At 42.0% G+C, this 103,703-nt stretch overlaps 4 protein-coding genes across 6 annotated transcripts; 1 reads left to right on the forward strand and 3 right to left on the reverse strand.

The window, feature by feature from the left end:
- Positions 1-1,320: 1,320 nt before the first annotated feature.
- pepd (peptidase D) lies at positions 1,321-15,066 on the forward strand. Its single transcript, XM_084008031.1, is given in 16 exon segments — positions 1,321-1,369; positions 3,862-4,045; positions 4,575-4,702; positions 5,031-5,094; positions 6,962-7,009; positions 7,451-7,512; positions 8,213-8,257; positions 9,062-9,137; positions 9,939-9,985; positions 11,058-11,126; positions 11,656-11,733; positions 11,876-12,024; positions 12,225-12,409; positions 14,209-14,231; positions 14,233-14,398; positions 14,685-15,066. Coding segments are annotated over 16 exon segments (1,485 nt in total). The 5' UTR covers positions 1,321-1,352; the 3' UTR covers positions 14,829-15,066.
- A 961-nt stretch (positions 15,067-16,027) lies between these two features.
- LOC311010877 (xaa-Pro dipeptidase-like) lies at positions 16,028-22,903 on the reverse strand (the record flags this gene model as incomplete). The annotated part of the gene is made up of 9 exons (XM_084005520.1): positions 16,028-16,069; positions 16,868-16,943; positions 17,750-17,794; positions 18,509-18,570; positions 19,060-19,107; positions 20,986-21,049; positions 21,378-21,505; positions 22,035-22,218; positions 22,773-22,903. The coding sequence occupies 9 exons, from the start codon at positions 22,901-22,903 to the stop codon at positions 16,037-16,039; spliced, it is 771 nt and encodes a 256-aa protein (XP_083861646.1). The 3' UTR covers positions 16,028-16,036.
- Positions 22,904-30,715: 7,812 nt separating this feature from the next.
- Positions 30,716-62,064, reverse strand: thsd4 (thrombospondin type 1 domain containing 4). Of its 2 annotated transcripts, XM_084008270.1 has the most exons (14): positions 61,734-62,064; positions 60,495-60,597; positions 58,777-58,913; positions 38,645-38,849; positions 37,121-37,296; positions 36,893-36,989; positions 36,537-36,701; positions 36,275-36,404; positions 35,633-35,837; positions 34,469-34,642; positions 33,554-33,727; positions 33,249-33,428; positions 32,793-32,937; positions 30,716-32,449 (listed from the first exon to the last, which is right to left on the reverse strand). In XM_084008270.1, the coding sequence occupies exons 1-14, from the start codon at positions 61,941-61,943 to the stop codon at positions 32,307-32,309; spliced, it is 2,244 nt and encodes a 747-aa protein (XP_083864396.1). In that variant the 5' UTR covers positions 61,944-62,064; the 3' UTR covers positions 30,716-32,306. The 2 variants fall into 2 exon arrangements, with proteins under 2 accessions (XP_083864396.1, XP_083864397.1); XM_084008271.1 differs by lacking the exons at positions 58,777-58,913; positions 60,495-60,597; positions 61,734-62,064 and adding an exon at positions 47,458-47,640.
- Positions 62,065-69,505: 7,441 nt separating this feature from the next.
- lrrc49 (leucine rich repeat containing 49) lies at positions 69,506-98,805 on the reverse strand. Of its 2 annotated transcripts, none has more exons than XM_084016687.1 (18): positions 98,734-98,805; positions 98,498-98,563; positions 98,362-98,413; positions 97,975-98,208; positions 97,746-97,848; positions 97,027-97,230; positions 95,807-95,873; positions 91,299-91,442; positions 86,198-86,259; positions 83,892-84,039; positions 82,018-82,101; positions 80,453-80,625; positions 79,748-79,843; positions 75,200-75,434; positions 73,873-74,058; positions 73,148-73,257; positions 70,966-71,119; positions 69,506-70,286 (listed from the first exon to the last, which is right to left on the reverse strand). In XM_084016687.1, exons 1-18 carry the CDS (start codon positions 98,788-98,790, stop codon positions 70,071-70,073), a joined length of 2,391 nt encoding a protein of 796 aa, XP_083872813.1. In that variant the 5' UTR covers positions 98,791-98,805; the 3' UTR covers positions 69,506-70,070. The 2 variants fall into 2 exon arrangements, with proteins under 2 accessions (XP_083872813.1, XP_083872812.1); XM_084016686.1 differs by having other exon boundaries at positions 69,508-70,286; positions 80,453-80,628.
- Positions 98,806-103,703: the final 4,898 nt, after the last annotated feature.

Below are 103,703 nucleotides of genomic sequence, written 5' to 3' on the forward strand. Positions count from 1 at the left end.
CCTAGCCCGAGATCTGTACCTGCCTGGCAGCCTTCCAGACTCGCTCCAATGCTAACCCATTGGGGCACCGTTGTATCTGCTTTCCTGGGGCTCAGAAAACAATTCCAAGACCTATGCAACACAGGTTGGGTCCGTACGAGACACCACGGCGCTCGTTTAGCTCAAATAGTGTTGCAAAACGACATAAATGTGTGTGTTTTAGCATGAAGTTACTCACCTCAAATCACCCCGTAGACATTAGCAGTAGATAGCCGAGCGCCTGTCGTCCCTCCCAGTCACCGCAGAAACGAAAACGTTTTCCTCGTAGTTTTGATTTTGTATCCATAAAGAAACGACCGAGCAGTGCAGTCGTCCTGTCCGTAATAAATCCAGGAAGCTGTTATGTCCATATGACTATGTTACAACATAGCAACGATAGCTTCAGCTAGGTACAGATCTCGGGCTATAGGCAACGTCAATTTTTGTCGGGTTTTTTGCTTCTAATAAGTCGGATGACCCTGAGGACAACGGAAATGGGGTCAAAAATGACCGGATTTCTCCTTTAATGTGGGCTGATTTATATTCATGGTCATGGATCATTTCACTTCCTCAGCACATGACAAAAAAAAGGAAGAAAGAAAGCAGATCTCCTGGGTGACTCTACAAGGTCTTGTGTCTTAATTCCTCTATGAAGAAAAACACATCTATGGCTATAACTGGTGATTAGTAGGTTAAAGGATAAATAAATAGAAATTGAGCAGATAGCTGAATGGTGTCAGTATAACTCTAGATTGTAGCCCCTTTGTGTTACAAAACATATATATCCGAAAAGGTTGTTTTAGCTACATTGATGATATTAACATCTCAAAGAAACGATATTGAGGCATTACAGTACCCGGGGGACTCAATGCACTGCAATTGTAAATGGAAAAACTAATATGGTCACCTACTCAAAAATTCTATAATATGGCATATACCATTAACATATTGCATGCCTTTTATGTATTATTCTCTGCACTTGTGTACTTGCTGCTCCCAATTGTAGGATGTATTTATACAACTGGCAACTACACTACTTATTAAGTGATATTTAATGGTGAAGAATTGTGCTATACGTGCTTGCATGGGTCTGCAATGTTTACTGCTCTTTTTATCTTTTTATTTTACGGGTTTCAATGTGTTGACTGCAGCACTTTATAAACGACAGTCGAAAAATAAGACGAAAGATCCTTTTAACACAACTTTACTGTTGATGGTTGTTTTTCCTGAAGACTTGAACGCAGCACGATGCCACGTTACCTGATTGGCGCTCAGCTCCGTACAAAACGCATGTGATTCGCGTCTCACGTGACAGTCTGGACCGACGTATCAATATGGCTGCCGCACCACAGTGAGTCTTTCTGATTTCTGACAGCTCTCTCACTGACGAGAAAATATTAATATTTTAACTCCTATGATAATTAATATAGTCGTCTTAGCTTGTTTTCCACTGCGTCATCATCATGTGACATAGAGGAGCTCGCGAGCTCGTCTGGTAGTTACGCTGTTGTCAGGCAGACTGGAGCGTTACTCCACCGTCCTTGTCAGCCAACTTCTGACGTCCCGTTCCGTTAGGATGTAGTTAACTATTTGTGTCTGAGGAGACGTGTTGCATCAGTCAATGTCTCTGTGAAACACTTTTTCACAACAGACCAAACTGAAAGCACCTTAAATATATAATAACGACCTCTTACCTTCACTGTAGTGTGTTAAACTAAAAACTGGAGCTAGCACAGTTTCCGCTGCGTTCAGGAAAAAGTTGTCTTGGGATTTTTATAATGAGTTTAAAAGCTTGAAAATGTGAAAGTATACAACATTTCCCTGATTTCTGTGGATATTCGCTCTTGTTATTGTAAACCTGCAAGTGCATGAATGTATAGTGCTATATGATACAGCTGTTTTCAGGGTGAAGGTTTCTGGTTAGGGACATAATCCAGGTGTCAAGGACTAATCAAGCATATAACTAGAATACAATGCAGGAATAAATCCTAAAACCTGCACCGTTCTTGCACTTCTGGTTTGGAAAATGTGTGAGGTACTTATTAAAGTAAGTCAGATTGTGAGGGAAGAGTTGGCTGGCGTAATGGATTAACTAATGTAATAAGGTATGAATGATGGGGGTCATCCTCAGGACCTGGTCAGTACATTTCTGTATGAAGGGGTGGATGAACCACAGCCCAGCTTTCTTCAGAAGGAGTTAAAATAGGGCCTCGTTATAGATGGATAGACTTCCTTGTGACCGTTATTGCCTTTAGTTATAGATCTTGATCTCTGGCCACGGCTTTGCTGATAAGATATCAAACACGACGTGTGATTCTGCCTGGACTATATCTAAGGTTAATCCATAACCTCGTAGTATTTTATGGTTCAAGGGTTTCTGTATCCTTCACTTTTAGCTGAGTAGACGGGTTTAACTGTGAGGACTGATATCGGTCTCAGTGAAGTGGTGAGGAAGTACACACAATCCTCTACTTGGCAGACGGACAGACGGACTAGATTTTGTCTTGTGTATTTAGGACTGGGCCAGTGAGTTCCTCATTAAAGTAAGTTTGTTTTTGAGGGAAGAGTTGGCCGGTGATGTGATGGATTACATAATGTCATAAGGTATGAATGATGTTTGTTCCAACCTCTGGCAGAGATCCCCTTGCGATTGCTGATTGACAACTTTATGGTTATTATTACAGCAGAAACTTTTTATGCAACGACCACAAGAAGGCTGCCTGGGTTGTGTCGTGATCACAAGAACGTAACTTGAACTTTGTTCTGCTGAGATCACTCGTTAATTTAATGATTGCAACTGAATTCAACAACATTCTAGATTCGTGAAGCACAATTATACTGTTGGCTTTCCATCCTCTATGCAATTCACAACTTTAAATACACATTTCCTACAGGTTTGACGGACTAATGTCTACACCATTCTACTGCAACACAGTAAAAAACTAACAAATTGGTCTGGTATTATTTGTCTGGAGGTCCCCTGAGAGAGTGCTGCAGTTCCTTCGTCTCAAAGTCAATTCGTTTTTCAATTCGACTGAAGACATTTAAACGTTTTGCTCCACAATATAAAATTCTATCAGTAAATATCCCCCTGAAGAAATGTTAAGCCTCAAAGTGTCTCAAAGAAAGTTGTTGCTAATGAGACTAAACGTCATCACACCTAGTCTGTCGTTCCTTTGATATACTAATGTTACCGTTTTACTTCTGGCAATCGCATTCACGCTTCAAAAATCATAAGTGTTTTTCATTTGTGAAGATGATCTTGCTGAAGAAAGTGTGTACGTATCGTAAAGGTTGCTTGCCACAGTTTATTTTCCGTGTGTGTCAACTCTTTTGCAATTATGACCGCTGCTGATCTCAACAGAACAAGGACAATGTTCTTGTGATCCACAAAACCCAGGCAGACTTCCTGTGATTGTTATAAAACCACACAAGTATCTGCTGTAATAAGAATGAAGTTGTCAGCAGTCAGCAGTCACAAGGTGATCTGCCAGAGGACCGAACAAACATCAACCACATGTAACTTCAACTTTAATAAAGTTTAATAAGTGTCTTAGTGATGCAACCCTAAAAAAGTGTCCTTATTCATTAGAAGAGCTCTGTGTGTCTCTGGTACAGTCGGTTGGATGTATAACAAAGGATGTCTATCTGTCTATAACTCTTTCTGAAGACAGCTGGGCTGTGGCTCACCCAATGTCACATAATAGTTAAATCACATTGAGAAAAACTGATATTTTGACCTCGTGCAATTTATGACTCGGTGATTCTAATCTTGACCCAGAGTCCTTCAGTTGACGGTAAGTCTCTCCAACCAGTAAACGTCCTGTCTCCCTGTCCTTTCAGACCTGTCTACTGGCTGGGTAATGACACCCTGAGGGTGTCTGCTGCTCTGTTTGCAGAGAACCGCCGACGACTGTGCAATGGGCTGAGAGACAAAGACGGAGTGGTGCAGCAGTCCGTGGTGGTGCTGCAGGGAGGGGAGCAGAAGCAGAGGTACTGCACGGACACAGACGTCCTCTTCAGACAGGCAAGTGGTCTTTAGTTGGTTCTGGGATTAGTGCAAAACCCAGGCTGAGGTGGGGAGAGGTCTTGCATTTATTCATCCATCCATCCATCTACCTGTGATCCAGAGGCAAACAATGAGTTGGAGTCCTTCCAATATGTCCTGTGTCAGTCTCCTCTGTTTGTTGTGCCAAAATCCTGAAGTTATTCTATCCAGGTGCCACAAAAACATCACCAGGCTTTTCCTGAAGTAAAGTCTAGTTCCTTCGCTTCCCCGGCAGCGTTCCTCTCCTCACTCTGTCAAAATCGGCCAGCCAATCGCAGACAAATCACTTGTGTTCATGATCTATTTTCTATCCAATAATCCCATCTGTGCTTATGAATTGGTTGTAAACACAAATCAGGGCACATGGACAGTTTGTTTTGTCGTTGAGCTCCGTATTCACCTCTGAACGTCCAACGATCTTATTTTTTGACCGGAAGTAACCGTCTCTTCTGGCTGACTGTTCTCATCTCCCTCACTAATTCTCCGGCTGCTTCTTTCCATTCTGCAGGAGTCTTTCTTCCACTGGGCTTTTGGAGTAAGCGAGCCGGACTGTTATGGAGCCATTGATGTGGACTCTGGGAAATCCATCCTTTTTGTTCCCAAACTGCCTGAAAGCTATGCTACTTGGATGGGAGAGTGAGTCCCACTAATCTTCAAAGAGCGATGTACATAGCCAGCAATCATCATCATCATCATGGCTGCCAGCTGTAACCTGAGGACAGGCTTGACAAAGTCATGTGCTACACAGTCACATCTTTTACACCCAGTGTAAACTTCTATCAGCGTCTGTTATTATTACACTAACAACCATTTAACACTCAGTTCTGCTTGTGTCTGCCAGAACTGTAACATAACTCGTCTGTTATGTTTTACAGACTGACTTCTTGAAATACATATTGAGTTTAAGTTTTTGTGTTTTTTGACTAAACTGTTTCTAAGTGTTGTCTTTTGCATCTGTTGGCAGGATCTTTCCCAAAGAGCACTTCAAGCAGAAGTATGCTGTTGATGAGGTGCACTACACCTGTGAGGTGAGTCTGCCTGTGTTGCTGCTGGTCTTCACGGTGTAGTGTGTAGTGACCTTTCTTTTCTGTGCAGCGACTGAACCTTGATGTTCAGTCACCGTCCATGAAGTTACAGTAAAGGACATTAGTGCCTCCGTAGACTGTTTTTAAAGGTGAACGTCCTCCTTCTTTCATTTGAACCTTCTGGCAAAGATATGGGTGGCAGCAGTCATCAGCAGCACCAGTGTTCACCTTGTACAGTAGAAGGTGTTTTAACACGTGTGGAGCATCATACTAATAATTCATACTAATAACTATGACAGATGTCTAATTCCAGAGGGACTTTTAGTTTGGATCTAATTCCTAATATGTAACCTGCAGGTTCTTTCTCTTTCTCTGATCTCATCTAAAGAAGCATTCCTGTTCAGACTCCCTATGATTGCCTTTAGTGAGAGTTTGGGGAAACGGTCATGGACTGTACGGTGGTGTTGACTGCAGATTCCCTGGGGAGCCATGTTGAACAGTTGACAACAGAAGGGCTATTTTGGAGATGTCCATGTTGACAAAGCTAAAATAATAAAATCTTATTATTAAAACAGCTTTAAATGAATCACTTTAAATGTGTGTTTAAATGAACATATACCATTTTACATCCAGTTCTATGTTTACACTGTGACCTTTTGATGACTCACCCTGCTGGTGAAAGGTATTTTTACATCTCCGCACCTGCCTGAGGAGTGAGATTTCCTAATTAGTCACATATGCTAATTATCACTGTAGTCAACAGCAATTCTTCCATGAAGAAATAACAGCTTGTATATTATCTTTAAAAAAAAAAGCCATTAAACCATTTGCTTAACTTGTACCGTCATCTTGCCCGACAAATAACTGAGTTGCTGGTGTTCATCATCCAGTTGTACTGCTGCCTACAGAAGGACCTAAAAGAGAAGAATATTTCTTTTTTATCAGAACAAGATCATGAATATTTAAGCAGTTTTCTTCAAACCCTCACACATGGAAGATGTTGTTGCACACACACTTCTATGAGCGCTCCCCTACTAAACATGCAGACCGTTCTCCTTTAGATTGTTCAATGCAGCCGTTTGTGGAGAAAAAATGTGAATAATGCGTTTTCATCCCTAGTAAGTATCTGGCTGGTGCTTAACTTCATGATTTATTGTTTGCAGAGTTTTTTAACGTGTGACGATATGAACAAAGATCTAAGTACAGTGTCTGTACGTTTTCCTGCTCACGTCTACTTGCTCAGCTGCAGGGAAGCTCGTTAATGATTCTAAAAATAAAAAACACAGGAACGTCCATATAGATTTTACTTCTGAGGGTTACAACTACTGCACACATGAAGACATCTTATTCATGCATGAAATGCATTTAACACTGAATGTGTAAAAAGTCAGACTTCTAAGTGATTAAATGGTCGAGGCAACAACCTCTTTTACATGTTGAAAGTTAATCTTGCAGCTAATCACCGACTCATTGGATCAGACTTTAACTGAGAATGAAATGTAATACATTTAAGCACAAGAGCAGTCATTCCAATGCTGCTGATTGATTTAGATCTTAGGTGTTGGAGAGGTCCTTTTTCTGCAGGTAATTATTAATAATAATAACAAAGCTCAAATATCAGCAGTGTCTCTGAGCACCAGGTCGGGGATCTGCTTTCTGACATTTAGCTGTTGGCAGAGGAGTTATAAAGTTGCTTGAGGTTTGTTATTCAGTGTGCTGCCGAGGACCAGAGAGACCACGTAGCCACATGGGCGTCTGCCGGAGTGACCTTTATTCTGCACACTGAGAGCAGAAGGAAATGTGTGCTTGTTGTCTCTGCTGCTCGACTGCCTCTCAGTCTTCTAATGAATCCCTGTCTGCTTGCTTGCAGATCGCTGATGTCCTGTCCAACCTGGGACCAGCAGTGCTCCTAACACTGGTACGAACTATGCATCGCTCATTTCTACCTGATTACAGCTGGTGATAGATGGTTTGATGTAATATCATGAACCAATTCTTCAAGTGTGGTGTGGAGCGTTTTACTGAGCCAACGTTAAAGATGGTCGTCTGTAAAAGGCTGAGTCAGGTCTGCCTTCCTCTTCTTCATCTTCCCCGATGTTCTCTGCCACCTCATCATATCCAAAATAAAAATACGGAGTTTCATTTTGTTGGTGAAAATCAGAATCTTAAACACTGTCAACTTTCAAAACCTGATAATTATATTGATAAACTGCTAAAAAGTCCAATGAGAGAATTCATGTAATCATGAATGTAGTCATTTCAGAATAGATCATCAGCCTCCACATAAACCACTTGACTGTTTTTAGATTTGAATGGTTGATATTTCACTTGTTTTGTGTTTTTGTCCGTTTCCTTGCAGCGAGGTCAGAATACAGATAGTGGGAGCATCTCCCGCGAAGCCTCCTTTGATGGAATTAGTCGGTATGTTCAATGGGCACCATTTTGCATGAACGTAATTAGAGTTTGTTTGTGGAGGTTATTGGTATTTTTTGCTTTTATAACCAAGGATCCAACAGATTCTCATGCATACTGATTGATGCTGATTAATCTCATTGTAATACACTGTACTTAAGCAAACTATCTTGGTTTTGCTTGTTATCTGTTAACGGCAACATTATCGTTGTTCTCCTGAGATCAGATTCATGAGAACATTTGATCTATTCTACAAAAAAGTATTGAACCGTGTACTTATTTAAATGCTAGAATAAAATTCCATTTGATCTGCAAACCTTTGAAGTTATGCCGATTGAGACTCCATCAATGTGAAGCACCTTCATTAAGTGTAGGACAGGACAGGATCCCTCCAGAGCCTGGGTGCTGGTGCTGCTGGTGGTGTTGGAGGAGTAAAGGCTGCAGGTGGCTGATTTCGGTTGAGTCTCCTTGGACATCCTGGTGGTGATGGGGAGGATGTGCACTCAGGCTATTTAAAGAAAAGAAAAGGATCCCAGCTAATAAGATCATGGGTGAAGTGTGGTGATGTGTGGTTTTACAGCGTGGTGAAGAGGAAGTGACGGATAAAAACAGACCAGCAGCAAATTCACAGAATCTCCTAGAGGAATAAAAACAGAACGTAGACCAAAGCTTAATTTAATGTCAGTTTCTTGTTCCTTTTCTTTATCAGCTTCCAAGTGAACAACACTCTTTTACACCCAGTAATTGTGGAATGGTAAGTAATTAAAATATGTTTCATAATATTATTCAAAATGCCTGTTCAAGATGAGCATAAAGGCCGTGATGTCGACCTTAATTAACCAGACATTTCTGCAGATTTCACCACTTTTAACTCCCAAACCGTGGTGATTACAGCTGCCCAGGCAGGTAATTGTGTGTCTGCAATCACAAACGGGAGCTTTGCCTGTTTTTTCCCTCGCAGAGCGAGAAGCCAGTTCACACAGATGTAATGGACTTCGTGCTCATCTGGCTGTCCTTGGCATTAGAGTATGCACCCTCCAGATGAATTGACACTTTCTGAAATGAGGAGGAATGCTTTCAGGGCACACCTCCTGGGGAGAAAGACTTGATTGTACCGGTCTGCCCCCTCCACTCTGCTCACATGGCTCTCTTTATAATGGGCTGTTTTTAACTTCCATTAGTGTTGCTATTGGTTACCAATTCATTGTGTCGTGTATTTAGTTCTGTTCTGAAATCCTTAATATCGCTGTATCAAGCCAACCAAGGTGCAGCTTAGTTTGAAGTCAAAGAATATGTAGATTCCCACTGGAATCAAGAAACAACGAGTGTCATTTATCTAGAATATTCCTGAGGAAAATGGAGGACCGTCTCCTCGTCATTTGTTCTCAACACCAGTTACTGTATTAGCAGTGTATATTAGAAAGATGGGTATAAAAAAAGCCTTTATCTTCCTGTAGCTCCATGTGAAAGTTGAATTCCTTTTCATTCTTTGGCTTCACGTTGATAAACTGTATTGATCAGAATGAGAGCTGCTCACTCACTCTGTTTCTGTCTGCAGCCGTCTGGTTAAGACTGATATGGAGCTGGAGGTCCTGCGCTACACCAACAGGATTTCTAGTGACGCCCATAAAATGGTATGATCCTTCTCAGACAGACTCAAATGGTTAGGTTGTAAATTGTCAAACAATAAAAGACAGGAGCAGAATGAAAAGAGAATTTCAGAGCATGAAATTAAACGCCCCAAAGTAGGAAAGTATCAAGCAGCTTATTGAGTCTAAAACCCACCCAAAGGATTTAAGATTCAGGATCTTCTAAGGCTATAAACGCTTTAAATGCTATCGATCTTAACTTCCACCACTAGCTCTGAGGCCAGCAGTTAACAGAGATAGCCTTTGACCAATAAGCTGTAGCATTAAAGCAATATTTTTGCTTCAGCACAGGATTTAGCGTTAACACCATGAATAACGTCTTCAGGGGCTGAGCAGCAGTTAACCTCTCAATGTAATCTGTCCTCTGAAGTCATCCACGACAAGCGTTCCATAGTGTTTTCCTCCTGTTGTTGCTCCATTGTTACCAGTGTGATCATTAGACATCTTCAGAGGTAGATGTTTACCCAGAGCCACCCTTCCTGGCAGGTTTTCAGGTCTAACGTTCCCTGTGGGCGTGCAGTAAAAACAGACAATGTTCTCCCAAATCAGCAAGTGCTTGAGGGCACCGACTCTAAATGTTTATTTCCAGTAAATCCTGCAGACAACGCTTGAGGGAACGATCCACAATTCATTCAAACGCATCTTATAAACAAAGGAGGGAAACATAATCTCCATGTTTTCTCCTACTTGGGATTGCTGTTTGCATATAAACAGCAAGTCAATGAATCTATATTGCAAAGTGTTAAATGTTTGGTCTAAGTCACATAGAGTCCTGTTTCTCTGTAGGTCATGAAGCATGTGAAACCTGGACTCAAAGAATATGAAATGGAGAGGTAAGGGATTGGTTTTTCAAACTTTTTCCAGTTCAGACTTTAAGCCGACGTAAATGTCTTTTTTTATCTCCCAAAGATCTCAATAGAGTTATTCATGCTTTTATTTCCTCTCGGTTAAACTACTGTAATTCTCTGTAGGTGTAGAGTTGTCTCATTGTCATCTTAGTGCAAAATTCTCACTAGAAAAGAAAACGGGATCACATATCACCAGTGTGGCCTCTGTCCATTGGCTTCCTGTCTGCTTCAGATGTAATTATCAGATTTAATTGCTTGTTTTTGAGGTTTTAAATCGACCGGCCCCACATTTTATATAGCAAAACATGCTTATTCCTTCTCTTGAATGTCCCCAGAACTAGACAGAAATTTCATTCATTCATATGAATATAAAAATAACTTAGACTGCCGAAAACTATTAAGTCGCTGGAGAAAATCCACACGTTCTCTTTGTTGTTTAATTGAGTTGAGTTTGACACCTTGACTTCATTTTCGGTTGCGCTTCAATTCCTTTATTATTTCGATGTGTTAATTATGTTTTTGTTTGTCTGTTCTTATTTCGGTTGGCTTTGTTTCTGTTTGCTTTCCCGTGCCTGTTTAGCATTCATTTAACAGGGGTTTGTTTTTAAATGTGCTACACAAAGGTTTGACCTGGTTTAACATCAATCTGGGAGCACAACAACACAGTCATTTCAAAGCTAATTTAATACATTTTGTTTGTATATTTTAGTAAGATATTTTCCCGTGTTTTTTTTTTATAATAATGTGGCGTTGGAGCAGCTGCCAGTCACGTTAATTTCCCTTTAGCTGGTGTTAAAAGCACCAGGAACTGTGTCATCTTGCACAGCTTTGCAACGCTGTCCAGATCCACTGAAGTGTTTGATGTGCGTGAACGTGTGATGATTAAAGGACGTGTGCTGAATACATTCTAAAAAAGCATGGAGTCAGGCAGAGGGCAGAGAATGTCCTTCCACTCATTACTGTTTCCTGTGATCTCAACTGTGCGGAAATTATTTAGTTTCCTTTTTCCCCACTGGGGGTTTTTCTCTAAAGGACTTTCTTCTTTTTTCCTTTGCAGCCTTTTCCAGCACTACTGCTACACGAAGGGAGGGATGCGTCACACCTCATACACCTGTATCTGTGGAACGTAAGGTGCTAATTAATCCATTTATCAGTTTAACTTCGGGAGGTGAACTTCTGCTTCTTCAAAGATGCCTGCAAACAAAGCAGAGCTTCGGATGCAGAGGCAGCTAAAACAGTAACCTGGCAACAAAGAGGAAGTGGATGTCAGCGAGCAAAATCATCATGGATGAAGCATTTTGAAGCACCGTCGCTAATCATGCTTTGCCCTTTCGTGTTAAAGGCCACGAGTATTCCTAGGGTGGTTAGTGGATACAAGCTATTTACTGTTCAAAGAGCTTGGAAAATGACAAGACCTGATCATCACAGTGATTCTTTAAACAGGCACTGGGATTAGGTTCCTATTAAAAGGTCAACTTCATTTGAAATGTGCAAAGATTAAAATTCCTTTTGATGCTGTTTTGCAATACATGATTTGATTCAAATGAGATTTCATGCTGCTTTTATGTACGTCACATTCAATGTGATTAACAATTAGTAGTGAAGTATATATTCGTAGTCATGCTACTTCTAACTGTGTTATTGTTTAACAACAGGGGCAATAATTCCTCCATTCTCCACTACGGCCATGCTGGTGCTCCAAATGAAAAGACCATCGTGGATGGAGACATGTGGTGAGAAGCTTCCAGCAGTTTTTAGAAAAATGGCCGGTAACACATTCACAGATTCTCCTGAAGGGAGAGCTGTTGCAGCCCGGTCGTCATAATGCTAATAATACACTTGACTGAATGGGTTTTATTATTTTATTCCCTGAAGTCTCTTCGACCTGGGTGGAGAGTATTACTGCTACAGCTCAGACATCACCTGCTCCTTCCCAGCCAACGGAAAGTTCACTCCAGACCAGAGGGCCATCTACGAGGCCGTCCTCAAAGCCTCCCGAAATGTCATGGCGGCCATTAGACCAGGTTAGCATCTTTTAGTCCGTTGAGCTTTGAGTACACTTCATTGATTTAAAAAGTAAAGTGAGGGAAAGTGCAGTTGCTGGGGTCTTGTAAATGTAAACCCTGCAAATCAAATGTTAACCTGGTCTTAGATCATACCTATATTTAGAGAGGTGTAAAGTGTCAGCATCTGCTCTTCCTGAACAAAGTTGCTTGTGTTGAAGGTGTGAAGTGGACCGACATGCACCGCATGGCTGACCGCATTCACCTGGAGGAGCTGGTGAAGCTGGGCCTCCTGAATGGCAGCGTGGAGGACATGATGAAGGTCCACCTGGGCTCCGTCTTCATGCCCCACGGCCTGGGACACCTGCTGGGCATCGACGTGCACGACGTGGGAGGATACCCCGAGGTGAGAATAGGAGATTTAGATTCTGCGGTTTGATAAGTGTTTGCAGCTATCAAAGTCTCCAGACAGACGAAGAAGTGCTTTCCTGTTCCTATTGATGTGTCATCAATAATAGAGAGCACAACAAAAAGAGGCCAAGCTGCAGGAGCAGGTTCAGGATGAGGGCCGGAGAGAGGGAAGATAAAATGTTGTTTGAACTCTGAACACGGATCATTTCAGGTTGTGGTGGAGGGTTTTTGTACAGTTTCCCCCTTTTTGACAAGTGAATACAGAAGGCAGCTTCCAGAGTCTCCGTTAGAACTGCTGAGTGTTCAGCAGCAGAAGGTGTCAGCGTGTGAAGTACACTGTGAAGCAGAGCTCACTGAATATGAATACAGTGCTCTGCAGTCTGTGGACACATGACAAACTATACTGTTGGCGAGTTTCATGCAGGCAGTCAGACCTACAGCAGGTTTCTCACTGAAATGACATCACAAAGATTCTGACATTCACATCTTTTTTTTCTGCATTTTCATTTGTTCAGGTAAGAACAGAATCCACGCACACTTGTTTGTGCAAAAATAGTATTTATTGTGTTTTATTCAGTTCTTCTGTTTAATAATAGAATTACTTTTATCGATAATAATATTTATATAGAATTATTTTTAATAATTATTTACATTAAAGTGGAAATCGCTTCTCATGATCACGGTCAACTGTTTATATGATCAAGAAGCCTGGGACAGAATCACTCCTATACACACACTGTTTATATCTTTATATTAGGTAATGATTGCCTTATTATTATATATAATAAGGCCATATATAATATATTATATATATTATATATATATATATATATATATATATATATATATATATATATATATATATATATATATATATATATATATATATATATATAATATATATATATAATATATATATATATATATATATATATATATATATATATATATATATATATATATATATATATATATATATATAATATATATATATATATATATAATATATATAATATATTATATATATATACACACACACACACACACACACATATATAATCCCCATGAGGTTTCCACTGTATTTTACAAAGCATTCGGCCCTTTTTATATAAATACACCAACACTTGAACATAAGTGTAATAGAATTTTCTGTGTTATTTTCTATCCACTACTGATGCTTTTAAATAAGATGGCTCATTTCCTGCAAGAGTACCTCCACTTCAGAACTAGTGAAGTACTGCACCCTCGGCTGGGAGTAACTTTGCTAAAGACGGTGGGATTCATCAATAAAAGAACACAAGTACGAACAATTATCTTGTTGAATCCGACAAAGGCTTTTCTTAGAAGCTTTCTTGAGTAAATTCAAGAAAATAGTTTGAAGAACTGATTCACAAAAAAGGTTTAACACTTGAAAATGTTTCCTGCAGCATTGGCTGTGCTCCTACAGTATAATTAATCCACAATGAAATTATAAATTCAATACTATCATCAAAAGTGTTAATGGGGTCTTTTTGGGTGACTGTGGCTCGGAGGTATAATCATCCTCCAATCTGAAGAGTTTGAATCCCGGCTCCTCGAGTCTGAATGTGCTGAAGTGTGCTTGGGCAAGATACTGGACCCCAAATTGCACCATCTACTTGTGAATATGTGTAAATGAGATCAGCTCCTCTGCCATCAGTGTATGGATATGTGTGAATGGGTAAATGGACTGAATGTAGTGCCGAAAGACTAGAAAAGCCCTTTAGAGATGCTGGTCCATTTCCCTTTTTAACTGTGTAGCTGTGGTTTTATCAGGGGACGGAGCGCATCAACGAGCCGACTGAAGAGCCTTCGGATGGGCCGTCTGGTGCAGGAGAGGATGGTCCTCACCGTGGAGCCCGGCATATACTTCATCAACCACCTGCTGGACGAGGCCTTGGCCAACGATGCCCAGAGCTGCTTCATCAACAACCAAGTGCTGGCTCGTTTCCGTGGCTTCGGAGGGGTCAGTCTGCCGGCACACTTTCATCTGGTGGTGTTTATTTGATCTGATTCACAGGAGGAGGGATGGAGAGCTTGATATACTTGATACTTGGAATGACAACATTGCTCTTCTTTCATGTTTTCTGGCGCTACAAGTTATAAAGATGGACAATTGTTTTAAGCATGAAAATGTCACGTAATGCAAAGTGAAGAACACCTTAGCAATCTCTGGCATTATATCTAGTTTGAACGCCTCGTCCTCTGATTCTACCATGTTTGACTGACTCGAGTCTCCCTTCTGCTGACAGGTTCGCATTGAAGATGACATCGCCGTGACGGCTGAAGGCATTGAGCTGCTAACCTGCGTCCCTCGCACCGTGGAGGAGATCGAAGCTTTCATGGCCGACTCTGGAAAAGCCTTCAGCCCCGTCGTCCAGAGTGTGAAATTCTAGATGATGTCTCGCAGTAAGGAGCTGTTGCCGGGTCATAAATGACTGCAGATGAACAACCAGTCATTTTTCTTCGGTGACACTGAAATTGTTCTCCATTTCTATAACAGACACAAAATCAAGGCTTTCATGAAACGTGCCTCCTGGAAAAAGACATTTGAGCTTTAATGAATAGTTCTTACATATTCCTTTTTGTACACTGATTCACAAAATGCTATGAAATTCATTTAAATAAACATTTTAATGTACAACTGTGTGCTGCATACTTTTGTTTATTTAGTTGATATTTTGTTTAATATTTTTTGAATTATTATTTTAAGGAAATCAGTACATTATACCACAAACCTTGTGTTAACCAGAGAACTAATTTAGTCTTGTCTTAAACCAAAGCGTGTATTATTTTAAGAAGTGGAACTTCTGTTTGTTTTACGGAGAAAAAAAAGTAATAAAACATGAATAATTTTTTTTAAAAGGTAATTTTATAGTATTCTAAAGAGATGTTTTTAAAGCTGCCATTGTCCTCATCATCATCCCCTCTCATAGCCATGTGAGATATACAACTTAATCAATTCAAAAATTCCACCAATAAAGTATTCTGTAAATGTACAATTATGCACTAAACTCTTGAAAAGTAAGAATACTTTTATTATAATTATTCCACTTGAATCAACCCATTGGACATTGAGTTATACTGAACGTATATGAGCTCAGAACACAGTAGTGTAAGATAATAATAAGAACAATTAGACATTTAAGAGGTTGGTACCTTCACAAGTGAAGAAGCCATGGAGTACCAACTTTAGTTTCAAACTATGAAATAAACTACAGTTAGTATTCTTTTTAATTTGTTTGTGTAGTTCATTTGTTTGGCCTCTGGGTGGCAGTCACCTACAATGAGACTATTTATAGAGGATGTCTAATTGGGGCCAGGTGTGCTGCCTGTCACTCTTTTATTCTCGTACATTTCATTCTTGTACAGCTAATCTGTGCCCTAAATTGCTCCCCGGGGACAGCTAAAGTTTTTAAGAAAATTGAATCATCGCCTCATATATCATGGACTATTTTCTCTAGGTTTTTGTTTCTTAAGCACCTGTCAGTGTCGGGTCTACCAGTGTGTGAAGTATGTGACAAGCTTGAACCCCGTAGTACTCACTCCACCGCACCTATAATAACAGTCATACAGTTACAGAGCATCAACACGCCTCTCTATTTCATATTCTTTCAGGTTTCACATGCTTCATGACCTACAGAGAAACAGTAGGATTCTATGTGACTTAGACCAAACATTTAACACTTTGCAATATAGATTCATTGACTTGCTGTTTATATGCAAATCACAAGTAGGAGAAAACATGGAGATTATGTTTCCCTCCTTTGTTTATAAGATGCGTTTGAATGAATTGTGGATCGTTCCCTCAAGCGTCGTCTGCAGGATTTACTGGAAATAAACATTTAGAGTCGGTGCCCTCAAGCACTTGCTGATTTGGGAGAACATTGTCTGTTTTTACTGCACGCCCACAGGGAACGTTAGACCTGAAAACCTGCCAGGAAGGGTGGCTCTGGGTAAACATCTACCTCTGAAGATGTCTAATGATCACACTGGTAACAATGGAGCAACAACAGGAGGAAAACACTATGGAACGCTTGTCGTGGATGACTTCAGAGGACAGATTACATTGAGAGGTTAACTGCTGCTCAGCCCCTGAAGACGTTATTCATGGTGTTAACGCTAAATCCTGTGCTGAAGCAAAAATACTGCTTTAATGCTACAGCTTATTGGTCAAAGGCTATCTCTGTTAACTGCTGGCCTCAGAGCTAGTGGGGGAAGTTAAGATCGATAGCATTTAAAGCGTTTATAGCCTTAGAAGATCCTGAATCTTAAATCCTTTGGGTGGGTTTTAGACTCAATAAGCTGCTTGATACTTTCCTACTTTGGGGCGTTTAATTTCATGCTCTGAAATTCTCTTTTCATTCTGCTCCTGTCTTTTATTGTTTGACAATTTACAACCTAACCATCTGAGTCTGTCTGAGAAGGATCATACCATTTTATGGGCGTCACTAGAAATCCTGTTGGTGTAGCGCAGGACCTCCAGCTCCATATCAGTCTTAACCAGACGGCTGCAGACAGAAACAGAGTGAGTGAGCAGCTCTCATTCTGATCAATACAGTTTATCAAACGTGAAGCCAAAGAATGGAATGGAATTCTACTTTCACATTGAGCTACAGGAAGATATCAAGGCTTTTTTATACCCATCTTTCTAATATACACTGCTAATACAGTAACTGGTGTAGAGAACAAATGACGAGGAGACGGTCCTCCATTTTCCTCAGGAATATTCTAGATAAATGACACTCGTTGTTTCTTGATTCCAGTGGGAATCTACATATTCTTTGACTTCAAACTAAGCTGCACCTTGGTTGGCTTGATACAGCAATATTAAGGATTTCAGAACAGAACTAAATACACGACACAATGAATTGGTAACCAATAGCAACACTAATGGAAGTTAAAAACAGCCCATTATAAAGAGAGCCATGTGAGCAGAGCGGAGGGGGCAGACAGGTACAATCAGGTCTTTCTCCCCAGGAGGTGTGCCCTGAAAGCATTCCTCCTCATTTCAGAAAGTGTCAATTCATCTGGAGGGTGCATACTCTAATGCCAAGGACAGCCAGACGAGCACGAAGTCCATTACATCCGTGTGAACTGGCTTCTCGCTCTGCGAGGGGAAAAACAGGCAAAGCTCCCGTTTGTGATTGCAGACACACAATTACCTGCCTGGGCAGCTGTAATCACCACGGTTTGGGAGTTAAAAGTGGTGAAATCTGCAGAAATGTCTGGTTAATTAAGGTCGACATCACGGCCTTTATGCTCATCTTGAACAGGCATTTTGAATAATATTATGAAACATATTTTAATGACTTACCATTCCACAATGACTGGGTGTAAAAGAGTGTTGTTCACTTGGAAGCTGATAAAGAAAAGGAACAAGAAACCGACATTAAATTAAGCTTTGGTCTACGTTCTGTTTTTATTCCTCTAGGAGGCTCTGGGAATTTGCTGCTGGTCACTTCCTCTTCACCACGCTGTAAAACCACACATCACCACACTTCACCCATGATCTTATTAGCTGTGATCCTTTTCTTTTCTTTAAATAGCCTGAGTGCCCACGTCCTCCCCATCACCACCAGGATGTCCAAGGAGACTCAACCGAAATCAGCCACCTGCAGCCTTTACTCCTCCAGCACCACCACCAGCAGCACCAGCAGCACCAGCAGCACCAGCCAGGCTCTAAAGGGTGGCTTCTGGCCTACACTTAATGTTCTTCACATTGATGGAGTCTCAATCGGCATAACTTCAAAGGTTTTTATACATTTGCAGATCAAATGGAATTTTATTCTAGTATTGAAATAAGTACCCGGTTCAATACTTCTCTTGTAGAATAGATCAAATGTTCTCATGAATCTGATCTCAGGAGAACAAAGATAATGTTGCCATTAACAGATAACTAACAAGCAAAACCAAGATAGTTTGCTTAATTACATTGTATTACAATTAGAATAATCAGCATCAATCAGTATGCATGAGAATCTGTTGGATCCTTGGTTATAAAAGCAAAAATACCAATAACCTCCACAAACAAACTCTAATTATGTTCATGCAAAATGGTGCCCATTGAACATACCGACTAATTCCATCAAAGGAGGCTTCGCGGGAGATGCTCCCACTATCTGTATTCTGACCTCGCTGCAAGGAGACGGACAAAAAACACAAAACAAGTGAAATATCAACCAAGTGTATTCAAATCTAAAACATTCAAGTGGTTTATGTGGAGGCTGATGATCTATTCTGAAATGACTCGCAGACAAATTGCTGAACGATTACATGAATTCTCTCATTGCACTTTTTTAGCAGTTTATCAATATAATTATTAAGTTAAGTTGACAGTGTTTAAGATTCAGATTTTCAACAGCAGATATTTCGTGTGAAAACAGCTGGAACACAAACAAAATGAAACTCAGTATTTTTATTTTGGATATGATGAGGTGGCAGAGAACATCGGGGAAGATGAAGAGGAGGAAGGCAGACCTGACTCAGCCTTTTACAGACGACCATCTTTAACGTTGGCTCAGTAAAACGCTCCACACCACACTTGAAGAATTGGTCCATGATATTGAATCAAACCATCCATCACCAGCTGTAATCAGGTAGAAATGAGCGATGCATAGTTCGTACCAGTGTTAGGAGCACTGCTGGTCCCAGGTTGGACAGGACATCAGCGATCTGCAAGCAAGCAGACAGGGATTCATTAGAAGACTGAGAGGCAGTCGAGCAGCAGAGACAACAAGCACACATTTCCTTCTGCTCTCAGTGTGCAGAATAAAGGTCACTCCGGCAGACGCCCATGTGGCTACGTGGTCTCTCTGGTCCTCGGCAGCACACTGAATAACAAACCTCAAGCAACTTTATAACTCCTCTGCCAACAGCTAAATGTCAGAAAGCAGATCCCCGACTTGGTGCTCAGAGACACTGCTGATATTTGAGCTTTGTTATTATTATTAATAATTACCTGCAGAAAAAGGACCTCTAACACCTAATATCTAAATCAATCAGCAGCATTGGAATGACTGCTCTTTTGCTTAAATTTATTAAATTTCATTCTCAGTTAAAGTCTGATCCAATGAGTCGGTGATTAGCTGCAAGATTAACTTCAACCTGTAAAAGAGGTTGTTGCCTCGACCATTTAATCACTTAGAAGTCTGACTTTTTACACATTCAGTGTTAAATGCATTTCATGCATGAATAAGATGTCTTCATGTGTGCAGTAGTTGTAACCCTGAGAAGTAAAATCTATATGGACGTTCCTGTGTTTTTTATTTTTAGAATCATTAACGAGCTTCCCTGCAGCTGAGCAAGTAGGCGTGAGCAGGAAAACGTACAGACACTGTACTTAGATCTTTGTTCATATCGTCACACGCTAAAAAATATGGATATCAAGAAAACTCTGCAAACAGTAAATCATGAAGTTAAGCACCAGCCAGATACTTACTAGGGATGAAAACACATTATTCACTTTTTTTCTCCACAAACGGCTGCATTGAACAATCTAAAGGAGAACGGTCTGCATGTTTAGTAGGGGAGCGCTCATAGAAGTGTGTGTGCAACAACATCTTCCATGTGTGAGGGTTTGAAAAGTAGAAAACTGTTCAAATATTCATGATCTTGTTCCGATAAAAAAGAAATATTCTCTTTTAGGTCCTTCTGTAGGCAGCAGTACAACTGGATGATGAACACCAGCAACTGAGTTATTTGTCCGACTAGATGACAGTACAAGTTAAGAAAATGGTTTAATGGCTTCTTTTTTTTAAAGATAATATACAAGCTGTTATTTCTTCATGGAAGAATTGCTGTTGACTACAGTGACAATTAGCATATGTGACTAATTAGGAAATCTCACTCCTCAGGCAGGTGCCGAGATGTAAAACCACCTTTCACCAGCAGGGTGAGTCACCAAAAGGTCACGGTGTAAACATAGAAATGGATGTAAAATGGTAAATGTTCATTTCAAACACACATTTAAAGTGATTCATTTAAAGCTGTTTTAATAATAAGATTTTATTATTTTAGCTTTGTCAACATGGACATCTCCAAAATAGCCCTTCTGTTGTCAACTGTTCAACATGGCTCCCCAGGGAATCTGCAGTCAACACCAACGTACAGTCCATGACCGTTTCCCCAAACTCTCACTAAAGGCAACCATAGGGAGTCTGAACAGGAATGCTTCTTTAGATGAGATCAGAGAAAGAGAAAGAACCTGCAGGTTACATATTTGGAATTAGATCCAAACTAAAAGTCCCTCTGGAATTAGACATCTGTCATAGTTATTATTATGAATTATTAGTATGATGCTCCACACGTGTTAAAACACCTTCTACTGTACAAGGTGAACACTGGTGCTGCTGATGACTGCTGCCACCCATATCTTTGCCAGAAGGTTCAAATGAAAGAAGGAGGACGTTCACCTTTAAAAACAGTCTACGGAGGCACTAATGTCCTTTACTGTAACTTCATGGACGGTGACTGAACATCAAGGTTCAGTCGCTGCACAGAAAAGAAAGGTCACTACACTGTGAAGACCAGCAGCAACACAGGCAGACTCACCTCACAGGTGTAGTGCACCTCATCAACAGCATACTTCTGCTTGAAGTGCTCTTTGGGAAAGATCCTGCCAACAGATGCAAAAGACAACACTTAGAAACAGTTTAGTCAAAAAACACAAAAACTTAAACTCAATATGTATTTCAAGAAGTCAGTCTGTAAAACACAACAGACGAGTTATGTTACAGTTCTGGCCGACACAAGCAGAACTGAGTGTTAAATGGTTGTTAGTGTAATAATAACAGACGCTGATAGAAGTTTACACTGGGTGTAAAAGATGTGACTGTGTAGCACATGACTTTGTCAAGCCTGTCCTCAGGTTACAGCTGGCAGCCATGATGATGATGATGATTGCTGGCTATGTACACCGCTCTTTGAAGATTAGTGGGACTCACTCTCCCATCCAAGTAGCATAGCTTTCAGGCAGTTTGGGAACAAAAAGGATGGATTTCCCAGAGTCCACATCAATGGCTCCATAACAGTCCGGCTCGCTTACTCCAAAAGCCCAGTGGAAGAAAGACTCCTGCAGAATGGAAAGAAGCAGCCGGAGAATTAGTGAGGGAGATGAGAACAGTCAGCCAGAAGAGACGGTTACTTCCGGTCAAAAAATAACATCCTTAGACGTTCAGAGGTGAATACGGAGCTCAACGACAAAACAAACTGTCCATGTGCCCTGATTTGTGTTCACAACCAATTCACAAGCATAGATGGGATTATTGGATAGAAAATAGATCATGAACACAAGTGATTTGTCTGCGATTGGCTGGCCGATTTTGACAGAGTGAGGAGAGGAACGCTGCCGGGGAAGCAAAGGAACTAGACTTTACTTCAGGAAAAGCCTGGTGATGTTTTTGTGGCACCTGGATAGAATAACTTCAGGATTTTGACACAACAAACAGAGGAGACTGACACAGGACATATTGGAAGGACTTCAACTCATTGTTTGCCTCTGGATCACAGGTAGATGGATGGATGGATAAATAAATGCAAGCCCTCTCCCCACCTCAGCCTGGGTTTTGCACTAATCCCAGAACCAACTAAAGACCACTTGCCTGTCTGAAGAGGACGTCTGTGTCCGTGCAATACCTCTGCTTCTGCTCCCCTCCCTGCAGCACCACCACCGACTGCTGCACCACTCCGTCTTTGTCTCTCAGCCCATTGCACAGTCGTCGGCGGTTCTCTGCAAACAGAGCAGCAGACACCCTCAGGGTGTCATTACCCAGCCAGTAGACAGGTCTGAAAGGACAGGGAGACAGGACGTTTACTGGTTGGAGAGACTTACCGTCAACTGAAGGACTCTGGGTCAAGATTAGAATCACAAAGTCATAAATTGCACAAGGTCAAAATATCAGTTTTTCTAAATGTGATTTAACTATTATCTGACATTGGGTGTCTTCAGAAAGAGTTATAGACAGATAGACATCCTTGGTTATACATCCAACCGACTGTACCAGAGACACACAGAGCTCTTCTAATGAATAAGGACACTTTTTTAGGATTGCATCACTAAGACACTTATTAAAGTTTCTGCACTGAAAAAAACGATTTTGTGGTGTAGTAATATTTACTAGGTTAACTGTCACAATTTTTATTTTCTAATTGTAAGTATCAGTGAGAACTGGAATTATTCAAGTAAATCTATATATGTCATTCATGTAATAAATAAACAGTGTGGGAAGAGTAAGTTTTACTACATATTTTCACATAATATTCAAAGGTTTCATATCATTGCACATGAACTTAGAAATATCAAGTAAGTTTTAATAGTGTTTCATGTTATGAATCCGCACATGCGCCTTGTGACCATGCTCGCCTCCAGGACGCATGTGCGTCTTTGACCGCGAAAACACATGAAGACGGGGTGACTGCGGTCAGGATTAATGGCGGCAGGAGCGGCTAAATCACCTTGAAGGTAAGTCATTCTGGGTTTTCCTGCATATGAAAAGTTCAAATATAATATGATGATAATATAAAATGTAACATGACCCCACTTGCCATTACCATAGGCTACATGTTGTAGCGTAATTTTACTATGGTGACTAAACGCAACGTCCCTGTGGACTTTGGTGGTGCACCCCCGGGGTACAACAGTCGGACCTTGCTGTTCCGATAATATAGCCTAATACATCCATGTGCTGTTCCCTGAGTAAGTGCACGAGTTGTGAGCTCCACCATCGTTTTTGATAATTATCTTAAGTTTAAACCGAGTGGTTTGTTTTGTGTTTATGAAACGTGTAGCCTAGCTCCCGGACGGTCGAGCACGTTCTTGTAATGTGAAGTTGACGGTGGTTTTCATAACAATGTAGGATATAATGTGGTGGACATGTTTAGGGCTGCAACGAGTGGCATATTTAACTATCCGAAGGTTCGGGGTCACTACTCGAGTAGTACTGGAGTAAGTTACTCCTTTGTCGACTGGGGGCGGGGGGCACTTGTTAACCGTCGCATCCAGTGTTTGCCATTAGGCCTCGCCTGCCTCTCTCTCTCCCTCCAGCTGGCGTAACGTTAAACACAGGCACATGGATGGGTCGCGTAGCAACGGTAATTCTTCTGCCCCTCTGTGTGTGTGTGTGTGTGTGTGACGGTGTGTGTGTGTGTGTGTGACGGTGTGTGTGTGTGTGTGTGTGTGACGGTGTGTGTGACGGTGTGTGTGTGTGTGTGTGTGACGGTGTGTGTGACGGTGTGTGAGAGCACGGAGCGCGCCCCGACCACCGACACCGCTGCTTAGTCTGCCCCAGCCCAGGGCAGCTGTGGCTACAAACGTAGTTTACCATCACCGGTGTGAATGAATAATGGTTACTGTGCGCGCTTTGGATATCGGGTACGACCGAAAAGCGCTATATAAATGTAATCTACTGTCCGACCGAGAGAGAGAGACAGATACCCCTTTTCCACCAACGCGAACCATAGTTCAAGAGCCGGGCCGGTGCCGTGCTGGTTCGCAGTTGGTTCAACTTGCGAACCGTCCGAGAACCTGTTTGCGTTTCCACCGGCTAGAGAGCCCAGAGAACCACGTCATTACGTCACTGTATACGTCTGAGGTTTCCCCGCAGCGCTAATTTCAAGCATAGCAGACATGTCTCTTTAGAAAAAGTGTTTATTTTGGTAAATAATACAATAACAATAAAATACACAAAACACTAAAATCACAACATGTTTTAAAGTGTAGAACAGTGTGTGATCAATAGATCGGAGTGTTTGATGTTTAGTCATCTGCAGGTTGGACCTCCGTTCAATATCGCCGATGTCCGACAGCTCTACAAACACAAACCAGAGAACAGCGGTTTAATCACAAACGTGTCCACGACGCTGTAAACACAGATGTTAAGTCACGTTGGTAGTTGGTAACGTTTAGTGAGCCAACGGCAGTCAGAAAGTGGCATGCTAACGTTGTTATTAGCAATATCACGCTAGCTGGCTAGCTAGCCGGTCAGCTTAGTGGTTAGAGTGCAAGCCATTTACCCATGTAAACATATATGCAGACGACACCGGTTCAAATCCCGCCTGGAGGTCCTTTGCTGCATGTCACGTCCCCATCTCTCTCACATGCTTCCTCTCTGTCCACTGCTAAATAAAAACTTCTCTACGCTGGAAGAATATCTTAAATCTTTTTTAGAAAAAAGTCATACAAAAGCATGTCGAAAATTCACGAAAAAGTCAGTCAAAATAAATTCTTGAAATATTCATAAAAAATATTAAAAAGTCATAAAAATCGCTCATATCACTTGTCGCGTCAAGTCTGAGCGTAGTGAGTCCACAGGTGGCCTAGTGGTTAGAGTGCAAGCCATTTACCCATGTAAACATATATGCAGACGACACCGGTTCAAATCCCGCCTGGAGGTCCTTTGCTGCATGTCACGTCCCCATCTCACTCACATGATTCCTCTCTGTCCACTTCTAAATAAAAACTTCTCTACGCTGGAAGAATATCTTAAATCTTTTTTAGAAAAAAGTCATACAAAAGCATGTCGAAAATTCACGAAAAAGTCAGTCAAAATAAATTCTTGAAATATTCATAAAAAATATTAAAAAGTCATAAAAATCGCTCATATCGCTTGTCGCGTCAAGTCTGAGTGTAGTGAGTCCAAAACAAGCATAAAAAGACATGGTCAAATTTTTCGTGGGAAAAAAAAAGTCATACTATAGCATGTCGAAAAAAAAGTGAAAAATCGACAAAATTCATAAAATGTTGTAAAAATTATTTAAAAGCCGTAACATATGCTTGTGTATCGCGTGTCAATCAAAGTCTGGGTGAAGTGAGTCCAAATAAGCCATAAAAAGGGTTGTTCACGGCTGGCAGGTGGCCTAGTGGTTAGAGTGCAAGCCATTTACCCATGTCTTCATATATGCAGACGACACCGGTTCAAATCCCGCCTGGAGGTCCTTTGCTGCATGTCACGTCCCCTTCTCTCTCACATGCTTCCTCTCTGTCCACTGCTAAATAAAAACTTCTCTACGCTGGAAGAATATCTTAAATCTTTTTTAGAAAAAAGTCATATAAAAGCATGTCGAAAATTCACGAAAAAGTCAGTCAAAATAAATTCTTGAAATATTCATAAAAAATATTAAAAAGTCATAAAAATCGCTCATATCGCTTGTCGCGTCAAGTCTGAGCGTAGTGAGTCCACAGGTGGCCTAGTGGTTAGAGTGCAAGCCATTTACCCATGTAAACATATATGCAGACGACACCGGTTCAAATCCCGCCTGGAGGTCCTTTGCTGCATGTCACGTCCCCATCTCTCTCACATGCTTCCTCTCTGTCCACTGCTAAATAAAAACTTCTCTACGCTGGAAGAATATCTTAAATCTTTTTTAGAAAAAAGTCATACAAAAGCATGTCGAAAATTCACGAAAAAGTCAGTCAAAATAAATTCTTGAAATATTCATAAAAAATATTAAAAAGTCATAAAAATCGCTCATATCGCTTGTCGCGTCAAGTCTGAGTGTAGTGAGTCCAAAACAAGCATAAAAAGACATGGTCAAATTTTTCGTGGGAAAAAAAAAGTCATACTATAGCATGTCGAAAAAAAAGTGAAAAATCGACAAAATTCATAAAATGTTGTAAAAATTATTTAAAAGCCGTAACATATGCTTGTGTATCGCGTGTCAATCAAAGTCTGGGTGAAGTGAGTCCAAATAAGCCATAAAAAGGGTTGTTCATGGCTGGCAGGTGGCCTAGTGGTTAGAGTGCAAGCCATTTACCCATGTCTTCATATATGCAGACGACACCGGTTCAAATCCCGCCTGGAGGTCCTTTGCTGCATGTCACGTCCCCTTCTCTCTCACATGCTTCCTCTCTGTCCACTGCTAAATAAAAACTTCTCTACGCTGGAAGAATATCTTAAATCTTTTTTAGAAAAAAGTCATACAAAAGCATGTCGAAAATTCACGAAAAAGTCAGTCAAAATAAATTCTTGAAATATTCATAAAAAATATTAAAAAGTCATAAAAATCGCTCATATCGCTTGTCGCGTCAAGTCTGAGTGTAGTGAGTCCAAAACAAGCATAAAAAGACATGGTCAAATTTTTCGTGGGAAAAAAAAAGTCATAGCATGTCGAAAAAAAAGTGAAAAATCGACAAAATTCATAAAATGTTGTAAAAATGATTTAAAAGCCGTAACATATGCTTGTGTATCGCGTGTCAATCAAAGTCTGGGTGAAGTGAGTCCAAATAAGCCATAAAAAGGGTTGTTCATGGCTGGCAGGTGGCCTAGTGGTTACAGTGCAAGCCATTTACCCATGTAAACATATATGCAGACGACACCGGTTCAAATCCCGCCTGGAGGTCCTTTGCTGCATGTCACGTCCCCTTCTCTCTCACATGCTACCTCTCTGTCCACTGCTAAATAAAAACTTCTCTACGCTGGAAGAATATCTTAAATCTTTTTTAGAAAAAAGTCATACAAAAGCATGTCGAAAATTCACGAAAAAGTCAGTCAAAATAAATTCTTGAAATATTCATAAAAAATATTAAAAAGTCATAAAAATCGCTCATATCGCTTGTCGCGTCAAGTCTGAGCGTAGTGAGTCCACAGGTGGCCTAGTGGTTAGAGTGCAAGCCATTTACCCATGTAAACATATATGCAGACGACACCGGTTCAAATCCCGCCTGGAGGTCCTTTGCTGCATGTCACGTCCCCATCTCTCTCACATGCTTCCTCTCTGTCCACTGCTAAATAAAAACTTCTCTACGCTGGAAGAATATCTTAAATCTTTTTTAGAAAAAAGTCATACAAAAGCATGTCGAAAATTCACGAAAAAGTCAGTCAAAATAAATTCTTGAAATATTCATAAAAAATATTAAAAAGTCATAAAAATCGCTCATATCGCTTGTCGCGTCAAGTCTGAGTGTAGTGAGTCCAAAACAAGCATAAAAAGACATGGTCAAATTTTTCGTGGGAAAAAAAAAGTCATACTATAGCATGTCGAAAAAAAAGTGAAAAATCGACAAAATTCATAAAATGTTGTAAAAAGGATTTAAAAGCCGTAACATATGCTTGTGTATCGCGTGTCAATCAAAGTCTGGGTGAAGTGAGTCCAAATAAGCCATAAAAAGGGTTGTTCATGGCTGGCAGGTGGCCTACCTGAGGAAGCAAAGCCACTAGTTGCTGCTGTTACGAACGTAATCACTAGCTTGGTAAACTAAACAGAAATGTGTCGTTAGTTTGCAACGAGGTTAAACATTTTAAAAGTGAAACTTACCGGGAACAGTAACGTTAGTAAAACTGCGCAGCGGCGTATTTTCCCCCGTTGCCTCGAGCGTTAACCCCGCCCCCAGCCCCTAACGTAAGCCGGGCCCAGTTCCAGCCCAGCAAGGAGTTGGGGCCGCTCGGGAACCAGTTTTCCAGGCCGAGAGCCGGCTCTTTGTCTGTGGAAACAGGAAGAACTGGTTCGCGATTGGGCACCGGCTCCGAACCGGCCCTCAAAATGCCTCGGTGGAAAAGGAGAGCGAGCGAGCCCCGGTCTGACGGTGCGTTCAAAGACACTCCGTCACAGTGTGTGTGTGCGCACCTATCTCTCTCGTGCCCATGGAGCTATAGACTGACAAATAGGCCTATATAAACACACGCCTGGCCTCACCAGTCTTTAAAAGCTATTGGTGCAGTGAGTGTGGTTGTTGTGGCCTCATAGTGTGACAATAAGTGTGCATATTATATTCAGAACGACATGGGTTTGACAATGGTACAGTTTATTTTGGTTACATGATTCTGTAGTTTTAATGTAGTATTCTGTAGTTTTAATGTCTTATCTTGTCTATGTTTTTTTGTCCTTCAGCCCAAACCACCGACTTTCTGCTGTTGACACAGTGCCCTCTCAAGCAGCAACTACAGCAAGCAGTGTCACAAGCAACGTCATCTGGCTATTCAGGTTAAAAAAAAAAAAAAAGTAAAATATAATTTTAAAAAATGTGTAGTGCTTTGCACTTAATAAGTTGAAAGAGAACATATACTATTCCAAATTAAAATGAAGCAGAATATGTTTTAAATTTTGAAGTTATGTGCTGCGCAGCATAAAATGTAATGGATACAAAAGTTGAAAGGACAATCTAATGTTGTATATATTCTAGTGATATTAATATAGCCCAATAAATGCTGCTTCTCCATTGTCCTTGGTATTCAAGTAACTTTGAGTATGATGCATTAATCATTTGATTTCTTTGTATTTTACAGCCTCCACCGGGAAAGTTCTTCTGCCGCAGTATTTGATTTGAACGGCTAATGTAAGGTAAATCTAAAACCCTCGGTACCTATCATTATTAGTTTTAAGTTGACTTTTATACTGATATGAAAATCTAGTTCTAATCAGGTTTGATTTATTTCTGTGTGTATTTTCCAGATTCCAATCATTTAAATCAGAAATTAAGCTCTACTATGCACCTGAACATGGATCCACATATATTTTACAGGGTATCAGCAGAGAGGCAGCTCAAGAGGACCAGGCTGAGCAAGTCCTGAGGATCTGTGTCTACCACACAGGAGAAGAAGATGAAGGTGCATCCGACGCTGATGTGTCGATTGTGGTTGAAGGGACTGAGGTACTTGACAACTGTGGAAGTGTTGCAAAGGCCTGTCTCCTGCTGATGGGCATTGTTTATGCCATGAACTTGAGTTACCCACCAAAAATGAAGTACACTTTTGAAGTGTTCCAGAAGCTTCTTCTAGAGCTTGATGTCCTTAAGCTGTCCCCAAAGATCCTGTCTCTGCGAAACAAGCTTATAGCTTGAGTGCACATGTTTGACCCAAGAGTTGTCCTTTCAAAGAGGGAACCAAAAGAAAAAAACGGCACATTTGTTCATGTGTCTATGTTCTCGTTTTAATGATGTTATTTTTATTTCAACTTGTTGCACTTTATGAATGTGTGCTGTCTTCGGGTCGAGGAAGAAGGGGAGGAATAGAGCAAAGGAAGGAAGGGAAGTTAGATCAGCATTTTCAAGGTAAACCAGAGGTTCTCAACTGTTGGATTGTGGGGCCATTTCCAAAGGGTCACAGATGTGAGTGTTGTATTGTTTACAAACCTTTTAAAACATGTTTTATTGAAAAATAAATGTGTTGAATTAACAGCTGCCTCATTTTTAAAGTCATTGTTTCAATACACAAAAACATTAAGAACAAATTTAGGCAATTTAAACTGCAGAAAATATGTAAAATGCTGTGTAAATGTTACTTACATATAGTCCATAAATAAAACTTAAAAAGGTATTTAAAATTACCTTGAAAGGCCATTGATTTTTAGGTGAGATTTTTCAGTTTGCAGCAGTCAGAGTCTGAGTAAAACTTACAAAGAAGGAGAGAGTAAAATTCAATGTCCATATTAATAATAATCAGTAAATTACCTGAGGTTTGCTAGTAAAAGTAACTTGTATCCTGCAAGTAAGGTTTACTTGATGATCGTCCTTTTAGAATTTACTTACAATTTCTAAGTGCAAAAACTTTCCTAGGTTTTCCTAAGTAAATAACACTCCAAATTTTTTTCAGTGTGGGGTTGAAGTTACATGTGGTTGATGTTTGTTCGGTCCTCTGGCAGATCACCTTGTGACTGCTGACTGCTGACAACTTCATTCTTATTACAGCAGATACTTGTGTGGTTTTATCTAACAATCACAGGAAGTCTGCCTGGGTTTTGTGGATCACAAGAACATTGGCCTTGTTCTGTTGAGATCAGCAGCGGTCATAATTGCAAAAGAGTTGACACACGGAAAATAAACTGTGGCAATGAACCTTTATGATACGTACACACTTTCTTCAGCAAGATCATCTTCACAAATGAAAAACACTTTTATGATTTTTGAAGCGTGAATGCAATAGCCAGAAGTAAAACGGCCCCTTTTCCCTCAAAGTTTGAGTGACACACATTCCCATTCCCCCAGTACTGATCATCAATAATAGAAAGTGAAGAAGCGAGAGCGGTCACTGTGCCTACTGGGTAACATAAAATGTATTTCAAATATGAAACAATATGTTCTTTATGAACATTGATTCCAAAACAGATGCTGTGTGCATCGATTCTTAGAAATAAGCACACTTTTGAAATAAAAATGACACTAATACACCTCTAAGTTTTATTGGTGCATTTCCTGGCAGTTTTAAGATGATCCGTGTAAACCCATTTGTTGTAATGCCGCCTTTGTCCTCTAGAGGGATGACTCAGCTCAGAGGCATCATCCTCGTGATCCTCTACGTAGAACCGGACCAATTTAAGAACCACACAAGGACAGGATGCCGTAAAGTGTACAAATAATTAGTAATTTTCTTTATTTCAGAAGATCTCAAGAACACTACAACCGTTGAACACTAGAAATGTAGAATAAGGCAAATATAGTTTTTAGTTGCAGTCATACATTGAATACCAAAGAATGCTAATTCATTTCCATGCTTTTTTGATTGTTTGGGGGATAATAAAGAATCACGCCATCATGCTGGCACATTTCTTTTAGAGAACGTACTAATTGCTAGTCATCCTGAACTTGTGAACATTGATACATATACAGTACTGGATCAGAGGTAACTTTATAGTGCATGGAGGGGAAATGATCATGTATAATAGAAAAACAGTAGAGGGGGTACTGTGTGTAGGTTGGATGAAACGGAAAAAAAGAGGTGATATGGTTCATAAATAATACATTTACTATAAATGTAAACCTCAAATATGCTATACCAGATCAATAGTTGAAAATGCAGATCAGGATTCATCTTTATTATCAAATATTAATGTTATGTCTAATTCAAGGTATTTATGATTGATTGATTTATCAGGAAACGTACAATTGTGGAATGATCATCTCCCACAGAATATATTTATATGCGTTTTGTTTCACCTCTCCAGAAATCCGTGCGGATCCATCTGCTTCTGCCATCCAGCCGGCTGTGGAATGCCTACATTCAGTTCACAGGCTGGGATTGGTGGAAAAGCAGCAAAGATTTTATCCCCACAGCCAAGGGGCCACTGGTGGCCGATAAACCAGTGACCTCTCTGGGGAGCCACTCGAATAAATAAAGAGGGCCTTTTTTCTCTTCAGTTACTGCAGGGACTGTCTGAGATCTCGTAGAAAAGACCTTTACCATTCATTCTGTCTTACATACATATATACATACATATTACATAGGCTGCCTTCACACCCATGTCTGTGTGGAAAAGAAGCTGCTGTGTGCAAACGACACTTTGCTTGTGAATCCTGGCTGCATAGATGGCACACGGCCGGCACCGCGGAGGGTTTGATGTACTTTGTTTCTTCGGGGAAAACAAGTGTCGATTTGTCGCCGTCTTCAGTTTGACGAGGTTACATATCTTTGGTCAACAAAGTGGGTGTTAAATAGTTGATTATAGGTGAGACTGCATCGACTTGATATGACATCATGTCATATATCTAACCAGTCAAGTGTGAAGAACCATATCAGAACATATACTTTCTGGATATAGTCCACCTTAAACAGTTTCCAGGTGCTCTCCTCTTCATATGTAATCCACAACAGCTGCAAACCGCCTTGAAACAGATTCTTTATATCAAATTCGGCGGTTAAAATCCGTAGTTTGTTTTTTGTCGGCTCCTCGGTTGTGCTCCTGTTCTCTGCCACCCCTCCAGGGCTCTGTTAATCCAGTGAGTGGATTCCTGTCCTCCACTATTCTTAGGTATTCCTTTCAGCTGTCTCCAAACGAACCAACAGAAATGTTCCTTCTTCAGTTTCCTTCCCTTGGCAGTCAAAACAAGTGTCCATTTAAGCCAAGGTCCAGCTGGTCCACCCCCCCCCCTGGCTGACCCAGGAACCTGCAGCTGGTCTTCAGACTGGCCCGACATGGAGCTCCATGGGGGACCCTGGTAGAGAGTGCTAGCTGCGGCCCCGATAGATGGACTGTCTGTGGGCCACTCGAGAACACGAAGCACAGCACGTCGTCTTGTAGTAGTCGTACACGCAGAGGCGTGCCTGGACCACCACGTTGCAGTTGTAGTATTTGTCTCTGCAGTTCTCATCTGGAAGAAAAAGAAGGGCTGATCTTATATTTCTAAGTTCCAGTATTTAACCAAGAGTCAGAACACATGACGATAGACCCTGGGTAAAGGTTTGCAGGTTGGATTGGAGAGTTTATAGCTCCCAAGGCAGCTCCAACCTCTACTGTTGACTACAGTTTGGGGTTTGACGCCTTGCTCAATGTGCAATTTCCACCTCGAGCATGGCACACTCATCTACTCCTCATGCCAAGAGTTCCCTAGCTGAACATCAGAGTCTTAATAATGGCCCTCATGTTCCTCAGGATGCTAAAATCATTAGGAAAAGTCAGTAATATTCCAGATAGCATGCTGGGAGACGACAGACCTATGCTCGGTAAGCAGGGCTCTGGGTTGCAGTCCTCCTTCTGTGCTGGTCTCAGCTGCTGGTCACAGCCCTCGCTGGACAGGGCGTCGTCAGACAGGCAGCGCACCTCCCGCACACGGAAACCTCCCTCACACGTCTTTGAACACTGGAAGGACAGGGGTCAGTATGAGCAGCGCAGGTTAATACAACTGTGGTCTACTGCTACATTCCTAATGTCGCAATCTGGACCTTTAAAGGCCTGGAAACATAAGCAAACGAAGGATACATTTTTAAATATTTCCCTGGGATTGTAGCATCATTCACGAGAGGATGATGGGGGTTATATCCTGTTCTGACAGATTAAAAGGCTGTATTGTAATACTCTTATGTATCTAAATAGTATGTTATGTGATTTCTTCAACGTAGTAAGAGTAGTAGGGTGTAGATGTATCTAAAAAGGTTTGGTATGTGACTCACAGCACTCCAGTCAGTGTGGTACCACTTTGCTCCGCAGGCCTTGAGGTTGCAGCTCTGCTGGCCGAGCGGCCGGTCCAGGGAGGAGCACTCGTACGGCGGCATGGCGTTGAATCCTTCGTCTGACTTCAACAGACACACCACTGACCTCTGCTGGCTGCCTGCGCCACACTCTGCAGAGCACTGGGTCACGGAGATCACGCGGATTCAATTACGCAAGAATTGAGACAGGAAAAAAATAAATGAGCCAACGTCAAATCCCACATCTTTAGCTAATCTAGACAAGCGCCCCTCCGACATCCTCATACCTGGCTCCAGGGGCCTGTGAACCACTCGATGCGGTTCTCACAGAGGCCCTGGTTGCAGACCTGAGAGTTGGCGGGCCGCTCGTTGCCGCACCCCTCCAGAGGAAGGCTGCTGATGTGGTTGGTCAAGCAGAGGACTCCCCGGGTCCGTACACCCATCCCACACTCAGCTGAGCACTGTGGAGGAAAAACTCGTTTTACACTTCGTGCCTGACTAGCAAAGACGTTTTTTTCCCCTTTCATGAACTTGTAACCATTTTAAAACATCAGCAGGTTTTGCAATATACAGTACACATACTAGTAAATGTGAATAAGATTCACTTGTGCGTGCCTTTGAACAATCCATAACCATCCATCCATTTCCCCTCACGTTCCTCTTCATATCCCTCCAGCCTGAAGTGGAGTAGATTAAATCATTGTATTTCATTTCCCCTCTTGCTATCCCATTGTATTCCCATAATGCCGTGCAGTTAAGTGACTGTTCTCTGCTTCTTTTAAGATTACTTCTGTCTTCCCTGCAGTGACCTGCAGGTCATGTCGTCTCCCAGTCTGCACTGGTCTCCTGTCTACCGCCACGGTCTTTCTTTTGAGCTGAAAAGATGAAAAACCTTTGTTTTATCCTTTGTATTATCTTTTAACTCAGTCTTATGGTCTGTTTTAAATTTTTTTAAAGGCTATCTTCTCTCTCTTATTGACTCTTATTTTATGAATTCTTGAGATTTAAATAAGCATCTGTGAGGAGATATTCACTGAATTTGACATAAGGTGTTGGAATAGAATCGCTGACTACCCCTTTAAAAGATCAACATATCTGGATATCAAAACAGCTGCTGGATGCATGAAGATGGATCTAATGACTACCACTGTTATTAGAAGATAATGAATGTAATTATGTCTCCCATCGACTGTAAAACCTACCCTCTTGCCCCACTCGGTGTAGAACCAGCTCTTGGCACAGGCTCCCATGTCACAGTTCTCCACGTCGACGGGCCGCAGATTCATGTTGCACTCCTCATCGGGAACGAAGTCGCCAACATTGCTGACGCAGCGAACCTCCCGTGACCTTTGACCCAGCCCACATGGCACCGAACACTAAAGAGACACAGGCCACGTGGTTAACACTTTACACCGCTGGAGAGATGGACTGCTCTTCATCTTTATTTAGTGCACCAGTATTTATGAGAATTACTGCAGAGAACATAGAGGAAATAGATTGTAGTCCAATCACCTGCCCATCATCTCAGTGGCTGAATGTTATCAAATATAGTCTAGATTTTGGGAGATACATGTATGAGCTGTGAAGGTGACAGTAAAGTTAAGCTTAACACTAAGCACTATAAACATCCTGAAAGGAGAAGAAGATTCCTGGAGGTTCATCAATATGAGCGACCACATTATTATATTGCTTTCACATTTCATACATTGTTATCATAAGAATATGAATCACAGTGGTTTCAGTTTAGTGTAGCAGTGGTTGTGGTTTGATGGGGATTATCTGCCACAATATTTCTTGACCCGGCGTCGTCACGGTGAAGGTTTCCAGGAAACCAGCTGACCAAACCCTGACTCCAGCTTCATGTTTAACATCAGATGCTAAACATGAAAAAAAATTCCCCAAATCTCATTCCTTAAAATATAAGTTGATACAAGTGGAAAAGAAAAAACCCTGAAAGAATACCCAGAGCTTTCTGTTGAAGCTTTTTGTTTTGTAAGCTGTAGATAATTGATGTCGTACACTAACTGCAGACAGGTGTAATTCAAACTTCAAGTTCCAGTCATTTTTTGTCATATGCACAACAAATAGAGAGAAGCAGTCGTTGCAAGGAAGACCTTAGATGCCAGGCTTCCGACTGAATATGTATAAAATGAAAATCTGGCATGAAAAACATGAGAAACTTAAACATAAAATGGTAAGAAATTAAAATATCATATCACATAAAATAGTATTTGCAAAATGGAGTGTAAACAGGGATGAGGGGAATGTGCATGTGTAGTGAGAAGTACCAAATAAATGTGAACAGGTGTAAAAGGATAAGTAAGTACACATTGCGGTTCACATTGGGACTGACGGCTGCCACTCACAGGGGTCCACTCAGAGCGTGTCTGCCACTCACTGCAGATCTTCAGCTGGCAGGTGCTGGTGATTTCGGGCTGCTCCAAGTGTCGACAGCGGCTCGTGTGGACGTTGAGGGTGCGGTTGGCGTAGATCTGTCGACACAGGACCTGTCGGTGTTGCATGCCCAGGCCGCAGGTCTTACTGCATTCTGACCACTCTCCGATATCCCAACTGCTCAGGTGAAAGAGCGTCACGTTAGGAGGATACATGTATGTATGTTCACAACATTTATTTAGTAGATGAATTCGTATGAAGACATATAACCACCGATTAGAATGAGGCTGTAAAAGGTTCCATCTGAGAATCTTGTATTTCTCCGTTTACAATTTTGTGTTATGGTGGGTTGAGAAGGCTAGAAAACTATCTTTTTCAAGGAGGAGCAGGTTTCAAGGAGTATGACATCAGTAGGCTTTAAGCTGTAAGTGATGCAAGTTACTAGTGAACATATTAACCCATCAAATCCTTTGAAAGGTCTCCTTAAGGAGTCATATGAAGAGGATATTGGACCGGGGAACGTAGGACCCTGACAGCATAGAACCCTGGGAATAGAGACAGATAGACTCCCTGTTCAATGAGCAGCGAGGGAAATAAAAAGCGTGGTCTCTTACAAGGCGGGGCAGGGCTGCAGGTTGCAGGCCTCCTCCTGTGGACTCGGTCTGCTGCTGCTGTCACACAGAGCATCCGACACCTGGCCTTGGTTCAGCCGGGAGACACAGTGAAAGATGGAGAATCTGGATCCTAAAATTCACACAAAGCAGTTATTTCATTTAAAGCACTGTATTCTCCATCTGAAGTAGAAGAAAACAAACTGCATGGGTTCTATGCACACAGAAATAAACGACAACTAAAAATATAAATAGTTGGACTGACCTTTACCACAGGAAGCGCTACACTCTGTAGCACCAGCCAGTTTCCAATTATACTCTCTGTCCCGTCTGGGTGGCTGTACAACGGGAACCTGGTTGTCAGGGAGACGAGGATGGTCCCACCCCCCACCTGCCGGACTGAGGTTTTCTTGTCTGTTCACAGCATTCCCTAGGATATACAGTAGACATACAGGTTACAGCACACTAAGAAATATAACAATAGATTTAAGTTACTGTCGTGAATGGATGGGTAAAGTGAAAAATTACATTATCGAGTTTTCTGCAGTTTATTTTCTTAATTTTTTTGCCTATTAAAGGTATAAAACGTGTACGAGGGCATACAAGCTGGGTCTCCTTTACCTTCTGGTCTGTGGTTTGGTTGCTGAGGGATGACTGGTTTCTCAGAGGGGACGACGTACTCATAGTGAACACCAGGGTTTGGCTGCTGGAAGATCATCTGAGGCAAAGTAGATGAGACTCAGCAACGATCATAAAACAATCATCTTCAATATTTTAAGAGACAGATCATAGATTCTCAGGTCAAGCTCAGTGTGTCACTAAGTATCTGGAGGTCGATTTGCTGCTCACATAAACGTCCAGGATCTCATTGGTGGGGCCTTCAGCGAGAAAGGACTCCCCAGCCGTGCTCCTGATTTCGTTTGGCCGTCGGTAGGTGAACATGGTCCCGCCTCCCTCATACTTCCCTGGTCGGTCAATAGCCCAGTTTCCATTAATGATGGCTCGGCCCGATCGGCTTCGGAGAGCTGTTGAAGAAACCACACGATCATCACTGACTGAGCACAAACGAAAAGGAAAATACAGCCACGACCGCTTCCATATAATTATTGTTTGATGTAAAACCATTCAGGCATAATGAGAACTGTAGTTAAAAAAAAAAAAAAAAGAAACTTTCTCCACCCAAAAAAGTAATTATAGCTAATGGAATAAATGCCCTCACATGTGCTGTAAAAAAAAAAAGTCCTTTATAAACCTGACAATCTCGTAACAAAATCTCAGAAAATATTTTCCAAAGATTTCATGGATTAAGTACTAGAGGCCATTAGAAAAGCATTAGAGGTGTAACATTAGACAGGCTTGTAAAAGAGTGTTTGGACAACTAAAAGAGATGCAGGACAGAAGAGGCTTATTGGGGGAAAGTATCCGACGTGGTGAGGGTACGGCGGGTGGCTCCTGCTTGATTACTGCCCTTCTCTCATATTCTTGTCTGCATTTTCAAACTTGATATTCCATCTTGGGGGGGGGGGGGGGGGGGGGGGGAATGCTGCTGGCCGGAGTTTTCTGCTGACCTCGTCAATTTAAATGAAAAACATTTTCAGATGTTTGTTTCATCCACAGGGACGTTTCTTATATTGTTAGAGTGTAAGAAGTCATATTTCGTGTCGTCCAGTATTATGAGTAAAGTATATGTGTGTGAATATAGCAGAAGGCGCATATAAATATAAGTGTGTATGTGTGGCTGTATTTATATATATCTCTGTGGGGCAGCTCAAATGAAAGAAATCACAGCGTACTTGTTGGCATCCAAGTAGTTGGGATTTAAAAGGTTGCCACTGAATCCATCCTCGGAGTGTTTCTCGTCCTTTTTTCCGTTTACGGAGTGGTGGAATTCCTCACCTTAATTCAAAAAGACGGTGAGGCTCGAGGGGGAAAGATCCTCTAATGAAAGCGTGTTTATGCGCCTTTCCTCGAGGGAAGCGGCCGTAGAGGAGGATCAGGGTCGTTTTCCTTCCAAACCTCCTGCTGAGTTGAGGCATGGCTCTCATTAAACAATGTCTGACATTCCTACAGTCACTTCTGAAAATAACACCCGAGCGGGTCCCACTGTTGCACCTCTCTAAAGACGGCAATTATGCGTGTAGAGGTTTCGCTCGGAGGTTCAATTAAAAGGGTGCTGGTGTCGTCATACGCAGGTGATGAACTCTGGAAACTGAAAACTCTCTATTTGCCAAGAGGACACTAGTTCTCCGCTTCATCATTTAAAAAAAATAAAATGAAACTCTGAACTAGAACAACTGCTGTTCTCAATCCAAGCTGTTTTAAACCAGGTTCTGACTGCTGTATCGATGTGGTGAGTGCGTTTTTTTCCCCCACCTAGGTAGTTTCTGCTCTTCACCATTTCCGTGATGTTGATCTTGGTGGCTCCCTCTGGGATCTCCACTATCTTGTGGTAGCCGATCTTGGTCAAACTGTGTTTAAACACTCCAGATATCAGCCTGCAGGTCGTGTTGTCACCTCCGCACACGCCGCACTTGTCCATCACCTTTCCTGATCCCAGATAGTCATCGCAGCCTAGACTCTGTGAGAAAGCGGAAAAGAGGCTTAAATGATGAAGTGTAGAGTGACAAACAGCTGAGATATTTAAGCACTAGTGCGCAGTTCAAGATAAACAGGGTGTGAGTGCAATACAGAAACTATACTTGGTCAAAGAAAAATAGCTAATTAGGCGTTAAAGACTATAATTACAAAGCTAAACCAAGTTGCCCTGCAATCTTGCTACTTCCAGAAGGCATCATTTTGGCGTGACCGTCTTTGAACGGATGCCAGATTTTCCCTTCCTACATCTCCAGGGTGTAAGTTTTCTGTGTCACATCGGTGTTGATATATTACAGGAAACTTGGGCACAGTAAAAATAGAACACTTAACATCAGCAGTCCATAAATGTCCTCAAACCAGCAGTAAAAGCAACTCGCTGTGCAAACAGGTGTTGCAGCAGCCAGAACTGGTCCCAGTGAGCTACTGTGCACGCAAACACACTGAGCTGTGGTTTATGTGGTGCCGGGGTAAGTCCCACACAGATCACACTCGTCCATAAGGGAACCAACAGAGTGCGGGTAGTGGGGACACATAATCATACAAAGGCTTCCTGGGATTGGAAAGCAGCCAACTTCCAGGCCTTCTAGTCAGTTTGCAGATCTCGCATGGCTTCCATGTGTATTCCCAGATTGAAGTCGACATATTCCTCATGCTGCATCTTGACATGCAATCATGTCACTCTCAGAGCCACGCGAATGTCGGCTCCTAGCATCCGTAGCAGAAAACATGTTAAATATGGACACTTCCAAACCAAACTCTAAAGATCAATGGTATGAACACATTTACAGGAAGTGGATAACTTGTAGCAAAGTGTGGTCCTTTCAGTGGGTTTAGCTGTAATAGAGCTAAGACAGATGGATGGAAGGATATAGAGGGCAGGGAGGTGGAGAGATAAAGTAAAGGGATGAAAAGCAGCACAGAGGGAGGTATGGCAGGAGAGATGGAGGGGGAAATGGTGGTCAGGAGTGGGCTGTGGCTGTTGGGGTGAACTCAAGAGGAGAGTCTGGACCTCCTTCATCCGTAGCAGCTCGCTGCGTTCTGGGCCAGAAAACCTACCTGCTCCAAAACAAACACGAGGTGCCTCCTTCCACACAGGAAGTAAGTGACGAGAGAAGGAACAGCAAACTAAGAGAGCAGTGGAAAAATTAAATAAAACTGCCAAACGCTTCTGTGGTCAGTGTGGAATGATGGTGCAGTACAGCATGGGGCTGAATAAAGCCAGGATAAAAATCACTAAACATAATACAATAACATTCAGAGGGAAACTGCTGCGTTTCATGAGCTCACTTTATGGGTCGGTGAATATAAAGCAACTCGGAATAGAGGAATACATAATGCATGGGAGAATACATTTTGGGGCATTTAAACAAGCTACAAGCAGTCCACCGTGGAAAACAAATAAAAGTGCAGTCAAGCAGGACTCTTGGTGACAAACCTACCAATGAATATCTCCTTCACGTCTCGGCTTTCACCATAAATCCCTTCAAACTAAAACAACACAATAATAGCAGCTAGGCAGCCTTTGCCTGAAAAAGGGGAAAAAATGTCCTTCTCATAAAACAGATGCTGACACGGTGAAAGGTTATCTGGGGCCATAAACATACTGGTGTGGGAGTGGAGAATAACAGGGAGAATGTCATGAATCCAATTTATTGAGCCCAAATCTGAATAGTCAATGTGATATCATATGACTGTGGATTTTAAAATACACACAGGGTTTTCGTTCTCGTTCCGTGGGAAGGGCCAAAAGGTTTTAACACCTGCACCGCAGAAAGCATTAGAAAGTAAAGGAACGACTTGATATCTAGTAAGTCAGACAGTTGCACCATTAAAATCACTAAACTGTCAAGTCGAACCCCGCACACAAACGCTCACATCCAAATCTGTCCCTGAATAATCCCCCAAATTGTCACATGGGCCCTCCAGGCTATCTCTTGCAAATGTGACCTTCACTGTGAACCCGTCAAAATAAGGCGTCGCTGGTGTCAGGACAAATGAACGCAGCCACGACCCGATGAAAGCCTGGCCGTCTCATCCCAGAGGAACCCAAACAGAAACCTTATGGCTGATGAACGAAGGAGGCAGCTTTGGAGTCCCGGTCTAGTTACTTCACTCGGAGACCACCTTAACGCCCCCCCCCCCCCCCACACCGTCTCTCTGTGGGTGGCTCGTGCCATCTGTTTGAGAGAAATCGCCACGTTTTTCAGTGGAATTACTGCAGGATTTTTCCAAAAAGTTGCCAAAGCCCACCTTCATCTGGAAACGGTTACACGTGTCAGGACGGTAGAGTCGACTCCCAGTCACCTCGCGAACACTGAAAACAACATCATCTCAAAGTAAATCCTGATGGTATTGTCGCTCAGGATGGAGCCGGGTTCAACTCAAAATATTGCAGAGTTTTTGTAACAAAGTGAACTCGCACACACTGAAGATTTCTCCTTCATCCAGAAAACACATGACAGTTAGAATTAGACACAGACGTCCTGAGAGGCCAGGTTTTGTCTTCACTAGTTTACCGCTTCAGGCCGATGGAGCAACGATGGCAACACTTCCACTCACTCTGCTGCTTGAATGTTGGAATACTGAAAACAAACTGAGGCGGAGACTGTAAACCTCGGGGTCACGGTGGTCGGCGTTATGCTTATTAGCCGCCAAGTGAACTGTGAGTTGTAGGGTGAATGTTCACACATGCAACATGTGTGTTGGGTCCTTAAACGAATACAAAACAAGCAATTTCTACTAATTTCTGGGATCATGTGAATTTGACGACCTTGGAGTATTTCGCTTAACCTCTTAAACCCAAGGCTCTCTTTCACTTCCTGTATATTGGGGCTTATGGAATAGCCGGTACATATCTCAGGAAATGTAATTTTCAGGACAGATTTGGCTACTCACAAGCTTTTAAAGTAACAAATTGTAATTTAAAGCAGGATTGAATTATTTTTGGCCTTTTGGAAACAAGATATGAACACAACATTGATACTGGCAAACAGTTGACTATCCACACAAACAATAGAAAGTGAGCAATATCAGTATTCAGTATGCAACCATACAAACGTAAATGCGATACTCGCTCTCCTTTAAGCTTTGTTTTGGTCTCCACCGACTCCTTGAGGAAGCTTCTAAACGCTCCGCTATGTTCATCAGATATTTTCTAACTTTTATAACAGCTGCTGGAAACGAGGTTGATGCGATAAATGAGTAAAAGTCAACCAAAACAATAAAGTCGTCAGCTGCTAAATCAAATCAAGCCTAATGAGACCAAAACGCTCGATAGAAATTGCGGAATCGTTGATCCTTATCTCACTATGAGCAACAATATAATATAATATGACCAGTTGATAAAATAAAATATTGATTAGTGCAGCTTTAAGGGGTTTAAACTGACAATAAATGTGTTGTTTCAGACAACAAGGTCTGACTAACACCTCTAAACAATTTCTTCAAACTACATCTTACACTTCCTTAGTAATTAAAGTCATTAAATAGGGAGTGTAACTGTAAAAATGGCAAATATCAGACATTTGTCTCATTCCTGAACACTAAACAAGCACACAGTCACGCTATCCGGTTGCACAGGCACTGCATTTCTTCCCGACAGCTCTGGCGTAATGTTGAGGTTGTCATGCAATAATAGTGCTTTTATCCATGTGGGAGGCCTGGTTCGGCGCCAAACTAGGAATGCAAATATGAAATGAACCCTACTGCTCAGAATGATACCAAGCTTAAATTAACAGCAGAGGTGGAGGCTTTAAAATCCTCTCCACTGTGGTGAATCCAGTTTGACATGGTGCAACAATCAGGCTCTATTGGTGCTGAATGTCGAGCAGAAGAGTAGAGACCGGTTTGTTTGTGAGGAATTCTGTTGGTTTTGCTTTATTTGTGAGGTTTTGTCTGACAATGTTATTTGTGTCTTTACTGGGTGAAGCGGGACATCATCAGGTCACACTGGCCTCAAGCATTAGTCAAGGTATTTGATGCAGTTTATTCTGTGACCGAGATGATACTTTTATTTCAGACGGGCTATTTTTACAGCCTTATAAACGCAGTTGTTTTCCACTCATATTACATTAGTTCTCCTTTGGATTACAGACTAATAAACAGCAATGGTCTGGTGACTTCCTGAAACAGTGCAGATGAAGAGGGTCTATCTGAGACCTGAGTTATGGGATGAGATCCAAAATGTATTTTAAGATTTCTGTGTCTAACAGGTGAACAGAGTCAGCCAGTGGCTAGGGTGCCATGACAGACACAACAAGGCCAAGGCCGACAGATTAACACCAGCTGATGCTCGTGGCCGGACCACGGAGCTCCACTACATCCACACCATCAGCAGCCTCCAAATGTTTGGGTCATACGCACAAACTATACCCAGAAGATGCTGAAACCATTAAATAATGCAAAAGGGTCAAGAGTCTGCATGTGTGATGCATTTTACTAAGTTTTTTTTTAATGGGTTTAAGTTGGAAGCCTCACAGAAGGTCTGTGGTTAACACAAGCATGGCAGATTTTATTGTTTTGTTCTACCATATCAAATATATACATATTTACTTTTATGCTTTTAAGGCTTACAAGCATCTAAATGGGACGACAAAACCACTTATATATCTATATAATCATTTATATCACCTAAATATTAATATAAATGCATCAAACAAGCTAAGCTTCACCTGGACAGTTTAAGTTTAAAATGCTTTCCCAGACCAACACACATGGCTGGTCCAAATTCTGATTAAAGCCAATGAAATGGAGGAGTTTCTGAATAAAAGGATGTTTTCTCAGTCTAGAAATGGTGCAGTGGTTAAGCTCCCCCAAGTCTGAATCCACATGAACCCATGTTGGCTGAGGCTCAGATCCCACCACATCGTTCTGACCTGAAGTCTGACTGCGAGCAAAAAGAAAACAAAGAACAATACTGTGAGACGTGGAATGATGTCTCCTTCAATAAAAAGACCTTCAAACACACTTATTACACTTCTGTGCCGAAAATGAAGAAATACATTCAAGATGGAAGGATTTTATCTCATTCAGGTCGACAGACAGTGTACTTCCTGCCTGGCAAAGCTAGTGGGATATTAGCCCAGCTTCACATGGCAAACCTCTGGGAATAAAGGCACGCTGTGACCTACTCCTGTACTCTAGAAATGAATCCCAGGATGGAGGCAGTGCAGTATTTTAAAACATATTTATGAGCGTGGGGTTATAGGGGGGCATTCGGTGAACACATTGGGGATTTCTACAGCTCTTCACACATAGAAAGGTTATAATGTTCTTTGGCAAACGGCCAATAAAGTTATCATAATTTAGCTGTGACACACCGGCTCATCTGGAAATGCAATACAGCCTTTATTTGGCATCGAGGCAACTTCATCCCTACAACAAAAAGTTGCTCATGGAGATGATTTCAAAATATAATGCTGAGTCTGGAAAAGATATTACTGAGATCTTACTGATAAATTCTTACAAATCACTTAACATTATGATTCAATAAGGTCTTAGTATGATAATCTCACATGAAACTTTCATATGAAGTGCACATTGTGGTTGCAAACATCTGCCTCCCACATGCTGGGATGCTATGGATCTTTAACTGGTTTTAATGAGCGGGTGAAGGCGACAGTGCTTTGACTTCAAACACATGCAGAAGCCTCACTGTCATCAAGTTCACATGTGTGACATCCTCACTAAGGAACTGACTCCACCACTGACTGCCCCTGACTTACTGCTGCATCCTGTGGGAAATAAACACCATTAAGTAGAAAATCTAAACCTCATCTATAAAATAAATGTATAGTATATAAAAAGATTTTGTGATTGTGATTGACATGTCGCTACCACGGCGTTGTCTGAAAGTTATCTGTGTTTTAGTCTTAGAACTTTAACCCTGTCACAGTGTGTTTTCAGTTCATGGGAGGCCATTCTGGTTGCAAAAAGCCAACATGCTGACGGCCAAAATCCAAGACGCCATCTTGAAGCCGAACTCTTCAAAACCATAATCCACAAACAAATGGCTGAATACGTCTACTTCTTATTCACAGTCACTGAGAGGAATCAATCCCCGACTCCAGACCAGACGTGCCCGTAATCCATAGAAGATGTGACTTCACTAATACTTCAAAACTTGCGTATTTATTCAATTTGTCCCTTTCCCTCAGATTTCACTTCTGGCTCTGTTAGAATGAGAACATTAACTAGAGGACTCTTTGTGGGTTTGTAACCACAAATAGAAACACAAGTTCTGGTGTTTTGGACAGTAATCACTCAGCTTTCCACTCCCCACAACAGAGCATCTCATGAAACCATTAGCAACATGTGTCCGACCGATACTAGAACACACACAGGGTGAGATTGTTTGGTTTAGTGGAGGAAGAACTGAGCTGAGGACAAAACAAGTGGCGGTTGTGGTTCCAAAAAAATGTTTTAATTGCTGTTTGTGCCTTTTTTTAAATTGGTGAATACGCAAGTTCCCCAAATGTATTTTTGTGTTCTATGGATAATTTTGCAGGAATAGAAGTCTCACAATTCACGCCACTTTATCATATCTGCAGGATATTCCACAAGCTGCAAGCATCAGCATTTGTGGTGGAGAGAGATGTGGGCATGAGGGTCGAGACCTTTGATTCCAACAGTAAAACGAGGCCTCATCCACGAATCTAACTGTTATATGTGCATTCGGTTTGGTTCGGTTCGGTTTGGTGTATGGGCTAAACCGGTTTAATTTATGCAAACTAGTTGAACCGGCATTTGTCCTCATGACACTTTCTTGAAAATTAAAAACATCAGCGACCTGTGCCGACGGCGTCACAGCACTAAATCCAACTTGTATTGCATTAATAAGCAGCAATGGCTCATCAAATTCGTCACATGGCCTGCGACGTCGTATCTGTCTCTCTCGTTCCACAAAGCCGTGATGTTTTGTAAAAATAGACACTGTTGCGGCGTTATAAACGGTGCGATCGTGGCATATTTTTGACTCTCCTTTCCGTGTTTATGGTGCAATCTTCCGTGTAAAGAAACAAATATCACTTGGGAGGCTCTGCTATTGCAAGTGTGACGCCTAGTGGGAAAAGTCGGTATAACCGGTTTGGTCCGGTCTTTGGCTTAGTATCAGACCGGTTTGAAAATGTTTAAACCGGACCAAGCCTACATCATTGTCATTGCCAGGAGTCCCCCCAGGCTCCCTGAACAGCTCACAAATCTAGTTTTAGCTGACTTTATCAATTAACACCACGAATTTTACTAATTTAATAGGAATGCATTAATACAAGTGATTTTGAACTGGTGACACGTCATCTACAGCTAACAATGATTTACTCTGGGATCTGGAACAGAGCTCATCCAGACCAATTTGGTGCCTTTTTCGTTTTTAAATGTTTTTTTAAATGTTTTTTTAAATCCCTCATTTGAGGGGCCCCTATGGATAGATGACGCCCCGAGCCTCCTTGGCTTATAGGACTGGCTCTGGTCTCTAAGGCCTTTATATGCTCTATATCTGTGACCGGTTTTGACACATTTTAGTAACTATCCCAATTCTTAAACAAGTCTATTTAAATTCCTGTTATAGGAGTTTGCATAAGTAAGTTAACAGTAAGGTCTAATCGACTCTCTGGTTTTAAAAAGAAGTCTGATTACATGGAAGTCTATAAGAAAATGACCGTACTTCTCACTGATTGTTACCTCAATAAACATTGTTAACATGAGTTTATGGGCTCAATCTCGTTGTCAGATTGCCAAATTCAAGGCTTCTCCTTTACAGTCTATAGTTGAGACTTAAGCTGAGATTGGACATCACAATGTCAGCCTTGGATCGAACATTCATGATGACTGTAAACTTTCTCCAAACCCGCAGCCACTCTTATTCAAACTGCCTTTCCCCCCTAATAATCCAAGCAGGTGCTCATTCAACATAACACTTCATATAAACACATTTATATGAAATTCATAATACTGTAGTTGAGGGTTATATAAAGCTGGCACAGGCATCCGTATCAAGAGCTTGGCACTTCACAAGTTTGAATTAGAGACCTCAGGCACCTCAACGGTGTCATTAATCATCAGCAAATACAGGTGAGATAGCTGAGCTGAGCCACAGGCAGCGACAGGCTAATTCAGGCTTGCAGTCTATCCCTAATAGAGTTCCAAGCACATCTTTATAGTCCCAGGACAGGCCTGACTCACTGAGTCTTCCACTCGGAGGGAAATCTAATCCCACAAGTAGCCTGCGAATGTGCTGTGGAAAAATAAACTGCTCAGAGAGCAAGCAGAGCCACAGTGAAAACAGCTATACTGCGGATTATTCTTCCCAGTAGATGGACCATAGAATCACAGTTATGTAAATGACACAGTCCAGCGCTGCTTAAAACACTGGTTGCAAATGAGTACCAGGCTTATTTATTCGAACTACCAAGCCTCTTGGTGACAAGCATGCAGCGGCATTTCAACCACTTTAAAACCTCACTGCAAAGAGTCCAATAACAACATACACTGAGCATCACGCAATGCAACTCTTAATGCTGGTTGTTGGCACCCCAGGGAATCCCCAACCTCTCCCAGGTTCCTCCAGGACCCGACAGAGGCGAAGCGGGTCCTACCTGTGACCGCGGCTTCCCCTGCACCCGCATGTGGAGGCAGGCGAGCAGCAGAAGAGCCAGTCCCGACAGCATTCTCTCATGTGGCCCCAGAAATGTTTCGACCAGTCACTCAGGCTCCTACGCGAAATCCAGTGGCTGCTCCCTACCGTCAGCCTCTTCCTTGCCTCTGTAGCTGTGAGAATGCCACAAAAAAAAAAAAAAAACCTCTCTCACTACAGAGCTGATCTCTACGAGCTCCCCTTGTAAACTGAGCTGGGGGAGGTGCAGCTGGGGGAGGTAAGGGGTGACTGGAGCTTTTTTAGAGGACGGAGAGTGCGAGGTAGAAAAATGAATAGGAGGGAGAGAGAGAGGACACACAGTGGAGAGTGTGGCAGCGACTGCTGACAGCAAATTGGAGCTCAGAAAAAGTAGGAGAGGAAGGAAATTCTGACTGAAACGAATGTGTAAGCAAAACCCCTGATGCAAAATGTGTGGAAATATTTCGAAGGTGGGCATCTTCTAGGAAGACCCCCTTCACTACCACCACCAAATACTTCATTTCAAGCCACGTTGCAACACTGGAAGCACGACTGCCGCGGCCAAAAGGACCAGACCTCATATCATATGGTTTTCCTATTGCGCCACCATCGTTTCCACAACATTAAACCCTAATTGACCAGGATATACTGTACGGAGGTAGAAGCGCACTCTTCATTCTTCTATCTGATGTCCTTTTGTTTCATGAAATGATATTGGCAGATCATGCACATTGTTGCTGGACATGTTTCTCACAGAGAGACTTCTGGGATAAGCATGAGATAATTGAAAACGGTTTTGAAGTGGCACACGGAGATCACAGCAGACTGTATGCACCGAAAGTCTGTGTCTCAGATGGCCAAGCACACATGGAGGGGTTACAAGGGGAGGAGAGGGAGGGAGACAGATGGACTGACAAGATACAAAATAAAAAAAGAAAGAAGAAATAAAATGGATAATATAGGCTACCATACTGGTGAGAGTTTGAATGCAATATTTATGCACTGTATACTCAATCTTGTATTTTACCCTTGTATAATGTGTCTACTTAGCCAAGTTTTCTTGTGTTAATATATTTATTTATTTTATTTATTTAAGGTTTATTTAGTCACGGACAGTGCACATTAATAAACATCAATATGTAAATACAGCAGAATTAGAAAATTGCAATTTTGCATCTATTGTCCATGAGCAGATATTAACAGGCCAGATGCACCAAAAATGTATGCATCAACAAAGCAAACAAACAAAAATCAATAAAAAACAGCACTCCCGCAGCTGCCTGCCTCACGTGCACAAGCAGCATGATGGAAATCGAACGTTAGGTCAAGCTGAACGAAAAATAACTCAACAACAACCGTAATGATGGCAGAGACCTCGGCTGCAGAGAGAGAGAGACGTCGTGTCCTCACAGCAAGTGTTGCGTTACGTCATGCAAAAAAAACCCCGTAGCTCTCAGCTATGTGCTCAAGGTCAGACACTTAATCACGTAAAATCCCAATGTCCGCCTGCAGTTAAAGTTAGCCATCTGGGTGCTTTTGCGACTGACCCGGGGGCTGTACAGTCTGTGTAAATTTCTGATGGCAGAAACCAAAAAATGACCCACACCTTCTTCCAGTGTCCTCATGTCCAGGAAATGTAGGGACAGTCACGAAGGATCAGGCTCCGGTGCAGCGAGTTTGCACCACTCTGAACTCCATCTCCCAGAGCTGCAGCCGCTCTACTCGCTTCTAAGCAGTAAGTAAACTCCAGGCCTATATCTTTGGTTAATAAGGAAGATATGCCTCTACCAAGCACAATAACAAATGTACTGCAAGCCTGCTCTCATTAACAAATGACCAAATAAATATACTTTCTTGGAAGAAAATTAGTGAACACAGTTCTTGCAATTAAAAACACTTTTGGTGAATTACAATAACACGCAAATACCGTATTTACATGTGCAGAAAAAAATGTGAATAGCCTGGAAAATGTCAACATAAGCCCAGAATATTCCTCTTTAGGAGGATGCAAATGTGTGAAGTTTTAAAACACCGGCTCACATTTAATACTATATATCCCCGTTCAACTTAACGGCTTCCATGAAGCTTGGGGCTGTAGATTTATGGGAGCACTTACACCTGTTAGAAGTCAGCTGAGCAGATTGCCAAATATTTTATTGGTGATGATATGCATGTTGGCACTTTACACCATAAATCACAGCCTGCCACCTTTCATAAAGCTGTTTCACACAACAAGAAGAGGCAGGGAAGCATAGCGTGGACATAAAATCACCACACCTGTGAGGCACGCACACACACACACACACACACACACACACACACACACACACACACACACACACACACACACACACGAATCCTATCCTATCCAAGAGTCTTTCTCAAAACAGTGGTACACTGAACTTGTCATCCAATCAGCTTGGTTTTCATCGTTAACCCTTCGTTCTCCACACATACACTCAGCACAGCTAACTGTCAAAACAACACAGCTGCAGACGCGTAGGAGGAGAACCGCGCTTTTCAGCAGCCCGTCCATCGCAACGGACCAACATACATCTCCCGCGCTCCTGCTCCGCCTCTGAACTGGGCCATCTCATTATGGACGCATAGCGCCCAGAGGTCGGGCGGGGCCAGACTAACTCTCCAGCACACCCCGGGGTCTTTGTTTTCCTTCAACAAGTAGGTCAGCCCTGAAGCAACCTTGACTCCAGGCGCCTGATGGCTCCGGTCTCCAACCCACACACGTCAGAGTCGTGCTCTACAGCAGGTGGGCTCGACGCCGCTGTCGAGGACGGCGTCAGGGTCCGGCAGACACCAGCCCATACAATAGCACATTCAGCTCCTGTCCTTATTCTCTGTCACGTTTGCAGTCTGGAGGATGTTTAAATCCAAAGCTCATTAGCAGAACCGTGACGGCAAACATTTGAAGCAGGTGTGGTCTCAGCGAGGAACGCTCTACCTGACAGCTGTAACGCTGCTTCTGCCATGAATCTAGTTTATCATCAGGCTTCAGACACGCTCACGCTGAAGGATGAGGAAAGAGGATGCAGGGCCCCCGAGTTGTTTGCAGCAGCGCAAACACACTTTGACATGTCAGCAGCCGTGATCACGATCTCTGACAATTCTTTATTGCTCTTCGACCACATTCTCCCTTTATTTCATCCACCTCTTCTAAACAGTTAGAGCAGTACAAGTTAGGAGAAGGCAGAAAGTTTGAAGTGAAAACACGTGGTTTTTGTGCATCTGGGATACATATTAGACAGCAAACTCAGGCATGTAGGTCCCATGATTGTTTCCTTTGAGCGATGTATTTGACTGAAAAAATGCAGCAGCACAGCGGAGAGAGGCAGGCTAATGAATAAAGCAGGTCGAGAGGAGATTTGGGCTGGGAGGGGCAAGGTGTGGCTGAGGGACGACGCTTCTATCAGAAAAACAGCTGACGGTGGATGACAGTCTGCAGGAGAGACATGAAATAGTTGCTGAAACGTTCCAGCACGGAGCTAGAAACAGCTGAGGTGAACCGCTTTTCAATTCTGCACTAGCCAGGTAGTGTTTAACAATTAAAGAAGAAGGTAAATTAACATTTTGACAATCTAATCAAAATACATGGTGTTTACTTTGATATTATCTTTTTCTTGAAATATGCTTTCAACATAATGGGATAAAGGCTTGGCAATTTAGTGATTTTCCATTTTGTGAAAACAATTTCGACATTAACAATGGCCTGTATAAGCTCTCAGGCCCGAACACAGATAAGTTCTGCTGTTTTTAACGTCTTTATACACCTGCTGGAGGCCTTTTGTTAAACCTGTCGGACGCCATCAGATAAGAGTCTTATTTACAATGGGGTGTGACCCTGAGCAGCATAGACCAACTCACTGTTACTCTTAGGTTTACAGATTTACACATTCACATGCTGACTTCATTCATTCACACTCATTTATAAATAGGCATTCATACTTAATTAAGACGCACAGACAGATATTTTCACGTAACATTTTCACATTCACACCTACGTGTCTTATCTTCTTTTCAAATGACCCTAAATCAGAGAGCACTGGCCACACATCGAGTGCTCCAGATCTCTGGCATTCCAAACAAACCGACGAGGCATACGACGCACTAAACTGCCTCTCCGATTGACAGCCACCCAGATAGAAGCCAATCACTGTCAACAGCCGTCTGTCTGAGGAAGACCTGCGTGACCGCTGAGTGCTAAAAATACAACCTTGGGTCCGTGTAGTATACCCTCATAAATCTGTCTCCGGGGGCCGGACACTGAGGCTCCCTGCCCTTGAAACACACTCCACTGCAGAGCTCAACCCGTTGTGTGTCAGCCACGTAGCTCACTATACGCCAACTGTGCCCAAATCACCATCGTCTATCCATTGTATCAGCTCTCATCTCTCCGCAGACAGAAGCACACATACTGATCATTACATCACGAGTCAGAACGTTGGAGGGAGACGCATAATGATCATGGCAGGCCAGGGCTCCAGAGAGCCACATTGTGAGAATGGAAAAAGAAGGATGTATGGATGTGAAATGTATGGATTTGATTGTGCCAGGGCTTTCTTTATTTCTGCTGACACAGATATTCTGAAGTGCCAGAATAGCACCAGGAAATGAAAGTTCAACACAGGCGGACTGTTACTCTTCCTGCAGAAAAATGACTTTCCCCCATACAAATGTAAACTCACATTATTGCTAATTACAGTAGAAACAAGTCTAAGTTTTAATTGAACTGAGGAGAAAATGTTAAAAAACAGGATCCAAACAGAGGAACTAGCAGTGTGTTGGAAACACATCAAATGGAGGGGACTATGCTTGAAGAAGTCCAGGTTTAACACTCCCCTGTCTCCCAAAGAAAGACTCTATGAGCAGTATCAGAGCCCAGAAGAGGTGTGGCGATGTAGAACAAGTGTCTGACCTCTGACCCCAGAGCGTTCAAGCCTACCAGAGTTGCACAGGTCACACAGAGCCAGTGAGGGCCGCCATGGGCCAGTATGGGGACAGCAGGGCCCATCAAAATCCAGGAAGTGTTGGACAAACTAAGACATCAATCTGTCACCTCCTTCATATCTTAATTTCTCAAACAGCATCTGTGTTAACAGTCCTCCGACTGGGATTCTCATATTCAAGGCCTCTTTAAAGCGACAAGTACTCTAACAAGTGTCATTAAGCAGGATAATGGATCTCTACTGACTCTCCGGCTGCTCCTCTATCACTGAACTCCCTGTGGAGGGAAGAGCGAAGCAACTGTATCTCCATATAAGGGATTGATTAAGCATCACGAATGTATTTTATGTTTAGTTTTCTTAACATTAGAGACAAATCCAACATAAAATTCACACTTTCTGAAATGTTTCGCGAGCACTCCTACACTGGACAAACTGTTGAAATTTAATTTTAAGAGTCTACACACATGCTAGCTGCTCTGAGAGGCTCAGCCAAACGAAATGCTAATGTCAGCATGCTAACTTCCACACAATGACCTTGATCATTTTAAGCAGATGTCATGTTTATCATGCTCACCATCTTAGTTTAGCATGTTAGCATGCTAACATTTGCTACACAAAGTACAGCTTAGCCTGCTGTGGATGTCATTAGTTTTACATTACACATTTTAATTTAAATTTCCAGCGTAATTTCAACTCATCCTCAGGGGAACATGAACGTCTATATCAAAATGTATCCATTCAAAAGACTTTTCAATCAAAACCACAAGTATCAACCTCATGGTTGCCCTACAGGAAAAAATCAGGGGATCACAAACATCATTAGGATGCTTCATCTGGGAACCATGAATATCTGCACAAAACAATGAGATGCTTCGTCAAACAAGTCCAACATAAAGCAGTACGAGTTAAAATCCTGAGACCGATATTACAAGTTGTAAAATCAACATCTTTCCACAGCAAATACCCCTCATAACTGTTACTGCATGTGTGCAATAACTGACGACAGGCTCTGCTGCCATGAATCCATAACCATCTGCAGTAGGTAATGGTGGGGAACACCCTGAGAGCGAGCAGCAGCTGAGGCTTGTCGTGACAGAGATGGGATTGAGGTATCTCCACCAGTCTTCACCAGGCAGGCTGTATATCAGGGCACTCATCCCCCTTTTAACAAGTCTGTCCGTCCACCACGGTGGGGAATGCATATAACAGATGCAGCTGTCAGACGAGAGAAGTGAGGAGTGGCTTAGGATGTTGTTTGATGAGTTTGGGCCTGAGCCTGGGAAACATGCCAGTCAGAGAGGAAGACTACAGCTGAGACCTGGACTCGGACGTAGCCTCAATCTATCTGTCATCTTTATTAAGAACGATACGTCAAAACCCATGCCGAAATGTATGAATTCAAAGTTGCACTAGTTAGTCATAAGAAAGCATTAATATGAATAGAGCCTGACTTGGGCTCACGCTATATTTGGCACATGTATCATCCACTTGGATGTAACCAGATTTCAACTTCACCTAACTGTGAAGAGCAGCAGGAAATAGGCTATGAAGCCACTACTGGGTCTCGAGGAGTGCGAGCTCCATAGATTTTTACCCTCAGCTGGGCCCACCGCCGCCAGCAGAGAAGTGTGTGGTCAGTGATCAGCCTTTAAAAATACACACACCCTTCTCAAATGCCCTTCCTTGGTATAAAGAGAGAGAAGTGGCAGCTCCCACCATAAAGGGATCATTCTTCCTCTGTTCATCTGAAATGAGTCACCACATTCAGGGGGGGTTTCGGTGCCTCAGAACTGGCTGTTTCACCGTTGATCAATCACAGTCCTATAATTGGAGAGTAAAAACTCTCCTCTATATGATAACTTTTACAGTTCGGGCTCAGAATCCCGTCATATCGTAGGCATTTGTACTGTGGTTGTTTGAACCAGAATGGAAATCAAATAGTGTTGGAGCCAATGTGGGTTTTTTCCTTCCCTTTGGAAAGACCTGTTTACATTTTGTGGGTACTGGTATACCATTCAACAAGGGGGCCGATAACATGTTGGTGATGGGTCACGCCACACAATCAAGTGGTGAATAGACACAGCTGTGTAGTGTCTGTGTGTTTGGACTGCAGGAGATGTAACTGTATAATATAAACTAACACAATTAAAGGGGCAGTTCACCACAAAAATCAAGAATACATGTTTCCTCTGACCTTTAGTGGTATTTATCAAACCGTTTTTTATTCAGAATGAGTTACAGATAACAAGGCTTTTCTTGAATATGATGGGACTATATGGAACCCAGCTTGTGGTGCTCAAATGGGAACTTCTGTACAGACTAGAGACCACAGACAGAGCTTAAGGTTTGAAGATGCTGTAATGAATCAGGCCATCAGTACTGCCATCAAAATACTGGCAATCTTCTTCTTTTCCCATTTTTATGACAGGTAAAGCAATGCATTGCCTGTCCAAACCCATTTATTCCATCACTTGTGTGCTAAACTGCCCCATCGACAGTGCGGTACTACTCAGCAGTTTTGCAGCAGCTCGTTGGAGCCATCTGAGGCAGAACAAATCATGAAGGAAAGCCAGGCAGCACACACAAAGAGAGTGCAGAGTCCTGTTTGGCATGTCTACACTTGGGAGGTAGACTGTGAGTAAGCACAAGCAGCTCAAATGAATGAAAAATACTGGCAGGCTGTTGAAAAATTGGTGCAGGCACTCCATACATCAACATTGCAAACTCTTGAAATCTGGCTTTTACGACACGTTCCAGATACTTTGATGGACAAGAGCACTGAATCTTAAGTTATGGGCCGGTCAAACAGCTATAGCAGCCACTCAGACAGTGCAGGAAAAGGATTGAGGTGCCAATACAGCAGACGATTTGAGCTGGACAACAATCCAGGCGGTGAGATAAGGATGAAATCACATCAGTCCTCCATTGGACAAACCAGAACGACAGGGGACGGACCATAAAAGGATGGCGATGTACCTCATTAGCTAGAGAGACGTGAGGGTGTCACTGTGTCCGATTCAGAAATGTGAGACGGACACCTACAGTGGCGTCAGGAGGCAAATGTCAAATGGACAGAGTTGGGTTGTTATTCATGCCGTTTGAAAGGTGTCAGGGACAAGTATCAGGGACCACACAAACAGTGGGATGTGTGGTAGGAGACCGTTTTTCCCTCTAATCAGCAGCAGCAGCAGCGCATCACCACAACAAGCACACACACAACCTCTGTGGTTTCATTTGTCTGGAAAGTTGAAATAACAACATATCTGAGACACATTTTCCTCTAAAAGAAGAGCGCGGGCCAAGTGGTTTGAATTAATTTTTCATTATCATGATTAAGTATCTATTGGTTCACTGCTGTTACTTGCAGCAGAGAACCGCAATGGGACCAGTATGAAAGCCAAAATCTAAAATTAGCTCCAGACACTCCTGCAGAGTGAAATAAATCACACAGGAAAATCAGTGAGCTGCTTTGTGTGAGCATCATCTAGCTTCCACCTCCTCATCTCATGAGAGTGTTCCTTTTCTCTCTACGATCATTCACCTCGGTCGTTTTCTCAGTCACTAAGAACGTAATAGTGTGAGTGTGAACACATGTACAAAGGTGTAGGAACACTGTCACACCATGTTCATGAAATTAGTATTTCAGGCAATAAATGCTCAATTTACACATCTTTTATGATCACTCCCCTACCTTCCACCCAATCAAGATGATGTTAAATACCCTCAGGAAATTGCCATAGTATTTTTGGGATTCAATGTGTAAAATGAATGACTTGATTGCTTGATTTGAATAAAATACATACACCTATCTATTTGTACAACGATTCAATATAATGAAAAAAAAAACATCCACACAGCTGTAGCTGTTTCTTGTCATCAGTGTGTTTTGGGCTTCCAGATAAATGTAGTACAGTATCTCTGCGCTATGAACAGACAGGCTCTGACCTGCTGGATCTCTATAAAATAATTAGAAAGACATTATTTAATGGTTTGGCTTTGATCTGAATCAGAGGCACTCGAGTTCCTGGAAGGTGATTCAGAGTCCAGTGCCTTGGGACAGTGACTGCACCAGCTTGTAGAGAGTGTGTGAGATACCTCCTGAGCTACGGTATATAGTAAGATTCAGTTTAGTTAGTTGGGACTTAAATAGACAAGTTTATGCACAATATATTTAACATATTTTCAGCTTGTCTGGAAAATAACCAACAACAATAGACTAGTGAAAAATAGACATTGAAGCTATAAAAGGCTATTGCTATAACAACAGCACAAACATGAATCAAATCTCATGACTTTTCTAGAACCGCATTCCCATATCAACCTAAAATATATGATCCATCTTGGTCCGTCATTGTTGATATGATATGATATTTCCATGCTAGTGACCATCAAACATCGGACAATAATCAATCACATCTGAGTTGGCTTCGTCTGAGCATCAAGCTCCGGAGCCACGATCACTGGGCAGAACTGGAAGCCACCAGGGCCACATCAAAACCCTCAATCCACATGGACCCTGTCTCCTGGAGCAGCTGCAGAAACAACAGCGGCTTCACACTATGTCGATTGTCACATGAGTCATTCAATATTATTACAGTAGGCCGTATTATTATGCTATCATTTAACAACCCTATAGTATTAACTAGACTCTAGTCTATGGTCTCTTTTGAATTTATGAGGCTACATCATACGAAGGTTTTGTTAAGATTTGACCCAAAGGCTTATAATATTTTGACAAGCTCTGAAGTATCATATTAGGTCAAGCAGAGTGCACCAAACCAGCTGACCGTCAGCTGATCCAAACAGACTGACACTTCAAACAATCTGCTCAAGCAGCCAACTCCTCATTCTTCCTTCTGGTTCCTTCCTGGTCCCTGCTGCCAGGGCTAACACTCAGCACTGGCTCTGTAGCTTAAGGTCTTTTTGGTTTTGTTTTCATCAACATGCTTACATACAATTACAGAGCCATGTATGAATGGAATTCACTTCCTAAATATTTTTTATAACACAAAGAATCAGTCAAACTATTTTGGCCTTCCTTGGGATTGACTCCCAATGACTATTATTATTATGATTAATATTATTATATCTCTAATTTCTTTGGAATTTATGTTATTTATTATTTGTATTTTAATTTCTATTTGATTTTATTATTATTCATATCATTTTTTGTTCTGCGGATCGGACTATACATGTCCCGGACCCCAGGTCCCAGAAGAATAGCTACAGCTATGCTGCAGCTAATGGGGATCCTAAATAAACTAAACTAAAACTAAACAATTAAGTTCCCATTATTTATGTTATTTCAACCCTTCCCACGTAAAGGATCACCATGTCGTGTGTACTAACAGTAGAAATGTGATCAAGGCCAAAATGAGAGATCAGAGGGCTTTCTATCTTGATTAAATCTTAATGTTGAGATTACAGCGCATGGGAAACACACGGGGTTAACAGAGCGAGGTCAGCATAACCAACTGGAAATGAGCTCTTTGTCCAACATATTTCTCACCGTTAAACCGTGATCAAACGAACGTTAAAGTGAACGCAGCACACACACACACACACACACACACACAGCCAGCCATAAGAAGGCCCATGATCGCTTTGGTCCAAGGAGGTAGAAACCTCCTGCTGACCTCCACTTCACTCCTCCACATCACATATGAAGACATCTCACAATGATGTCATGCTGCCCTCTGCTGGTCACAGCCATTACTGCACCACAACTACTGCCTGCAGTGTAACACGCTTTGGTCCTACCAGAGATTAATTATCCAGTTCTTATACACCTATAATAATTAAGTATGTGTTGGATTAGGCTTTGAATTTATATTAGGGATTTATCGTTTAATTATAGAGATATACATAACAGCAAATATTGACAAACATGAACCATATTCCAAGATAGAAATATGGAACATCCAAATAAAGTGTTATAATATATTATTATAACATATATTATAATATATAAAATATTTACACCACCTGATGCAAATTCAGGAGTAACAATTGATCATTTTAACATTTAAGTTAACCCAACAAGCTAATAACCTTGAGTAGCAGATACAGTAAACATCCAGGATGTTAATACATCCTTCATGTCCTCTGATCAATTCTCCTTTGATTGGCAGATATTAAAAGGTACAACAACAATGTCAACGTTTAAAAACTAAGTTTGAAGAAGCTCATGTTAGAATTTTCTACAAACGTGTGAATGTATATTTTCTCCAGTACACATCTCCACAGCGCTGGTAGAGATCATATCAAATAAAGGTAACAAAGTCACTGGCTGGTGACTAAAAGGTTGACATTTTAAAAAAAGGGTTCATGATGTTGCCTACCGAACACTTTCCCACCACGCAGAGAGACGTATCGTTGTGCCCACATGGCGTCCCATCGATCACCCTCGCCGACTGTCGCACGTAGAACCTGAAGCCTGTTGCCCGGCAGTTGAGTTCACAATGCTGATCCCCGGAAACTGAAAGGACATAATGAATGCAGAGAATGATATCAAGACTTTTAATGTAACATGGGAATATTCAAGGACATACCCTCAAATACTTTAATACTCCAAACGATTAGATATGAGTGTACATCATGCACATTAGACTTCTTTCAATTAACTTGAATTCTGGCACTAAAACAACATTTGATTGGGCAAAAAAAGAACAATATTCATGGTTGCTTTGACACGATCACTGCTTTACAGCTGCAGTGAATGGCAACAGTTTTAGAAATAATGTCCCTGAAGTAACAGATAAGTGGAGTTCACACATTCTGATTCACAAAGTGTCTGACAAGTTATCAATTACTTGGAAGCCCAAATCCAGAATATCCCATTGGGCGGAGCACTAAAAGCTTTCACAAAGGTTAGACGAAACAAACAATAAAATGTATCCTCTTAAATGCCAAACATTTATTATTGTGATTTAAACGAAAGCTTCCCCGTTCCATTCGGTGACACAAACACAGCAGTGAGCGGCCACAAAGGGTCCTGATCCCTGTTCTTTACATTTTATTCCGGTGCTTTATCAATTAGACACACTATGAGCCCCAAAAGCAAGGTATTTCTTAAACAGATGTACAACAGTATGTTTAAGCGAGTGTCAAATAATCCACGCTCAACCTCATACAGTTACCTGAGGTTATATAATCCTTACATCTGCATTACCCGTCAGTCACGGTCTGCCGCACAATGACCAGATCTCAAAATACACACGTGTTTGACAGGATATTAATACAGAGACTGTTATTTCCATTAGTGTTCTCAGAGAGATGACATTTCAGGAGGTGTTTTGACTGTTGCCTGGTTACTTCAGGTGTGTGAGGTCAGAGAGTCTGTATGGCTGAACATTTGTCAGTGAGCGTACAGACAGGTGACATACTGCAGTGCCTACACTTTAGTTCATAGAGGTCATAGGTCAGGCAGCTGAAGATGTAAGTGACAGTGGGAATGGGATTCATTGTGAAATGTGTGTGAGTGCAGATTGTGTGGACTGGAGTGTGTTTTTAAGGTCAGGATCCTGACTAGCTCAGACATATTTCTCTCACTTCTAAAACAATTCTTTATAAAAGGTAGTTTTACTTCTTTGTTCGTTTATTTTGTTTTGTGTTTAATCCCCTTTTAAACTGGTGTTTAAAATTTCTTTACCCTGCTAGCGTGTCTGTAGGGCTGCAATTAGTCGGTTGATTGGGACTTTGGCGATTCCCAGACTATAGCGCCACCAGGAGGTTGACATGGACTACTGTTGGAATGGAATTTGGGACCAGTGTTTCCAGATTGGGTTGGTTTCTACCACGTTGGGACACTTTTGGTCAGTTTGGGTTGAAAAAAAATAGTGTTTGTGGATGAAATGTTTTTTTTCCAAACATTTTGCACACTTTCATGTAATACTGTCAAGAGTCAAAGTTGTGATTAGGCTGGAAAGTGTCAACCTGATCTGGCAACACTGTTCGGTACATGCAGTGACCTCCCCACAGGGATTAATTGTAATAACAAAAGTCAAAATAGCATCATATACATATACATATGCGCATACGGGACATACTGCTAACCTACCCTCATTGAAAGGTTCCCACTCGTACAATCTGCCCATGAAAGGTTGGTCGTTGTATGAAGAACACTGAACAGCCCTGATGTGTCTGCTGGATGGAGGGCAGGCCTGAGGATGGACCACACACACACACACACACACACACACACACACACACACACACATTTATTTTACACAAAGACAAAGTCCAACAGGTAAATCCTCCTGGAACTACCGCCAGCTCACATTCCTCATTGTCACGCTCTGCAGGCATTGATTGCTGTAGATGACCTTCTCTTTTTAACCCTGTACTTGTAACTCAGGCTTTCTTCCAGTATTTATGAAGGCTTTCCACTAACTCCACCTCCCTGACATCCCCCCATATCTCCTTTATCCAAACAAGCCCCTGGTCTGCTTTACTTCATCGCCATCGCACATCAGAGCCAATATACAGCACCAGGCACTGTTTGGGTTTATTTTAATGCACAGGATGGATTCCATAACGTTGGATCAGATAAGCAAAGCCCGTCCACACACACTGTACAGCCGGGATTAAACTGATAAAGTTTGCTAAGCTCCAGCTCTATCAATATTAGTAGACGAGTAGATAATATTTAGTGTAAGTATTAAATGGCTTTTAATTCTAACAAATGTTTGTTCTGTATAGTTTTGGTTTCTATTAAATCTGCTGGAAGCTAACGAATGGCGTGTCAACGCTTGCATGTGAACAAATAGCTTGCTTATGGGCAAACATAACACTTTACACGATGCTGTGGCAAGCAGCCCTTTATTGTTATTTTATGTCTGTAATCCTTAAGACTTGAGCGATCCTGTAAAGAACAATGATAAACGTCTCGTCCACAACATGTCGAAACGTCCTGACAGCACCGCCTTTTTTTTTGTTGTCAGTTTTTTGGCAAAATACTGCATCGCCACCAGGCAAATTTCACCCTCGTTTACAGAATACAATCGAATGCTTGTACGTGTTGTCTACTTATTAGTGAGCTCTATTCACTGTTGGACAGGGGGGGGAAACTAAGTAGGTGTATGTCTTACTTATCTATCTTTTTTAAACTTTTATTACATAAATACCTAATTAATTCTACAAAAGCATATAAACCAACCACTACTTTTTTAACTACAAAAAAAATTAAAGGAATCAATAATAAATCAGAACAATAAGCCAAATCAGTAATGAGATGTATCCATTTAATGCCGATATACCCGACATGCTGGGAATAATAATAAGTAATACATTTACATACATTACTGTTGCAGATCCTGTAGTGAGCATGCTCCCCTGTGCAGTAGGAACTGGGCAGGGGGTTGTAGGGTCTCTCTTGGTGTTGCGGGGGTCCAGACGTCTGGCTGCCTGGTTGCGGCTCCTGCTGGACCTGAGCCGGTCTGGCCGAGCCGGGCTGGTAGAGGGGGGCCCAGACTTGGTTATTTTTGGCTTGCTGTGCCCTGGGCTGCATGTAGGGTCTGGCGTAGCGATGGGGGTTGTTGGAGGGGTCCAGGTTGTTTGACCTGTGACCGGTGTGGTGGTGGGCCTCGGCTGCAGCAGAGCGTCTCTGTCTGTGGGGGTGAGCCGTCCCAGAGCCCTGGCCTGCGTCCGTCTGCAGTGGGGCAACGTAGGGAGATCTCCCGTAGCCATACCTCCCCGGGGCGATGTGAGGGACCCTGAAGACACAAACACATCTCTAGACCCTGATAAATAGATATCCAATCCAGCTACCTAACGTCCGTCAAACAGTAGAACATATCTCCTAAGCCAACCAGAGACGGTACAACAGAAGACATTTATTTGGATCCACACATTCTTTTTAATCTTTTGGCTAAATTTTCTGAGGAAACTGTCAAAGTTCTTCATCCAACCCAAGACTTTGGAGAAGCGTCCAGATCTGTGTGCTTTTGTTTTTATTTGGCTCCTCAGCTTCAAATTCAAGCAGCACCCCCATTACTCAGCTGTCAGTGCTATTTGTTTAACAACAGGAAGGGGGTCACAAAGCTGCCGAGCTCAAGCCGAGCCTTTGACTACATTCATAAAAGACTGAAGAGAAGTCAGATGGCCAACAATGTTGGCTCCAAAGAGTCACTTATAGACCAGGCTGCTCAGCATGCAGCGCAGCCGTACAGGCTCCTTAAAGACTTGCACATATTGACAAAGACAAGAAATACTGGAAAAAAAAATGTCTCATTGACCATCATGAGAGTCCAAAAATAGAGTTTTTTCACAGTGCTTAGAATGTAACACTCATGTTAAATAACCATTATAAGTATTATGAATTACAATCAAATATATTATAGATAATAACTATTTGTGTGTCTATTTGGAGATCACCTTGTCTTAGAAACAATAGAAGACAAGTAAAGATTTAATGCTGATGGTACAGCTTCAAAATCTCCTGTTGGTGTTCACCTGGTTGGGCTTCTGGGGTGAACATAATTTTCATACTCATCAAACCATGCGTTGACCCTTCATGCCCTGCATGGAAGCATCTACATTTGTGATGTTTCTTCATTCATTTGATCATTTTATCAGAATCACACTTCCTCCAGCCTTGGGAAATTACAAATGACCAATTGTACGTGCAGTGATATCAGCAGCTCACTTTATGCTGGGTGATACAGTACCTCCGTCCACCAGGCCGAGTCTCCTTCTCCCCCCTCAGATCTCCACGACTGCTGCTGTTGGAGGACCAGCCTGCGTTGCTGTGCAGGGGAACTGTCGGCCGCAGGGCTGAGATGACGTGGCCCGGCTGCTGCTGGGGATGAACACCAGCTCTCCTGGACGGGAATTGTGATGGACTGTAAACAGGCAGGCAGGGCCTGCTCTGCTCTTGTACCCCTCTCCCACAGGTGCGGGAGCAGGTTGCCCAGGACCCCCAGGCGCCCCAGGAGCCCTGAATTTCTCCATGCTCTGACCTGAACTCCTGCTGAGAATCTGCCCTCTCAGTAACCTGCGTGGTGATGAAACAACCGAGATTAGCGACACCACAGAGAGCAAAAAAAAGTGGGATAGTGCGACACAAAGGGAATGCCAAGGATTGATGTGCCTCCAGCAAAGAGATTTTAACCTCTCCAGATCATGGCCTTGTGTAAAGGCTTGAGCCAGTGACCTCATCTCATCAACATGGCTCTCCTAGCCCCTCCGCCTCCCTCCACTGTCCATGAAACAGACCTCTGTTCACGGTCATAAAGCCCAGATTTGGCTGATTAGTGGGTGTCTGTTAGTGGCCTATCCCCTATTGGCTACCTGCATTTCTCAGTGTTGACTCTATCCCTCTGTGCAACTTTGCCAGGGACGTATTAGCAGTGATCACTGCACTCTCTGTTTGAGGAAGCTGCCAGGAGGAGGCCTGGGCCAAGTCGGCTTTATCCGTGGAGCGGCGTGGAAATGCTTCTCTTTAAGGAGCACTTTGTCTCCATTCACAGCAAACCTCTCTGGGCAAACACACGGCTGTAGTAAGCTCAGCCGCATTCGACTGTGAGCGAGTGGAAAGAGAATACAGAAGCACCGGGGAGAGTTGGCAGGAAGTTCCTTCTCCTGTCAATCAGCCTGCGCAGCTATTCAGAGAGACCTCGGACACCCCCCCACCTCCTCGGCCTTTGTAACTCAACACCACTGTCATCTCCCGGGTCAGCCGTAGGTCACACAGCTGGACTCTGACTTGCCCCCTCAAACCTGACTGGATATAGTTGATCTGTCAGCCTCATCCACAAGGTGCATCTACTAGTTATGTCCTGTGGTCCCAGAGGTCAAGAGATGGTTTGCTGACAGCAGACATAAGCCCTCTCGGTTTCACTTGCAATCAACGCGACTTTTCACTCGCGCTCTCATTACAAGTTAACAGATTAGCACCCTGGTCAGGTTCCCTCTGGGAATACTCTTGCTCTTTACACATACCGGGGCAGAGGAGGCAGGAATGAAAGCCTATCACTCAGGGCGGTATTCGGCTATGCCAACAAGACACGATCATGCATGCCATCTTCCACTGGAAGAACGTTCCACTCGCCTGTGGCTACCGTGCGATTAGAGTGATCGATACTGCGACAGAATGAAACATTCCTGGAAATATCCCAGGGTGGACACAGATTTATTTATTTTTCCGGTAGCAACACTTGCTACACAACTGCTGCTCACCTTCCTGTGGTCTGGTGTGTGTTGACACTCCAGGAGGTCTGACCAAAGCCACAGCCAGAGGACAGAAGCTCTACAGGAAACGGACAGAAGCGTGACAGAATGAAGAATATACAAAACACTGGGATGTTAATAAAGTATCGCTAAACTGAGAAAATAATGGGTAATCAGAGAATGAAGCAGTATAAAAAAAAAATACAATTCAAATCAATACGTTTAAATGAATAAGTCGTAAAAAAAAAAAAAATAAATAAAACCCTTTGACATTACCTGACAATCCAGACACAGGCTGCCTGCATCGCTCCAGGATTCTTTAAGTCGGACACTTGGGTGAAAACAGAGACGTTTACAATAACATACAACTGAGCGGCACTGGCATGTTCAACACAAATGCTGTCTGTCACTGAGGCGAGGCACTGGAAAACTACCTAACAACTATCTAACGTTAATAGTCTCACAACATAAACAAGATTTTTTTTTTACTTTACTGGTTGCTGCACCAGTGTCAACATCCTGCCACGTTTTCATCCGCCTGACAGGCAACACAAGACACTGACTCAGGGAAAACACCAGCGACTTCTGCCTACTTGACCATGTGAGTTGACCTCTCTGACCTCTGACTCCTAATGAGGGAGCCCCCCTGCTGAAAATCTGCTATAGTCCATTAGACAGCAGGTCTGGGGTCCAGTTAGAGAAGGACTTTCACCCCTCACCCCAGACCATATAACTCAGCCCTGCTTTGCACCTTGCCTAAATTAAGTTCACTGAACCAGACAGGACGCTCAGAAAGTCCTGCACTTTATTAGAATAATACAAATACAGAATACACAGTATGTAATGAATACTCCCCATAAGGATCAAATTAATAACGAAAAAATCAGTCAATAATCAACAGTAACAGCCCACGTCTCATCATGTCCACGTACCTGTATGTTACGTGAAGTTTTTACTACTTCACTGTACTTTTCTAACAGTAGTATCCTACTCTGGAGCGCTCACGGACTCGTGTCCCCGCGCAGGTATCCTCATGGTCGGAACATTAATCCAGGTTCAAACGCAGGGGTTTCCCTCTGGAGACTCTGTGCTAATCCATTAAGTTAGTAGATCCGTGTCCGGAGTTGTGAAGCGAATCCCGGCGCAGCAGAGAGACGGGACGTCGGTCATCGCGGTGACTCCGGTGGTTCTGCTTTTACGCACAAAGACGCGCGGGATGACAGAAAGCTGGAACACGGAGGACAGAAAGCTACTTCTGCTGCGCCCCCTGCCGCAACTACCACTCTCTCTCCGCGCGCGCGCGCGTGTGTGCGCGTGTGTGTGTGTGTGTGTGTGTGTGTGTGTGTGTGTGTGTGTGTGTGTGTGTGTGTGTGTGCGCCATGGAAATATGTAGGTGTGTGTCTCTACCTGGCTTTTCCCACTTGGCTGTGTTAGTGTGTGTGTTCATATTGGAGCCACAGGCAGGTGAATGAGCTCATTTATCACGTGAAGTGAAGTCAAATCCCGAAGCTGCATCTGGCAAATCTGTCGGTGGAGCCAAAAAAAAAGAGTCATCTATGACTTTTACAGCATTTCAACAAGCTATAAAATCAGTCAGCTGCGTTGGATCTGTTCGTGTTTACCAATGATGCTGTGATGATTAAACACAGGACAGACAGGAGGCCAGTAAACTCACATGTTTCTCTCTCCTCTTATGTTTAGCATTGACTCTAATGTTTGCATGATGTTGATTTTGATTAATGGAATTCTGCAATACAAGTAGAATAGCAGCAATCACACAAATAAACCCAACTATACCATAATTGTAATATAGCAGGATTAAAGGATCCCTTTAAAAGACATATTTTTCCACTTTGGTGGAAAAGAAAATGAGATGTAGGAACATTTATAGTGTGGTCTATAATCTTAAAACTGGGCACCATCAAGACAATCAGGGGCATTCATCCATCACTTTGTGACCCAAAACAATCAAAGTAAATTGGATTAACTAAAAGACCTTTAATATGAATGGAAATAAGATGTGGTTTGTTCAAAAGCCTCCTAATTTATGTGGTTGGTTCCAAAGTTTTGCACACAAAAAAAAATCACTGCCATTCACGTTCTCATATTTGAAAAGCTCAGTGTTTTATTTTGCCGTTTGTGTAAATTGACAGAACAAAACAGCGCTGCATGCTTCAGTGGCATTCAGTATGCAGCTCATTGCAGTTATTGTCTGTAAACACGCTTGCTTGACAACAGCGTCATTATTCAGCCAAGCATAACCTGTCAATACTGTGAAATCAATCAGTGTACTCTGCACCTACAAATCCATCCACTCACCCGTGTGCCTCTGCACCACATGTCAGCATGCATGTCTCTCTGCAGGTTTCTGCAGGGGCAGCTGGTCCTGCTGTTGCCCCTACTGACCGTCCTCACCGGTGCGTGGATGTTGATGATGCTCAGGAATTTGCCTTTAACCTCGATGTTTCCAAACCCTCGACAGGCAAACAAGCCTCCAATTAAGGCATCGCTAATGAACTGGGATGACCCATTGAAGGCCTCTCCGGGGGGGGGGGGGGGGGGGGGATACAGCCAGATAACAGATAACTAAAATGATCTTATCTGATTCACAATATTTAAAAAAAGAAAAAAAGAAGAAAAACTGATTTAGAAAAAAGCAGAACGTGTTGCATTCATGACATCAGATTTGATGTTTCTTAAAATAAAGTAAAAATATTATTGTAGAAAACCAATTTAACCTACAGTTTCAGGTGGTTATTTTTTGCAGTGCATGGCTAACAATAAACAATGCACTCCAGGTTCATTCCAGGAGAAACTAATAGTCGGTCCTGTGAGGCGGAACGCATTGGCAGCCGTGTCTCCAGACCAGACAGAGGTCTGTCAGAGGGTCCAGCACATCAACACTGCAGCCTCCAAACTAGCGATTAGGTTTATTGCTCGCCATCCAGCCAAACACAAATTGTGAAGATAATATTGCATGACCTTAATCTACTGGTAAGTTCATATTAATGCAATAATGCTGCTGTCACTCCACTGGCTCTGTCATTACTCTAACCTCCTCTATGAGTACAAAATGATGATGATGATGATGATGGATGATTTCTCTGTGAAGCAAGTACTGTAACTTACAGCTGAATGAAACACAAAGTATCCTGGGACATAGAGAGACAGAGAGAGAGACACAGCAGGTCCAACAAACATCCATTATCTTTAACCCACTCAGGGTTGCTGGAGCCGATCCCAGCTGACGTTTGGGTGAAGGCAGGGTGCATCACAGGGCTGACACGTCGGACAGACAACCCCATCACATTCACACCTACTGGCAGAGTCATTACCCTGACATGCATGTCTTCAGACATTTAATTGAATTCATTGAATGAGGAAATAAACATATGACATTTTACATTTAAATATATAAGTTTGGTTTTTAAATGTCTTTATTTCTGCCAAATTAAAGTGCCAAGTGTCAGTAACCACAGTTTAAATGGTTGTTATTAGGTAACAAGATGCCTCCCGTGTCCCAGTGTGTGTGTATATATATATATATATATATATATATATATATATATATATTATATAATATATCAGTACCTCCGACAATGTTGTTACGTCTTGCATTAAGTCTCGACAGTACTTTCTAAAATCAAGCCTTTTTGGTTGCTTGTGTATAGCATCCCCGCTAAAATGGCTTGATTTTAGAAAGTGTGGCCTGAGACTTAATGCAATCAATAACACAAATTGAGGAGCTACATGCAGCTGGCATAAGCTCAGAAAACCACATACTATAACAAAAATGCCAATGTAAGGCTCTATAAAGACCGAATACTACTTGAGCAACAGATTGCGTGTGGGTTATTACTCACCAAGACATATGGACTTCATGTCAGCGCGTTGAGTCTTCTTAACTGTGTGGGCCTCAGAGACTACTACGCGGTCTGGACTTCTACACTGCTTTCCAGCGATGAGACATATTCTGGCTCTCACTAGTCACGGAGTTCTGTCAGTTCTTCAGGCCTATAGACTTCTCTCACAAGGCTGATGGTCATAGCCCCGTATAATTACAAACATGTCAGCATAAAGCATAAAAATGCTCAAAATAAACCTGCTGAAGCTTTTTGACAGTGGACCAAATAGTTTCTTCTAACAAAAAAAAACCAAACGTGCTATTTAGCAGGAGCATAAAGGTATGTTTACTGTAAATATCTGGACAAAGTAGCTCACATGAAGATTTTGGTTTAAAATTCTGGTTTGGATTCAACTTCCCGAGACAGCGAACCACCCAAATGATAGAGATGAACATAACTAGATAGAAAAAAAGATTTTCTTAGAGAGCTATTGGTTACCAGAAAACAACCAACCAATCACTGAGAGGTACAACCTGATGTTGGTGTCCTCTTCAGGTGAAAAACCCTTGAGGCATTGATGTCCAGTGGAGTGGATGACATCAGCAGCGCCAGTCGACTCCCCGGTGTGTGCATGTGATGTTGTTTGGTTGCTGTGCTCACGGTCGACATGCCTGATTAAATAAGGGTTAAGAAATCCTTTGTGGGATGGTTTAACTGAGGGGAGCATGAACAGGTGGAGATAATAGCAAAGCCTCTATACCTTCAGGGACATTCCAGTCCGAGTGAACACTACCCAGAGGACCCTTCACCGTTTCTGGACCCGCTAGCACACAGACAGCCTCTGCCTCAAGGGAGACCAATGGTCTGTGAGGTGTTGGTTATGCTGTCTTTCAAAGTGAAGAGAAGAGACTAAGCAGAAGAGATGAACCGGAGCATTAACAGGTTTTAACACTTTAACACTCTGAACCTGTTTGATGCCTGGTTAAAAAAAGACGTGAAGACTGATTTCTAGGAAGAACAATCATGCAAACCATGTACACAAACCTGAGTGTTAATACAGAATCTTTTAATACTAAGTACAATACAGAAAATCAGTGGTAAACAAAGAAAAGTCCTTGTCCTTGTCTGTGCCCAGGCAGGAGAAAGTGAGAGAGCGATGCATGAAACGTTATTTAAGTCACAGAAAAATCATTCGAGTCTCGACAAAAGAGACAGCGGTCATTTTTCAGTTGATGACGGCAACGGGGGAAGAGGGGGTCATTCAGAAAGCTTTTAAAGTGCAGCTTGCTCCGTTGGGACCACAACGCACCGTGAGTCAACACGTCCCTTTGACTTTCTTCAAGTACGTTACAGCTCCAAGCATTGAAAAAATCATCGTGTTTTAGTGAAAATTTACATTCAAATCGTGACAATTTCTTTAAAACGGTTTACATCCATATTAAAGAGCTACGCACACACAGGAAATGCACCTTCCAGTTTCCAACGATTGGAATAACTGATGGTCAGTGATACGTTATTGAGTGATGATGTGTTAGAGGTGAAGCCCTGCAGGCGCCTGGGAAAGCTATGTCCACATGTGTGTGTGTGTGTGCATGTGTGTGTGTGGTGTAAGTGGTTCCCCTTCACTTGGTCTCAGAGAGCTTTGCAAGGCCGGCTTGGCGGAAGGCTGCTGGGTCCCTCATCTCCAACACACAGTCCCCCACCATCTCTGCGAACATGGAGGGCCACAGCTTGTGTAGAGCTTCACCCTTCAGATTGGTGTCCGACGCCCTGTGGACCAACTGCTGGAGGTACTGCTCTATCATGGCAGCCCGATCCGACGCCTCCACAGTGCCCTCCTGTGAGGAAAAGAATAGAATACCACTCATGTGAATGGGGTTGTTTTGAGTTTGTTAAGGTGAGGTTAATGAAGAATATCGCATGCACTTATTTAATGTAGTTGCTGAAACAGAATATTGATTCTTTATAATGTCGACAAACAGGTGTTAAATGCACACTATTATCTATTCAAAGTGATTGAGTTGAGTTGAATAAACTTTAATAGAACACAGATTTTTCTGATGATCTGTCCATCTTGTAGTTGCCAGCTCCTCCAGCATGCTGTGTGCAAAGCTTTTTTTATTTAACTTCTCTCCTTTTCATGAATTAACTCTACTTGCTGTCAGGAACTCAAAGTTACAAGTTTAACGATGTAATGAGGTGGAAACCGCAAGAGCTGGCAGGGCCACAATGACGAACACTGCCATTCAGAGGATTTATAATAATAGGCTGATGTATAACTGCATAGTATTTGAATTATTCAATCTACGAGGTGAATAAACACCATATTTTCACTTTCGTCACCAAAAGCTGACGATGCCTGCCAGCTTGACAACCACTTTTAAAGGTTCGTGTTAAGCACTGGTGGGAGTTAGGTATGACACCCTACATCTCAACACTGCCCCAGTGGCTGTTGGTATCTCTGTGGTCACTCAAACCACTAAGGGACTGTTACAAATGTGTTGTAATGGAGCTGACCTCAGGGCTCTCTGCACTGCAGTCTCTGCTGGGGTAGTTGAACAGCGCTCTGCTCAGGCCTTCTCCAACGAGCTTCCCGTTGTCTCGTAGCTCCTCCGGGCTCAGTCCTGCCCGCCGGCCACGCCCCTCCAACAGGAACTGCAGCTGGCGCTTCCTTTGGGTGAAGAGAGAAATATTAGCGAGGCAGAGTGAAGAGACACCTGGAGAGAAACCGTGGCAAAAGGTGAGTGACACCAAGGTAACAGAGATGTGATCTTGTGTCCATCCATAACACTTTCTCACCTTAGTGAGAATCAACCTCTACAAACAACATAATGATTGGGATTAAATTTGGATGAATGCCAGCATTTTCATCTCACTTGTAGAGGCCTTTAAAATGGATGTAAACTACATCAAATCTTGCTTGTCTATCAGTATGAAATCTCACCTCATTACTGCACCAACTTGTTCCACGGGCCAGTGCCAGGATGCCAAAATAGTCTTTTCAGAACAGGCTGGAGGCAGAAATTCCATATAGGATAGGTGTGTGTGTGTGTGTGTGTGTGTGTGTGTGTGTGCATACAGATGCCAATACTCATTTGTGTGTGTCAGTCACACATCACGTTTAAAAGTATTTAAACGTGTCATATCTGCGTCAAAGTTAATTTTTAGATACATTTTATTCTACTTCAGTTAGTGTTTCTCATGCTATTTGGAGTTTAGTGTAATGCGATTAGGAATATGTTCATATTTTTCATAATATTTTCACAATTTTCACAATAATAGGTATTGTTTATTCTTGTATAGTTTATTATTGTTTATTGTATATGTTTGGACTGTATTTATACACTGTATATATATTGTTTTTATATTTATGTTATAGTGTTTTTGTTGACCCACTGCTGCTGTGTCAAAATAATTTCCCAGTCCTGGATGAATAAAGTCATTCTATTCTAATTGTAGGTTAAAGCGATTCTTCCCAAGAACATATTTCACACACATTTAATTGAGCAAAGGCTTCAATTGCAACCACATGTAAAATAACACCCAAGGCATCATTTAGTAGTAACACAATGTTTCGTGTTCAACCCACAACCACCTGAGCAACACAAGGGCTTTGTGGGAGTATGAAACTTCAGCTGGTATAATGCTTATCTCATTTCCATTTTCCAATATTATGTATCCACCTTATCTGACACCCATTCCACAGCAGGAAGGTTTTAGTTAAGAAGAGCAAAAACTAACTGTAGTAAGTTGCATAAATGAATATTTTTGATGAAAAGGTAATGCATTTAGTGATTAGGATTTCTGTGCTGATGTGAAAATAATCTCCAGCCTTGGGCTGTTGTGTATAATGAATCCAAAGTTATTATTATCTCTATCTCTCAACAGTGTATGCATCGGGTTGGGATGCAGCCAACAGCCAGTTGTGCTAATTCCTTTTTCAAAGGGCAATGGAGGATACTGGGGCAACTCATATGCATTACTGGGCTCACATCCTCCTATACTGCTCAACGGTCAGTGAGGAGTAGGTTTTATGAATGTTGTTATGGACTATACTGTCTCTCCTAACTGAAAACTCTATCAGAGCAATTCCCTGAGTTATGTAATCAAAATTGAGGTTATTTAGAGAGCTACATATAAAACATAATCGGCACACATTCAGATGCTTCAACCTGGTAATTTTCCAATCTTTAGAAGAGTAGTGATGCTGTGTGCAGCTTTGCTTTTGACCTTTCACGACTTAGACTGCCTCCAACCAGCCAGATAATAATACGTTCTAGTTCATGACAAATTCAGCCCATCTTTTCTCTGCAAGGATGTTTTTAATTAAGAGTGACAGACCACAGAAGTTTTTGGCTGTGGAGAGAGAAGAATGTTTCGCGTCAAAGTGCCAAGTACCCACCCTTACCCTGAGACACGTAGTCTAGTTCCCCTGGCTTCTCGTTGCCAGGCTCTGTCTCGCTGTCTCACACAAACATGCACAAACACACACACACAAACACACAGGCGAATGTATACACACAGAACACGACGTGTAGGCATGCACTTACATGTACAGTAACCTACGCACTCGCAAGCTGAAACTCACACATCCACGCATGCTTGACAGATTTTAACGCACAACATGCACAGGATACACCTGTCATGCAACCGGAATTAACGTCATGTTGTGGTTACTCGTCTGAGATCAAGTTCTCACCTGGACTCCTCAAGCAGCAGGAGGAGCCGGCAACGTGGGGTTTCAGTGGCTGCTATATGACCCAGTGTCCCGAACACACGCTCCGCAGCAATCACATCGTTCATAGTCACCTAAGGTAGACACGCAAACAGGAATTTACACACAGCAGAGGGGACTTGATTGATCGGCTACTTCGTGTGATTTATCAAGGAACCTTTCACGAGTCATGCAGTAGCAGTCTAAACATAAACACACTGCACTCTCATAGAAATGTGTTGGAAAATCTACCAGGCTACTGACTGAATAATCATGGCACGGTCAGGAAGGCATACAGCTAAGCTCACATGTGAAGATGAGCACGGGACATTTTTATTTGAATGGGAGGATTTGTATTTTTTTGCTAAATAGCGCCAGGCAAGAGGATTCCCCAGCTAGCTGATCTTCCTGTCTTTGTGCTAACCTAAGCTAAACAGCTGCTACATTTAACAAACATAAAAGTGGTATCAATTTTCTTATCTCCTCTAAGTGTAGTTCCAAAAACTATTCCGTTAAATTAGTTGGTGTATAATATTTTTCTCCTAAAAGGGCAAATTAAACACATTCTATTTAATTGTACACAATACATAATGTATTTAATGCCTTACAAATAAAGAGTGAATTTGTTATTGGTTTCTATATTTCTGTCTTACAAAGACAGCAGGAGCCACCATCTCCATACAGCAGGTGGGCTGCATTAAGAAGCTCACCTCCTGGCCGTTGATCCTCTGCAGGTTGAAGTGGTGGAGGCGGTAGATGACGAAGGAGCGCCATAGAGCCAGACTGACCACTGGGTTTCCCTCTGGGTGGATGGTCAGCTGGTCCAGACGCCTCACCTGAGTCAAGGCTGCCAACTGGGGCAGACGATTGATGTTGGTTTCCAGGAAGATCATGTGCTGCAGAAAAAGTATAGAAAGGTACAACTATAAATACTACAGACTCTCTCTCCACTATACACTATTTTGTGGGTAATTAATTCCCCCCCCCCCCCCCCAAAAAAAACTATGGATTTTGCTAATCGCATTATTATTTTTTTTATTTCAAATTTTCTTTAGATATCCCAGTCATATCATTATTCAGAATTATTTGGCCACCATTATCGTGTGTTGAAAATCTGATATTGACAGCCTAATATTTAATACAAAAAAGTGACTGTGTCTACAAAATTTACTTTGTAATATTTAGTCCCTTTTAATTTAACTCGGGTAAATTGTTTGGGCAGGTGCGGACCAAAACGGCCGCCTCTCACAGGTGGTCTCAGACTGTTTCCAAGGAAACCCCAGCACGATTTGACTGCAGCGAGAACCTATTCCTAACCAAATGCAGGCAGTGAACCAAAACGCAGGGGATTACCGGCTTCCTACGCGGGCAGACAGAGGACTGGCTTTGACTGCTGTGGACAAAATCCACAAATTTTAAAGTAATTTAAGATAAACTGGAGGAGAAGGGATTCATGTGCACAGAAGATCAGTGTTGAGTCAAGATTTTACATTCAATTCAAAGCCATTTTGATTTAATTCTCTGTATTTCTCGTTTTCTTTGTTTCTCCGTGTGGAAGTAAGAAGAGCACCCTGCTAATATAAATACTTTGTTCCTGTTTAGCACTTCCCATTTGTGTGCATTAACACACTTTAACTCAGGACCAGGAACACCTGCGAGGCAGATACGTGGGGTTGAGCCCTCACCATGACCAATTCCATATTTCCTTTCCCTTCAGAACCACAGCTGTCTTAACCAAAGCACTGTTTCTTGTGCAGGAGGGTCAGAATGACCACAATTTCATCCCCAGCACATTTGCTTATCTGCCAAGGTCAGATGAGCTCACATGATCTCACATTAATGTGGTGCTCTAGTCCTACAAACACTATTACTTATTGTAAAAAATGTTTCAATGGATGAAGGCTGCAGTTTGCTGTTAGACACTCAGAGTTTACTACACCTTAAGATAAAATAAAATGAAATATGCACATTCTATTTATTTCATGGTAATGTCAACAATAGCCATGGCTCATTATGGTATTAAGCTAGTGGCCTCACCGATAGATTGGGGAACTTGACCCTTATTCGCGGCAGTGTTGGTACAATGGCGTCAAAGTTGATGTAGCGGAAAGTTATTACAGTGACGGCACCAGCGGTCTGAACTCCCCAGCCCCTCTCCAGTGCCTCTAGGGCTCCAGGTCCAAATAAACGCAGGGTGTCTCCATCCAGCTCCGCCAGGTGATTGTCAGAGAGGGACAAGCTCTGAACACTGCCGCTCCCTGTTTCCACAAGCCTGCAACAAATACACACACGCACACACACACACACACACACACACACAAACACACTTTGTACACCAGTCTTCATACGCTTGAATGCACAGAATGTGTTGCCTCGTGAAACTTGACAGATATCTTTGGGCCAAAAGTGCTTCGCTTTACGTTTGCTTGAAAAAGCAAGCGTTGTGCTAAAAGACGGAAAAAGCAACGTCATTACAGAGTATGCAGTTTCCTAAATGTCCAGTTTGTCTTGCCTAATTGCATTCTGTTCTCCTTTACAACAGTTGAGGTGCCCTTCCCTGATAGAGAGTCGTGAGAGTGGAGAATCTGGGCAAGTCTCGAGGAGACATAATCTCCCTCCGCGAGCCCAGTGCTCAGCCCTCTGGGTCTGCTGACAGTCTTTCAGCATAGCAGGGCGTCAGATGGCTTCTTGCTGCACGCTATTCAACACACATTATTTAGAGTTCAACCTGCCATCAAACTAAACACCCCTTTTCATATTTCACACCCTCCCAATTTGAATGAACAGAAAGCAGGATGACTAATCCTTTGATTACAGAACTCTAATCCTGGATTCCTGTTGAGACCGATTTTTAGAAAGTGTGTGAGGGAAAAGGTAAAGGCAAAGGACAGCATACTGTAGACAGAGGGGTACATACATAAGTAAAGTGTACTGTAACTGAAGCTTCTTTGAAAAGGTCTCCTTTGTTACAGGTACTGTCAGACTGATTCCCTAGAGGAGAGTCCTCTCCGTACAAGAGAGAAGGGACTTTAAAATGAGATGTATACTAGTTTATCCTGGAGGTGAGACAAAGTGACACAAACCAGTAATCATAGACTATATATTGCACCGATCACATCACATGTGTAAGCTGCTGGAGGAGGAACTCAACATTGACATCAGGGTCTCAGCGGGTAATTTATGACCTCAAGTCACTTTAACTCATTCACTCTTGTGTAAAAGACAGGTGAATGGTCAGGTGCCTCAGGAGACGGCAAAGTGCTGGACCAGTTTAGACCGTGGCTCTTAGGCCTGTGTGTGTGTGGTCCACTATATAAGTACACAGTGTGACATCACTCAAAGTCTTCTTCGAGGCTGAACTCTTGAGTTCAGTCAGTTTAATTTGTTCAGTTACTTTTAAGCAATTACACAAATTACACTTGCCAGTAAACACAAAACAGTCTGTAATACTGAACTAATAGACCAGTGTCTGACAGGGACTATCCAGCTCAATCATCATATTGATGATAGATGGAGAATACCAGGGGTGCCATGGATATATCAAGATGAGTAGATATAGTGTGGCATTTCAGCCTTTTGCTGGTGGCCCACTGCCAAACTCCAACTAGAAAAATCCCCTGATGGCATAGAAAGCTTTTCCCCCAAAAGACCATGATTACAAAACACACATATGTGAAACTGAACACTCAAGGACTTAACCACAACTCAAATTGTGGATCCTTCCTGGTGCAGCTACAAAAGCAGGTAAACATACATTAATGTTAGAAGATGATTGCACCCTTCCAGCTAATGCAATGTGCATTTCATCAACAGACTCTCTGCTTTCTGATTGAAAGCAGGTGCAACAATCTGGCAGTGAAGAAATGCTAAAGTTGCCATGTCCAAGCGACTTGGCCAGCAAGAGACGGGGAGGCACCAGACACTGAGGGGCAGTTTAATCAACAGGATACGCCACGCCTCCAAGATGTATGATTGCCAAAGGCAATAAATCAGGAGGAGTTGGAGAGTGCTGCAGGACATGCACCGTGACATGTAGATAAGTCACGTGAAGAAAGAGAGTAACTTCTGTGCGCCTGGAAGTGTGCCATCAACACACTCTGCACTGTGTCATGTATTGTTCCCCCGTAATCACAGCTGAAAGGCTGCCAGGTGGCCCTTAGTCCCCTTGTGACATGAACCCAGCAACTAACGCGGAGAGAAGAAGCAAACGAGGAGGGGAAGAGCAAACCAAGAGTCTATTACAATTACACGGATCCTGCTCTGGCCCATTAGACTCTGAATCTAATTCAATTAGGGCTATCTCACTTAATCCTACACGTGTTTTTCAAAAGAAATCTGTCATCTCTCAACAACTTAATCCCCCCAAAGACATGGCTTCTAACATACACATGTCTCCAATTGCCTAAATGCTGTGCGTGACACATGAGAAATGACTCTCTGAGCAGTTATTTCAAAAGAGCATGATTTCACAGCTTAAAAGTGGGGAAAAAAATAGTTCAAGTGGCAGATACTGGTGCAGTGCAGAATCAGATGTTAGGCTTAGTGGGTGCCAAGTGCTGCAGACTGTCAGTGTAAAGTGTGCTTCTATAGTGCGTCGCTGGTTTTCGTACTAAGGCTTCATTAGAGGAACCAGCTGAATTTCTTTCTCACCACAGTGAAGATAATTCATGTATGAGCCTGTAAAACCACCTGTCTCAGCATAACTCTTAAATTCTTCAATGAATGTATGAACAGTACAAAGGCCTTTCCACACGGTGACCAACAGCACTATTGGATTTCTGAGTAATGTCTTTGACTGCCATGCAGCCCTTATCCCATCCCTCAGGAGAAATGAGGTCAAATGAATCTTTTTTACCTTTTTATATAGGAATAATATGTTGGAACACATTCACAGCATCGTTCTGAAGGTGCTGTAAACATTCACGTCAACCTCATCCCCCCAAACTGGTGCTGCTCACTTGAACTAGAGATGTCATCATATCATCATCTTTTTCACTATTTGTCATTATTTTTAACTGCAACTTTTAACTTTTGAGGGACAGCAGTTTATTTCCTGACACAAAACATTTTGGTTACTATAGATATTGACGACATTGGACATTTTTAAAAGGACACTTTTCTGAATTCCAACAACACAAAACATTATGGTTACTATAGAGATTGATGACACTGGACATTTTTAAAAGGACACTTTTCTGAATTCTAACAACACAAAATATTGCACACTCAGCAACGGTGGAGATAATTACTTAGAAATCCTAAACGGGGTGCCGGATAGCTCAGTCGGTGGAGTTAGTCCCATGTACCAAGGCTAAGTCCTCACTGTAGTGGCCCCAAATTTGAATTCTGTCCTCTGAATAAAGGCAAAAAATTAAAAAAAACAACAAAAAACAAACTTAAAAATAAATAAATAATAATAATAATTCCTAAATGAACAATATGAATACATAGCAAAAGATGGAATCATAAGAAAAAAGTCACTGTTTGCCAAATGTAATTGACGGTTGATATGCACTTTATATCAGAATTCTTACAAATAACTGAACACCAGATTTGTCCAAACTCAACAATAATCACATGCATTCTTCTTTTATAAACTTAAAGTTTCATTGTTTAAGTTGTCTCTAATAAATATGATAGCTCTCAGAAGCAGGCATGGAGTTGAAGAAATAGAGGGGAATCCCCAGTTTGGTTCTCAGGAGGAAACAAACATACATGCACTAAGAGAGCGCCCTACTCCCCAGGCCTTCACTGAGCAGATCCAGATGTGTGGATGTGCCATGTCCAGGCCCTGATCCAAATGGGAAACCAATAATCTGGAGCAGCAAGATTATGAATGACCTGCAAAAAAACATACACTGGGATTTCACACCCCCATGGGCCTGATCCATGATGTCATGCACTAGTGAGGCATTCGTGTTGATTCACAGGCCCCCAAAAAACAGAGACAAGTCCATCCATCATCCGCCCCTGTAAGCTACAAAATCACATACATGTAATTTTAATAATCTTACCCTTTGACCTTGAAATCAGAGGGCTTACTTAAAGGTACTGGTGGTGCCAATGTTTGTAAAGGCCCTTTCTATTTTAAAATTCAATATGAGCCAAAGTGATACACCTCCCATCTCACAAAAGTGTGGTATATTGGATCGCGTGAGTCCGGTCCGTCACCATAACCTTTTAAGCCATATGACTGGATTTATAATAGACCCTTAAAGGAAAGCCATTGTGATTGAGGGATTGTGCTTCAGGGCCATTTTCATATCCTGGTGCAGGAAGGAAAAGCCATCTTTGAAACATGTAATAATAGTCCTTGACACAGCCCCCACTTTCATCTCAGTCCTCCCCTCATAACTCATCCAGACCTGGATCACATTCTGTGCGGGAGAGTAAACCAGAGCCCTATACTCACATTGAACTTAGTGGAAGAAGAAACCTTTCTTAGGACATTTAACATGCATGTTCTGGTTATACTCCAAACCATTCTAGCAGGAAAATGTGTCCCATTGTTGCTCAAGAATATATATAATATATAAGAATATTGTATACAGTCTACTGTAAAAACACATGCATATTTTGTATTACTTGGGATCTCGTGGGCTGTTTGGACGGCTGTTGGTGCGGAGTCTGCTCTCAGTTCCCCCCGATGGTCGCTCTGGTCCTGAACCTGGGCTTACCCGTCTGATAAAACACACACAAAAAAAACTCAGCAATCGAGCAAATTATTATTTTCAGTACTCTCATGGATAAAGGAGAAACAAGCTTGTAAAGCCACAGCCAGATTCATTTTTGTTTGTTTTGAATCAACTGAATCACACACACAAGGGAAGACCTTTAACAAATCTGTCCAGTCAGACAGCATTCACATATTTGTCCATATTTTGGCAAACATGAAACTGGTTTAAATGATCAGGGCGCCTCAGATGCGCGCGTTACAATTTTATTTGATAACTGCTCCTCTTCAACAGATATGCCATGTCCAACATCAGAACCAAGGTCCTAGCTCAGATTTCTCCTCCAACTATCAGGAAAGGAGATTCATGGGTACTCCATATCAAATCAAACCTCCAGGAATCTAAACCCAAACATACATATAGTATGGACGGGTGATGTAACGGTCAACAGATTGTAAAATGTCAAACAGTATTACAAATATTTAATGCTTCCCCCACAACTGTCTTTGAAATAATCATGAGTCAGATATAACACTGGTATCTTACCAGTCGGTGTGAGTCGTCTCTCATTTAGGTCTATAAATGGAGTTTAATCTTCTGCTGCTCTGGTGTGTACCTGGGTTCATCTGGAGATGGTTCCTGGATGAGGCCGTTGGTCTGGGCGGGGCTGTGGGCAGGACTGTTCTCTGGACTAGCTTCTTCTTTAGCACCATTTGTAGGTGGCAGCTCCAGGCAGGCCTTGACGCCCTCCCACTGCTGCGCTGCATTACGGATCGCCAGGCGCCGCTTCTCCTTCATGAACGCAACACACACACGCGTGCACACACACAGACACACACACGCACGCACACAGAGGACAGAGAAGGTTTCAAGTGACAGTTCTCTTGAGCTGAACACAAAGGGCATAAACTAAGCTAATGGAACCACTCCATTTATCTTGACAGAACCACGGGCAAACATATATCTCCTGCCTTGCTTGTCCCTGAGGAATGTTGTTAAAGAGAGTATAAAAACTGCTAACTGGCATTAGTGGCAGATATGATCCCTCAGTAAAAGGTTAAGTCTAAAATTGTATATGCTTTGGTCCACTTTATTTGCTCTTGCAGCATTTTGATTTACTGTAACTGCTGTTACAGCAGTAAACGTGACATCCCCATCCTGCAAAAGAGAAGATTTCTGCTCCTTTGCAGTCTTTCAAGTGTTGTTTCCTGGTCGAGCTGTACTTTCGATGTGCTCAGTTATGGAATGTGCCACTCCCCGATGAAGGGGTGAGTCAGTATCAATCATAGGGCATCTTTCAGACTTAGGAACTCTTGGCTGTGGCCTTCAATATAACATTTTCTCAACACTGGGGGATTAACAGAGGTTAGGTTACTGAGAGACACTGCAGAGACCATCTCTCAGCAAAAGACACCACTGCAGCGCAGACACAGCAAGAGCACCTATCAATATGTCCTTACACACACACACAGACACACACACACACACACTCTAACTGCAAACAGATGCCTGTGCAAGTCAGAAGTAATAGTTAACACACACACTTACAGATACCACTGTACCAGTATACCCCTTATAACAGGGTTCCTAATGGGTACGTTTGTTGTGTAAAACTGATGTCAATTAGTCCAAGTCAGCAAACAAAGGATACGCACTGGCAGCCTCAACAATCAAAAGACACATACGTTAGAAGACACATAAGAAGTGGGGAAAAAGTTGAGGAAATCTAACAGCAAATCCTGAGCATGACCTAAATCTTTTTCTCATTAAATATATTCTGATGGGTAAAAATTAACATTAAGAGGCCAACAAGGTTGTTATTGTGTAAATACACTTAACCCTAACTTTTACCTGGATGCCAAAATCTTAAACTGTAAAATAAATAGGATTCTACCTACAGTATATCCAATGTAACACTCGGCTTATTCATCACAACTCAGCAGCAATACAGTACATGGTAGTTTCACAATGCCACAGTATGTAGGTAACCAACTAATTATCTTCATCCTACAAAGAATTACAAACTAAACAACACTCAATATATGAAAAAGGGCACCATTGGTTCAGAGGACACCCGTTAGTCGACTGAGAGATGTAAATCGTTGTGTGTATTTGCTTCATATTCAAACTATAAATCCGGGCAGACAAAGACAACAGGAGCCAATCAAATCAGAGTGGTACCTTATGAATGGTCTGCTTGTGACTCTCCCTCTTCTTCTCCTCCTCTTTTCGAGCCTGCACACCAGCCATGCGCCGATCCTCGTCCTGAAAAAGATAGCTTGTGCAATCAGAGTGTCGCTCCATTCATGAAGTCTGAATTATTCAGGAAGAGAGGGGAACCACAAAAGACGCTGCCAGGAAGGCTGTTCTCTACAGCAGAACTGAACCACAGTGGAGGATGGGAGAGATTCTCACACCAGCCGGCTGCATCACGGGATTATCTGTCTGATTTTCAGTCTCGGATCAACAGCTGTTGGGGAAAGCCAAAACTCCCAGAATGCAATGCTGCCAACGCAATCTGAGTGTGCCAGCTGAGTGCTGGGGGTATTCAGCTGTCTGTGGCAAGCTAGCAGAGACAGTGCTTCAGACTAATCAATAGTGCTAGCCTCGCTAGAGCCCATGCACAGCGAGTGGAGACGGATTAACACGTGAGTTTTTTAACAATAAAAATGTCTTTGTTTGGCCAGCCTCCACAAAGCGTGTTTATGTGGCTGTTAAGGCAGAAGTCAACTACAATATTTTCATTCAATTTAATACTAAATCAAACATTTTAATCATATTTAACATCCTGAAATTATAGATATTTCCATTAACACAATAGCTGCCTTAGATGCTCTATTTGCCTTATTTAATGAATTTCCAGGTAAAAATGATCAGAGTGGGACTATATGTTTTATTGGTCAATAAAATAAAATGACTATAAACCAACTGCTACGATGTAATTTTTAATTACTTTATTTCACTTTTGAAATAATCCAAATAATAAAAAGAAACAGAGATGTATTCATTTAGCCCAAAGCTCGAACGTAGCGCCGTATCTCTTCATTTGTAATATGAACTCTCCTTTAATTCGTTTATCTCAGATAATCTGATTTGACTGCTGATAGCATAGTGTGCTGGAGGCAAGTTTTTGCAGATCGGTTAGAGGGGAGAATCTATACTCCTACAATAAAGTTTGCCCCCGGCAATATCATGACACGGTTTGGAAAGATAGTAACTCCAGACCTAGGCTTTCTATATTTATGTCAAATATCTCCCAAAAGTAAACTTTCTAGAAATAAAACATCATCCTTGTTTTCAGGATTCAGGACTGTCAGACAGTAGTTTGTTGGAGGGGTTAATAAGCCTGGAGAATCTGCTTAATGGACCACATGTAAGATTCAAGTAAAAACACGAAAATGGTTGAAATAAGAGTTATGATTTTTTTGGAGGTGTCAGTAGTATGTTCTGAGGGCAAGGTGTGTGGTAGTAACAGATTCCTTTTAAAGAGCAAGCTCAGACCTGGGTGCTCCCTGGATGACAGCCTCTAAAAGCATGCTGATATTTCAGTGTAGCTTTGCTAACTTTGTCCACATGCTTTATAAAAAACAGAGACTTCATGATTATGCTGGAGAATCATCATTCTTTTAAAAATACACTGTGTATTATAAATACTTCATCATCATAGTTAAGTCACTGATGCATTTTTGCCTCTCAAACATAGAAATTATGAATATTGCACAAATGTCTGAAAACAAAGACTAATGATTATGGCAGCGTCCAGATAAAGGTGCTTGGAGATGCCCCATAGACACTGAATAGTAAAGGCCTAGGGGGTTCATCTGAATTTGTTTTTAACTGTCAAATCATAAGGTTTATGTCAAGGCAGGAGTCACAATGCTTTAATGCTTCAAGTTTGTCACTCTTTGCTTTTTAACATGTTTGATAATAGCAATATTGCATGATTAATAATACTAGTCACATGTCAGAAATAACATGTATGAAATATTTTAAGGGACAATAAATACAATTTAAACAGCCACAGTTAAAGTTTAGTGAAACAGTGAAAGCCTTACTGTGATGCGCTTCATGTCCAGCTGTCTCAGATGAAGCACACAGCGCAGGACGGCCTGCTTGTACCATGTCTCCAGGGCTACAGGATTCCCATCCAGGGTGAGCTCAGAAAGGGAGTGTGGCTCTCCAAGGCAGGCTAGCTGATCAAAACTAGACACAAAGAAGGTAACATTTTGAAAAAGCTCGGGAGTTAAAGTTACACAAACAAACCAATAGTACACTGAATGCTTACCAATGACACAGAGACAAGTTGACCTAACTACCTAACTACTATTTGGGAAGCCTGAGGCATCCACCGCTTAACTTCAAACTCTCTATGTTTTGATTCTTGAACCTTTATTGGCAGAATGGAGCCGAGCTAAAACAAGACATGAAAAATATATATAATTTAGCAGGCAGTCTGACACTAATCAGGGGGGAATGAAGACAGAAATATCCGCTACACTGTTCATATCACCCTGTGGCAAACGGAAACCTGAAAAACCACAGTCATGCTCAGTAAAGCCTTGGAGTTTCTATCATCTTAGTGATAATAACCTTGATGAATCATATACCTGGAACCACTTATGAACCTTCTACACTGCACTCTGCCTGATCCTTGCCAGGTTTGTTTGCATGCAAAAGAGAGATAGAAAATTCATTCCTGATGAACTGTTGCTGCTGTTACTAACGCAATGCAAAATTTCACAATTCCCATTTCATTTGGGGTAGTAGGGAAACAGCACTAAGTGGGAGACATTTGAACAAATCACAGTATTATGTTCTCCTAGTGCGAGAGCGAGCACAGCCAGACCTCTCTTCGACACTGGAACATGAGTCATGACTGACAGTAGTTCCAGTCTACATGCCATAACCTGTAACATTGCATGTACAATATTGTGTCATTACATATAATGACTTATAATAAAGACAATTATATTCTAGCAATAATGAAGAGGGCGTTTTTCACGGTGATTATAAGAGACTACTTGAAAGATCCCAATGGTACTTGACTGCATCTCATGCATTTTGCATAATTGTTGCATTCATAATCACAGCGACCAGTACCCTCTAGGATATCGTTACCGTGATTGATACCGCTCAACGATAGTTGCAGTAATGAAGAGTCTACATGCACAAGCCCAATAAGATGAAGATGAAAAATGTGTGTTAAGAGTGGGGTGTGGTTGAGCTACAATTTCTTTACTGACAATTCATTATTAGTTCTGTCTTTACTCCGGGTTCATAAGGAGTCTTATTCAAGAAAAACGAAAGGAATTTCCCCAAGGGGACAAATAAAGTATATTTTCATCTTCATAATTCAGGCAGGTAAAGTAAAACATTATTGAATGATGAAAATGATGATGCAAAATTATGATGAGAGAATTCAAAATTGGAAACATTCACGAGGGGCATTCTATACTCTAACATCTTCTTCTGACTGCACCAAACAGTCAGATGTCTTCTGTCCATCTACCTAGCAACAGAGCACAACTGTTATCCTATCAGCACTGAACACTGTCAAAACGTACACACACCAGGTTTCTAGAATGCCTTGGTGAGCAGGTGAAGATGGCTGAATAATAACCTTGTACGTAGAATACGGTGTGACTCTTTTGTGTTATGAAGGAGTTTATTGCCCAGTCATAACATTTCTTTTTCACTATTCTCTCTATAGCATTGTGAAAGATACAGAATCTAGACACAAGAACAGCAGGGCTGGCTTGAGACGTCAGGTCAGATCTATCATAGCACAAGGTGACTATGGTGAAGGAGACCAATGAACACTGTCCTGCCATGACTCCCACATGCAGGCCCCTCCTCAAAACAGCCTTATTCAGTTGGGAGGGCTATGCTGCTGTAACAAGTGAACTCTGTGGCATCTTTCCTGTCGGGCTCAGAGACAGAGAGGCAACGAAAGAAAAACTACCCACAGATATTTGAAAGTGTGTAAAGCAAGTTTGCACAGAGCAACCTCTCAATCATCGTACACACTCTCACTCAACCTTCAAATCTGTCATTCATTTTCCATGGAGGTGAGCTACCTTTTCCTAACCTGCTTCTCTGCTGGATGGATAACTTTAAAGTACTGGCACACCCATTCCTTAGATAACACAACATGCTAATTGCCAACACATCCAGATTATTATCTTAGGTTACAGTAACTGCCCACCCCAGCAAACCTGTGGGTGCGTGTTTGGGTGCATTCTGCCGGCAGCTTGTTGGCCGGGCCCTGCCGAGAGCCATGGGAGGGGACGTGAAACTGCCCGGCCACCATCTCTGTCCCTGCCCTGCGGGGAGGAGGGAGTTAAGCGGCATGAGCTCTTACCTGGTGATGTTGTTGCAGCTGAGAAAGAGGCGCTGCAAGCAGGGCAGGCGGTCCACCGCAGTCTAGAAAGAGAAAGAGGAAGAGGGAAGATAGAGAGATGGAGGGATGAGAAGAGGAGACGGTGCTCAGGAAGAGGGCACTGCATCGTCACTATCGTCAGAGGTCTGTATCCCTTTCCATTTCCTCAGTCACCTTGCAGCTCTCAGCTCCAGCATACAGCATCCCCATCCACCCTGCGCATGCACACACACACACACACACACACACAAAAAGCACGCTGGCTTGCGTGCACATGGAGAGGAGGGGCAGGAGAGACACAGAGAGAGAGAGCATGAGGAGGAAAGGGGGAGGGGTGAGAGAGGGGAGTGTGTGCTGCGCTAATGCAGAGATCCTCTGCTGCAGGAGGGCGAACACATATACATCCAGTCGCACACTCTCTGGGCAGTCAGCTACTGTACCTTGTCACGCAAGAACAATAGCTTGGGTAAATTCAGTGGTAACTGACTCGGAAGGGGGGTTGTTTCCTTATCGGGGAGCTCAACATGCAAATCGATGGAGAATTTAGTGAGGGGGTGGGGTAAGGAGCAGCAGCTGGCCAGCTGAAGAGGATACATGGGGAGGTAGCCAATGACTTCAGCTAATCAGAAAGTGTGTGTGTGTGTGTGTGTGTGTGTGTGTGTGTGTGTGTGTGTGTGTGTGTGTGTGTGTGTGTGTGTGTGTGTGTGTGTGTGTGTGTGTGAATGGCCAGTGTTGCACATGCTGAAATCAAAGAAGACACTCCCTGACCCAGGAGCAGTCTGAATGAGCTGCGTCAGCATCCGCCCATATTGCAGCCACCACGCACCTCGCAGCCTCCTCCAGAACTGTTGCCAGTCTCCATTCAAATGAGAGATCAGCCTAGCATTCAGGCTATGCTAGCTCCTCTGCAGATAACAGTGCAACACTGCAGACATTGGAGAGACAGAAAATCCTACCACCCACGTCACCACAACCATATAAATATAGTACACTATTACTCATCCTCGTTTCATCCATTGCAACGGCCCAAATGTTCAACATAGTACAGCAACATCAGGAGCAATGAGGAGACAGTTTGGGTTTTTTCTGTTGGGTAACATATTGAAATAATTTCACTTGTAGGGAGTGGTTTCATCTAATTATGTCTGAGCACTGGGATCTTTACAACAAGCTAGCAATAGGCCTATAGAATGAAGAGGCCCATAAAAAACTCACAGATAACCAGCAAAAAAAAAGAAACATTTACTGCACATGCCTCCGCTTGTTCAGACCAGTAGGACACAATCACAGTAGAGACTATACCAGTCAAAGAGCTCTCACTCACTCACCTTGTGAATTAAGTTTAAAATGACTGTCATGGTGCAGCTCAGACACACCTAACCATCTCCACAATGAGAGCTGGTAGAAAGGTATTCAGGTGAGTGGGGTCATTTGAGTCAACAAAGACATAACATAACATCAGTATAGATTCATCATAGAAGTTTTGTTGAAAACTGTCAAAGAGAGAGTGCATGAAGAGAAGGAGCGGCGTTGGTGGAAACAAACCAGTGAATCAGGGAAACAGAAAGTTCGGTTTCACAGTTAATTCTATGCCTATGATATCCTATCATGTTTCTTTTTCAGATTACATTTAACATTTTTCCTAGATTCTGTGTTCATAATTTTTCTGAATTCTGTGTTTAAATCTGTATGATTTAAGCGCATTTTATGGGGTGAGCCCTGCCCTCGATGAAACACTGACACAGAGGGCACAGGAGAGAGGCAGCGTTCCTTTAAGTTAAACCAAATAAAGTGGCATGTTTTTCCTGTACTTTCATCTTAATGTTGAGCCGAGGTTTTAAAAAAGTTCACATCCCCAGTCAAAAATGTATTTCTTCATATTTTTATATCAAAATCCTATGTTTTTCTCCGTGAATCAGCTAGAGCCAACGAGTTTCAACATGTAACATGACATCCATCAATCAATCTGCAACTACAGCTCTGCACAAAGCTAGAGAAGGTGGTGATCTAATCTTTTTAACGATCAAATCAAATTCCTCCCAACACTATGTCCCACCTGCATATCCTGTCTCACTGGGAAATACATCACCATAAGGAAGCTAGACACTAGAATGGCGTTTCAGCCCGGCATTAAGAGCTCCCTGATATTTATGAACACATTTGAGTAAATTCCACAGCATTCTGCATTTTGCAGCTGACTCTGCAATTCTGTTTGTGTTTTCTGCATTGCAGAAATGATAGTCCACACCTCCTGACACCCCTGTGGGAAGGAACCACATTGCCAGATTGTGTGTGAATGCAGCCGAAGCGTAGCTTCATACTGCTGGGCTGTGGCCTCTCTGCTCCCTGTGTGTGTGTGTGTGTGTTGTTCATCCCCACCCTCGGTCAAACAAACAACCAGACCAACAGCACATGAAACAGCAGCCTGATCTTTTAAAATAAGTCTTAACCTCAAGGAAACGTTCGGAAAACAAGAATTAAAAAAAATGCAGGCAGAACACTGCAGATACAGACATCACCACACGCTTTGAAAAGGTCACAAGTGATGATTGAGAGGGATTGCTTGAGAGTGAGTCCATTATTTTTAAGGAAATTACTGCATATTGTACCTATAAAGGCAAATCAATATTTGTCTTGGCTTGAGACACAACTGAAATGGGATGATTGCATTGTTTTATGTTTGAAAATATGTAATTTGCTGGTAACATGCTGACCATGAGCACTTGCTAATCCAGGCTTATTGCTCCATTGTTGTTAAACAAAATCAATTTGGCAGCCATTCCTGATGCACGGCTTTACTGTGCACCTCAGCAGTACAGGGGCGTGTTCTCTTTCCTTCTTTTAAAAAAATGCAAGTCATGCCATCCAATGCTAGCTTAATCTGACCCTCTAGCACACTCACGGTGCCTCTGTGCCAGTCCCTCTATGGGTGCTTGTGAAACGGCATCACTGTCTGAGACTAAATATAGCACCCCTGTCTCAGACAGAATGATGTCATCACTGAGCCGATGTGCTGTATAACAATCGCTCACCAATGTGATGTCTTTTTCCCCAACAATTTTAACCAATCAGCTGACAGGATCTGATGTGAGGTAGGGTACCACTGTGTTGCTGTGTGTGGCATAGTCACAATGACTTCAGCTAGTCAGAAAGTGTGTGTGTGTGTGTGTGTGTGTGTGTGTGTGTGTGTGTGTGTGTGTGTGTGTGTGTGTGTGTGTGTGTGTGTGTGTGTGTGTGTGTGTATTTATGAGACTCTGCCTTCAATTCTTCATCCCGGCTCCACTTTCTCAGTGACAGTTTGCGTGTCTTCATTTTTCACACTTATATACTGAGCTCTGGCAAAGGCATTACTCCACAAACATAAAAACGACCTCTCATCACCGCCGTCTCTGTTGCATACAAAACCACACCACAAAATAGCATGAAAGTTAAATAAACACAGATACATGTGGATGCCACAGGGGTTTTGTATTCAGATGTGATGAGGAGTGGTGAACACACACACACACACACACACACACACACACACTAGAGCCGATTAATCTTACATTTTCAATGGGAGTGATGCTTGACTGACTAATGGCGCCACAAGAACAGAAGCCCATGGAAGAAAACTGCTAATCCATAAAGCCAGTCTGCCTCTGGGTGATGCCTTTTTGCTTTGTTTTTTCTATCAATGCTCATGCTGACTGCCCAACTCTTCCAAACAAATCCTGACTCCTGCTGCCAAAAATGTAAAATGGATCCGCAAGAGGATGTCTCATTAGGAAGACCCACCTGAGAACAAGAGCTAAGTGGTTTGTGGACTGCTGTTTTATGCTTAACATTGTTATCATGCATATATAATCTGTGCTGGATGACTGTGACTGTGTCAGCATTTTGTTGTTCCATATATGCCTTGAATGAACAAGGAAACCTGGACACCTGGAGGATGGTTATTTACTTTGTGCCCGATACAAGCACTTGGCGGCAAACACCGCTGATAACAGAGGTTGGAGAATCTGCTGACGGGTTGCTTTTTTCCTCTCCTGTGCATCAGATAAAACATTATATCTGATAAATAGGACTGTTAGTGTGGTACTCGATCAGGATTTGCAGGCAGCGGACAGCATGAGTGATGGGAAGAGGTTTTATAAAACACAATGTTGGATTCCATTCCTATTTTCCACCCCAAAAAGCAGGAAAGGGCTTTAGGGATTTGCATACAAATTAAGGGGCCTGTTTTGGCATGCACTTTTCTGTTTATCAGATTAAAACTATAGAAACCAGGGGGAGTGAATTTCTGTGTGAAGAATATCCAGTTCCTCTCTCACTGCACCAGAAAGTCACAGGGAGGTTATGGGTAATGAGCTACGTCTCCCTAGGTAACACCATCAAGATACATTTCACCACAGACTGACAAAGATTCTGTCATCTCTTTGTTTGTTATTTTGTGACTTTTAACACTGCAACATCTGATCCCATAACAGAGGAAACAGCATCCAAAGGGCATAGGCCAATGGAATGACATGTTGATGAAAGATGAAGCACGCTACCAGTACTTTTATCCTATGAGGAACATTTTCCTAAGCAACGGTTGTCAGGGTGCATGTGTTTGCATGTTCATTAAAAGCTAAGCACCGTCCTTAGTATTTATGAGGCTACCGCAAGGTTTACAATCTTGGAGCAGGTTTTAATTATTACAATACTGAGCCAATACACGTGTATGATGCATTGGTGTAAAGTGCACGGATCAGACACAGCACATCTGCCTTAATGCAAAATGTCAAAGAACAAATTGTACAGCAGAAGCCAAAACAAGAGATCTCAAGTCTGTGTATGTATCCTGCAACTATCTTACTTACCACTAATAATTACTGGGACAACTTGCAACACATTTTTTATAATATTTGTAGCTCCTACTTACACTTTCAAATGAAAGAAAATAGAAGCTCCACGAAGGAAAAAAAACGTCAAAAACTAGTCGTGGTTAAAAATCAAGTTGTGAGAACAGTTGGTGTCGTTTCCATGAAGGAGTAGAAGAGTGAGCATGCAGTGAATAAAATGCTTTAAGCTCTCGCTAATTGAGAAAGAGGCCCCTCACCACAACAGAGATGGAGTTGTGTCGCAGGTTGAGCTCAGTCAAACAGTCCAGGCCCTGCAGGTTTTCCACTCTGGATATGTCGTTTCCTGCCAGGTTCAACACTTCCAGCTCGCTCAGGTGAGACACGTTTTCTATCCTGCAGATCTGGACGGAAGCACAGTGAGACAAATATAATTTAATTTATATAATGAAATTCTCCACACAGAGAGGTAGACAGAGGGAAGCAAGGCGAGTAGAGCGTAACACCCTAGACTTGTATTCATTCAGTGCTCTCTCTGAGTTTCCGATCATGTGTCATCAGACGGTTCATATGTATCTAAAATGATTTAGCCTGCATAATGTTTTTGGAGTGCAAGAAAGCCAAAACTCATTGTGCTCCATTTTATTTGCAATGCCTGAGGCTTCTGCTATAAATGAAACTAAAACAGAAATGGCTTTTCCACTACACTCATTTAAGTTAGAGTGAAGCAGCACACAGCAACAATCTGTGAACATCTTGAATGGTATGCAGTCAGTCACACCAAGTGGTGACTCCTGTTTGACCTCCCAAAGCATAACAACAAACAAGTAGTTGAGGGTCAGTCAATAGTGAAATGATGCCCTGTTCTTCCCAGCTCTCTCCCTGGGAGAGATTACTTAGAGGCCCCTTTCATGAGGCTTGATATACTTCAGAAGAGGTGGTTGGGTGGGCGTTACCCAGAGAATGATGCATTCCCTATGCTCCCTTGCACACTGTATGTGTTAAGGATAAGGGTAAAAGTGCATCGTGGGGATTCAAGGATTCTGTCAAAATCCAATGTCCAACAATCAGTTCAATTGTTAAATACAGTAGGTCTCAGCTCACCTTTTCAGAAAGGAGAACTGTTCCAGAAAGCAGGCTCTGCAAAGGTTTCTGTACTTTGGACTGGTTTGTATGGGACATCCAGATGATCTCAGAAATCTTGCAGGTTCATACTAAATAAGGTTTTTAATTACACAAACCTACAGGAACATGAGGAGGTATATGCTCTTTCCTTCTGGTCCTCGTCAACATAGTTTAAGATGAGTTGCAGTTTTTTTTCAGACAGGTATTACCATAAATAAAAGTGTGTTGTGTAGTATTTAAAAAAAATTGGCCACAGTGACAAATGTACACATTCTAGCAATGTTCATTTACATTATCAAATGATGTTCAGAATCAAAAACCAGGGAGGGTAGGGTGCTACGTTTGCTTGTTTTAAGATACATGCACAAACAGTGGGTGTGCATATACAGGTGGTAGTAAGAAAATGACATCAAGTCAACCTGGTCAAGTCTGGTGATGGATGCAACAGAATGAGATCATCACGCTGCATTGAAAGGCCTTCACAAAAGTTGTATTGTGGTATCACATCTGAAGTGAATGCTTTCTGTCACCACACAGTCATCACACACTACCAGGACAAATGTACTTCAAAAGGTTAGAGAGGAAGGCTTGTGATCCTAATAACAAGAAGGAAAATGCATGGCTGTAAAGCAGCCAGTGGATGGCACACACCTGCATTGAACCTACACTGAATAGATTGGGTGAGCAAACAGAAACTCTCACAAGGTGAACATTATCTCAAGCCCAGACTTGGGCTTCCCTGGCCTAAGCAAGACAGACGTCACTAGACCTCTGTCAACGCAGACACAGTCTCTCAACACACACTGAGATTTTGGATAGCCTCGTTTCTTGTGTTACACACGAATAATTAGGTGCTTTCCAGTGGCTGTGTGCAATATTACTGTAGTGTTTATGATAGTTAAAGGGACAGTTCTAAATAAGAAAATCTAAATGACATATTGTCCCTCTTACCTGTAGTGCTATTCATCAGTCTAGATTGTTTTTATGTGAGTTGTCTAGTTTTGGAGATATCAGCGTAGAGATGTCTGCCCTCTCACCATTGCAATGGCACAATATGGCACTTGGCTTGTTGTGCTCAAAGTGCCAAAAACTACATTTGAAAACTCAACAGCGATGTGTCTCTCCAAAAATCATGACCCGGTTACTCAAGCTAAACCACAGACCTACCTACAGTTTTATATAGGAACAATTTTCTTTCAACCACAATTCCTGCATAAAACTGCTCATAACATAGTCAGCAGATTACCCTTAGTAAATTATGATATCTGAGTTTCTGGTGTTTTGAGCATCACAAGCCAAGTACCAGGTTCCCATTATACTGGAGACAAGGCAGACATCTCTACAGCCAATATCTCCAAAACTAGGCAGCTCACACAAAGCAATCTATTGTACATACAGCACTACAGGTAAGAGGAAAATATGTATTTTTGATTCTGTGGTGAACTGTCTCTTTAAACGGTCTTTTTGAACATTTTATGAAAATATGAATGAAAGAAGATTTCTTCACATGCAAGGCCTGTTCTTGCCTGGAGATTTGAGAGTAATGGTTAAGAGACACATGCCAAGAAGAGGGGGATGTTATATGAGCTCTTGGCATGTTCCTTGTAAACAATGCAGGAATGACATCTATAACATTTCATGGCCAGTATCATCAGTTACAGGTGTCAATGATGACAAAGCATAGTAGAGCATCCCTGTGGGGAGTTTCGCCCTTACCCAAAGTGCTATGCTTACCACATGACAGATTAAGTCAAACTAAATCACAATCATCATCTTGCTCTGTAGGAGGGATGTAATTATTTCCACATGGACATGAGGGTAACAAAACTCTTTAATTCTGTGATACTTTTTCTTTGCTTTACAGAGCCTTTAGGGCATTCTCCACTGTCTTCTGTGGCTATTCAAGGCAAACTGCTCAAGTGTAAAATACCACCGCCAAACTAAAGATTGGTTATCCAACATTGTCAGGTCACATTGTTACCCCAACACTTGGTGAGGCCAAGTGTGGGTTGGATGCACACTCCCAAAGAGAATATCTCCTTCTGAATACTTCCAGGAGGCTGGAAATTAAACGACATCCTGTTACAGAAATAAAGGGTAAAAAGAGGTGGGGGATGATGTGACCCTCCCTGCTAGAGGATAGGAGGAAGAAAGAATCACAGTTATGTACTGCTTGTGGTTAACGTGTCCACACAAAAGGAAAGCGGACAGGCAGCTGGTGTTCTATGGCCAATAGTGACTAAACAACAACCACAACTTCGACATTATTTCAATTCATAAAGCGATTAATTCTACTTGCTACATTATCGCGCATTGTCATTGTGCAGCAATTCACAATCCATTTGGGTGGTCAGGCCTCTGATGAGTTTGGAAAGCATTGAATAAAGGTTATTGAACAGCTATTCAAATGCACAAAACAGGAGGTTTCGAGGTCAGTGAGATTGAAAATCAACCTGTCCTGGTCGGAAAGATAGATTTATCATCTGCTCCACAGTAGGCGCCTGCCAACAAATGCTAGCTATGAATGTAATGTGTTCTCATCCCCAACAAGAATACAAAAAGTATAAATAGTAACCAATTCACTCGTACAATTGTCACATCATCAGAATTGTTTAAATTAACTGTAGAGATGTAGTTCAAGGCTCAAGGCCAAGAAGCATCCACTGTCAGGAAAAATAAAAAACACTGCAACAGTCATTGAATAGTAATTGTGACGCCTGCTTTTGCAAAGAGCAGCCAATATCAGAGAGGGAGAGAATCTTACCAGGTCTCTGGAGTAGCTCTCTGAGGAGGGGTGTGGGCGGCACGCTAGCTAAACACTACATCATCCAAGGGAAGCCTTTCTATTCTATCTTCCTTTTCCAGGAGCTGCTAGAATCCTCATCTGACATCAGTGTCATCATTTCATTTCCCAGGCTTTTAATATCAGCAAGTCAGGCTCTATTGTGGAGGCTGGAACAAACAGGCCCCAATTATAGTTTGAGACTCTAATTAATTGAAGAACAATCTAATCTGCATCAGCTCATAATCATTCACAATACTGAAAACATAGAAACAGTTGCCGTTTACTGTTGAGTAAATTATTCTCAGGAAATGGATGTGGGAGTAGACCCTCAACAAAGGGCTTGTGGGTTCTCATGCGTTTCAATCCTTTGTTCTCTAATAGTGATAAAACAAATGCTGAAGTTAAGTCCATAACAACTGAGGTAGGTAAACGGATCATTATAACACCCATCAGATTTCTGACTGAAAAGACAATACAATAACCAGCGGAGAAGGAAGGCTAGACACAACATATTTGTTTAAAAAACACCACAGAGCACTCAATCTACAAAATAGAGCAGCACTTATTTGATAGATGTTAGAAACAAGTGTACAATTTAGCTACAATAACCACCCTGGATAGACATAATTCCATAGGACAGTTTAGAATGAGTACAAATTGTCATGCCAGGTCTCCTGCTGTTATTTCTCTTAGGCAAACCACTACTTAGCAACAGTGCGGAGGAGGTGAAAGAAGTCAATCCACTTCTGCTGAACTTTACTGCTAAAAATCATGATCTCCAGTTACAGTATATGCAGCTAAATGTCCAAGAATAAACACACTTGTCCTGTAAGCGGGAAGATAGTGAAGTAACAGTACCTGATTGTCATGTAAATCCAGGATATTCAGTTTGGACAGGTTTCCCAGGGAGCGTATTTTATGGATTCTAGGAAGTGACATAACATTGAAAATATGACATAAAATATTAATATGAAATACAAATTTTCACAATGCCAACATCAACACATTTTGCCCACTCTTAAAGACATAATCCCCAATTTTTCAAATACATAGACTGACACAAAAATTACTAATGATCCACTAGAAGTATGTAGTGCTTTCTGCCTGTACATTCTCTTTTTTTCTTATTTTGCTGTGTTTGGCTCTCTTCTGGGCATCAGTAACGAGCATTTGGACCCCACGTGAGGCTGCAAACCCCAGCCAAAAAGCAGGGTGTGCAGTGTCATTCCCAGGTCAAACACGACCGTTGATGCCCCTCACAGACCTAGTGCCTAGCTCAATCACACCTCGGCAGTGCCCAGGAGGCGAACTGGCACCTCTCCAGCTACAAGCCCCCACTCTGTACTGACAATGTCCCTTCATATAATACCTAGAAATGTACTATGTGCATATAAGCTTTAAGTAAAACCATAGGAAAATAGGAAAGTGTGTGTGGGTGTGTCTATTGGTGCCAAGCAGAGGACAGCCAACTGTCCAACAAGCGTATTAAAAGGTTACATTCCCAGAAACCAAACATACAATACTGTACACTGACTTAATGTTCAAGACTATCTATCAAATTACACATTAGGATGAAAGGCTGTAGTCTCCTGAAAAATGCCAATGGAAACCTAAATCGGTGGTATTCTTTACTCTTCGAGAACCACATATGGCCCTGGAAGGTGGTCAACAAAAGATAAATGTCATAAATAACAGAAAGTGAAATGTCAGGGTACGAGTATGAAGGATGTTGATGTTATTCACAATGATTTATTACTTTAATCTTCCTGCTGCGAGCCTTTTAAAATACAGATTTCTAACTCATAATTGAACTGTTCGAATTAAACAGGGCTCGTGCTGGAAAACTCTCTCATCTCTGAAGCTTGTAGCAATGTGGCAGCAGCATAAAATGTATAATAAAACCTTGCATGTTAACAAATGGGTGTCTTGAATAACCAACAAGCAATCTTTACACATTTCACATTAAACCAGCGATCTCAAGATGTTAGATTAGATTAGCTAACTGATGTCTTTACAGTATTACATACTGTTCAAATTCCTGTGTGTGTTTGCTTGTCAATCCACTGATGACAACTAACCTGTTCTTCCCCAGCATAAGGATCCTAAGAGAGCTTAGAGATTCAATGCCAGTCATTTCAGAGATGTGGTTGTCGTACAGGTTCAGGAAAACAAGCTGTTTCAGATGTGACAGATGCTGGATCATTGTGATTAGATTGTGCTGGAGGTTGAGAAGCTGCAGTTCATCCATACTGCCCAGCTGGGGGCATTCCTCCAGACAACGCCTGGAAAATTAAAAGAACATTTGCACCATTTAGCCTTTATATTGTTGACAAGAGAACATAGAAATAATAACTTTATATCACCTTAAAGCCTTGCAATTTAGTGATGCAAATGTATTTATTTAATACTTCACTCTAATTCTCTACACTGCAATTCCACCAATGAAGTAGTTCTATGCAGTAAGCACTTATCTTTGAGGCAAGGGGTTGGTATTTTAAGGGACTTTGCTGCTCCCTGGTGGCAATCAGGAGCACTTGCCATTCAAGATGAAAGCGTTATACTGTATGTTCCACTTAAATACTGTAACCAGACAGATTTCATTAACCTAACTAAACTTAATGGTATAGTGATGACACAAGAATATGAACAACACTGCAAGTAAAAATAATTTGAGCTGCTGTGGCACATGACATGTCGATTATATGTCCAGTTTAGACTGACACAGCTAAACCAACATAATCTGTACTACTCAGACACAATTCATATCTGTTAGAAAATAAACAGAGGCCGGACGCACCTGTCCAGGTCGATTCGTTGAAAACTGGTTGCCAAGCTGTCACAGGTCAATCGAGTGAAGGGAAAACCAGGGATTGTATTGTGCTTACATCCTCCAGAGCCACCTGACATGGACATTACACAGGATACACAAAATATACAAACTAGTGTACAAACTCTAAATTGAAAAAACTCAGCAATAAAGCCAGTTTCCAATTCCATGATTTGCCAAGTGATATTTTCATATTTACCCGCTGGCTGAGCAAGGTTTATGGTATTATGGTAAGAAGCGGCCCCGGCACTGTGGGTTGGTCTCCTAGATGTATCTCTTGCATCTTGTGTAACGTGTGAAACTGCATCCAAACCACTTTTAGGATCACATCCTAGTGGTACTGGATTATGTGGCGTCACATTTGTAGAGTCACTGGAAAATGATGGCACTGGCAGTGTCTGGACGAGTCTTCTGCAAGCATGCCACCTGTTTTCTACACAGTGTATGGTATTGTGAAACAAAGTGTGTAAAAACTCCATACGGTTATTTACATACTTTAGTAATTCATGAATATAAAATATAATGTTGAATCACGTGAGAGAGAGAGAAAAAAAACTCTTGGATGAGTGAAGTGGGTCAAGCTTACCTGGTTTATAATGATTCGGTTTTTTGTCTTTTACGAGGTCTTGTGTGTCAGTCTGTAAAATGGTAAAACATGATATTAATTGAGAAAAACGCGCTAACCACTAAGCTTCTTCAGTGTGTTCTTTGTCATGACTCACCGTCCTCTGAGCTCCTTCCTGTACAAGTGGGTTGCCAGTTGTGACGTGCAACTTGCAGCCGTTGACCTGCAAACATAGTTAATAGGCCCCTTATTCGAACATTAGCATGTAGTTAGCTCGTTAAGCTAGGCTACTAACTTCAACTAACTCCGCCTGAGGGTTACACTTTTAATGGTTAGCCTATGTCGCATTATCATGTGAACCAATGGTGAAAGTCTATTAAAAGTGGAATTTACCATGGGGGTGAGAAACATCCATCTATCGTTGACATTGTTGTGTTTCTGAGATCGCATCGCGTTGCCGCTCTACTTGCGTTAGCTGATGTTAATGTTTGCTAAAGTTCAAAACAAGGAAAACTGCTCTATGTCAGTAACGGCCCCACCTTCACGAGTATTAACTAGAAAATAAGCGAACTCGTAAGCGTTTACTACATGACGGAATATCTTGAGTTAAGGGTTGTTTTTCCGAAAGCGATATTCATCTTTACTTTAAGCACAACGAACTTCCCCGGAGACAAGCCTTGTTCCCACGGCAACGACGGCGTTGCTTGGTTACACCCACTTCCCGTGTCACTAAAAAAGTGTCCGTCAGGAAACTAGTCCTGAAATGGTTTCTTCAGCTAAACTGTGCTTAGTTTGGTTTGTTTCTTAATTGGTTATCAGTTATTATTGCTGAATACTGTGACTTTGCCTTGTAGGAGAGACCTGTGTCAAAATCTATTTTCAAAGGCCTGTATTTAATATAGCGAGGATGGGTAGTATACCTTATGGAACACTTGTCATTTTCTGGTTCTAAGCTGCCATAATTATGTCGTCTGTTGTACTCTATCTGACAGAGTGCTTGCATAATGTACATAGAGGGGGCAGAACAGGGGTCAGGAGGGGCCTGCAGCTCATAACACCAGGGCCCCCTGCCGGGATAAGCTGCCCATGTTTATTAAGCCTTAAGTCTTGTTGACATTTGACATCACAGTGAAGATAATTCTCAGTTTAACAGGTCAACGGTAAAGAAAAGGCCCGTCAGCCAATCGCACAGCCCTCCAAGTATACACCTTCTACAGAAAAAAAGAGTGTGCTGTACACAGTAGCCTAAATAAGCATTAGTAGCATCTGCTACAGTCAGTTACATTTATCTTTATAGCAACATAGATGAACTAGAACGGGCACATCAAATTAACAATACATAAGGCATGTGAGCAAAATGTTGGTGTTTTATGCAACTATTCAGTGAAAAAATAGATTCAAATCCTAATCCTGATAAAGTCAGAATAGTAAAGAAAAAATGTCTGAATATGATAAGGCAAGTATAACCCACCAGGTAACCCCATGAAACATTGATGTTAGCTGTGTGAAAACAAAGTACTTTATTTGTAAAGATGCAAATTACGCGTAATAGTAACAAAATTAAAATGACACACCACAAAATGCAAGCAATCAGTTGTACCTGCACCAGGGAACATTTCATTTTGGCCTGTTCTCTGCTCTTATTTTGTAGTAAAATTAAAATGGATGTCATGTTAAGGCAAGAGATTGGCTATGATAATAACCACAAGAACATTGACAACACACTTTTCCTAGAGAACATTTTGTGATCACAGGAAAAGGCACAGGGGGAAACAAATAACACAAATAGTGGCTCTGTTCCAAGGTGTGTGAGGTCATAGCAGAATCACTTGCATTTCCCCGAAATCTTGGAATTATTCTGATTCATTATAAGCATTAGCCTCTTTGTTATGTTGCTGTAAATTCAAACGTTTGAATTCCCCGTCATGTGGATACTCTCAGATAACATTTGGGACCCTGTCTATATCCACAGTTTTGATGCTTTGTTATTTCTATTTCCAATATGCATTAGGCGACTAACCATTTTATCAGTCAGAAACACCACAGAACACCAAATGTGTTAATGTATTTTCAGCCTTTTTGCTCTGCCAGTAATTAGCTGTTGCTCAGAGAACACAAGTCCAGATTCATGAAAGGGACATCCCACACAATGCCTGTCACACTCTATTCATGACACACAGGCTGACACATTATAGGAGGTGAGCATCAACAGTTTGTATGACAGGCCATTTGGAAAAAGTACCATGCACAGTATACATATAAAGCGTTGCTACAGATGTCATATTCAAGCACCACTTTGGATACACGCAAGAGGTAAAATGAGATCAAAGGGCATGTGGACTGCAGAAAACTACACATTCAGTGTGATATACAGCACAACTACAATTATATATTTTTTTTATCATAGGAGTTGCAAAAATAAACTGTACCGGCAGTGCTGATTGGCTGGCATAAGCACAGCATGACTCCTGCTTTCACTGTAAGAGGGCTTGTAGATGTTGAAGTAGTTCATGTAAACATATTTTCATGTTTTAAAAAAATAAATTAGAATCACAATCTGCTGCCTTCAATCATCTGGGAGTGGTGTGTGTGTGTGTGTGTGTGTGTGTGTGGGGGGGGGGGGTGAAAAGATGTATGCGGTTCAAGCTGATTACTACGGGTTCATGATTTCAAGCTTCAGTCATTACTATTATAACACCCTTTAGACCTTTGGAGAAATCAAGATGGTTTTAAAATGCAACATTCACATCATGAAAAGAATAACAGGTCCAGGTACAGCTAAACTGACGCGCTAACATGGTCCACACAATAACCCACTTCCCCTGTAAACCTGATTTGAGAGATCTCGATGACATCTGTGCTTATTACAAATCCACGTCCCTCTGTTTGCTGTGATGGCTGCAAGAGATGGGGGTGGCAAACATTTCCTCACAGCTTGACAACCCTCCCCCATTTTTATTTATTTGATTTTTTTTTGCAGTATTCTTCAAACAAGGAAGTGCGAAACAGACACAAAGGGGGAAAACAGATTGGTTGCCACGGCTACTTCCATCTGCCATGTTGCACGATAATAATACCAAGCTTCAAAGACAAAGAGAGGAGGGCTTCTGTGAGTGGAAATAAATAAAGATTGTTTTCAGCACTCTAACAAATTAAAAGTTCGCACTGTGGGCCTCATGTCAAGTCAAGTCAAGTCATCTTTATTTATATGTTGTCTGTTCCATTTGCCCGCACAGAACTGGGAAAAGAGGCTTTCGTCTACTCTGCTCCTTCTACCTGGAACATGCTGCAAAAAGACTGGAAATTAACTGAATTGATACCTTTTGAATGCTTTTAAATCCAGGCTGAGAGCACTCGAGACGACCTCCTTTACTTGTAACTGTTTTTTATAATTCTATTTGTTGTCTGTATATTGTAACTTTGTAACTTTTGCTGCCTCTTGGCCAGGACTCCCTTGAAAAATAGTTTTTTTAATCTCAATGGGACTTTCCTGGTAAAATAAAGGTAAAATAAAAAAAAATATAGCACCTTCCATACATATAAAAATGTAGCCCAAAGTGCTTTACATTAAAATAAAATAAAATAAAATAAAACAAACCCTTTTAACATCCCTACTCCCCGCACCCTCATTCATGTAACACACACACATACACCCATGCTACACCCCCCAAGATAAAATGGAATGGAATATGTCAGCAAATTCTCCCGATGTTGACTTACTGTACTTCCTGCTCACAACAAAACGAATGCAAAGTGTAAGGGCAGGTTTTAAAGGTGCTAACATTGAAATTCAGAATACATCTTTTGCCCCCACATTGCTCTCAACATTTGAGCTTGCAGCTAACGGTGCTAACAGTGTTTATGTGAGGAGGGGCGGTGGGTGGGTCAGGATGGTGTTATCAGCCATATCACCATGAACAGAATGGCGGCCGTGAGCTAGCCAGTGGGACACGCACTAATGCACTAAAATAGATGGCTGAAAGTAGAGAGAGCAGCAGTGAGTCAAATCCATGCAAATGTTTAATGTGAGTGGAGCATCACAACACAGACGGTCACAGAGTAGGCTTCATTGTCTTCATCTTCTTGTCATCCCCCACATTGACAACAGCTTTCGTTCTTTCCTTTCACAATAAAAGCCAGAGACATATACGCAGCATCACTGCTTACCAATGGAACTTAAATCACAACAAATTACCTTACAATATGTATTCATATTATTGATGGCCCACTAGCCACTGTGGATCTGGCACGTTTTAACAGTGCGACAGAAGTGGAAAATGACCTACTGTCACTATATCTTCCTCTAGACTCCATGGAAGTGAATGAGTGAATGATTTTTGGACACCACCTAATCTGCAGCCATGCTAGCAGCTCTGTAAACCTGGAGCGATAGTCACAAATAAATGCTAACATCAGCATGCTGACTTATAGATTTACTATGTTCCCCATTTTAGTTTGTTGGCATGCTAACATACGCTAATTAAAATTAAACACAAAGTACAGCTAAGGCTGATCATTGTTTTTTCATTTATTTGTTCATGAATCAAATTGGACCAATTAAAATATAACAATTTAAATTTTTTACTGCCAGTAATTATATATCAGTTCATCTAACAAAGCTGTCCTTAGACATCTATCCTCCACACTCCTACATTTTCGTGTTAGATCATGTTAGATCGGCCTACAATTTATAAGAAGAACAGTCAAACTCTATATGTGAAAAATTTTAATTTAAATCCAAAAACAACATATTTCCAATTTGGTGCATATAACGACTGGGACCAGCAAATAATTGTATTATCTGCATTGAGACCCATACATTTGATCTCAGAGGTCCCATGGGAGTCTAGTGGAAGGGGCGGGTCTTCACCACTATTGTGAACAGATGGTTGAAAGAGGCCACGCGAGGCCATCTGCATCAAACAGGGACAACCATGCCTGAAAGGAGGAAGCGGTAAAGCCACTTACACATGATCACAGTGACATCACTTCCTGGAGACGTTTTCACTTTCACCTCAATTCTATTGGTTCAGCAACTTTCTAGAAACGGTGTAAATGTTATTAAACAAGTACATTGAAAAACTGTTGCAATAACCACACTTGCAGAGCTTCTTCTGAAAATATCAGTCCTCAATAAGAAACTAAATGCCTCCGCTTACTAGTCCCCCCCATGTTGCATTGTACAAGCGGGAGTGTTGTATGGCGTGTGGTGCAGAGAATGAGTCAGACTGCCCACCAGCTGTGAGCCTGGCTTGCCAGTAGGGAGGAGTAAAGATGTTTCGTGCAGGGCAGGCAACAGCCAACAACATCGGTGTGGGTGATTTACAGGGCTATTAGGATGGAGGCCAACCACAAGCTCCAAA

This window comes from Eutrigla gurnardus, assembly GCF_963514095.1.
Source record: "Eutrigla gurnardus genome assembly, chromosome: 1".
In the NCBI taxonomy this organism is placed as follows: domain Eukaryota; kingdom Metazoa; phylum Chordata; class Actinopteri; order Perciformes; family Triglidae; genus Eutrigla; species Eutrigla gurnardus.

Bases quoted from the DNA above. Each gene is read 5' to 3' on its own strand.
- thsd4 (XM_084008270.1), bottom strand. From the start codon at position 61,943: ATGCAGCCCAGGGCACAGCAAGCCAAAAATAACCAAGTCTGGGCCCCC. The intron at 38,850-58,776 runs GTAGGCAACATC...GCTTTCTCACAG, and splicing joins GCGTGGTGGGAAAGTGTTCG to AGTCTAGGCTGCGATGACTA. The intron at 33,728-34,468 runs GTAGGTTTTACA...TTTCCTCCACAG, and splicing joins ACACCGAGTGGGGCAAGAGG to TGCTCAGCTGAGTGTGGGAT.
- lrrc49 (XM_084016686.1), bottom strand. From the start codon at position 98,790: ATGCGATCTCAGAAACACAACAATGTCAACGATAGATGGATGTTTCTC. The intron at 97,849-97,974 runs GTAAATATGAAA...TGTCCATGTCAG, and splicing joins AAACCTTGCTCAGCCAGCGG to GTGGCTCTGGAGGATGTAAG. The intron at 79,844-80,452 runs GTACACACCAGA...GTGTTTTATCAG, and splicing joins CCATCTCCAGATGAACCCAG to ACGGGTAAGCCCAGGTTCAG.